The sequence below is a fragment of the Pempheris klunzingeri genome, chromosome 8, assembly GCF_042242105.1.
Source record: "Pempheris klunzingeri isolate RE-2024b chromosome 8, fPemKlu1.hap1, whole genome shotgun sequence".
Lineage (NCBI taxonomy): Eukaryota > Metazoa > Chordata > Actinopteri > Acropomatiformes > Pempheridae > Pempheris > Pempheris klunzingeri.
In genome coordinates this window covers 16,196,291-16,314,699 of record NC_092019.1, presented here as the reverse complement: position 1 = coordinate 16,314,699, position 118,409 = coordinate 16,196,291, and the positions used below count along the sequence as shown (strand labels likewise).

At 42.9% G+C, this 118,409-nt stretch overlaps 2 protein-coding genes across 2 annotated transcripts; one reads left to right on the top strand and one right to left on the bottom strand.

Annotated features, from left to right (window-relative positions):
- Positions 1 to 9,447: 9,447 nt before the first annotated feature.
- efna3b (ephrin-A3b) lies at positions 9,448 to 62,264 on the bottom strand. Its single transcript, XM_070835758.1, has 5 exons — positions 62,096 to 62,264; positions 18,659 to 18,951; positions 16,023 to 16,088; positions 14,807 to 14,884; positions 9,448 to 9,566 (listed from the first exon to the last, which is right to left on the bottom strand). Exons 1-5 carry the CDS (start codon positions 62,203 to 62,205, stop codon positions 9,448 to 9,450), a joined length of 666 nt encoding a protein of 221 aa, XP_070691859.1. The 5' UTR covers positions 62,206 to 62,264.
- Positions 62,265 to 85,440: 23,176 nt separating this feature from the next.
- LOC139205400 (ephrin-A4) lies at positions 85,441 to 117,511 on the top strand. The gene is made up of 5 exons (XM_070835607.1): positions 85,441 to 85,933; positions 106,182 to 106,480; positions 110,516 to 110,584; positions 116,332 to 116,358; positions 117,069 to 117,511. Exons 1-5 carry the CDS (start codon positions 85,809 to 85,811, stop codon positions 117,155 to 117,157), a joined length of 609 nt encoding a protein of 202 aa, XP_070691708.1. The 5' UTR covers positions 85,441 to 85,808; the 3' UTR covers positions 117,158 to 117,511.
- The last annotated feature ends 898 nt before the right edge of the window (positions 117,512 to 118,409 follow it).

Sequence of the window (118,409 nt, the reverse complement as noted above, 5' to 3'; positions counted from 1 at the left end):
GTGTATCGTGTGGGCTTGTGTGTCAGACAGAGAGACGGAGTAAATATAACCCTCCCAGCTGTCAGGGCTGTACAGATGCTGTCTGAGAAATAGAGGATTAGTGCTAAACTTAGAGAAGAGGGGGACATGTGATGAGAGGACAGGGGGAAAGCCAGGCAGTGACTAACACCAAAAGCATAAATCTGGGGGCGAATGACAGCGTCAGAGCAGCCGGTCGGAGGGAGGATGAGAAAATGGAGAGATGGCAAAGCAGGCAGTGTAAAGTTGTGATGGGCCCAAGCACATTGCATCAACGTGAGGGATGAGGAATCGGGGAGAAAGAAAATGTACAAATAAGGAAGACGGGGCGAGTTAGACAGATGATGTACAGAGAGAAATCTGTAACATTCAGCACTGTTATAATATAACATCTCATCAAGGCCTTTATGTACTTTTGTGTAATAAAGTCAATGTTATTGGGTTGTTGGTCTGGAGTGTGTCAGTTTTTTGTCTCCAGTCACATGATCAGTGATAACTTCCATACCACAACAGTGAGGTATTTCAGAACAAAAAACAATTTTGCCTAATGAGAAAACAATGGAAACATTGTTGTTGTCACTGCAGAACTTAAAGTGATTAATCACAAGGCATTAACTTTATTCATTTATTTAGCACGACGCTCTTTAGATATTGCTGAATGCCCTTATAAAAGATGTAGAAGGCTTTGAAAGGCTGCAATCGAAAAATCATCTGTTTTGCGCTCGGAGACACAACCTTACATTGGTAGAGATGCAAAGAGATACAAAAGTCTGATCGCCTTTTCATGGCTGATGGCTACGAAAAGGTCAGCTGTGTCCAAAAGCTCAGCAGAGAAGCTTGTGGGCTGTTCACATGTCGCCCGACTACCCCGCTGTTGTGCCGTTCAAAGTGTCAATGTGGAAGAGTGAAGATGTCTGCAGATGGAAATACCTTAAAAGTATTTAGAATATATTTTTTCAACCCAGCATGAAAAAAGCAAAGCAGTGTTTTCAGTAAGGTCTGAGAAAAAAGACAACGCAATAAAGAGAAAACAAACTGTATCGCTGCATTTCTTGCTTTGTGTTTGGATTTTTATGTGCTGCTGTTCTGGGCGGCCCTCTTTTCAGTCTCTGCCTAGCTACGGTGGCTCTTCACACCCATGATGATGTCTGAGTTTTCCTCTGTTTGCTACACAAAACTCACTGTTTTCCCATCTATAAATGAAGAAACGTCACTTTTTCACGAGAAGATTTTGTTAGGAAAACAGATGAGGTGAGCTGATTTAATCGGAAATCGGAAAAGCAGAAATGTCTTTAAATGAGAATGATACAGATTATCAGTGAAATCTTAAGGCTTCAACCATGAGGTTTGAGAAATGGAACGAGGCAGCAGGGATTAGTGATGAAATTGCATTGTTAAATCCTGGTGGGATTCATCCGAAGCACTAGTTAGAGCGCCTTTGGCTTCAACCAGACAGGGCTGTAACCAGAGGTATGGGCCCCAGGTACGTGTAAGGATTCCTCTAAGACCTTAAATGCGTTAGAAGTACACAAAAAAGAACATTTGTTAGATCTTTTCTTTTAATTTGAATCCAACGGAAAAAAAACATGGAAAAGCTATTTGAACTATTTGATGTGAATGTTTCCTTAGAGAGACTCTTACTAGTGGTGGACTAGTGTCCCTGTTGTCTCCCAGTTAAAAAACTTGATCAGCCACAGTTTATTCATGACTAAGCATTATTCATGACAAATTTTCTGAATTTGGCTCCAGGTGCCACAACGTGACACCAGTGACTCAGCTAGCTTTCACCTTTTGTGGCCCTGGAAAGAAGGCGCACCACACACACACACACACACACACACAATGTGCGTGTACATGTTGACGCAGTCAGCCCTTATGTTCAGTGTAATGTCTGAGACTGAATAACACAAATCATTCAGCATGTATAGACTAAATTAAGATGCAGATAGACAGGCGTCTTCACGTGGCGTGGAGAAGGCGTTCTGAGCAGGAGCCATACGGCAGAGTAGGAGGGCTTCCCCTGCCTCGCTGCTGCACCAGTCACAGGGCTCATCACCACACAGACGTGACTAAGGGAGCATGAGGTGCAATGCATGCGTCTCCACAGTGGGATCATCTGTTTCTGATGTGTTGTGGTCTGCATGTGTCTTTGGATGTTGCAGATGGAAAGGCGTGGAGAGGCTGATGTTTATCGAGACCATATGTTAAAGGAAATCTACAGTTTATTAGAACTGGTTTTATTTTGAAGCTCAGGTTCTGTTGGTTCTGATAAATTGAACCTAAGATTACCCAGCAGCATAACTGTTAGATCTCAGAAATGCAGCAACTCATGATGGCCACACAGGTTGTGCACAAACAATGTGGTCAGTCAAATTTGTCTGAAGGAGAAAACAAAGGTGAACTGAACGTACTTAAATTTGCACCAAACATACTTGCCATGGTTTTGCGCATCACCCATTGTTATGGTTTTGCTAATCTTGATAGCTAATCTGTTAAAATCAGTCTGTTTACAGCCTTTAACATAGTTTTACCACTTTTGACCACTGGACCAGTTTTTAGGAATGTTGCTGCGTTTTATGATCTCAGCAGATACTTGGTTGGGTACAATGTCATAAATGTTGCTGTTTAATGCCTTTCTAGTCTTTTCCACCACTCAAAGTGCTGTAACACTGCATTCACTTTCATACAGCAGGCTACCATGCAAGGTGCCATCCTGCTCCTCAGTAGGAGAGTAACCTTTTAACACACACTCACACACTGAGGCACAGCTTGGGGTTCAGTGACTTGTTCAAGGACCCTTCATCATGCTGACTGGACGTGGGAGCCGCCAACCATCCACTTAGTGAACGGCACGCTCAGCCACTGAGCCACAGCCGCCCAGTAGGATAGGTGTCCTGAACTGCAAATAAAACCCAAGCTTTGATAACTAGGTTTCCTTTTATCTCTTAGTTTACAGGCAATTGAGAAAGCTCACATCAGCTACAACCTAGCTACCACTTCACAACACCATAACCCTTTAATGATCCACAATTAGTGAAGGTCACAGTTAAAGGTAATCTAGAGTGAGAGTTTTGTATGTGTGCTAAAATTCATAATTCGTTCATAAGTTAGCCATGCATTGGAGACAGTTACCTGTAATGTCAGAGGTCCTGTTTTAGATATTTTGCCAGAACAAGCCTATTGTAAACAGCTTCGTATTTACAAGCCTGCCCATGCATGACATTGGTCTCTCTGTAAAACAAACACAATCAGAGAAGGCAGACATTTTTCTCTCAGCCTGACTCATTGAGATAAATGAATGCAGACATGCAGAAACGCTGCCTTGAAGTTCGTGAATGGAAGACCTTGGGCTTAAATAGTTTTTTTTTGCTGAAGCTTCAGTTGAATAGTTGTTGCATAATTTGTCTCTGGCTGGTATGTGAGAGTCCACACCTTTGCCTTCCACAAACACATTCCCACCTTTGGGGAGCCACAGCAAAGCCTCTCCATGAACTCACCTGCTTCCCCATGCTGGAATTAAACAGTTATATCATAACCCAGTTAAATAAATCTGCATGTTTAATCCCAATGACTCCAGTTATACAATGGCCATTGTGGCTTTAATGGATTTATGTATTCAGATAAGGGATTACAAGGCAGAGGCATTAGGGAGCAGAACCTACACTTACCGAAGCTGTGACTGAACAGCAGCACCAAGTGGTCAGCTTTAGCTACTGCAGCGTGGACTGATAAGATTTGTGCAACCAACAAGAAATAAGTGAATTCACAATTACTTATGCTGTATTCATTTTGTTTTTCAAGTTTGGGTCATCATTTTTGTGCGAAGCTGAAGATGTGGGTGCATCCGCTTCAAGATGAGAGATGATGCATGAACAAAAAGGCTTTTATGTAAGTTAAATTAAGTTGTATCAATAATTCAGTCCCGCTAATCCTTTTAATGTGTTCCTAATGGGACTTTAGCCCAATGGCAATAGCAAGCATAGTGAAGAATGATGTTGTTTAATAACGGAGGGAATGTTGTGACTGTTGCCATAAATGCCTGGAAGTTTGCTGTCAGCCTGAAGTGAGTCAGGGTGATTCTCAGAAAAGCACTCACTGTTGCCAGAATATGTTTTGTTAGGTGTCAGCCATAGCATTCATCCCTCCAGTTCACTTTTCAAATGTTTCTGATGTCTGATTCACTGCCCAGATTTTCCTCCACTGGGATGATGATGTGTCCGTCTCCAGATGGAAATGATAATGGTGTTTTTTTCCTGATACATTAGAGCAGCAGTGTAATAAGGACAACTGTTTGTTCTATATCAATTGGTTTTAGTGTTCATACAACAACCACTGAAAAGCCTTTGTTGTACCTTTTCTTAATGTAATTAAGTAAAAACATGTTTTAAAGGGGACAGTCTACAGTGGTGGAAACAGAAATGTGCATGTCTTTTGCAAACTGATTAAGTGTTAGTAAAGCAAATCACTGCATCACGTTTGAACTCATTCCTCTCTTCAAGTTGGAGTCAAAACTAGGACTTTGTAATCACGTCCCATTAAAGTGTAAAGTCTGCAGATTCATTTTTTACAGAACACAAAGAAACTATAACTGAAACAGGGCCGCAACTATTTAATTACTATTGTTTAGTTTCTGAAATATCAGAAAATATTAAAAAAACAAAAAGGCCACATTCACCATCTCCCAAAGCCGTCTGACCCACTTTAATATCACTTCTGTGGTTCAACCCAAATTTAAAAGACACTCACTTCACCATCACAAACGATAAAGAAAAACTTAACGCTTGAACCCGTGAATGCTTGTCAATCTGCTTAAAAAAAAATACAAAATAATTAATAAATTCACAAAATAACTACTGATTAACTTGTGTCGATACATGCGTGTATTAACTGACTAATTGTTTCAGATGTAGGCTGGAACAAACTAACCATACAGAAGTAGCTCACACGGCTGTGGCTCAGTGGCAGAGTGGGTCGTCCCTCAATCAGAAGGTCGACCCACTCTACCACTGATCCCCTGCTCCTATGGGTCAACATGTAGAAGTGTCCAAGACACTGAACCCCAACCTGCTCCTGAAGCATGGCTTCAGTGTGTGAATGAGTATGAAAGAATAGTCTCCTCCAAATTAAAATAACTAGAAAGGTGCTATACAAATACAGACCATTTACCATTACACTGAAGGACTGTTTCAGATGTTTCTATGATGACTCCAATGTGGAAACATCTGTATTAGAGTTCACTGAAAAATCACTTTGTTTCACACAGTAGTTTAGAAAACTACTTTGCCTCCAAAATTCAAACCTCGTATTAAATGACTTGTATATGTGAATGTGACCGCTTCTCTTCCATCAGTCAGCTTTTGCTTCAGTGCCTACCCAGGTGCTGACCTCTATCTGTCCATCTTCCTCCCTGTGCTGTCAGTCAAAAATAACTCCTGTCTGACAAAGACCTGTTGCATAAGTAGTCGGGGAGCCTGGCTGCGCTCTGACATCAGCAGCGTCTTTATCCCTCCATCAGCCAGCCCAGACACACAGGAACACACTGCTGACCTGTCCCATTGTCATTCAAATGTTACGCCGGTGATTGAAGCGCTTATCTCTCCTAATCGGAGCGTGTAAAGGTATTACTGCTGAGGGAGAGCGTTGCCACACCAACTTTGATATGGAAAATCACATCTGTGAGCTCCCAAACAACATTATCTACAGAGAACTGAATATACCAGGTAAAACCTTTCCTGCAACCCCTCCATCTGTTGTCTTGGATTAGCTCCATGCTTCTTCCCTCTTTTTTCAGATCCTCAAAGACAGAGAGAGCAGAGAGGGTGAGGAAGGGGGGGGGGGGGATTAGAAAAGGGAGGCAAATAAAGAGCCAAACACACATCTTTTTAAAAGTAAGATTTGTAAGCTTATTATTTTGTTATCATGATCATTGTTATAACCTCTGTTATGGTTTGTTCAGTTTACAGTTTATTTTCAAGTTCATTTAAAGTCATTCCAGTCGAAGGTAAACATGATTGTAATTGTTGTTTCCAACACTATTAAATGCTTTTTTTTGTTTTGCCAGACAACAATTGGTCACACTCTCTCGCTCATACACACACATGGAAAGAGCAGAAACAAAGAGACTGTTGCTCATGCCCTCACTCATTCATTCATTCACACACACACACACACACACACACACACTGATACCAGTACACACACACACCTACACACACACATAGACAGACAGAATCTCATGCTAAAGCTCCTGCACACAGACATGAAGTGATTAACAGAGATGATGCTTACTCTTCCTGACACACACACACACACACACACACATTCCATACAAACACACACACTTCCTTGCTCTCGTGTCTAAGTTCTTAAGTGCAACTTCTTGAAGAGTGATTAACCCTCTCGCACAGCTCTTCAACCCTCCCACTCCACACCAGGACCCAAAACCTTTCCTTCCTCGCCCTCCCACCAAGAGCCACATATACACCTGGGCTGGCTCACACACTGCATCTTCTATTATTATTATCACTGTATCTATTATATTTCTATATATTTAAAAATGTGTGCTTTTGTTGTTTCATCGAGTGCTGTCCAAAGTAGGTTGCGAAGTTTGGCTGAGAAAATCTAGCTAACTGACAAACACCTTTGGAAAAAAGCTACAGAACTTGCGAACTGCAAGCACACAATGATGTAAAATTAACTTCTTTACAATAAAATCCCTTTTATCAGTGGTTCCCAACCTGGTGGACTTGCAACACAAATGTGACAGATCATGAGATGGTTAAGCAGAAGAATGTGCATTATCATCTCAGCTTTCTTCTAATCTTTTGTGTTTTTCTTGAGAGTTGCTGGATGGTTGTACCGGATCAGAAAGTTTTGTCAAATGACCACTGACTGGACTGGGAATATCTTTGTTTTTTGGGTTAGCAATTTTGTGTAGCACGTCCATGTAATAAGTGAACTTGCAGTCCATGAATCCAGAAATGCTGGGTTCATTAGACCCACAATGCAACTGTCACATTACCAGTTAGTCCATCTCTAAAGGCCCATGTCTTTCAAACTTTATAAGCCCAGTCTGTAATCTGATTTTTCTGTTAAAAATGTCAAGGCTGAAGTCAAATTTCAAACTAACCCATGTGAGATTATGAGGATTGTTTTCCTCCAGAGCCACAGGAGGCAGTTAACAGCCATTTTTACAGCTGAGTAACACTCCTTGCAACATGTGAAATCATCCTGATGTGTTTAAGTGTACTCTAAAGTGGTCACAAGCCAAAAGGGTTGGGAACCGCAGCTAAAAATCATCTATATAATAATAATAATATGGATCTTTCTAGAAATCACACTCCACAAGAATCCTTGAATGATCAGTTGACTCACACAGTGCAGTCCAAGTCTACATATGGCTCATCCCACCCAGTTTTCCAACTTTTGAACCCCTGTCCTCCCCCTCAAATAACCAAGAATACACCACAGCAAAACTCAACAAAACAATAATAAAAACATAAAAAAAACAACCACAAGAGAACTGAGCTTCAAGTTTGTAAAAATGCTTACATCACATTCCACCGTGGCAAATTTCAAGACATTTGAATTCCATTCTTTGTCCATTTTGACATTTACATGAGTACTTGAACGTCTCACACGTCGGTGGGTGAGCCGCTGTGTGACGGTCAGATCGCAGTCCATCAACGTCGTCATCATAATCATCATCACCTTCATCATTGTTATCAGCTACTATGGTAAGCCATTCCCTACTAGAGTCCATTGTAGGCAGGGTGGGGTAACCATGGTGAATAAGGTGCTAGTTGCTATGGAAACGCTATTCTGAAGCAACCCACTGGTACAGTTGTTTGAGTTTTGAATTGCCGTACCTCCCCACCAAAGCACTTGGTTTGTATGTATTACTTGTTGCTTTAGTTCTGTTTCGATATATTTTTTTTTAATATTTTGCATTTTCATACTTATAAGATGTACAGTATGTGGATGTATTTTCTCAGGCTGTTAGTACCATTTAAAATAGTCTCTCTCTCTCTCACTCAAACATGTGGCACACTCAGACATGTGTTTTCTTACTCAAGCACACAGAAACACTCATACAGCAACAGAAAACTGTTTACATCTGACATATGGGTTTACAGAGATGAGATTGGTAGAGCAGTGGAGATCTTCTTATTGTCCCGGACTCAAACTGCTGTTAGATGCTTGTGTGAGTGTCCCTCCTCCTCTTTCCCTCCTCCCTGCTCCTCTTGCTCTCCTCCAAAGAGCCTGCAGTCAGTTGAGAGGAGGGCAGTATTGCTGAGTGTATCCATGACTGCTAGAAAAGCCACTGTGTGCTTCATTAACCTCAGAGATGACAGAGGACTAACCGAGTACTTCAAAGACAGGACAGAAAAGTAACACAGCAAATTATAACATCAGCAAATCCTTGCTGTTTCTGTGTCAATGGCACATCGACAGTAAATTCCTCCCCCGTCTCCCCCCCCCAATACATATTTAAATGATTCATCGTTTAAATGCTGTTTTTCCCCCTGGACCCATCCTGCTGCCTTCATTAGAGACGTGCTGGAGACTGATGGTGAACACAGGATGACACAGCAGAGTGGAGATGACAACTAAAACACTGGCATTTCGAGTCCCAGGGTGTGATTATGAACTATCAGCTACTTTGACTAGTCTCCTACACAGGACCGGCGCCGTTTGTCAGCTGGTTCCTTTTTTTCCTCCGTGGATTGGGACAAGTTCCCAGCGCCAAGATCAACAACAACAACAACAAAAAAAAAAGGCAATTTCAGTTCAGTTCTGCTGAAATCTATTTGATTCAGTTTATTTGAGTTCAGTTTAAGTCTTGTTGCAAGAAACTATGGCAACTAGCCCTAAGGAAGTGTTTCAGCCAATCAGATCCAAGGAAAGTCCTCAAATGGTTTTCAATTGGGTGGGTGGACTAGATGCTTTGTCTTCTTTTTATTAGGATTTCAGCCCCGCCTCTCTTGTAGTATAAATGCTTTGTGTGGTGTGCATGATTCAACAAGCTCAACCTGTGGCCTGCTCAGACACACACACACACACACACGCACACACACACCTGCATCTATATGCACAGGCTGACTTTAATGCAACATACAGTTCAGTCTGTGTCACGGAGTGCCTGAAGGTCTTTCAACTCCACCAAAGCCACACTCCCTCAAACACACAGCTGTACAAACACACTTAACTCTCTTGCACGCACGCACGCACGCACACACACAGTGATGCTTGAAAACTCCCATTTTGTGCTCCTCTCGCCTTTTGCTCTACTTGTGGTATCTTAACTCTCCTCCCCTCTCCTCCTGAAAACCCCCTCACCTCCCACCGCCACCTCCCCCCTCCCACCCGCTGATACTGTACACCCTCCCAAGGCTAGATGGCATGGTGACGCTGATGGGATGGCCGTTGCTAGGAGATGAAGAGAGCGGCCAGAAGGAGCATCGTCACGGTGAGGAGAAGGCGATCCCTGGATGGGCTGCTTCCGCTGACACTCTTCTCCAGCTTGGGAACAAAAGGGTTAAATTCATCTGGCAAAACAGGGACAGAAAGAAAGAAAAACAGAATGAGGGGCAGTGACGTCTTAATATCAGTTAATTCCAATGCTAGTAGAGGTTCTTTTCTGCAATAGAAAAACTTAAAAGGAAAAAAAAGTTTATCTGTGATCTAAATATGGTGTAATCTACTTATACAGCACGGCTCTCAGTAAAACATGACCAAAACTTTTAATGAGACAGACAGAACAAAAGGCAGCTTACAGCACACAGTCACACTCCCACTAAAACATGGCAAATCTGCTACAAAGACAGCACAACAGCAGTGCCCCGGCAAACTGCTGCAGCTGTTACCAGAGAGCTCTTATTATTCTAATAAAGCGACACATTCCCAGTCACACAGTAACATACTGTAACACACAGACTCACTGCGTATACTGCACCCCCCCCCCCCCCCCCCCCCAGCCCTCCTGCACATACACCTGGTGATGTCCTAAAAATAGTTTGCGGTCTTTTGTCGTGGGCTCCACGCCAAGCATTGATGTCTAGTCAATGTACAAAAACACAAGTCAACAGGCAGTTCGCTGCATGCCTGCACTCATACGTGTGGCCAGACACACCTTCTGTTGTCACTTGATTAATGAGACTGGAGACCAGACAGAAGCGCAATTTTCTGTCTATACACAGGACGGCTGATGCTCATTAGGAACTATTGTTTTTTTACGACCCAATGGTAGCGAAGTGAAGTGGGGATATTCTCAGTGTTTTCACTCGGCGCCATATCTAGCTCCAGAATATTTCCAGCTGCTCTGTGGGTCAGACAGCAGAGTAATGACTAGCTGACACCTGGTTTTAGAGATGGCCTCTTCTGGTATGCTCTGCTGGCCAATCTAATGAGGTCTATGCAGCAGTGGAGCTCAGGTTAAATGCTTTGACTGCTCTGTAACCGAGCATGCTGCTGAGGGGTCAGGACACTGTTACTCTGGCGCTGACTGACAGGGGAACGTGGTTTTGAAGACACAAACAGCAGACTGCGGAGCATCTTGCAAAACTGGTCCTAAAGTGTGGCTCTACTAATCGCCTAATTACCCACCTACACGGCTGCCAACTGTCTCTCACTGACTGTCACAAACACATAGTTATTGGCACGATGTTTGGGCACAGGGCACATCAACGTACACCATGACCGTTTAACATGTTCATAAGGCAGCTGTGTTAGCTGTGTGTGTTTGTGTGTGTGTGTGTGTGTCACATTTTGGAACAAAGGGGCAGGCAACATCCATCTGATAATTCAGGCTCAGACACCTAGAGGCGTCTATGAAATTGAATGTCATGTTGACAAGAACAAGGAGATATCTTAGTCTCTGATTATTTCTGTGAGTGTCTGTTGGAGTGTGACATGCATGTGTGTGTATTTGTCTGTAGCCATTAACTAACACTAACTTTCACACACGTGTTGCAAAAAATCATAGTGAATATGACAATTTAATACTCTGTACTTTATGCATCGTGATTTCAGTGACCTGACAAATAGAGACCCTGTCAATTGTTATGTAATTATATTCCACGCACACACACACACATACATATATATATATATATATATTTTTTTTTTTTTTTGTACATGTCGGTGAGGTGTTGAGTGTTAAACTTCTCAGACATTATAATTTGTGGTTTGCCGAGATCATTAAACTTTGGAGGCAAAGGTTAAAATAAGATCGATCATAATTGATATGACAGCATCTCCCATTAGAGTCTCCCCAAAATGTCACCTCAAAACTTCAAGCTCCCGCAGAGCCGCAGCTTCTAAATAGCTAAAGTTGATTACATGTTGTTGAGAGCACTGGCTGTTGAAGTGTGTTGATGTTCATTCCAAGAAGCAGGTGAGGGTTGTGAGATCATCAGCGTAATTGATGCACCTATGCAATCAGCTGGCACACTTGGTTGATTTAATTGATCCCTTTTAAAGTAAAAAAAAAGGAAGCTAGAAACTGCAACAATGTTTTTGAAGTAACTCTACTCTTACATGTTTAAAATATGTGTTTGTGGTTTCTAAATGAGCATGTGGTATTAAAATAGGCACAAAACACATATATATTATATGATATATTAACTGTATACACGTGGTCACAATGCTGCAAGATAAAATAGACAAATTACATTGCATATTTAGAATTGATAGAATTAACATGACATTCAGTTTGTCCTTAAATCCGCCCACTGATACTCAACCTGATGTTGATGGCAAAGTAACCCAAATGCACGGTTGCTTAAAAGAGTGGTAAATGCCACAACAAACCCCAATGAAGGAAAAGCTTTGGATTTTGCCCACTAATGGGCCGACCTGATCGTCAGATGCAGTAACCTGAGCCAACAGGGTGGGTAAATGAGTATCCCCCCTCTGAAATCCATCAGTAATCACATGGCTGCACGGGGAGCTGCTAGCACCATTCCATCTGTGTTGTAAATGAGATCTAAATGAAATCTAATACTAGAGGCCGTATTCAGGAGGGAACCACTGTTGAGCTGTAGACACTGATTGAAAGGGGCAGCGCCCAGGAAATAAACTGTGAGCAGTGAAGGGGAGAGAGACGGGTGGTTTACAATATGAGCCTGCAACATTTAGCTTAGTTAAACATTTTCAGACGCAGTAATCAGGCAGATTTGAACTGAGCAGTTTGTGTGCCGCCTTGTGTTTGTGTGAGTGTGCCGATGTGAACTTTGAATAACGGTAATTAAAACTATGATGTAATGAGTCTAATTGGCAGTCAGGAGGAGTCAGGACGAGGGAAGGGAATAGGAAGCTGAACTGCTTCTTTGTTTTCAGTTCATTTCACAGCTCCCTGCTGATTTCCTCACTTCCTCTTGCACTACTTGGGTTATCCTATTAATTTAATTGGCAGCACAGCACTACAGGTGAAAATTACCCATAGGAACTGGAGTAATTTGTGCTCTGCTATTGTGTCAGTTGTTCACTATATATTAACAGTGTTTTTGTGTACAGTAGTCAACATTCCTTATCTGTGCAAGTACACCCAATACAACTATTCTTGGAAACGACCTTTGCTTTTCTGTATATTCTTCTGTGTAACTTTTGAATAAAACGGTATTGTCTTTGTTCTCGGAATAAGCAGCCTCTGTGTTGTGTTTTGCTGTGTGTCGGGATACATGATGAGACGATACGTGATGAGACTGTATATGTATTTCTCAGTGATGTTGGTGCAAAAAAAGCATGGGTGAACTAACTCCAATCCTTGCTTACTGTAAGGTGGAAAAAGAAAAAAAGAAAGAAACAACATAGTTTTGGAATAAAACGATTTCTCTATTTTAATATGGCTTACACCACTGTAATGGCATTAATGCATATAACCCTAAGATTAATATCGTTTCAAAAATGCGTTTTCAAATGTGTTAAAAGAGGGAAAAACTCAATTTCACACATCAAAAGGTGAATAAACTGAGTTTTGCTGGCTTTCCCCTCCGCTGCGTTCCTACTTGTGCTCTGGGAGGAAAAATGGAGGATGGGAATTATAAGGCGGGAGGATGTGGAGGGCATGCAGAAATGAGATGGAGTGAGAGAGAAACAAGATGAAAGAATGATGGAGGGAGGAAAAAGGAGTGAGGGTGAGGTATCTCAGAAAACCCATATGACCTGCAGCCATTCGCCGCAACCAGTGATGAGTTTTCTTGTGACAGTTATGAGAACAGACTGATTTATTACGCAAGCACATGTGAGCGTGCCTGCACACACACAGATTAACAGCGCAGCACCATATTTTACAGACTACCTTGGAGAAGAGTGTGAAAGCCAGACAGGGCGATGACTGATACCCACGTGTCTGGTTGAGTAATAGGTGGCAGCTAGGCTAAGCTAGCCATACATACTGTTATTGTGCTGCTGCGCTCTTGTTGTCATAACACTGAGAAGATCATATGAGAGACTATCCCAAAGTCTGTCACTCATTGATTTACTGCTGCTGCTCCCTTAAATCGCTGCCAAATACGACACAGCCCCAGTGCTAACACATTTAGCATGATTTAGCCATGATTTAACCAGTTGTGTAATCCCGACGAGAGCAGCATAAGGGCAAACTGGGAGCGTGTGCCAAGATCTAGCAGTCGGATAATGAAATCTCAACAGGCCTTTCCTTTTCTGAATGAATTTTTCTCGTCTTTTTTTAAACCACGAAACTCTGTGTTCTTTGCTTATCCCAGTGAAAATGGCAAGTGTGAAATGAATATGCATGTAGTTGTTTAGCAGGATCAGCAGCTTGCCAAGCCAGCTGGTGCTGTGAAGTTAACTGTGCTGAAGGTCTCTTTTGAAAATGGCACATTTCACTTTAGCTGGCCTTGCATGGCCACTGTACAAACCACTCTCACAAAAATGTCAACAATCAAATCTGATCAATGATCTATAAATATATGTATATATACATATATATTGCATTTTTACTGACTAAAAAGCCAGTGAGAAGACAAATTCGTTATGTCCACTGGGGATGGGACAGCATGAGCCCCTTTCCATTTCCCTATTTTTGTCGACCCTCTTTTTAAAGCTTCTTAGTAAGAGTGACTCACTGCAGCCTCTCTCATCAGTGTCCTCTTACTCTCCAGCTGTCATAATGCAAACAAGAAAAGCTTTGAGTCAATACTAAATGTGGATTTGTTCATTTGGTTCACCATATTAATATGTGCTCACAGTGTAGCACCAAGTCCTGACAGTCTGATTGGTGGAGCTGGTCGTGACAGGAAGTTTTTTGAAAAAAAAAATTAAATAGTGATTACACGTGATCATGTGAAAACACAATTTTCACCTACAAAGATGTTACAATTAATCATCAATCAAAGATAAGGCTGTGAAGGACAGAAAGCTGGCTAAAGATGCAAATTTTTCAGGTCTGTATCCATGAATCGATAAATCACTTTAGAAGCCAAAAACTAGTCAAAGCCTCCACAGACCTGTGTGTTACAGACAGTGCTGAATGCACAGGTCGTGGAGTTTATCTGGAGTCCATCATAGAGTCACCAGAGCACCAAATGCGTATTACTTAGCTGCAACATAATCCATAACAAATGCACCATTTACTGCCATTTAAGTACCTCTTTCTTAAAATCTACGGTTCCAAATTAATCTTTCTTAAAAACGAAGAAATGTATGCCGAGGCATTATATATATATTGTCTGTTTTTATGAATCCAGATGGGCTGGATAGATGTGTTCCACACTTACTCAGCTGTATGTGTGTGTAGGTTTAAAGAAGTGTTTGTGTGACTCACCAATGTCGTCAATTTTTAGGTCTGGCCTAAGTGTGTAGTCTGGTTCCGTAGTCCCTGGTTCATCATCCACGTCAGAGGCTGAGAGAGAGAGAGAGAGAGAGAGAGAGAGAGTGAGAGTGAAGAAATTGAGTGAGACAGAAAAAGGGGGGAGGGATGAGGGGTTAAACCGTTGTTCCAACCCAAAGGATTTTAATTATATCCAACTTGACATCTTGAGAGAAACATGTGAGAGTGGCAAGGAAAGGGTGTAGGGGTTAAAAAAATCACCCCAAGCAGGCTGACAAGCCATAACATCACCAGCAGCCCTGAGAGGGGGAGAGAGAGAGAGAGAGAGAGAGAGAGAGAGAGAAAGACTGAGAGAGATAGAGAAGAAGGAAGGTGAGGGGAGGCAGATCAAACTGAAGAGAGGCAGTGTATGAAAAGGAAGGGAAGGAGTTGGGGGGTGAAAGGGAGGAGAGGTTAATACTACAGGGCGGTGGAAGTTAAAAGGACCGGACAGGCCGGGGATCAAAGTCAGTGTGTAGATGTGTGAGTGTGTGTGTGTGAGTGAGAAAGGGTCGAGAGATTGAAGGAAGGCAGGAGAGCGAGTGAGAGAGGTTAACAACACATATACATAGCCACCCACTGACCGCACACAGCAATAAATGGATTCTGACAGGGAGCGAGGGAGGAGGGGGGAAAGAGGAGGAAAGAGAGAGTGGAGGAGAAGAGGGAGGCGGGGGTGAGGGCCTTCAAAGCTGGAGCTGCTCCTTTCTGCTGCTGTAGAGGGAGAGCAGGATGGGAAAGAAGAGAGACCAAAAAGGAGAGGGAAAGAAAAAGAGGAGCAAGGGGGGGTTCTGTGCTGTGAGTGAAAATGCTGCAGGGGAAACTCAGCAGGAGTATTAATAGCTCTGCCTGTTTTAGACTGTATTTAGATTGTGTATGCATCTGTATGCAGCCGGTATGTGTCAGTGTGCGAGTGTGTGTGTGTGAATATAAATGTGTGTGTGTGTGTGTGTGTGTGTGTGTGAATATAAGTGTGTGTGTGTGTGTGTGTGTGTGTGTGTGTGTGTGTGTGTGTGAATATAAGCGTGTGTGGAGATTCGTGGGGAGCCCTGTGCCTGCCAGATGGGTAGAGTGGCCAGATGGGTGCAGGTACAGTCGGCAAACAGGTCCAAGCATTGCATTACAGATCACACACACACACACACACACACACACACAGTGAAAGACTCACCCGTGGAGCAGCAGACGTACACTCGTAGTCTCAGACAGCTGCGGCCGTGATGATGGGTGGGTGTAGCTATAAAAACATAAAATGCACAATAGATCAACATGATGCATCAACATGCGCTTACTGCTTTCAGTGATGTGTTCCCTCTCAACAAAAAACAACCAATGCTGGGTTTTGCTGCTTCAAATGTGATGTTTTGTCTGTCCATGTGCTCATAAGATGTCACTCATTACAGCACTAATAACAGAAATGGACATCACACGATAGCCGACAGGTTCTGAAATTGCAGCACTGATAATCCAAAATAATGCACCAATCCAAACATTTTTAAACCTTCTAGAGCAACATAACTAACATTTGCACATCATTCACTAAACCAATCCCATGAATCTAGGTATGGTTAGATGAAAAGGTGGTATTGGTGCGTCATTACACTTGTTTTTATTATCGGAGGATGTCTGGAGAAAATAAATTTTACAGCCATCATTGGGATGTACAACTGTATTTACTACCAATAATCAGTACACATCGAAGTGTATAGTATATTTTACGGCAGAGCAAATAACACACGAGTACAAGAGTAGATTTTTTAAGGAACAACCACTCTTCATGTTCCTCTTCTTAAACTGTACCTCTACTTTCTACTTTTTGAGCCACTCATCTACTTTTTACCTCAGCATGTTTGACATTTATACCTTCATTACAACTAGTCTGCTATAAATGTGCCAGCTGACACCAGGAGTCCACCGGGTGAGGCGGCGTCGCGTTCCAGCTGCGACCCGGTTCTGTTCTGTCCTCGGCATGGCTTCATACCCTACCGGGAACGCTTCAGAAGTGGAGCAGTTTGCCTGACTGGATTTATTTGCTTCGATTTTGTTGATCATGTTTCCTTGATGTTTGAGCTTCTCTTAATCATTTTAATTGGGTCTGTTGTTGTTGTTACTTCCTACGTTGTCGTGCTGAGTGTTTTTCCACTTGAACCACTTGTCTCAATGGTGTGAAAACCCTTTGACCGGTTGACTTCTGACCTGGTGCCATCGGTTATGAAGTAGTAGTGGTAATGTGATATCATAGACTGCATGTGGAATATACAAGCTGGAATGACGGGATGCTCTTTGCCGATCCCGTGTCCTGATTGGCTCATCTGCTCTGTGCAGTTTGACACAGCCATGGATCCTTCAAAACCAGACTGGGCACGTTTTTTTTTCTCTACTGGAATCACAAGCAGTGGCTAGTGTGGCCGCAATCAGATCCAGTCTACCTGCTATATTTTACTTAGTAGTAGTTTTATGAAAAAGTGCTGTTTTTTTCATAGTACTTGTAGTTTGAGTAATTTATCAAACAGGCACTGTTTTTACTTTTCCTGAAGTAATTATACCTTTACTTGAATATCAATTTTCAGTACTCTACCACCACTGCTGCACTGAAATGAGAACTCAAAAACAGCAACTGTGGCAGACTTAGTTTTTAGTGTAGATAACAAATGTGTTGGATTACCATGTTTGGTACTCACATGCGGGGAGAAAAACATGTCTACGTGACAGTATGAACATAACTGTAAACTACATATGATCTATGTCATATGTAAAAATCTGTCACTGACCATTAATTTGTAAAGTCTATATTTTACTTATTTTAGTTAAGTATACTTTATAATGGAATGTAATAAAACATTTTATTTGAATGATGATTTGAACTATTGACACTCTTATTCACACCTTTCTGCAATTTAGAGTCACCAGTTAACCTAACATGCATGTTTTTGGACTGTGGGAAGAGGCCAGAGTACCCAGAGAGAATCTGTGAGAGCTCGGGGAGAACATAAAACTACACACAGAAAGGCAGCCGGCTGGCAGATTTGAACCCGGCAACAGTACAAACCACCATCAGTGAAAAGTCAAAATGTCTGTTGGTGAATAGGCCTACTAGGATTTAAAAAAAACAAAACATAATTGTCAAACTTAGCCTTGAAATTCAAATGTTTTATATTTAAAAAATATAACCAATCAATTGCACCAAATTCATATATGTTTTAACAGAAATATCACTTTGATTTGATGATTAAAAGGTATTTTTTTGCAACAAACAGCCTGTAAAAAAAAACACATGCCTTTGTAGTGAAGCACAGAGCAGCTCTCTGATTTTAGCGATGCAGAACAAAACAACTTTCTCCCATCAAGAAATGTAGTACCGCATTCATTATATAGCTATTTAATGCATGACACATTTATTCTCGGCCTGTAATGTTTGTTTTTAAATTGTTTTATGACAAGATAAAAGTTCATTATTTAAACGGTGTCATATTGGCACAAGGTGTTGTGAGTTAATTTGATTAGCTATCAACAAAATGGATGAGCCAGCTTGAGTGCAGGGTGATATGATTAGATGTGAAACAGCAATTTGTTATCCTGAAATTACCTCAGGATGGATTTTGGCTAATCTAAAGCGAGTAATTATCAAATCCATTTAATAATAAAAAAAATAACATGTTTAGTCTTACAAAAAGTGTTTGACGCATTACTGCCTCTACTATAATGTATAGTGTTGTTTTTGTTTATATTTTCAAGACATACACAAGCACCTAATAATGACATGTATTGACCTAATATTGGTTATTGGTTATATTCTATTCTACTCACAGATGTAATAGTACTCCTGTCCAACGTGGAACTCATAGCCCAGCGAGAAAGCGCTGTAGCGCTGGAACTTCTCGGAGAACTTGATGGGCGCGTGGGGGGCATGGGGCCGGTTACACTCCCACCTCTTGAAGCCCAGCTGGGGGTTGCAGTTCCTGTAGCCAAGGTAACTGACCATGTAGAGGACGTACTGCTCACCGGTGCCCACCATGCGCTGGCTGTCATTGTAATGAGGGCAGTAGATGTCCAGATAGTCGTTGACGTTCACCTGCATTGTGTAACCCTCCCTGCGCAGACTGGACACACACACAGAAACAGTCAGAATGAGTATGATCACAAAGCTGCAGAATACACACATAATATCATATGCCATATCTTAAAAATCCTCCTCTGCGACATTAATCACTTACATATTTAAAATGTTCATGAACTGATCATCTTTTATGGCAAATTAGGTTAAAATACACCACTTTTATGAGCGAAACATGATGAACAGCATCCTTATCTTTTTCACAGTGTAGGCCCATTTAAAAACAGTGACATGAAAGCAGATTGTTGGTACTGCACACATTTTCCACCAACTTTGAAGTGCTAATATTAACGTCTTCCCCAATAGCACACACACTGGCACACCCACACACATAATCTGGCTGCACTATTTGTGTATTTTTAGATACACACACTTTTTGGGCCTTTACACACCACTCACTGTGCCATAAATCTCTGCAAAGACAACATAACATCTCACATCATTGTTTGCTGTGATTTGGTTGCACACTTTCCAGCCTGAATGTTTACACAGGGTTTTTGAGAGTTATTGAGTTATTAATAACACAATGCAGGTGTGTGTGTAAGAGTGTGTGCGCGTGTGTGTGAATTTGTGGCTGCAAGGCTGCTGCATGCAGAGAATGCGGAGCTGGCTCTTCAGTATGGACTGAAGGCTCCAGGGCCACAGCTCCTTCTCCTGGTGTCAGCGCAGCGTTGTCCCCTAACCCCAGTGCTCGTACATCAACCTGAGCGCAACGCTGCACTCACGTCAGCCGTCAACGTCCTGGCCGCGTTGCTCCCCCCCCAAAGCTCATATATCAGCGTCAACCCTAAAAAAGACTCGGCTTGACAGGAAGATAAGGTCTGATTCTGTGTATGGGAGTGTATGTGTGTGGAGTTTGTGTGACAAAGTGAAATAGATTCTTTCCTGACATCCAAAAGCCCTCTTTCTCTCCCCATCACAGACACAGGCCCATATCAGTGTGACAGAGACAGGTCGCAGTTGTAAATCATACACACGCTGATGCGCACGCACACACACACACACACACACACACACATTCAGTCAGATGTTATAGTGGTGACATCATAAAATCACAAGGGGGCAGCAGTGTGTCATCCTCAACATGATGCTGCCTCTCTCTGTCTTTGCCAGTTCTAGGTCACGTCTCCAGGGAGATTATTATTCAATTATTAAATGAAGATCGAAACACTGTTCCCAATGTCTCCCTCTCTCCATCATTTCTTGCCGCTCTCTTCAAATCCTTCTTGAATTTGTCTTTTTCCCCATGCTCTGCACTTCTCTCATCCCTTTCTTTCAGGGTAACATCAACGCAAGATTAATTGTTCGACATTCATCCTTTGCTCTCTTCCTCTTCCTCTCCTCACTTTCTCTCATTACATCATTTACTAGCCTGCAGAAGAGATTTACTTCTTGTGGTATTAGTGGTAGAAAAAAAGCATAAAATGCTTCAAGGGAACTATATTTATAGTGAATGCAAAAAAGAGCAAGAGAGTGAGAGAGACAGAGAGAGAGAGAGCGATGGAGAGCGAGAGAGAAAGAACACGAGAGAGGGATGAGTCTGGCTCCACCAAGGAGGCGTGAAAGCAAATTGAGTAAAAGAGCCAGAATGGAGCAGACAGAAAAAAAAGAGGCGGTTGGACAGTTTTACGCTACCAAAAAAAAGCAAGTTCTCCGAGATGAAGGGATAATGGCAGAAAAGAGAAAGAAAAATGAGGGGGAGGGCAACTTGGAGCATCTTGAGTAATGTGAAAGTAAATCACTTCTCCAGGATAAAAGCTGGCTTTTGGATTCCCACTGTGTATCTCTGTGTATTTGAGTGTGTTTGCGTGTGCACGTGCGCCTGCTTCGGTTCGTGTATGCGAACAAGCATCTCCGTGTGACATCAAAGCATCTAGCAAACTTTTGTGTTTGATGGAGCGACATCTTTAGGGGGTGAAATACACACATGCACACACATCAAATACGAAAAAAACGGTGACTTACCAAAAATGTGCCCTAAAAACAGATCCAATATTGTGTAAAAGTGGCATCAGAATCCTTGAATGTTGCAAGATCACATAATGCTTTAGTTTCAGGCCATAGGTAATCAGAAAATAGGCCAATTGAAGAGTGAGTTAGTGATGAAGAGAGCATGTTTTGGGATAAAACTAAAGGATTTTTATCCTACCTCAGCTATCTCATTTGTTTACAGTGAATACGTGTAGACGGTACATGTACACTGATTGACCAGAAAATTAGAAAACCCTGTAGAAAGTAATGTAATTCAATACAGCAGTCGTGGACTGACCTTGTGAAACTTACAGTATAATCAGGGATACACTCCACTGGAATAATAGTGGATCTGTACAGGCTCATACTGACCTTTTAGTAGATAGTAGATAGTATTGACCAGTTGTGACTGAATCAGTTTGTTAATTACTGTTGTAACAAAAACACAGTGTTGTAACCGTGAAGAACAATACAGTTAAAATGAGGCGTGCTGGTGTATGAGTGTTTTCATGTATAGTTCAGGATTATGTGTAGCTCAGCTTTCATATCAGATAGAGGATTGACCCAATCAGTGACACGGCGGTGCACAGATTTTACACTGAATAAAAAGCCCTAATTTTGGGATTGTGACTTGGTATTGGCCAGTGTTCTGAGTCTGGGTGTCAGGATAAGTGACTATAGAAGAAAAAGTGAGACCAATTTCTATTTATACTGTAAATTTAGAATTTTAAAGTCAATGAGGTGTTGATTCAACTTGTGTTGTTTTATCGGACTCAGAGTAAGGCAAAATGCTCCTATAACTGTAGCTCCTGCATGTACCATTAAGTCTAAAAAAGTGTTTCAATATAATGCACTCCATAGCAACAACACCCCAAAGTAAAGTCACAAAATGTACCAGACAATAAATGCACTCAACAAAAACGCAAAGTACTACTCTCAACAAAAACTATTTTCTAAGTCATGTAATATTTATTGCTCAGGCATTGTATTGCATATTGCATTGTCTTTCACTGTAGAGGTGATTTTCTGGTCACACAGTGGACATGCACATTGGTATCAACATGGATTTACTTTTATTGAACATGTGCTGGTGTGTACAGAGAGATGTAAATGAATCTTCTCTATTAATCAAACAGGCTTTTTGACAATAATTAAAAGAACATTTGCCTTTTTTTTTTTTTAGACAAAGGAATGAATGATCTACAAAATGAACCTACTGGAGGTTTAAGTTTTTATGGTCATCATTCAAGTGAAGCAGTGAGATTTGAACTGTTGGGGATGTGCCCTTTGCTTTGTGCAAAATTGATGCGACAGCCCCATACCAGCCACGATCATATTCTTCCTACAGTCTGTTTCGAGACAAAAGAGAATGCAATAAATATTTTAAATTTTAAAAATCATGGGTAAAAATCCACCACTCTGGCTGAGAAAATCACGATTATTATTTTATTTTTATCCCAATATGTGCAGCCCTACTTTGGAGGCTTTTTCCTATTTCTTTTTATAATGTTGGACTTTATTGGATGGTGATGCTCCCTGAAAATTCCTAATAAAGAGCGATGGAGAGACACAGAGATACAGAAACTAAGAGGCGGAGCAGCGTATGAAATGTCATGATGCGTTGCCTTCCTCTGCTGTCTCCTGATGCCTCCCTTTCTTTTTCTGTTGGATTGCCACTAATTTCCTCTCTCATAAGCGATACCTGGCAGGGAGAGCCGAGAGACGGAGCGGCGCGTTTCATCAGCAGCACAACTCCGAAGAGCAGAGCAGAGGCATCCATGAGCAAGAGAACATTGATACACAGATCCACCAGAGGGATGGAGCGATGGAGGCATGGAGCGATGGAAAGATGCAGAGAAAGATGGGAGGATTTATAGGATGAGACGCAGGGTAGTCGGGGTTAAAAGCTGCAGAGTCTGGCCACCAGGGAGTGGAGGGTGAGGGAGCGAGAAAGGAGCAACAGCTAAGAGCAAGATCAAAGTGGGCCTGGATCAATGTCACTACTGTAAAATCACATCAGAGAGTGTGAGAGAGAGGGAGAGAGAGGGAGTGAGGGAGTATGTTGCCTATATAAATCAGTCGTAAGGCAACATAATGCCACAGAGTTACCCCCTGCCTGCCTATTATCTGCCTGGTCTGTTGGAGCACTGTACATCAATAAAACACTTTGACAGTAAGAGCAGTCATTCCTTTTTGTAACAAGAGCTTGGAGGGCCGGCTTACTTGGCTGTTCTCTGTTGGTAAGATGGTAGACTTAGTAGAGAAGGAGGGGGGGCATGAGGCAGACTCGAAGCTCAAAGATTTAAGCCACAGAGTGTAGTTTTCCCCTTCAACAATGACGGCCTCATACTGGAGTACTATACTGAATACGAACCATGTTTTTGCAACAATAGCACATTCCTCAATACAGCATTCAAACAATCATCAAAATCTTCCATGTGTGCTCCGTAGATTCTTCACTTACATGATGGTTGTCTATGATTCTATGTAAACAATAATAAGAAGTTGTTTGAATTTTCTTACTTACTTACCATGGCACATTTTGCATGTGGCTTGGAATGACAGGCCCGGAAATGTGGGAGAATGTCCCTTTATAGCAAATCTTTTAAAAATCTCATCAGATGCCGTGACAATAGCCATGGAAACCACAGGATAAGGCATAAGGAGGCATGATGCAACGACCAGCCAGTGGGAGACTAAGATACCGTTTTGAAATTGCTTTATTACATAATCTATGGATTCACACATTTTCATTAATAGGCCCATTTTGTTGAAAATACATGCTACGGGTGTAAATAATGAAGTGAATGATGGCTGAATGCCTTTTAGCTGCTTCAGTTTCAGGGTCCTGCTATTGTGCAGGCTCACTGCTAACTTGAATAAAGGTGAGCCATCATCAGTGTTATTAGGAATACCTACGTTTTTCCCACAACAACAAGTCAAAATGTCTAATGTGAAAAAGACTCGGGTTTATTTTTAGAGCAATTCCAAATGCGCAACCTTGAGTTAATCACACAAACTGACTTTTAGCCACAACAGTCTGCAACCAGAAAAACAGTGAAAGTAGTGACTTTTAGCTAGAACTGTTTTCTCAATTAAAATGAGTCAATGAGATGAGGTGAGACAAGAGGTGGAGAGAATTGGCAAGAATTCCATTCATGATGAATACTGGCACTTTTCCTCACATTAAACGTAATAATGTACCTTCTGTCTATTACTACACTATATTATACTGACACTGTGCTGTAATAGATTATACAGTTTTAATGTAAAGATGTCTTCTTTACCTAGTTACTTCAATAGCAATGTGTTTTCTCCGAGTGTTTCTTCCACCAAAATTTTGTGAGAGTTAAAACTCAATAAGGCTTGAATATACAAAATTAATAATTTTCTGCAGAGATGCTTGAGCTTCTCAATTACTATCTCATGAGAGGTAACGCTTGCTGCCAACAGTCACTTAGCACAGTGAATGTTAACATCTGAGGATTTGATCAAGAGGACACACATGGACCCGGGAATAATCTAGGTATTTTATATGCCTTCTAACTCGATGGCCACAAGTAGGAAACAACGGGTGGTTGATTGAGTCGCAAGGGTATAAGAGTGTGTAACTTCCAAAGAAAAAGCATGTATGCCACGGTAAATTAAGGTTAAACATATCAAAGAAGACAGTAGTGTCATAAATGATTGCCAATCAGGACAGAAAAGCCACTCTGCCTCTTGAGGCCAGAATTCTTAATCCCATCTCAGTTCGGTACTGAGATGCTAACATTGTTGTGGGAGGACTCCAATCAGCCAGCGGAGCGGTAGGTATAATTGAATGGCTCCCCTGCTGAATGGAGACTCCCAGAGATCTGCAGCATCAATGAGGCCTTCATCAGACACAGACAGTGGTCCTTCCTACTGTATCCTCCTCTTCCCACTCCATGCGCTCAGCCTTTCTCTCTCTCCCTCCCTCTACCTCTCCCTTTCTCTCCTTAAAGCCGCGTCTCTGTTTCTGTCCAACTGTGGGTTTTGCCTGAGAGAAATCATGCAGACAACAATGTTAAAAAAAAAACGTGTGTACACATGCCCAGTAGTGATGCCATTTAATTCAATACCGGTTGACATTGAAGATATTGACACGAGTGACTGCCGGTGAATAAGAATACCATCTTCCTCCTTCCTCATCTACTGTCTCTTCTAATTCTTTTCCTCTCCATTGCCCCGTCTCTGTGAATCTTTGCCTGTAGGCATGTGCGGCTGTGCAGGAGGTGTGGGGGCGGGAGGGAGGCGGGGAGTGGGTCTGGTGTAGGGGTTGAGCAGGTTCTAAATTCTCTTCACTGAAATCCATACTTGTCTAGAGTGTGTCCAACAGCCTGGAATATGCTGCTTTCTCTCAAGGCCGCCACACACACACACACACACACACACACACACACACACTGTCCTGCCCTGCAGAGTGATGGTTCATCGTTGGTAATTGATCAAAGTATTACAGCTAACAGGATTTTTTGGAATGCGGCCTCACGCGCAGCACTGACACGATCCCATAACATTCTCCGACTCTTTCTCTATTTCCTCCCCTTTCTTACATCTTCTACCTCGTTTGCTTCATTTCTCCGCTCCTGTCTCACTTCTCTCACTCTCATAAGCAGTCCTTCCTCTCCTCTTCTCCTTCCTCCATCCATCATCCTCTCCCTCCCTCTTCCTCTCTCTGCCTGTGGATATTGACTTTGCGGTGTGAGAGAAAGAGTGTTCCAGGCGCACGAAACCTAATGGCAGGCGTTATTAGCCCTTTGAACTGAGCTGTCTCGCTCTCACACACAGACACGTCCGACAGACACGCTCCTAAGCCATTACGCACATGACGAGCATGTTCTCCTGCACATGCATGTTATTTGCAATCAATCATGCGTGCTTTATTGTGTGGGATTTGGCCGAACACAGATGACACAGATGGATGGAAGTGAGAAAATTAAAATGAACAACTGCATGAAACAACAGATGGCGGAAGCCGAGGACAAAGCACATGCAGAACAAGAAGACACAGAAAAAAAGAAGAGATCAGAGACGTGGGTGGATGAAAGGATGAATGACAAGAACGGAAAGGAGAAAAGACTGGACACTTTGATTAAGAAAAATGTTGTTTAACCTGTGACAAGGACTAGGACTTGTGGTCTTTACCTTAATTTGCGTGTTTATTGATTTTGTTCTCAACTTTAATTTATCGTCCATTTCACAACCATCCCACCCAACCTATTTTACGCTCCAAAGGGTTTCTTCACTTTAGGGCTTCTATCTCTCAAACCCCAAGTGTCATTCACCAAGTATGTGCCAATACCAAGCAATCTCTCCCTCTTATTCTATCACTTTGCTCCCATCAATCCTTCCTGGGCCGCTCTATCCCTCTGTTTCCCTACATCTCCCTCTGTCTCTGTTCCCAAAGCCCTTACATGAGCAATAGTGATCCCATCAGACACTGGGCCAGCAGAGGCAAAGAGACACACACAGAAGAGAAAGAGAGTGTATGTTCCCTAAGCTCTCCCATGATTGATAGTGATCCTGTCTGATAGCTGTGTATAGACTCAGCACTCAGTGAGACATTACCCTCTGACCCAGCTATTGATTCTTGCATTCGCTGCCCCAAACACACAACACTAGTCCTGACCCTGCCCGCGCAGAAACCACACAAAAAACACACATATACACACACTTGCCTGTGTGTACAGTCCTATAGATTGATGTGTCCTGTGAAACCTGATCAATCTGCTGCATAACAATCATTCTCCCCGCCCGCTTCAGCCCACTTCCTGGCCGAGTCACATGGCACCCATGTCCCGCTGACTGATGTGTTTGGGTCAGGGTCTGGAGGCTTGAATATCAGGGCTGCGGGGAAAAGGGCTCCAGCGCTGGGATAAGCCATTCTCAACAACAACAACAACAACAACATTACTCAGATGCCTCTCCTGAGCCAAATTTAATAAGGGATCCAGGGCAAGAAACGGTGCTTGCCAGGCATAAGGACAATGTGGAATGAGAAGTAGTGCCATCCATCAAGCAGACCTGGGTCAGTTAGTATTTGCAAATAATTCTTTATCTGTTTGCACTTGTTTTAACCTACTTGAACTGCAAGTTGGGTGGGGTCTACCTTCTAAAGCTATCAGCTACTAAAGGAAACTATTTAAAACTCCCTCTCTTCTGTTTCTTCTCTACGCTGTGTGTCAATGTGTGGGGCCAACTTGGCTAATGTAAGAGGATAAAAATCCCCTATCAAGCACCTCAAACGGTGTAAAACAAAGGCTCAGAATGATTTGCAACAATTATTTGACCCATGTCCGAAATCACAGACAAGTTAAACACAGAGAGGATATTTTCACCATTGTAAGTCCAAGGAGGCGAAGCCAGAAAGAAAAGCGAGACAGACAGGAGTGCCAACGGAGCTCCAGCCTAATGGGCTTCCAAGACAAAACCACAGCTGGCTTTCAACATTAGTCTCCATGACGACAGAAGAAGCCCGAGCTATTGTAGCCAAAAAAAGGGGGCTACAGGGGTTCACTGCTTTGTGCAAAAACCTATCCATCCCCTTTTTATCCACCATCTCTCCTCTGTCTCTTTAATGGCTAATTAAGTACCACTTATTACTATTCCACATTATCACAAATCATCAGCTATTACTGTGGAGAATTCTGGTTTGCAACGTTTTCAGGTGGCCATTTTTTTGTTACTTTGCAGTTTAACTGCAAAATGAACAAAGAATTAAGACTAAAAGCAAAGGAGGGAACAGGGGAGTGTTACTAAGGACTAGAGGAAAAATTTGGATTGGTCACATACTGCATGAGCAGCTGGATGTGCAGGGCTGTGTGTGACATCATGTGTATACTAGAGGGTACATCCACAGGTGAAATAAGGACTGATTTGAACATTTTTAGTTTAGACGCCGTTACTATTGCAAAAAAGAATAACCATTCATAATTCTACTACCAAGTAACCAAATGACAAGTTGTAGTCTCCCTACATAACATTCATCACTTTTAATATGCTCAGAAACAGACAGATAAACAATGCCAGAAACAGAATAAGCACATGGGTTTTAGAGGCAAATAGAAGCATTGTTGCTCTCAGGATACGACAGATGGATAAACACACACACACACACACACACAAGCAAAAGGGCAGTGAGATAAACAGAAGACTTGGTAGGACAAACAGGCACCAGCATTAAGGCTTTAAGTACTTAAATGCATCTGGGTATTCTTGTCAGATAGAAGATGACACTGAGCGTTAACATTTTAGCCATTATGAATGTTCTATTAATGCACTGTGGCATGGAGAATTAATTAAATGTATTCACATATACTCGGTCACAAAGGCCTAAAATTAAGGCATGCAGATTGAGACACAATGCTAATCTAAGCGATAAGTGCTCAATTACCCATTTAGGAAAATAATTTTGCTGCCTGGAATCAGTGGAGTAAAACAATGAAAGGAGAAAAAAAAAAGTCCACACTCCAAAAACACAATGTTCAGGCTCACTTCATCTCCGGAGTTTTCTATTTTTATTCTTTATCAAAGCAGAACATAAAAGACAAGCGCAGCACAGATGTTTCAGTGCAAAGACCCTCCACAGTGCACAGGCCAAAGTGATAACAGAAACAAAAAGATTTTGTTGGGTGATGAATGAGCCAAAAATCTATCAATGCTAGAAACATGAAGTTTGAGGTTGTGCAGTGTTTCACTCAATAGCTGTGTATGTGTGATTGTGGGCGTGTGTGTGTGTGTGTGTGCGTGGGAGGGGGGGCGCTTTTACAGATGCTCCGCTATCTACAATTATTCCTCCTAACCAGGCCTAAGAAGAGTCCGACCCGCTGTGTGATATCTCCCTCACACTTCAGCAAATTACCTGTCAGAAATATACAAGTCAGCAAAGCCTGCGAGAGTCAATACAAACAAAACAAGATGAAAATGGAGCCGGACAATGATGGAAATGGAATAATTTGCGAAGGAACGTATTTAGCTAAAGGACAGGTGACAACGGAGCACATACAGGCTCCTTGCATGGCAACTAAAATGTAAGTAAATTTAGGTGTAGTCTACAAAAACCTGTTAGTATGCGATTACGCACATTGAGCCTTAAATCCTGTTGATTTTACAAGCTTGCGTGTCTGTGTGTGTGTGTGTGTGTGTGTGTGTTTAGAGGTGTTGGTGTCAGTATTTCATGATGTGGCTGACTCTCTCCACTGAACATGAGCAGACTCTGTCAGACTCGACAGTCTATCAGTGGAACATCCCTCTCCCGTTTCCCTCCCCTGTCTCTCCCTCTCTTTCTCTCCCACTATCACTCGCTCTGCCCTACTCTCCTCCTCTGTCTCTCCATCCTTATCAGTGTCCTTCCATCCGTCTCCCGTTCAATTTTTCATTTCAGGTTCAATCTTTTTGACGTCCTCTCACTCCTCCTCCTCCGACACCTCTCCCTCCCTTTCTGTCTACCTCTACTGACCTGTCATTCTGACGTCCCCGCCCTCTCTCTCTCTCTCTCAGTCTCTTCACTGCTCTCTCATGAAATCAATATGGCTCTCCATGTGGTGGCAACCCGTCAATCACTGTGTGACAGTCAGCAAAATGTGCATTCATCTGGACCCTGTGTATGTGCCTTATGTGGGGGCTCCACCTGAGAAGGCGCAGTAAATAAAACATCAGAATCAATCCAGTTATTATTCAAAGGGAAAGGAAAGGTTCCAGTCCTTCAAGATGCTCAGATATCAAAAATAATGAAAGTTTACAAGCAATTTCACCACGCCAAAAAGGAAAAAAAAAAAATCCATCGGTGTTTGCATGTGGGTGTATTGCATGTGTCTGTGCTCACGCTGCAGCTTCACTGTGACTTACTACTTTAATATAAGTGGTAATCCACATAGACTTGTGTCATTTTGGCAATATCTTCCATGCTAGCTGATCACTACTTTTGCCCTGCAATTCTCAAAAACTATATAAGATATACAAATGCCTTCAATGAAACACTGCAATGCCTTTTCATTTCACTTTTTGATGAAGTTTAAGTTTCGGTAGGTTGTGCTCTCTTCTTTCATTCCAGCTATTGAGCTCTTCATCTGTTTATTCCAAAACAAACTGCTGCTGCTGCTGCCAGAAGCATAAAAGACATCACTTTCTGTGTGCCTAGGGGTATTTCTCAAAAAGAACAGGAAATGAAAAAGGTATCGGCTGAATCACTATTGTGTTTTATAAATGGGAATGGAAAGTAGCAAAGTTAGCATTTATTCTTATAAATATACTGCAGGTTATTGCTTTAACTCAGCCACTGTCCTGAGTGACAAACATTCACCTGTGACAGCAGCCGTGAATCTTACAGGTGGCCACATGGGTCCATTTAAGATCTGATATTCCATGTGCTACATTAAGGGTTATGGATATGTAGGTGTCTGTCTGGAAGCGTTATGAAATGTATTGTATTTATTCGTACTTGGGCATTTATTCAAAGGGGACAAAGCAGTGGGATGTGTATATGAGCTCTCATAAAGTCAGCCCACGTCCCAGTGCAACATCCTGGCCATATAAGCAATGCCTGCTCTGCTCTGCTTTGCTGCTGGAATATGAAATATGCATGGACCATAAAGAGCATATGGACCATCCATCTCAATATCCGGTACACCAGACCATCAAAAAAGATCATTAAACCTAACACACACAGGATGGCTCGCACACACGCGTACGCACAAAATGGCACATAAACATGCACTCCCACGTTGTGCATAATGGTTTATCAGTTTCAGTGCCAACTTTCTGCTGACAGTGCACACGCAATAACAGGCAAAGGCATGCGCACACTCAAACAGACACACGTGTAAACACGCATTTAGAAATGGGGAGAGATTTAACATTTGTGAACATTTGCTCACTTCAAATTTCTAGTCCTAATCTGAATACATTACAAACAGCTGTCACATAATAACAGTCGAAAATAGTCCACACGTAGAGAACATATGTCTGTGTTCTTCTCTATCATGCGCACGCACACACACACACACACACAAACGCCACCCCTCTAAGCTGTCACTCTGTCTATATTTTCTTTACCGTGCCTCTGTCATGCTCTATCACTATCAGGCTCTTTGGCCCTCCATTGCAGGGAATTAAAATTTAATATAAGACTCATAAGGACAGAGAGAAAGAGAGAGAGGCAGGAAGAGAGATGGAAAGATAGAGAGGGAGGGAGGGAGAGAGGGCGACAAAGTCACAGTGACAGTAAATCAGAAAAAGCCCGACTCATGGCCAGTTGGCTTTGCAGAGAACGACAGCAAATGAACGGAAAAAGAGCTGCTAACAGAGCTGTAGAAAAAAGGAGAAAGGGATGAAGAGATGGACAAAAGGTGAAGGTGAGAGGAGAAGAGGAGGGTGGTGGAGGTGAAGAGGGAAAAGAGAATTACTCAGGAAGAGTTAGTCAGATTTTACAGAAATGGCAACCTAAAACACACGGGGTGTGCGCACCACTGGATCTATATCTATCCATCTGTCCTCTTTCATCTCTTTCTCTCCTTCCCTCGCCTCCCCACTCCTTCTCTCACATCTCTCTAATCTCTTTCTAACTACATTATGTGTCAGCAAGGAGTCTGACACTAAGTCAGCGTCATATTCTATCATCCATGCAGACAGAGACAGGAGCACACGCAAACAGGACAGCTACAAGACGGGCTTCGTCTTTATCTAATCTCTTTACTCCTTCAGCCTTTCCTTCCTCATCCCTCCATCTGACTTCCTCTGAAACTTGTCAGCACAGGTGAGGCCAACATCAATCTGCTAATGGGCACTCTGCTCCTGTTGGTTCACACTGTGGCCCCAAAAGCCTGTTTGGTAAAAAGTGTCCGTAATGAGGCAAGAATCAGACCTGGACAAAAGGTATGCAGGCACTTAGCAGGATTTTTCCACACCCACCTTGTTTTCACCTTCACAGTAGATGGCGAAAATTGGGGAAATGTAATCTTTGTTGCCAAGCTCTACCTGCAGGTGTAATCATTCACTTCTTTATGTGTAGAGGTGCAAAGTTGGAGGTTACTTTCAGCATGGTCAATTCCTGGATAATTTAAAAATAGTGCAAGTTGATGTTATCATGGCGGACAGTTTTACATAGTTCAAGTTCATGTCTGAGAAATCATCTTTTTTTTTTCTCCTCCATTTTGGCTCTAAATGCAGTACCCGTGAGCCTCATCTGCTGTTGCTGTAGAGAAGAAATTTAGAGCACTTTGTTGTTTGTGTTTATTCACCCCAAACTGCCGAAGTGCCAACAGCGTGAACATTTTCAAGTCGCGCAGACGTATCTTTACACTCACCTCTAATCATGTCTTCACTCTGACTGCTATCATGCTGCTTCTAAAATTTACATCACATTTCTGTATGAACAGTGTTCGCAAAGCACACAGCTAAATATTAAGCTCAATGATTGGATTATGGGAGTCATAGTTGACCTCCTCTCCTGCATTTTTATGTATAAAAGCGTGTTTGACTTTTTAATTAAAGAATCATTTATTTTCTATTGTAGTTGCTCATCTCTTGTACTGATGATTCAACCAGGAGAGCTCCAAGCTCACCTAAGCAATGTGCTCCCACTGCTAGTCACCTGACATTTCCTACGCACAAACTGAAAAGGACATTTACCGGACGCCCGAAATATCTCCTCCCACTACACAACTCTATTTCTCAGACTTTATCACCCTCCTCCTCTGGGACACAAGACACCTCCAGTTTTCTCCAGTATACCTCCAGTGTACTGGATACTGCCAAAATGTGAATGCAGAAATACTCTGGGACTGTCATTGGTATATCGCTGCCTTCTGGTCTGAGGTTTAAAAATATCTCTTTTGAAACCAGATGTGCCACCTGCTCACCTAAGCTGCTGTGGAGCTCTTTTGACAGACCGACTCCCTGCCTTGTTAACAGCACTTTGATTCAGCCAATTTCAGGAATATGAAAAGACGACGTTATGTCTTGGGAGGCTGTTGTTGTACCTTTATTAATGGTGGTGTGTATCTGTGCAGCTGGCAAAGGTATTGATGTCGTATGAGTTGGTGAGCGCGTGCGTGTACACCTTCACAGGTGTGTGTAAGTGTGGAGAGGGCACAAACGGGCACAGTTGACATTACAAAAAAACACGAGAGAAATGAATCAACAGTGTTTACTTTTTGACATTTTCGTCCCCTCTGGCAAGGTCTTTCTCCCTCGCTTACCGTCTTTCTCCCCTTCAAAAATACTTTCTTTTCCAGTCTTTCCAGTCTTTTCTGTGTCTGTTTGACATCACCTGCTCCTCTCGTCTCCTGCGCCTCTATGTCCTCCCTCTCTCTCTGTCTGCCGCTGCCAATCTATCCACCGTGGTGTAAAGTTGTAATCCCTTTCCCTCTTTCTCTCCTGTCGTTTACTTCTCTCTCTATCTTAGTAATTATCTCTCCGCCCTGTCCCCTCGTCGCACCCCCTGTCATCCGTCTATCTGCCTCTATGTAAAATATCTCCATCTGCTTTCACTTTCAAACTATTTCTCATTCCCTGCCCTCCCTTATCTTTCTGGGCTGACCCCTTCATCTCTCCTTCCTTCTCCATCCCTCTATCTCTCCCCCTCTCATCAGCGCCCACCCTCTGCCTGCCTGCCTCCATCTTTCCATCCCTCCTCCCGGTCAGGGGCTGATTGAAATTCAAACCCGAGCTTTATTGTCGGTCCGTGCGGTCGGTGATTTGCTTAGCACACATTCCAGTCCGCGGCCGTGGAGGTTGTGAGCAATCCGGCGCTGGGTGTTCAGAGAGAAGATAAAGCACCATCAGAGGCCGCAGCCGCTGACTCGTCCATCCGCCATCCATTAGTTTGCTGTAATGTTTATCATTACCACTGAGCTAAAGCAGCGGCAGCTAGCCAGCACTCGCTCGCCTGTCTGAACTCTGAACTTAGTTTGTCTCGCAGAGGCAGAGTTAACTCGCTCTAAATCCTTCAACACACCTGCATTTAGCTCCCCTCTCCCTCCGCCACATCCATCTATTATCCTCCATTTCTTTCCATCAGTCTTTCACACTATTCCTGCTCCAATGCGCTCATCCCATCATTTTCTCTTTCTTTTTCCTAATCAGAGGAACAGTGAAGTGAATCAGACACAATGAGGTCTGAAATGATGACGGTCATCACGCTTGATTGGTGTGTTGTGTGTACAGGCAATAAATAAACATGATACAAGATTTGATATCACATGCAACTTACATACTAATATCAAGGTATTCATTGAAAAATAAGATAATGGCTACTGCCAATTCCAGTCTCTCTTGTCAAATCTATACATGGACTCTCAATTTCCAGTGAATGCAATACATTAAAACATGCATTGCTATTGTGATTGAAATTTAAAAAAAGAAAATTACATATTCCACTATTTTATCAAGGGATGCGATGATTGTTGACAACCCATCCTCTTATTTAAGCACGTTCATTACTGTGCACTGAATTTGTTGGGGTTGTGGACTGTTGTTGGTGGAATAAAACAAGACTATAGATCACAATAGACTCATGGATATTTTTCTGGTATTTTAAACCGAGCAATTGAATCAATTAATCAAGCAAATAATCAACAGCTTAATCAATATTGAAAATAATGGCTCTAATTTAATCCATATGACCCACTTCTGTATACAGTTAGTGCAAAATTGGGCATATTGGAGCAAATGAGTATTGCTCTGAACACTTTCTGAAACTGGAGCAAAGGAAGGTATTGCTTTAGAACCCACAGCATTAGCTGTTAACAAAGAGATGACAAGCAGATGGCGTTTGTGTGTGTGTGTGAGTGTGTGTTTGTATGCGTGTGAGTGTGTGTGCACTGGATAGGTAAGAGAAAGGGCCGTTTGTTTGCTAATGTGTGTGAGCAGCAGACAGGTTACACACACACATTTGCAGGTGTCACAGCTGCTCCTGCAGGCTGACTAGTCTTCATAGGTGTATGCCTATGTGTGTGTGTGTGTGTGTGTGTGTGTGTGTGTGTGTGTTAGAGTATCCACATGGATTTGTCTGGCATGCATGTGTGTGTGTGAGACTGTCATGCGCAAGACAGCTGCTTCAAAGATGGCAGTGTGAGCTTTTGTTCTGTCTCTTCAATCAAAGTGCTTCCCCACAGCTCGGCCTGCCAGACAAAACCAAAGTCAGCCAACACTGGGCTCTGAGCTCGGCTCAGTCAGACTGAGAGACAGAGAGAGAGACAGAGAGAGAGAGAGAGAGAGAGAGAGAGAGAGAGAGAGAGAGAGACCTGTGGGTGAGAGGCCATGAGGTCTGTTTCTGTCTCTGGTGCAATGTGATGAAACCGGCAGGCAGCCAATCAGACATGACGATGTGCCAACCAGGGAATAACCTGCAGGTCAGCTAACACACAGTCATGAACACACGCACAAAAACGAGCGCGCGCACACACACACACACACACACAGAGTCATCCGCATGTGCTTGTTTGAATTGCAGCATTGTTCACTGGGGTCTAAGCAGACCTTTTCTTGATATCAAGTGTTGCATGTAGAAGGTAATTGGATTGGTTGTAATTGGTTGTGGTCGGCTGGTTTGAATAGCAAATGCTGGCTTTGCATAAACACAAAAATTAAATCCTTGTTTGTGTTGTGTGTCTACGTGTGCACATGCCACTGCGTCGCTTTTGTTGTATCTGTTGAGATATTGTGCTGATTACAAAAACAGAGCGTAAGCTAATAATTCAGCGTGTTGCAGGGATGAGAAGATGCTGGTGGTCATTTGGCTAAAAGGAGGAAGAGTGAGTGACATGTGAAACAAAGGAGCGAGAGATGGATGAAGGAAGTGAGCGCAGTCAGGGAGGGAGAAAGAGACAGAGCGAGAGGCCAGAGAGGTCAGGGAGAAAAATGAAGGGGAGGGTGAGGACTGATGTTTCTGGCGGTATAAACCTTCAAGCTTGGCTAATGCGCTGTGTGTGTGTGTGTGTGTGTGTGTGTGTGTGACTGTCTGAGGCAATGCTCCGTTACAATGAGTCATGCTCACTGTAACAAGGAACAGATTGCTGCTCATTTATATGTAGCAGGCACGTGTATGTACTCTACCACCCTTGTGACTCTAAAGGTCTTCTACATGCCAGTGAATGCGGCAGCAGACGGTCCAGACACGTATCTCGTTCACAAACACAGCAACACACACATGCACACCCATCAGTGGTGTGTTATGAAAGACTAAAGGAGACAAAGAAACTTCAGAGGTGTAAGAAACACACACTTTGGACCTCCCACTGAGTCCAAATGTGCAGTGTCAGCCTTCATGCCTCTCCCCTCCCGTTATTATCCCCTTGTTTCTCGCCTCTCTCTTTCTCAACTTGTTTACTTTCCTCTCCACTTATTCACAACCTCCCTCTCTCCTCCCTCTCTCTCTCCCGTACCCGCTCAAGCGGTGATGTCACGTCATCATGTCTTCCCAATGCAACTGTGCCTATATGATGTCGTTTATACTTCTCACTCCTCCCCTCGGCGTCCGTTACAGAGGGCTACATGCACCATTTAACAACGACATGACAATGGTACTATATATGTACGGTGTTTTGCATGTGTCCTGTCTTTACGTAACCGCTGTGCAAGGAGCAAAGTGGGGCAGCTAGAAAGACAGCAAAACATTAGATTGTGTGTTAAGGCTTTCGCACACCCAGTTTGTGTGTGTGTGTGTGTGTGTGTGTGTGTGTGTGTGCGTGTGTGTGTGTGTGTGTGTTAAGGGTCAGATCGACAAGGAGATGTTTCAGGGAGAGGGATGCTGAAGAAATGGAGGGAGACAGGCTGGCGGTCCAGACTGCAGGAGAAGATAGAGGAAGGAGAGATTTGGTTTTTCATCTCCGCCACACTATAACGTCCAGCTTGTGCGCTGGAAATCGATCAAGACCCTCCATTTTCAAGGACGTCTACAACTGATTCTCTGAGGGTGAAGCTTATACACAACTGCATCTTATGCGGAGCTCTTTAATTGGAATGTGTGTCATATACAATGGCTCCTGGCTTAACAAATATGTGTTGCACTGACTCATCTGTCCTTGTTTGTAGCCTTGGATCTCTTTCTGACCTTGTAAGTGGGCATAACTAAGGAGAAAGAAAAGGATGCAAGTGAAGGACGTGAGGGGGAATAAACGCGCAACTAGAGAGAACAAGCAGCTGAGTGTGTGTAATGATGGGAGGTGGATGAATTAAGGGAAAATTGAGGGAAGAGAGGTGGTGTGAATAGTGTAATTGGTTACTATATATTAGCATAGTCCCTTTCACTGAACATGAATTTTTTTTTTTTTCTGGACCATGTACAATTTCACATTGTGCAATCAAATTTTCTTTGCAGTAATCCTGAGAATAAAAGCATCCATTTTCTGTACTGGTTAATCTACTATGGAGTATTTAATTACGTTTTCATTTACCTCCTTGGTTCTGATGAGGCTCAGCTACATTCATAAAGACACCTAAGTGCTGAACTGTCCAGCCACAACCTGCTGCTGGTAACAGCTCAATGGGGCCCGAACAGGTATCAAATAAAATCCCGACTTGTTTGCAAATCTCTGCTCACTTCCTGCAGTCTGTTACAATTTTGCAATACTTTTGATTGCTCTCCAAAGCATATGTTAGATAGTCTACTGGGTAGTTGTAGCTCTGGTGATAGTAATAACAGTTGAACAACACGTTGAACCCCTGATTGCTTCCTATTTGTGTGGAATATGTTGTGTTTGTGGGGAAAATGAAAGTCACTCGGGACAAAAGCATCTGCCAATTGAAATGACCTCTCTTTCCTCCATTGGAACAGATTCCATATTACGAAACAAACACTGTATAAATATTACAATACAGAAATGCCTGCGGTTGCCAGAGATGGAGCTGGAACAGTTAGAGGCGACGGCCACAACATCTGGGACACTGATGTGATCCTTTGTTCAGTAATGATGTGGTTGTCGTTAAAAGTAAAATTCCAAGTGAAGAAGAACAATGGGGGAAATATTCTGGAAGTCTCCCACTTCACAATTATATTGGAAAACAGTAAATAAAACAAGATCACTGTTTGTTGTGTGGGTGTACGTAAGCAAATTGGCTGGGATTTTGTAATTACATTTTGTTAAGGAAAAAATGCACAATGTGTTGCATTTTGAACAAAGGCAGATTAATTTCAAAACTAGAACTGCTAATCTCACAAATTTAATTATGATAAATTCATATCTGCTTTTTTTTTTTTTTTTTCAGTGTTGGTTCATGCTCTTGTTTTCCTTCTACCAGCCTGTGACCCTGAAATCAATTGAGGAAATAATGAATCATACAAATAATAAAACACAAACTTTACGTTCTTCTTCAAAATGTGTACGTTTCTACAAAGAGGCAACCTGAACTTGTTGTTTACAAAGCTCTGTAGCCTGATGCCAGTGTGCTGATGCAACACTTAAAAAAACAATTATTGGCGTCTCATTCACACTGACTGATTACCTTCACTGAGTGAATTAGACGTCTCTGGAGTTTTCTGCGCTGTTTGTAATTGAACGGGAATTAATGAGCCTGACAGGTACAGCAAGAAGTACTTAAAGTGTCTTTAACCATGCATGTTAAAATAGAATTAAAAGTGCGGGGATGATAAATGTAAAATATCAGTAAAAAAACTCACATCGCATTGGAATCCTTGCCTTTACTAAGCGATAGAGGAGCATTATACTGTGTTTAGGCCAACGTTAGCACTGTGTGAAATAAACTGAACTCCCTCGAATGAGTCATCTGGTAAAAAGTTAAACTTGGCTCGATTGGCAGAGGCCAATCAAGCAGCGCACATTCTTGGTAGATTACTTGTAAGTGTTTGCAGTAATTCTATTCTGTTCCTTATATGGTGATCATGGGGATTATAAGAAATTACATCTAAGGTGTTAATTAGTTAGAGTTTAGCAGACAGTCGAGCTGTTTCCTCTATTTAAACTAGGATAGACTAAACTGTCTGCTGGCTGACAGATCCGAGAGTGGAATCAGTCTTCCCATCTAACTCTCTACACGAAAATGCCTGATACTAAAATGTCAAACTGTTCCTTAGTTACTCAATCAGGAACCCCTCCTAAATATTTTCTGCCATTCTAGGGACTCAAACCAGCAACCTTAAAGCCATTCTTCTCACTGCGCCCAGATTACTGCAGCTCGTATGCCGTTTGAAAATGATTCGCACAGCAGGTCGCTCTGTTCTCCTCCATATTTAAAGACTTTATTAGGATCATTATTCAGGAAGTAAAAGTTAAAAACTGATGAATAAGGATTACGCTCTCTGCCATTCTGTGACAAGGAGTGGCAGTCATTAGCAGAAGATATTAATAGACAGGCTATTAGCTTAGGTCGGAGCTTTGTGTCAGGCTCTGTTACAGTTACACTGACTTTCTGTCTCCCTCTTCTGCTTTTCTCTCCCTCCACTGCCTTGCCCCTCGCTCCCCAACACCATCGCGTCCATCCTCCTTCCCCCAGCTCCAGTTCATCCACTCTGATTCCCCACCTTGACTCATTTATGCTTCTTCTCTTTTCCCTCTCTGTCTGTCTCTCTCTCTCTCTCTCTCTCTCTCTCTCTCTCTCTCTCTCTCTCTCACTTTGGTACACTGGACCTCTCTGTCACTTCTCTCACTCACTCAGTTCTCCTCGCTACAGGCCCAAACCACTTCCCTGCGGCGTTGTCTATCTAATCCTGTTTTCCATCATTCCGCGCTCTCCTCTCTTTTCTCACACTCACATCATGCTATTTCTCACCATAAATCCTCCCCCCTCCCCCCTTAAGTCGCCACGCATCATTTAATAACACACTCTCACCCCACTCCAACCCATCTTTTCCTATCTTTCTCTCTCTCTCGCATTCACTTTAGCTATGGCCACACTAATGCAGATATATGTGAAAGTACAGCTTCTGTGTCAAACGGGCTTCCATCCATACTTTCATTTATTGGGTCTTTTTTGAAAACTTTGCCAAGCTGAAACAAAAAAAAAAAAAAGCATTTAACATTCTTCATCCTTCTCCTTCAGTTCAAACACTAAATTGTGCTTCCCCTCCTTCATCTGGTAAGGAGTGTAGACCATTGCAAACCATTATATCATAAAGTACTATAAAGAATGGCTTTATACTACATGTGGTTTTCGAGGGATTATTAAGCAGCGATTTGATTAAGGGTCATAAATGCAGGATGATTCCGGTGCAGTTTCACCGAGACCATCAATAAAATCGCACTATTCTACGCCTGTGAATCATTGGACTACAAGGACATAAAGATGTGTAAATGGAAACACCTGTTTGGCATCCTCAGCTATGCTTACAAAAGAAACGATCAGAGAGAAACAAGAAATAGACAGTTGGCTGCTTGATGTTGCTGCCTAGTGATATAGGGATCAGTGATATGGATAAAATTAATATTGAAAGGAACACAACACCATTAACTCAAGTTAACTGTGTTGAGAGAGCAAACTTGGCGACTACATCTTGGGCTGTGTGCTCATTCAGTCATTCAGTACTCTGTATGATACTCTACGGTGAGCAGTAAAGGAGATTTTGGACAATCATGAATCATTATTTTGGGTTATCACTGGCAGGTATAGCGCTGCACAACTAATCCACAAAATGTGATGCACTGCATTGTGGGATTAATAAAGAGTAGGGTGCATGCCATGGACACTACATGCTATTCCCTTTTGGGAACTTTTTAGGGTTCTATATAATGCATATTTAACACTCAGACACTCAAAGAAAATGGGGGCAATAAATATAGTGCACCATATATTAGATAGTAATTGATTTTGGACATAGCTCTAAAATCTTCAATATATATCTCACACTGACGAGTTAAATAAAATACTATTATTTTGATATTAGAATTGGGCTGAACAATTCATCAAATTATTGACATTGCACAAACACAATATCCAAAACACAGGAGCAGCAACTTTTTGATAAAAAAATGTGTCAAAACATACCATTACAAATGATGTGGTGCAATGGAACATGCTTGTTTGGTCCCCCACAAAAGTCACATCATCATTTTTATATTTTTCAGTCAAAATGAAATGCAAAAAAAGCCATTCCCACATAAATCAAGATTTTAGTCATAAAAATTTTTTTGCATATTATATTCAGCCCTGGTTCAATGCAATATCTGAATATGAGAATTTTCCTCGATTATATGGAAAAACAGGTGGAACTCAAGTGTTAATGTATAAAATGTTGACAGTATTTCTGAAAAAGCTCAGTTTTTAGGCTCGAAATCATTTACTTGGTGTGGAACAACAACAAACTAACCTAAACATTCGTCTTTATGTGGACATGGCCTTGTTCTTCATCCCTCATCCTTTATCAAATGAAGCTTCACCCCAACACTGGCTCCTCTTTATTGCTAGCTAACGACCTCTTTGTCCGTCCCTTTATCTTTCACAAATTCCCTCATTTCTTCCCAATCATCTTATCTCTCCTGTTATCGCTCCTCCATTGTGGAGTTGTGACCCCCCAAGAGAGGGAGAGAGAGGTTAGCAGGTAGCAGGTAGTTAGGTAGTTTAGCAGAGGGGAAAAGGAGAGGAAGAAAGTGAAAGAGCGACAGAGGGTAAGGTTTCGATTTCACAGCAGACAAATAGGCTGACTTTATGTAGGTAACCTCTGTAAATGGGTTTTCGATCTCTAATTCTCAACAGATCCCTATAAACGATTACATAAAGACACACGTGTGAGAGGGCGGACAGAGAGAGAGAGAGAAAGACAGAGAGGGGGAAAACGAGAGAGAGAGAGACTTTTAGATGAGGACCTGCATAAAAACTGACAAATCACCTCAGAATTTCCTGGAGGTTTCTCAGTCTGCTCGGTGAGTCAGAGAATTTACAGTCACACTGACTCCTACTCTTACCAACACATAAACAAATCAATAGTTAAACACAGATACGCATATGGCTGTCGCCCACACAGAATATGTTTGGAAGTCTGACCCTAATTGGTCTCCTTCTGTTTCTTGGTTAGCCCGACACTGACCAGATGAACACTTTGGGAAAAGATCTCAATGCTTATTTATTGCTTAATGTAGTAATTTTTCAAATTAAGACAGCGCTGATGGGATTTAGATTAACCTTGGAAATGATGCAGTTCATCAGTGTGTTATAGTATTTTCAAAGTCACACCAACCTACGCAGACATACTGGCCGTGGGAGAGGCGTACTGCTAAATGTTGCATTGTTGGCAACTGGTACCTCTACTTAAAAAGTCTTTGTTAGTGTTGCAGTACACACACAAACTAATATACTTACTGTCAGACTAACTTGTTACTTTGTAACATAACTACTAATTTGGGAAAGTAACTAAGTGAAAAATAAGACATTGTCATTAAAATACTTTGTTGCCCACCAAGCAAACAGAAGACACTTACATGAATATGGAAGTAATATAACCACACAGAAAATTACAGTATGTTTCATTTTTCATGTTTCATTTTTTCTTTACAACAGTGCTAAGAGTTGTGTTTGACAGCAGGAAAATAAGAAAAAATAACTTTCATTTCATAAATCAATCTAAGATTTGTACACAGGCAACAGATTACATTACAGTCCAATGAGCTTAACAGACTGAAACTTTAAAAATTGAGCCATCCATCCATTTTCTAAGCACTTATTTAATGCTGGTTGGGTAGAGTCTGTTCCAGCAACATCCTGGACAGGGCTCAGTAATTAATTGTTAAGTGGTTTAATTTTTTATTTTTTAAATTATTTTTATTTTAATTATAATTTTATAGAAAACGGCATAATTTTAGACATTAATTAATTTAATTCATGTATCAGGTAAATATGCCATATGTTTGTTGTTTGCAACTTCTCAAATACAACGATTTGCTTTTTGCTAATTAATTTCACTGTAAATTGAAGATCTTTGGATTTTGAAGTCTTCATCTGTAAAAAAAAATCAATTTGAAGACATCCCCTTGGGCTTTGAGAAATTGTGATGGCTATTTTTCTATACTTTTGAAGACCTTATAGACTAAACAATTAATCCAAAAAAATAATCGACAGACTTGTCGATAATGGAAATAGCCCTGAACCTGAAAACTGTGATGTGTTCTAGAGCAACACATTACCTCATATTACAAACTCACGTAAACATGCACATAATTGCCCAGAAATCACGTCCCTCCGGTTTCAAGGAGAATTTCTCTTTGATCCGTCAGCCTATGAATCAGCAGATACACAGTCACACTTACATAGATTTGGAAGCCAATGAAGAAAGAGAGAGAGAGAGATAGACGGAGAGAGAGAGAGGTAGAACTCCTCGTCTTCTCTTAATAAGCCTGGTCTGTACTTTCTGTTTATTCCGTCTCAGTCTAAATTACTTCTAGGTGCGGCTTGTTCGAAAAGTAATTCTCCTCCACCATATTTAATTGTTTTATTGTGTCATTACTTCATGTTGCCGGAGCATTAACGCGCTGCGCATTCCACTATGCCTATTAAACTATAATGGCTCTACAAAGCAATATATATCGTGATCAGACGTACACACGCGCGCAAACACCATCAAACGTACACACACTATTAAGCGCCAATGGTGCCAGAGAGTGATATGAGGCAATATTGCAGGCGAGCAATCTGATGAAGTGTGCAGAAACAGTCATTAGCTGAGTCCTCGTCCCTGTTCAGTTTACCACACACTTAACATCTTAACGAAGGAGCGGCAGTGCTTTCACACTGCAAGGGCTTATAATCACTTGCAGATACACAACCAGAATTGTAACACGCACACGCGCTCGCTTTGTCACTCATTTCTACACTGTGAAACGCAAGCGCAGTTTTGCACGTTCCTCTTGGCTTCTGAAACAAACTATAGAGAGCGTCTGAGAATATGTGCATATATTATGGCACGTGTAAGTGCGAGCAAGAGAGAGAAAGTCTTAAATGTTTCTGAGAGTGTCAGAGGAAGTAATAAGATGAGTGGAGTGCGTTTGTCTGTTGAGAGAGGGATGATGGATTGTTGAGGAGAGGCAGGTGAAGCTGAATATCTCCCTACAGCACCGGTCATAAAGCAAGAGAGCAGCCTCCTCTCCAACAACACAATGAGATCAAATAACCTCCAGTGCCTCTAAGCACACGCACACACACCTACACGCACACACTCAGAGGTGAAAGCAACATCAGTGGCTGGCACTGATATTCTGGCTTCGCTCTGCTTTAAAACATCCATCATTTTCTTGAGCAGGGAGAGAGGCAATGAAAGTATAAAGGCGAGCACTCTTTGACACACTCCTCCCCCCCTATCTCTCGCAAAAAACACATATATACGCTCACACACGCCGGGGCGCGCGCACGCAGATAAACGCACAGCAGTCCGTGAAGTATGCGGGTGAGAGGAGGTGAAGTAAGATGAACAAGCAGGAGAGGAGGTTGGAGTAGAAGAACAAATCCAAATAGAAAGGGGAGGGAGAGAAACAAACCAAAGTGCTCGATTTGAAGGAGGGTCACTGATGGGAGAGACTCTAGGGCTCAGAGGGGGATTAGGACTCATAGACTGTGTGTGTGTGAATGTGTGTGTGTGAAAAAGAGAGAAAGAAAGAAGGAATGGCATCAATCTTGCTGAATCTGATCGTTACTTTTTTTCATAACAATAAACCTGTGAGCAGGGCATTTTACAACCAGCATCTGTCACAAAGCCTTGACACCACCACAGTCCTTCTCCCTTTCTGTCCCCAACAGTCATTAACAGGCCCCCCTGACTTCTCGCTTTGGTGTGTTATTGTGTGTGTGCCCTTGTTTGTGTGAGTCTGTCCACATGTGAGACTCCCCATTGCGATACAATGTGTGTGGAATTTCATGCTGTAATCGGTCGGGAACCGGAACACACGGCAAACAAAGCGACCCACACAACAACGCGCCATCTCTTCACACGCACACACACTGATTGTGAGGACACACATGCATCATGCTGCACACACACATGCACGCGCGCACACACACACACACACACACACACACACACACACATCATGAGCAGGCTGGTGAATTGTAGTCCCCTTTGAGATTCTGCACTTTGCCCTCTTCTGCAGATGGCCAATTACATGATCAGATGTGGTCCGTTACAACGTGGCCACACACGAAACGCTGCATGTTCAAATGCTCCATCCGTAGAACATTCACACACACACACACACACAGAGAATCATACGATGCTGGATCATAAAAACATCCACCAGCATGATCCCAGGGGGTAATTTAGGATTAGGGTGTGCGATGCTCAAAACAGCCTAAAACATGCTCACATTGATATGGAAATTAGACCAATCTACCACTGGTGCAAATGGCTAAAAACAGTTACTTAAATGGCAAAAAAAGTGTGGGTACTTTGTGCGTACATGCACACACACATATACGCACAGCGTCAGATATGCATATGAATGGCATGCGAAGGATCTGTCCCAGAGCTTGGTTGTGCCTATCAAAGGCTCGTCTCTCCCAGAGACCAGTCGAGGCCCAGCCTTACACACTTAGCATTAGAATACATCAATGGCACAGGAATGGAGGCACGCAGGCTTTCATACTCCGAAAACCCACCTTCAGCCTCTATCTTCCCCTTTTCACTCTCTCTTTGGTCCATCCCAGCCCTCCACCCCCACTGTTAGCCCTCTCCTATTATCTCCTGCTCTTCTTATCCCCCCCCCTCCCCATCTCCCTCTCCGTCTTAAGACTCCACTTCCCCCTCCTCTCCAGAAGGAAGCCTTTTTAACCGTGACAAGAACTCAGAGCTGTATGGACCGTGACCACATAGCCATACAACACCAGATAGGGTGTGTGTGTGTGTGTGTGTGTGTGTGTGTGTGTGTGTGTGTGTGTGTGTATGTGACTGACATACAATAATCATAGTTAGGCCTGCCACTGCTCAGTCACCCTCAGTGGTGTGAGTGCCTGAGCAGGCTGCTTCAGATCCTGTTTAGCTCTGTGGGATTCACTGTCGGGACATCAGCATTCATCCCAACACTTCACTGACTAACTGACAAACTCCACTTAATGAAATCAAACTTGGCCCATCAAACGTGTGCCAGTGCATGTATTTGTGTCTGTGTGTGTGTGTGTGTGTGTGTGTGTGTGTGTGTGTGTATGCCCCGTCACTTGTCTGTCGATACCCAGAGACAGCCTTCAGCCAGAGAACAGGAGAGAGAGGTGAGAAAAAAACAAGCCAGTTCTCCTTTACTATCTAATTACAAATGACAAACCTGCTACCAAGAGTCGGTCTGGCACCTGACGACGCATGATAACCTCTCAGCACTCTGCCGATACTCAGTGACAGACTGGAGGCTACCTGTGAGTGTGTGTGCGTGTCTGTGTGAGCGCGCTGACTGACAGATTAAAACAAGACCAACAAAATCAAACAGTGTCCTGCCCTACAGCTCTGATTCCCAATGACAAAGCAAGAAGTCTATGTCCAATATCCCACCTGTCTTCCCCATCTTCCTCTCTCCATTGCCCTTTTAGTTTCCCATCCTTTACTTTTAGCCATTGATTTTCTCCATCCGTCCTTCCTCCTTTCCTCCCTTCCTTCCTTCCTTCCTTCCTCTCTCTCTCATTCTCCGTCCCTTCCTCATTATTTAAAAACCAGCCACTCTTCAGCATTATCCATTTCCTCCCCACAGTGTAATAACAAGGTTAACGTTGCATTGTGGCTTGTACTCTTACCGGCTAATATCTCTAATTTCATTGTAATGATATAAAAGGCCATCTACTGCGAGTGTCAAGTGATATAATATCCTAACAACACAGGGAGCTTGTAACCTGTTCTCCCACCATACGTCCTATATTCTGCTGTTTTAGGAGTTTGAAGGAAATTACATAAGGTTGTTTAGGATAGATGCTAGATGAGTTATGACCCACTGTACTGATGACTGATACTAAAACAATGCTTTTGACTTGTTAAAAAAAAAATAGTGTAGATAACTGAACCAAGTGACAAATCTAGCATCAGCTTGCTGATAGTTTGACCTGCTGAGACTGAAGACAAAAAAGCCAGTGGAGTATGGTCAACATATCTGACATGGCGCTTGACCAAAACGCAATTTAATATTGATGTAATTTGGGAAGAGTGGATATACTAATAGCTGGCACAACCCAGTCCGGCAGGGGTTTGCCCATTCATCAAGCAATAAGCAATGATTGATTTTCCATTTTTCTGAGCACTTTATGGACTTATCGTCAATGTTGAGTTTCAAAGTTCATTCTGGACTTTGGAGACTGCGGCTGAGTATTACTTATTTTGGATTCTTGTTATTAATTTAAAAAACCTTTTTCATCTAACAAGAGAAGCAAAATGTCTCAAACAAACCCAAATGTTGCCAAGCAGCTGTAGAGGAACTTGACTTAAATAGAAATTAATTGTATAAGTAACATAAGTGAATATAAGTGAAGGGCAAGCGTTTGTGCAATGAGCACGTTTTGAGAGTACCAAAAACATACTGAGGCTTCAATATGCAGCCCTACGGACAGATAGAAATGAGAACAAAGTAAAAGTGTGAAAAATAAAGTTGGGCAGAGAGATAAAGCAGGAGAGAGACAAACAGAGGCTCATATACACACAAACACTGGTCTGAATGCCCCGCCAGACATGGGTTCACGCTACAGGAGTGAGCTTACACTTCTTCCCATTCACACTTAGCATTGAGTTAGCATTGACTCCCTGCTGAATAGCCTTGTGAGGGCACCAGGCGATGCTAACCGGGAGGCGCTATCGCTAGCCGCCCTGCTTCTTGGCGGAATAGCCGGGGCTGCATTGATATGGTAATGTCAGGGACGTTTCAGGGCCAAAGCTTGGGACCGTGGGCGCTCTGTGATCCTCCAAGCCCAAAAAGGACAGATCTCCAGGGCATTGTGATTTCCCCAGTCAAGGCCCTGAGTGATCAGGATAAGCCCGTCCATGCTGCTTTAGTGCTGTCACTCAGCCACTATTGTGGTCATGTGAACGGCCATTTTCATCACAATTGACCTCGGTTTTGGCAGTACTGTTGTGCCGGGCCCTCCTTTCTCTATTCTTCGGTGCCCTCCCCTTCTTCCCCTTTACCCTCCGTCAATGATTTTTTTTCTCTGTCTGGTCTTTCTTTTTGTGTGCTCTCTCTATCTTTTTTTTCTCTGCAGCTACAACAGAGGCCAACAGATATGGCTGATCCAGAGCTAAACTGGTCTCTCTGCCTATCCACTCCCATCTCTGCAGCCCTATCCGCTCTGAGAGGAGTGTCATGGAGCCTTTGATTATCTGAACTGATACTGTAGAAAATTGCAACACATGATGCAATACATATGCTGGGATTTATGATTCACCTCAAGGGGGAAAAACACTCAGCGCATGTGGTGTGAGCGACAATTTACGCCACACACAGTGAGTGGGCGGATGGGTGTCATCATTCTGTATTTTATTCAATCACAGTTTAGCAAACATAGGAGTGTGTGGTGTGCATTTTCCTACATGTTTGTATGTGGGGGAGTGTGTATGTGTGTGTTCTCTCTTTGCTCCACTTTATTTGATCAGGGCTGGAAGAAAATAACAATGTATTCCCTTGAGGAATCTGTGGGAGGTAATGACAGAGATTGTCCCTGTGAAACGAGTTTTCCCTGCACACGTGTGTGTGTGTGTGTCTTAGTGAAATATTGTGTGTGTGCTGTGTGTGTGTGTGTGCATGTACGGAACTGGGAAAACAAGGGAAAAATGGAAAGAGAGGTAGAGGAGGAGGAAAGTGAGAGTATGAGTGAGAGTATGCATATGTATGGGTCTAATACATGTGGGTAATGTGTGTGGGTGGTATGCTTGTAGGCTGTGGGGCATTCACATGCCTTCTTTCTCACTTTCTTTCTGCACCCCCCGCACACACACACCCCCATACACACACATATACGCTCATACTAGGATGGGAGGAGAGTTTGCTTGGCTGCGAAGAACTCTGCTCCATCAACACAACACATCCTATTTCGCAACATCTCCTCCCACATTTCCCTCTCCCCCTCCACCACCTTTATTTCTCTCTCTCCGGGGAAGTGACACAGAATTCTTTTTAACTGCAGTACATTCATTACAACAACCCTGCAACCCCCACATCCTCTAGACACCCCCTCCACCCTCTCTCCTCCACACCCCCGATCCTCTACGCTCTTTCTCCCTCCCTATAATACAAGTGAAATAAAGACAGTGTATGTATCCACCTCCAGCAGCCGCCCTGGACTTTACGTTTTCATTAAAAACACGATAGTCAACTGGGAGAGAGAAGTTGGCCGAGAGAGACAGTAAACACTCATTCATATGCCGTCTTACTACAGCAGTGCTAGCACATTCTTGTGCCTCAAAGCGTAGGAACGGAGCGCAGAGCCTACAGACAGCGTGGGTGTTAGCACTGAGGCCAGCCAGCATCGCTAGCTCTCAGCCATCTCTCAGTCTATCTTCCCTCCATTGACAACCACTGACTCTTCTCAGTGTATGCACACAAAAAATGTACACACAAAAAAAACATAACTTAGCTGCACACCAACGGGTAAAAACATGGGAATACTCATGAAACCATGCACGCACACACACACACACACACACACAGTATGTCATATACAGACACATACATTACACCGCACAGATCATGCTGGATGAATCGACAATGCTGCGAGTCAGTAGAAATTTGTCAATTGCCATTGCTGGAAATGTTGCAAATCAAGCTGCTAGCACTGCTTCATGGAAGTATTGGATTTTTGCATAGCTGTGATGAGGTACCTCCAAGATTTAATATAGTGAATAAATAAATAACAGATTTTCCCATTTGGTTATTTCATCTATAAATGATTTCTCAGCAGAATTGTAATGACAGATGCATCCTCATCAAACCAAATACTCCTGCACACTGCTGATCCCTTGAACTCACTTTATTAAAGATGTTTAGACTTGAACTTTACCTGATGAGGGTCTGATGACTGATCAACAGTGTGCAGGATTTTTCTGGTTCTTTTGACAGACTTTCCCAAAAAATGACTATGGTGATATCTGTATCAATATTTTCAGTTTAAAATTGCATTTTAAGTCTGCCAATTATGGTGATTTTTATTATTAATAAATCCTAAAAATTTATGTGAGCCAATCACAATTTCCCAGAGCCTGGGGTGCTGTCTTACATTCTCCACTTTCCAGCCACAAAATATTCAAAGATATTCCATTTCGAATTACACAAAACAAAGATGTTACCACATTCTTACATTTGAGAGGCCTCTGTTTGGCATTTCATCCTCCCCGTAAGATAAATGACTGAAATATACAACCCACTACATGCTGCATGCCATGATAGATTTTATCCATATCACCGACCTTTACTCACAGTAGGGCTATTTTCATAATCTATTAGTCTTTCTAATCAATTACTTATTGGTTTCCCACAGCCCAAGATGACGTCTTAAAATAGATGGTTTTATTCAAAAATCCCAACTTATTCGACATACAACAATATGAAAGTGAGAGAAGCAGCAAGTCCTTACATAAAAGAAGCTTAAGCCAATCAATAGTAGGCGCTTCATTTTGCTTAAAATGATTCATTCAAAATAATTGTCGATTAATTCCGCATACGCTCACATATACATTTATTAACTAATTGTATCAGAACATAGTCACACACACAGGCTACACAAAGACATACAAATCCCTTAAAATCCATAGAAGAGCTGCAGCATCATATTGGCATTCAGCACAACACACAATCTGGCCAAGATGTGAAGTCAAGACCAGGAATCCCTCACAAAGAATAATACACACACACACACGCACACACACACACACACACACACACTGAGAGTGTGTTGTCTGATCTGAAGAGAGACTTGAGAGTAGTACACTGATGCAGAGGAGGACAATGAGGAGGGGAAGAAGAAGTGATGCTGAGAAGCCAAGCCAACAGGAGAGACAGCAGGAGAGACGGAGAGACAGAGGGAGGGCCGAGCAGCAGATACACAGCAGAGAGAGAGAGAGAGAGAGAGAGAGGAGGAACAGGCTGAAACATCCAGGAGAGGAGTGCAGTGTCTGTAGGACACCATCGATCCAACACTGACAGAAATAGACAGCCAGACCAGAACCAATAGAGGCACTCTGAGACACACTGACACACAGCAGTGCTGCTGACCAGACACACATCTGAACAGTAAGAACTATTCATATGTGAACAAGAAAGCACACTCTTCATCCACACATCATGTGAGCGTGCGCGTGCGCACACACAATCTCTCACACACACACACACACACACACACACACACACACACACGAGTACAAGTACATGAACACTAAAGCATAAACTACTGGAACACAATTTAAATGACCATATTTTTACAGACAATATGGCCATTTTGAGACCAAAATTGCTTGTCTGTCCGTACGCCTCATAATTTTCACTTTTTTGTTCATCGCTCAGCTTTGTTCTGTAAAACACCACCTGCAACTTCATATCATGACTTTCATGTGTCCATTGAACTGGACATTTTCTTTTTTTTTTTTTTACCTCTGTTTGCACCTCATTCCATTCATGAACCCTCTTCTCTTTGCTCATTCCAGGATGAATCACCTTAGCTGTTTAAGGCTATACTCACTGAGGTTGCAATTTGACAATTTGTGCACTTACATTAACATCAATGTGTGCATGTACATAAGACATAAAACCCGGCAGTGCCCATAAAAACAAAAAGTGGTTTGTCCTACCTTATAACTAGCTCAATGATTTGCGAGCCCTGTCCCTATCAGGCAAGAAGCCTCGTGCAGCAAACAGTGCATCGGTCCACAGGGCCGCTTTGGTCTGTGAATTTTTGCTGAAGCATTATTTTGTTTCCATTGTACTGTTACGTGCATTTAGGAACAGGACAAAATCTGAGGACATCTGTCAGCAGACTCAGACACACTGAATAAGTCATTAGCACACATACAGGGCTGGGCGATAATAGGAATCAATATCATGGTATTAAAACAAATATTCGACTGACGTTTATTCGCTGTATATCATGATTTAGAAAATAATCTCAGCAATGCTCAGTGCAAACACTGTTTGTTTCCCACATGCAAAACAAAAACTGATGTTAATTTTTATTTGCTTGGAATAATTCATTTAGATCCAGATTGTAGTCAAAACGTCAGCACGGTATGATCTTCAGATCTGAAATGATTTGAATGGAATGAATGAACGGAAAATTAATTGGCAGAAATTTTGATGATCAATAAACTGTTTAAGTCATTTATTAAACAAACATTCTCTGGTTGTAGCCTCCCAAAGTCAGACATTTACTGCCTTTCTTTGTTTTATTTCATTGGTGATTGAATTTTTTCGAGCTGTTGATTGGAAAAACAATAAACCTGGTGACCATGGGCTCTGGGAAGTTGTGACAGGAATTTTTTTTTTGTATTTTCGGACATTTAATGGATCAAAAAAACTCATCGATTAATAGCAAAAATAATCTGTAGATTAATTGATGTAACAACTGTCTTTTGGTTGCATTACAATTACACTGATACATGTGTATCACCCAGCCTTGCATACACAACCCTGCACCCTACAAGCAGATAAATGACACAGTGAATGAATTAACACTTCATATCTCTAAAACTGTTTCAGCCTTGTGATGATCTTTCTGCCACTGGTTTTTGAATAAACCTGAATTACTGGCTGATTTTCCTCTTACACGTCTGACTGGTTGACAGTCCGTTTTACTGACTGGTTGCTGTTACCATCAGGAGCAGAGTGCTTGTGCAGCGAACATTTCTGCCTGCCTCTCTGGCCTGGCTGGGACTGATTAAAGCCTTCTGCTGAAACAAGGTCATAATTCACTTAGCCGTTTCCCAATTTCCGCATAATTACCCTCCTGCCTCACTAACACTAACACGCGCGAACACGCTCGCAACCGCACACATTCACACTGACGCTCAGACACAAACACATTTCCTCTCTGATTTGTGTCATTACTGAGAGGAGAGTGGTTAAAAGGTTTCAGAGTTGGCCTCTTAGTGACAGCTTAAATGGATAAAACCTCAATTAAAGACTCTCTCCCTCTCTGCCGTGCTCCCTCTGTGGATGGAATAAGCACAAATCTGTGTCCTCTGCCGTTTGCTGAAGTGAGGACCCTGCCTTGCCTCTTTTCCCTCTGTTTGCTAAATCAAACCCTCAAAATCAAGACTCAAAGGCTTCCTCATATCTCCCCATAATTGTTTCTTATGAAAACCTGTTCCAGAGAGGCAGCCTTCAGAATAAAACATTGTTATTCCCTATACGCTCACAGTTCAGTGTTACAATTATTTATGTCAATAACATTGTTCATTATCAAGGCTCAATAATAGCCATCGTTTCTGTCCAGCGAGCACTGATAATGGACACTTTTCCTGTCAGTGCAGTGGCTCTCCTCCCTGCTGCTGCTCTGTCCTGTCCCTGCTGGCGACCAGTTCTTGGTGTGTGTGAAGGTTGGATGAAAACAGCTGCATTTTCTCGTGCGGCTGTATTGACTTTACGTGGAGGATTCCTAATTGTCACGTCTGTAGAGTTTATTAACACTAGACCACTTTGCTCTGTTGTGATCAGGCTCAGCATATGGCCTCAGACTGCCACTACGCTGCTACCATTAGCTACATCACAAACACACCATATGAGCAGCTGGTGTGTGTGTGTGTGTGTGTGTGTCTGTGTGTGTGTGTGTGTGTGTGTGTGTGTGTGTGTGTGTGCAGGAGTTGACAGTCTACATTATTAGTACCCCCCCGAAGCCCCAAAAGCGCAGGCGAGGAGTAGAGTAGACATCACATGGAGAATACTCACACAAACACACACACACACGCACACACACACACACATAAAGCACTTTGAAACAGCTTGTAAACATCACAGCCTTGTTATTAGCACCTGATTACACTGCTGGAGCTTAGGCATCGGCTCAGAGAATAATGTTAATATCAACAACAACATCGAGTGCATGCGTCTGAATGTGTATACGTGTGAGTGCTTTTGTGTACTGCCTCCAGCCCATCGCTGTGGGATTTGTTCTCTGTGGACAATTTGTTCAAATTTAACACATGGGTGGGAAAGATAAATTCTTGCTTTGCCTCACATTTTGACTAAAATCAACAGTTAACGAGGAAAGACGGTCAATAATTTGGCTGTCAAGAAGGAAAAAAAAGCAATTCATCCGCCTAAGACGGCACCGTTTTAACTTAAATCAGCACAAACACTGCATGACTCTGGCACAGCTCCTGTTGTTACTGCAATATGATTTCTGAGAATTTATCGTTAAGATCTAAACTGTCCTGAAGAGATCTTTTTAGTGTCACTTTACTGTCACTATTTCATTGAATTTGGGAGCTCTACATTTCCTTTCTATGCCTGTACATTACTCATGGAGACACTGTCCCGGGATACCACCAGATAATGCAGAGCTGTGAACAGAAACCACCAAACGCCTAGAAATCACGAACAAAGAAGCCGATATTGATGCTCTTGACTTTGTGAGGACTTCGGTGTGTCTTAAAGCGATAAGAAGCAACTGCAATGTAAAACGGTCAATGGTATGATCCCATTTAAGTGCTAGTGTACATTCATTTATACCTGCTTATTCATAGTCTCTGAGTGGCAGGACAGACGAGTGGACTTGAGGCCTGTTTATCAAACAGTACTCTCTCAAAAAAGGTGATGCCTCATAAATCATGTCAAAAAAGTAAAGTTTGACATTTTTAGAGAAGCTAATGAAGAGATGAGGGATTGTAAAGTGGAAGAATAGATTGATAGAAAGGCTACAGAAACTGAAATACTGTATAAACAGGCAGCACACGAGCAGAATCAAAAAAATGTTAAAAAACATAACATAAAAAACATAAAAGCGACTGTTGCCGTTAAGCAGTGTGCGTGGGCATGGTGGAGGGAGTGGAAAGACTACTTTGCACCACATTTGGAGCTCACCCCATTTTCACACCTGTGCACACCTGGCCAGGGCACAGGTGTGGCTGTCAGCTTGTTGGTTTTGGAAAGTTATAATAATTGGGCGAAACAGGCCCGCCTCGTCCGAACACCTGAAATGAGCCTCACATCATTTTCAGACTGTCCAAACAGCCTTTTTGAGAGAGTGTACAGTGGCCTTAACACAAAGAACAGCAAGAAGAGCAATCAGTCACACTGCCAGACACACCTTTGGGCAATTCAGACTGTCCAATCTAACTGATGGCACATTGCTAGAAGCGGGTGTGAACTGAAGCGCACATAGGGAACTCCACACACCTGGAAACATATTTATAAAGCATATCTCATTAGGAAACCTGACTGGCACACACGTCTCAAAGTGATGCATGTTTGGTCATCCTTTTAGGCAGAGAGATAAAACCATTTTATCAGCTTTTTTTAAGCGAGAAACGTCACCCTGTCTGCTCCAGGATTTAGTTGAGCTGCAGCTGCTCTAAGCTGGTAGGTTTTTCCAGCAGGTGGAGAATGACATGATAAACATGCATGCACACTTTGGCAGATGTTGAAATACAAAATGCAGAACATCTGAACTCAAACAACAAATATCATTCTGAAAGATATTCAAAGACACTGACTGGATTCAATAATTCAACTGTAACGTGACTGATTTTATGTGGGATATCATGCTTCACCCAAACATGCCAATCATGCTTTATTGACAACAAAGAAACACAGCATTTACATGGGCCATAACAACTGAGGAGGCACCGTCTGAGCCTCAAAGCTCCAATATCACACATTCTCCTGACATCAGGCGTGATGAAAGAGAAAGCATTGTGTGTAAGTGTGTGGCTTTGTGAGATTTGTCAGTGCCGTGAATCGCATAAATCAGTGGTCTAAGCATTGATGAGGACACATTCCAAGTAAATCCATGTGACATTATAACACATATTGGTTCTGCATGATGTTTTAGCCAAATGACACATAAACGTGCTCGGACCATGAAAACAGACCCACAGTAGTGCCAAAAAATGACCTATACTATTTTAGCCAATGTACATTCACATTCAAAATGAATGGAAAGAAATAACGGCATTTTGCATAAGATGCGGTGTTAAATGGTGCAAACCGTAATAATTTGAGTGTTTTCTTTGTGTCATGTGTGTGTTATATGTAGGCCGCTTTCTTGTGTGTGTCATGTTTATCAATCCAAGAAAAACAGGTTTTAGCCTTGTGCATAAGGAGGTTGTCATACAAGTCAACAATTCCCATTTTTATTCCTGTTCCCATATTTATTATTTCTTCATGTTGAAGTTTGTGTGAAAATGCAACCTTGACTGAGCACTGACTGTCTGCTAGAAAATCCCGTGCAGCTCTTAGCTTGTGAATTCACTGCAGCCCACCATGCTCCGCCTCCACCTCCCTTGAGGTTCACTACCAAAAATAAATTCTCAACCTATGGGAAACACTAGCAGTGATGCTTTTTTCTGTATCTAATTTCATTTTTCTTTCATCAGCTTACTGTATCATCTGGCCATTGTTGTGAATGTTTAAATGCACATTGAAACTAATCACCATTGACTTCACGTTATGATTCTGTTTCTGATTGTTGTAAAATGATAATGTTCCTCTGTCTGCGTGTCATTTACTTGCCGAGTTTGTCTTGGAAATTTCAGTAACAAAACGCTTTAATCTGAGGTAGGAGTGTTTTTAGTTCTAGACAAGCAGTACGATTTCTAGCAGTGACTGAAAGGCTTAATAAATACAGCCTACAAAGCATCTGTGCCAACCAATGAGCCACCAGCATGGAATCAGCACTCACTTAAATCAGTACCAATCCTTGGCAGGCATTTATACCTACAAGACCCTCACTTTGTGTCAAGCTCAATCAGAATTGCTCAACTTGGTCTGCGTCTCATAAGAGCTTGGTCTTAGCAGAATTACATCCCTAAAATCCCAAGGAAACTGCTTCCTTTGACTTCAAACCATTACAGTGACCAGTTAGAGTCTGATTCAAGACTGAGCAAGCGCGAACGCTGAACATCAATACTCCATTTTCACAGCAATGCTTCCGATTAGTCGATCATGTAAGCGAGACAGCGTTTGAGGAAATGAAAGAGCCAATCAAGAGATGTAGAAAAACAGGGTGGGCTCGATATTTCAGGCTTGTCTTTTTCTCAAGATCAATGTGCGTTTTTTATGTGTGTATGTGTGTAAATTTATAGTATCTGCAAGGAGGTGCGTTTGAGGCCGCTTTGGTCAAAATCTCAAAGTGCACACGAGGAGAAGGGTAGAGCGGCAAGGCGGAAAGAAAAGGAGCGTGTGGGTAAAGTAAGGTGAAGGAAAACCAGATCTCAAAGAAAGGCAACATATTTTCTAGCACAAGTTAATATGACAGAGAAAGAGTCTCGCAAACATTCACATTAAAGCACATAGCTCCCAAAATATCACCCCCACCCAAGAGTGCTTTCCCATCAGGCTATTGGAGGATGAGAGAACAGAGAGGTGGGTGCACACTTCTGAAATCTAGCTCATCCCCAAAGAGAGAAAAAAAAAAGATAGAGGACGAGAAAATAATTCATTTCTGGTCCTCATTTCTTGTACATGTCCCTTATTGCTCGGCTCACCTACTAGACAATACCCGTCCAATCAGAAAAATTTATTTACTCCTATGTACACAGAGAGAAAGTGCAACAGCACGAGAGAGAGAGAGAGAAAACCACTGGATCTTATTATGCAAACAGTAGTCATCCATCACACAGGTGTTCCCTATTGCTTTTAATTAATGACGTCTCTGCGCAAGCGTCTGCACACCACACACACACTCTCACACTCTCACACCCACACGTCGCTATACTAACCAGAATCCATTCACCTGTACACTATGTGGCCTTATTATACGTTACTAATGAACAGCCTGATCACTGTGTCTAGGTTACTGTTATGATGATCACTGAGCCTGTGCGTAAGGGTTTGTGTGTGTGTGTGTGTGTGTGTCTGTGAGCTGACATACGGAATGAAGCGGCAGAGCAAATGTCTATGATGGATGGGTTGTACACACATGCACACACGCACTCACACAGGCGGGCCGTGCGCCTTGTGATAGTGAGTGAGTAATACTCTTCTTTGTGCACATATTCATAAATGTAAATGTTGTTGTCCTAAGTGGGGCTGGGAGACAGATAGGTTTGTGTTGCTGTCGAGGGGACGGTTGATTGGCCTGCTTAATCCTCTCATCTATGTCTGCGTTTCCCTCGCTCTCTCGCTGTCTCTAATGCACACACACATAAACTGGGCCTGTATTATTGGGTCTAATGTGAGAACTCAGTGTGTGGATCAGGGCACTGGCCAAGCATTATTATCATTATTATGATGACCCCTCCCCTGCTCCATTATAATTCAACACAAAATCCATCTGTATTCTTCCTGACTTCCTCTCTCCTCTAACCAGTCCCATAGTATTTCTCTTCCACTGTCCCCCTCTTCTCATATTCTTGCATTATTTCTCTCCCGCCCAGCGTGACGTGTCTCTGCACACTCTGACGAGCTGGATGAATATAAAACAAGTTCCACCTCAGCATCGATTACCACACATACGCATGTGCATTTATATGAGTAGCAAATTCTGCCTGCGATAGCTGGCTTCATTCCAGTAGCATGCGTTGAGGTGACAGTGTCATTGATACACACACACACACACACACACACACACACATACACACAAAGCTAATGTCCAGAAATGCTTATGTGTTTGTTTGTTTGCAACCTAATCGCTTCCGAAATACACAACTGATGAATTAAGAGATATCACCAGATATCTATTATGCATACCAGTTAACTGCTGTGTTATTAGATTACACACATACAAATGTATACGCATGCACACACTTGTGTGCACACACACTCGCACTCACAGCGGTGGTTAATTGCCAGGTGGTGGAAGATAATGTGTGATTTAACGGACTGATGGATTTGTTTTTGTTTCAGTCACCCATCAGTGAACATAGACATCTGTAAGAGGGCAAACACTCACATACACTTGTTCTCACACGCACACACAGAAACACACACCATTACACACACATTCATGCCCAGGGATATCAATGACAAGTGACTGATAGGCAATGGCAAGAGCCTTTGTGCAAGACGCAAACGCTGGAAATGATCCATCTTCTTGAAGTTAAAAAAAGTACACAGTGGGGACATGTGTGTGTTTGTGTGCACTCATATAATCGTAGATAAATGTGAGCATGCTAGCATGAACACATGTACGGCTGTAAGCACACACGTGCACATGTGTGTATGTGAAGTAGTTAATCCTGGGTAACGGTCTCAGCCTGTCTCTTGTGGTTGATGAGTGGCTCGGGGTCAGACGCTGGCTGAGAAACTGCAGGGTCCTGAGGCTTTACAATGTGTTTACCACTCAAACTGACAGCTATACTACAGCTTATTATTGGCCTTCTAAACCTCCACACTGCACTGTGAGTTAGAGAAACTCCAGAGAGGCCGATTGCCAACGGCAAGAGACACGTCAGCCAACCCTACAAATGTCGGATGTTGTGGTGTTGAGTGCAGAGATTAAAATAAATGCTGGATCTGTGCTGTGTAAAGTGTATGAAAGAGTAGATTAGACAGGTTATCCTGCAGTTTATCTGCCTTTTGTGTGCCACTGTCCATGGACCCCTTTGTCTCCTGATTCAATAAGTAGGCTGAATTGAAAAAGTTATCCCCACTCACTGCTCATACATTGTCAGAGTGTGCGCCTGCACTGAGAAAAAGAGAGAGATGGGAAGATCAGGGATGAAGCAGGTCCACTGAGATGCAGTGTTCTTTAATTAACCACAGTCTTTTATAAAAGACACACACACACACTAAGACTCACACTGCGGGGGCTAAGAGTATTCTGCCGCTGGGATGAAAACCGTATTGGCACTGAACGTGTGGAGAGAGAGAGAGAAGAGAGACTGCGGGGCTCTGCAGTACTCAGGTCCTGGACAGTCAGGTTAAAGGTTAGGCGCTCCAGACTGCTTTAGTTCTCCCACTGCTTTGTCTGAAAAATCAACAGCAGCCTTTTTTTTTTAGTTTAACAGCAAACAGCCTGAATATGCAGCAATAGGCGCCTGACAAATCTGCTTAATTAAGCATACATTTCACCACGGTTTAAACTGCTCATGTTACAACGAGCTGACTGCACAAAGGTCCTGGGTTCATTTCTTCCCTTTTCCTTCCTTTAAGCGGTTTTTCCACATTTTATCTAAATCAACTTCTGTCTCTGATATGAAAAGCGAAGGTGGAATTTCATTAGCATTTATTATCAAATTATTGCAGAACATAAAAAGTATAGAAATTGAAAATGAGCACCCTCCACACTGAGAGTTTCAGAAAAATATCTGCTAAAATGCGTTTGCAGCAAATTTGCACGCGATATTGGTTTCTCAAAAATGTGCGGAAATAATTTTCTCACATTCAGGAAAACTAATATTGTTTACAGTATCGTACCACAACCAATAACCTTTTGTTTCCTGCTCCTATTACTTAACACAGTACTTCGTGTCTAGTAATTCTGTTATGAGGCATAAACTCACTTGCAGCTCATAGTTTTATTTCTCGCTGTAAACTAAAATCACTGGCCAAGAGTTATTGTTGTCAGACAGAATCATTGATCCTCCCTGCTGTAAAAACAACGGTGTATTTCCTGAGTTTTCATATTGTTTACGCCTTTAATAAGCACAGTCATAAAATGCGAGTCGCTGTATATCAGTTGGGAGCACAGCAGATTCTGTGGAAGGCATAAATACCACAAACTGGGGTGTTCTGAAGGACGCCTGGTATCCGAAATATTGCTTACACATAGACAGGATTCACTGCGAGATTGAGAGCGAAGAGGAAGGTGTGTGTTAGAGTGTGACATGCGCTCTGGTGCATCTCTGAGACGTACATTTAGGTTGCATTATTTTATGACGTTGTTGAGAAAATCCAAATGGATTGGATCGTGCAACTTGCTGAACTGCTCGCTAGAATAAAAGGAAAAAAATCAGCCAATATTTCAAGTCAAATCTGGCATTCAGCTGCAAATTCTCAATATAACAGATTTGGGGCAGGAGAGAAGGCGCTCGCGAATTTAACAAATGAAATGTGGATGCACAGATGAGGACACGTTGAAACACAGCAAATACAACGTAAACTTACGAGATTTTACTGTGAATTGTGGGAGGAGAGATAAGCCTACAGTGTGCTGCTGCAGACTAACGCCACATTCTTAAGGATCCAGCAGCAGAGCCATGGACTCACAAGGACAGTGTTAAAAAGGCAGCTTTCAAAAAGAGAGAGAGAGAGAAAGAAATCTTTTACACTTGAATCGAGATAGGCGCGAGGGATTAGGAGGATAACAAAAAGGCCAACGGACTGAGTGTAAACAAGAAAGGGGGTTAGAGAGGGATAGAAGGAGAGAGCAAGTTGGAGAGGGAGCGAGAAGGAGAGATTGAATAGTGACACTGCTACAACACAATGGGGTCAGGATGAAGAAGTGCTCCTAATTGAACCAGATAGAGGAGAAGACAGAGAAAGAGCCGCGAAAGACTGAGAGGAGAGCCACATGACGGAGAGAGGAGAGAAGCGAGAGAATCACATGTGATTCTCTCGCTTCTCTCCTCTCTCCTCCACCACGCGTGGCTGCAGGTGGAGGAGAGGGGAGAGAAAAGGAGCGCAGTAATTGAATAAATTGTAAAATGCACCGATTGACGCTGGACTGAGGAGCTGAAACCAAACGTGTGTGGCTAGTTTTGCAAGTGAAGGTGTTGAAAAGATGGTTTGAGGCCACCTTGACTTCACAGCAGGGGTCTGACAGAGCAGTTTGAGACTCAGAAATAGCCCTACCACGCGGGGGAAACACGGGAGGCCTGTTTAAATAGCTTTTGTGTGTCTGCACCATCCCTTCCAATTAAAAGAGAGATAGACTGGGATGAGGATGGTGGCTGCTTACGCGCCTGATACGGCTGATATTAGAGGGACACAATCAAGCAAAAGCTCAACAACACAGCAATAAACCACTGATGAACTGGAGGTGAGCCGGCGTGAAGAACCTGACAGCCCAGGGAGTGCAAATCAGAACATTTTCCTTCCCTTTAACAGGTGGAGAATGGAGAGATCAATAGAAATGGCACACAAACACAGGCATGAGTGTGTGTGTGTGTGTGTGTGTGTGTGTGTGTGAGGAGGGAGGGAGAGGGGGGCTCTTACTGTATGTTGGAGCTGTTCCAGTAAACGGAATGCCTGTTGGCTGACACCTGGAGCACGTCCGCCCAGGTGAGACTCGTTAGCACCAAGAGAGACAGCGCTACCAGAGCCATGCTCCCGGCTCCTCTCTCGGCCTCCGTCCCCTGGGTCTCTCCGGCCACTCTCTCGGTCCCTTCACCCCACCAAACAACGCGACTCAAACATCCCAGCAAATGCCTAGCAGACGGGAGAGGGGGAAAACAAAAGCTTCATGCATGCACACAAACGTACAAAGACTACAAGACCTGCTCTGGTTAATAAGTGTTGTAAAACTCAAGAGTCTATTGTGGTGAGAAGTGACTGAGCTCCCTCTCTTCTTCCTCCTCCTCCTCCTCCTCCTCCTCCTCTCATAAACCACTGCGAACCCCCTTCCCTTCCCTCCCCAACAAATCCTGAGGCTTCAAACAAGGAGGTTTCTGGAAGTCCTTAAGAGCGGGTCCCCTTTATGAATGAGCCGCGCCTGGTCCTCTCTTCTCACCGGGAGCTGCTGCTGCTGAGCCCGCCAGAGGAGTGCGGGAGGCCGGTACGGGGTCCAAGCGGGAGGTCGGTCTTCCTCCGGGCATGAAACGGTCCCGTCCGCTTGAGAAAGAGTTGTCGTGAAAAGGCTTACTGAAGGGGGAAAAAATGTGGTAAAATAATATACAGGCTATCAAGTAAGTCCTCCTCTTTTATAAAGTGTTCTTGTTATCTGCGTGCCGCTGCAGTTTCTTTTTCTCCTTCCAAGGATCCGAGACACGCAAAGCACGCCGGGCTGCCGAGCTCTGTAATAGCTGCAAACAATTCAACCAGCCAGTTTCATTAGGTCTTCAAGACTCTATCCGACAACCATCGTTTACGGTGAGCAGCCTGCCCACCCGTCTCTCCCCTCTCTCTTTCTCTCCTCCTTCTCCTCTCTCTGTTTGGTAGGCAGCGCTCGTTCACTTTCTAACTCCACCCCCTGCGAGCGACTAAAGCGCATTCCTCCAATATTGTGGCGGAGTCGCAGCGCATCAGGCATCACTGCGACTTCAAGTTTTTTCGTCAACTATTCGACCTCCACCGCCGGTGTGAAAGTAGAAAGCTGTGAATCCCCCCTCTGCCAGACACGTCTGCAGCCACCATCTGCAGTCTATTTTTCAACGTAACACCCCCCCGCCCCCCCTCACACGCGCGCGCGCACACACACACACACACACACACACACACACACCACCTCCTCCTCCTGCCCTTCCTCCTCCTCCTCAGCCACACACACACACACACACACACTTTTGCATTTTTATTACAAAAGACTAAAAGACACGCACACGCATACATCCTCCATTGCATTGTTCTGGGTGCCCAGACACTGTAAGTCAGTCTAATACAGCACATTATCTTGTGCAATCCTCTTATAGCTGCAGCACATTGACACGCAAGCTCGTAACCATAAAGAAAATATGCAAACTTCATATGAAACTGTACATCAGGCATGTTGTCATAGTGACTTTATGTAAAAGTTTTGATAAGACTTTATTTGCATAAAATGCACCTTAGATCCACAGTTTATTAAAGCAATTAAGTCATAATAGATTTGGAGTTTGTGTGGAGTCCCTCAAATATTCATGTCCCACCGCAGAAACAAGGTCAAATGTTCAGTGATTTGCCAGCCTCTGTCACCTCCCCCGCCACAAACTGTGCATCTAAGGTGTGTTTGTGATAGAGATGGGGGAGACAGGCCAGACAGGGAAAGAGACGGGAGGAGTGGGTGAGGAAAAAGAGAGAGATAGCAAATAGGAGAAAGACTGTTACAGTTTTCTTGCCGCCTGCTGGGAATGAGTTGGTTAAGGAGAAGTCAGAATGATTTATTGGGAGAAAAAAGGAGGGAAAATGGGGAGAAGAAGAGCAAGAAAGAGAGAGAGATGAGATGCCATCGGGGAATCCCTCTGTCTTCTCCAGTCCTTCCACCCCTCTCACGAGCTGTCCATTTAATCCCCCCCCTCTCGCTCCTCTCCCTCCTCTCTATACCTTATTCTCCCATTTCCAATGCAAACTTTCTCTACTCTGTGATTCCTGAAACCTGCTATTTTGCCTCTGTCTTTTGTTAGCTTTCTCTCTGGTGGTCTACCTGTCTTCTCAGCCTAGCTCTCCATCTCTCTCAGCAGGCATGCAGCTTTTTAATGAGCACTCCTCCTTTACCTCCCGTCCTTGCTCCTCCGTCTATCATTTCTCCTCAGTTTCTGCAGGATGCATCTCTGTTTACCGCTACACTGCGCAGTGTAGTATCACAGTAGTACAGTCAAACACCAGGTACAATTAAATGTACATGCCCAGACATGTGCATATACATAAACATATATTCACACTGCCTCCTTCTGCCCTTAAAGGGTTAGTTCACTCAAACTGCAAATCTACACATTCTATGAGTAAGTCTCAGAAGTATCCATGCAGTAGTTGGAAATTCCCTTTTGGTGGTCATAACATTCAATGGATAAGTCCATATTGTGGGTATTATTCTTATTTGCTGTCTTGGGCAGAAGATTTGATAAAACTTGCATATTTGTCCATTAAATATAAAGCTACAGACAGTTAGCTTAGCTTAGCATAAAGGCTGGAAATTTTTTTGATGTCTCCATTGGTTGCCTTGCAACCTTAACAGTTACAAGGTCCAGAGTGTTGAGTACCATGTAAATATAGTCATAAGTAAACACATAACCCCTTGTAAAACTGCAAAATGCTGTTTATACACATGTTTTTGCACAGATTAAACATTCTACTTTCTCTCCGTTTTTTAAAGCAAACACTGCAGGCAAAACATTGTTTTTTCATGCACTGGTCCTTTTTTGAGATTTTCGACTATTTTGCTTCCTTAGCATGTCTTCTTTCTGACTAGTAATAAGAAGATTTCCAAAATGCTTTTTTTAAAAAAAACAAACTATTTGCATCCGTAGATTTCTCCTAAATTAACATTTTTTAAAGCTGTATTCTCAAAATGAGATTTTCTTACACTCTGAGCCAGAAATCTCCACTTTAGAGAACATTTTGGCTTTGCCCAATATTCAGATTTATTTTCTTAAAATATGTGTAAACTAGCACATATTAGACAATGCATCATTTGTATATTTAAACATATGATATCTATTAGTTTGTGTCTTTACCCCTGTTCACCTGAAGTGTTTGTCTTGAACACCTTTATTATTGTCATTGACAGCTGTTTCAAATTATATGCAAATTACACCAAAACAATCTGCATGGTCAGATAAGACAGATTTCAGCAAAGAAATGTGCTTTTGCCATTTAGGTGAACTGACCCTTGAAATCCCAGCCAGTAAGGCATGGATAATTGACTATATGGGGGCTACAGGGGGCTGGTTGTAAATATAACGTATGGCTACATTTGAAAGGAAACTGTAAATCACGGCCAGAGAGAGAAAGTTGGAAATTGAACACCAACAGAAGCAGGGATTTGTTACTTTTTTGAATAACAAAAATTCCCTTTCTCACTTTTCCATTTGGTTTCTTTGAAACAGACGCTGACATGTTCTGTTTCAGCAAACGCCCCTGTCAATTCTAATCATCCAGGTTGGATTTTCCAGGCGTGGGCTGCAGTGCTATTGGATTACTTTTGTATTGGGGTTATTATGAGAAACGACCTCGGGGCTGACTGCATGCGGTGACACCAAGGCTCTTATGACATTTCCAACCCAGAGCCGGCCAACAACACATCTGTCAAGTGCTCCTTTCTGCAACCTCGAAATCTAATCGGAGATTTCTCATAGCACTGATAATTGGATATTAGGCCCCTATAGGACTGCCATCCCTCTCTGGGGCCCCAGGAAGTAAACATTGTACATATAAAATCAGCAGGAAGCTCGCATGTACATGAACATCATGTGAATATACAGTAAACACTCTATATTTTTCGTAGACTTTTATGTGTGCTGCATTTCAATGGAATTCTTGAACTGGGAGTCTCTTTCTCACTCCGCCTCCCGCTCGCTCTGTGTCTTGGCCTGCTTCGCTGTTCACTGTTGTGTTAGTAAATTGTACTGACACTCCCCCCGCCTCCTCTCGCTCCCTCACCACCTCTGCTGCTCTCCCTCCCTCCCTGTCCCTCTCTCACCCGATTGACTGACACGAATTTTCAATCTCTCTGTTTACCTTTCACTGCTGTGCCTAAAACAACACTGGTACAGGCTAAGAGCAAGGAAGAGACTGGGGAGGGTAGAGATGGAGATGGAGCCGACTACAACGGAGCGTTGGAGGAGGAAAAAAAGAGGGAGGAGGATGAGGAGGAGAGGTGCCACTAAGATTGGATGGAAGAAGGAGAATGGCGAGGGGGGGGGGATGCAAAAAAAACGAATGAGGTGCAAAAAGAGAGAACAGGGCTTTCTCTGTGTTTTGGTGGGAGAGGAATCCAAGAGGGAATGAGGAGAGAGAAGGAGTGAGGGGTTAAGGGAAGGAGAAGAGGAGCTGATACTTTTGAACAGTCACGCAAACTGAGCCAGCAGAGGGGACGGAGGAGAGGGAAGGGCGGGGGGGAGAGAGGAAGAGGGGAGGGGAAGGAGAAGGAAATGAAAGGGTGGAAGAGAATGTAAGTCAGAGTTGGGAGAAAGAGTTAGATGGGGCACAGAACATTAGGAGTGCAATGAGATATAGAGAGTGAGGGGAGAGAGAGAGATTTATAGAGGTGCAGAAAGAGGGAGAGGACAGCAAGAGTGATGTGTAGAGAGAGGTTTTTTTTTTTTAAGAAGAGGCTGGGATGGAGGAATAGAGGGAGGAGAAGGCGTGTATATAGAGAGAGAGAAAGAGAGAGAGAGCTCAGAATAGATTCGCTCTTAACAGCATGAAATATTGAACGAAGGAGACCGAACACAAGGAGGGGCGAGGAAAATGGAGGGACTGATAAAGACAAATACAATCGTTTTGTGTGTGTGTGTGTCTGTGCGTGTGTGTGTGTGTCTGTTGTTTTGGAGACAGAGGAAGATGAGAGAGAAGAAGAGTAGGTGACAGGAATATGAAGAATAGTTGCTAGTGGCTGGAGACTAACACACACGAACACACACGCACATGCACACACACACACACACCAACATGGCTTTGAGTTTAGATTACTCCCATGTGTGGAGGAGATGGAGCAGAATTTGGTGGTGTTGAAAATATCACACTGCAGAATACGTTTCATCACTACTTGCACCATCCCAACACACACTCGCACACATACACACACACACCCATCCCCCTCCTTTGATCTCACTTCTCACTGATCTTCTCTCCTTCCATGTCAAATATTTAGGCTGCATTTGGCAGGTTTGATGAAAATTACCATGGAGAAATGATTTTATTTATTTAACTTCCACATCAGAAGTCAGTGTCAGTAGCTGTGAGAGGATGATCCCAAATTTCAACCAGAGGAGACCAGCACTGATCCAAAAAAAACCTGAAATTTGCTGAGTTTCCTATTTCAGACATTATTTTTAATGCAGGGAATCTCTGTCGACAGACTTGGGAGGAAACGACATGAGCGATTTGTTTAGAAAGGGTAATGAAAAAAGTATGGGAAAGTTTACAGGGTTTTAGAAGACACTTTGTGACATTCACAGACACAAATCCACACTCAAGGTGATGAGTCAACACTCTCTCTGCCACCGTCATTTGCTATTAAAGTGTCGAGAGGATGTTTTATGTTTCCTTTTGGATAAACAAATGTATTTTTTAATTAATTCAGGCCTTGCAGCCCTGCAGGGAATCGTAATCTCCAGCTAAGCCTGAAAGGTGTTATCATTTCAACAACAGCATTGAAAGAAATATCTGACTAGCATCACACACGGAGAATGTTTTTTTTTTTTTTTTTAACCAAAGATCTTGACACACATCAGATAGACCGCATCAGTGAAGAGAGAGTTTACAGTCGCTGCAGAGGAGAAAAAATGAGGAAGAAGGAAGGCTGCGATAATAACTGGAAGTGTACTGGGCGATAAAGACACTGAACACACTTGACTTACATTCTAAACGGCAAAAATTAGTTCACACATTATTTTGAAAATTCAATACAAATCTTTATTAGTAACCCATAAACACAACACATTGGATAGATGAAAGCACTTCCTAAAATAAATTAATGATTAAATCAATGAGTAGTACATACAGTTCATTTGTTTATGGAGGTGACTATAATACAAATGACTGACTCATACTTTTAATTTAACACTACAATACCAGTCATAACTTTTGTTTCACGGGTGGAAAGAATAATCAATTTATACTCTTGTGAGAGAAAAAAAAACTGTGATCACATAATACACAACATAGTTATAGACTTATAGACACTTATGTACACATGTGACAAGGGTGACAAATTAGTAAAGGGGGGGGAAAGGTGTCTTCATTAGGTGCAAAGGCCAGTGAGGGGCCGAAATGGGAGAAAAGGTCAAATCAAACTGAATATATGAGAATGATCGGACATAAGATCCCCACTATTCTAGTTTGATGATGTGGCTGTGGGTGCCACAAAGTCGGACTATTCAAGTGACTGCAACAAGTCAATTAGATCTCTTACTCCTTCTATGTTAATCACTGTCAACTGTGCTTGCTCAGTATTTTATACACAGCACAGAGCACGATATGGTGGTAATTGCTCAGTTGTATTATGCAGCGCATCTTTGTTATGTTTCTATAATAATTTATTTGGGTTTTACTTTTATTTTGTCAGACCTGGCAAGAATGTAAAAATTTTAGACCACTTAAGAAGATAGAGCAATGTGCGCATGTGTGTGTCTGGATCTAACAAGCAAGGTTGTGTATTTGTGCTGCTGCAAGCTTGTGTAAAAGAGTGGTCGGGCTTTGGGGCTATTTAGACAAATGCTCCTGACGCCTCATATATCACAAGTCTCAGTACTGTATTAGCCCCTGTGAGTGTACTTCTGCAGACAGCACAGAAACACTGAAGACAGCAGGTATGCACACACGGACAGACAAACGCATACAGAAGAGCAGCCCCTCCCCTTCAGATGCACAGACAGACACACATGCACACACATGGAAAAGGAACAGGTGCAGGTTGAAAAAGCCAGCTGCCACCCGTTCTTTGTAACATCTACATTTCATCAGCCACAGCAGCAGCAGCGGCAGCAGCAGCGGCAGCAACAGCCCAGGTGATGACGAGCCCAGTGGGCACCGAGATTAGGAGAGTGGGAAGAGGTTTAACTTACACTGTCATCTAAGGTCAGATTTGCATTTTCCTTTTGTTGTTAAAGGTTAGGTATTCCAGTGGCTAAGCTGATCTGAGATCAATGCCTAAAGGCACCTTCCACCCTCAAGGACGGCTCCTTGGAGCTTCTGATGGTGACATCACATCTGTGCAGGAAGTTGAAAGAACAGTGGGGAGATTTTTGCCCATTTGGACCATCATGATTGGTAGGCAGTCGGTGTCCTCTACGGCTGTATCTCTCTTCTTTCTTTCCCTCCCTCTGCATTTCTTTCTCTCTTGCCTGTAGCTTCCTCTTTTTCATTCTATCTCAATCCCCTTATTTTGGTCTCCACTGCTATCTCTGTCGCCCTATTGCTCCTGGCTTCCTCCTTCCTCGCTCTATCTCTATTTGCCCATTGCTCTCGGCCTCCCTCTCTTCCCTCTGCCTGGCCACTGTGAGGAAGTGCTGTCAGGTGAAACCCTGGTAGATTAACCTCTGACCCTCAGCAGGAGGTGGGACCGATTGGCTTGTAATTGCTATCAATGTAGCATGTGTGTGGGTGTAGGTTGAGCATTTGTGTGTGTGTGTGTGTGTGTGTGTGTGTGTGTGTGTGTGTGTGTGTGTGTGTGTGTGTGTGTGTGTGTCTCTCTTTTCTGATGTCTATCTGGGCCAGCAGAGGCAGCCAGGAAATTTAAAGGGTGAAATGCATTCTGGGTTGTGATGATGTGTTATAGGTGCAAGTGTGTCTTTGGTGTCCATACCAAAGAGGATGAAAAACCATTTCTGCTATTCTCAGCAAACTAGAGCTTACTGCTGTGTCCAGAGCATCCATATACACACACACGCGCGCGCGCACGCATATATATATATAAAACACAAGACTTAAATAGAAATGAAATGTTTTTTTATCTCTTTTACCGACTTTGAATGGCACCTGATTTGTGCAACAGCGAGTGCTAAGGGCCCTCTTCTGCAGAGCGTCTGATTGGGTTTGTGTGCATGAGTGCCCATGTGTGCAGAATATTTACGACTGTGTGTGCGCGCATGTGTGCGTTCGTGCAGAGATGGGGTGCTGTGAAACAGAGGCTCTGACTCCCAGCAGTCTTTTGTCACACTGACTGACTGCTGAAAGGCTGAAAGCAGGTAAGCCATTTCAGACTGTGGGGCTAAATGATGGCAGGTACTCTGATCCATCCACAGCTCGCTACAATAACACAATACAGACCAGTCATCAACAGCCCTGTCATCTCCATCTGTAAATGCACTTCACACAGCCCCCTCCTCCTCCGAGTGCCATTCAAACACTTTTGTAACCGTCCCCTAAACCCAATTGGCCCTCATATAGCTTAAGTAGAGCCAGGTTCGTTGAAATAATTTGTGTGGGCCCTTTTCCCTCATTTTCTTCTTTTGTTTGCCTGATGTCGTCCTCAATTTGTTTCTGAGTAACTGCTGAATTTATTGGTTTGTTATGTTGGTGGTGGTGGTAAGGGGAGCGGGATGTCACTTGACTATAATGTATGACTAATTTGGAGAGGCCATGTATTTCTGGTGGTGTCGCGGCCACTTTTTGAGCCTATTGATGAAATTAATGACTGGAATGACTAAATGGGCCGTCACAATACATGGCTCTGGGGACTCACAGGGGTGGGCACGCTTTTACACCGGCCATGCACTAACACAGTCAGCGGCAAGAGAGAAACAGTGAAAAAAAAAGAAAAAAATAAAGAAAACAGGGAGGAGACATCAGGTGGCAGAAGAATGCATATGGTGAGGATGGAGAGAGAGGGGGAATAAAAGCAAGTGGCAGAGAGGAAGGGAGGGAAAGAGAGATAGTGAGTAAGTAAAAGCAGGTCTGGTCCAGGTGGGGTTCAGACAGTCAGTATGTTATTTTAGGAGGGCAGAGGGAGGGAGGGCGAGAGAAAGGGATGGATGGAGGGAGGGGAAGATGAATGTAGTTAATTAAGATGAGCAGGCGGAGGAGACAGTGTGGAATTACACAAACACTAATTAGAGTCTTCGTTAGGGGGCACGAAACGAGAGCAGCACATCCATCATCACAACCCTCCATCCCTCTTTTCTCCCTGCTTTACCTCTGTTCTCTACTGCTCTCGCTTTTGCATGGCAACCATATTTCCACTCACGATTCTCCCCACTGCCCCCGCCGTCTCCAGTCCTCCTCTGTCACTTTTCATCCCACCCATTCCTCTCTCCATCCTCCTGTGCCTTCTCAATTTTCCCTATTGATCCCATCAGCAGTTAACTAAATAGGTGCAATTTAACATCTGGAATTGCAATCGAAGCAACCTGTGCTCTCCCCTTCCTTCACTTTGATTTCTGTTCTTTGTTGTCACATCATTCCTTCTTTTTTTTATCACTGCTCCTGGAAGGATTTCATCTCCACTCTCCCTCTCCCACTTCCCTGTTACGTGCTGACAAACACACACACATTAACTGTACCATGTCAGCACTATTTTTATTGTCTCTCCAAGCCAGTCAATGCCTCCTCTAGTCTTGCTGTTCCTGCTGCACTCCTCCTACATACAGTGCACACAGCACTATAAACCACTTACCTCTTCTTATCTTGCTCTTCTCTCTCATTTTTACACACAGACTCTGAGCAGTAGTGTCGTCCTCTTTAGAGTCTCACTGTCCTCCTCAGCTCTGACTGAGGAGCAGATCAGCCTGCCACTGTTGGCGTCTGCATCCCTCTCCCCTCATGAGACCACAGGGATGTTGGGAATAACAAGGGATACATTTGGATGGAGCTGAGGTGGTGCACACCCGTTGTTGTTTTTGGCATTTGTCTGCATATAAAAAGCATGATGCAAAATAATACTGTACTCAATGCATATTCACAATGCTAATGATTGCAAATAATGTACTTAAATGAGTCAAGTGTTTCCTGACTTTACAAGTTTAGCTCATTATCCTCATATTTACTTATATTATGTAGATTTTTACATTGATTCCCTACCTTCTAGGCAGCTTTGGGTTACACTATTCCCTTAGTAATTTCACCATGATATAAATCAACTTGTTGAGATGAAACTTGCCTGACATAGGCAATCTATCAAAGTGTGCATTTACCACTAGTTACCGTGGAAAAACTCTTTCTTGTTGCTGTGTGTAAGTACTTTTAACCTTGGACTGGATTCAAGATCAGAAATGACAAAGACAAATGTTTTCATACAGTTTTTTTTCTCTCTTTTTCAATTAAATGTTTTTCAGCACCTAAATTATGAGGTATCAGTTATTATTTTTATTGTTGTTGTTTGCTGACACAGATTTTATTCTTTGGTAATTATTTTGATAAGTATTTTTGAAAAAAATGGGTGTATTTTCAAAAATTTGACAACAGCCTTCTAGTGTCAAACTTAGTACATATATCATCCTGCACTGCGAAGCTCAAAAACACATGTGAGGTAACAATTAACTATGCACATTTTTGAGAGGAGGGAGGTGGGGTTTAAAGTTGGCAACACTATAGGACATCATGTCTGGAGGTAGAATGACACAGTGGAAGACAGTGGTGGTGGGCTAGTAGCAGTCAAAATAGCACGACCAAACATAAATATTGAAAAATGTGTTTCACTAGTCTCATTTCTTTTTTTCAGGGCTCCCTAAATGAATATTTATTATTTACTTCATGCTCCATGACCTTTGACAGAGGCCAGAAATTCGGGTGAGCTTATTGCTGCAGGGTCACACACAGACAGAGCAGACACAGAGCAGAGGACTCCCAACTGTTTTGCAGTGTGTTCACAGTTGAAGCCTACTAACAAGCTGCTGTCTACCTGAGCGCCATGTCGAGATGACCCCAGAACACCTATAGCATGGTAATGCACCGACTACACTTCAATTTGTAACATATAAAAAACAAAACCTCCCAAAACACTGGAGGAATGTAAGTACATCAAAGGTTACAAAAACTAAAAGGGGACGAATATCACGTGATGTATTTTTTCTCAAAGTTAAAACTTTGCCCATAATCTTTAGCGGTGTTTGCAGAATGGCTCTAGGGAAGTCAGTCTGTCAGTCAGTCCACCACTTTGGTCCAGACTGAAATATTTCAGCAACATTTTCATGGATGGCCATTAAATTTGGTACAGATGTTCATTATCCCCAGAGGTTGAATCCTTGGTGACAACTGATGTGTGGAGTGACATGCTGTTTGCCACAAGTATTCAAGGTCCCTAAAGGATGAATTTCAATGAGTTTGGTGATCCTTTTTCCAAGAGCCACCTGCAGGTAAATGTTTTCACTTATTATGTAAAATATCATAAGGCTCACTGGATCGACTGGCATGAACACATGAATGGTTCTCAAACAATGAATTATAAACTAACAAATCAGTGACTGGATGGATTTCCAAAACTGAGTCCAGATGTTTATTGTCCATAGAGGAGGATTTGTTTCATTGTTTGTCAAATATTTTGGTTTATGACTATACATCTATAAATAATTATAATCCTGCTTACTTTATGTTTAGAGCTAATTAGCTAATGCTCACTAATGTTTAGCATACCTGCTGAATATCAGCACGTTAGTATTTCCAGAGCATCAGCGTGTCAGAATTCACAGATTTTCAGCACTGCAAGCAAAACTTGTAGTCATTTCCTAAGTGATAAAGATTTGCTGCTGACAAATGTGATCAGTGTAAAGTAGATGCATTTGACTGACATTTGCAAGCAGAATTTTCCTTTTTTTTTCCCTCTGCAGGCCCCACGTCACAAGACCCGGTTCTAAAACTGAAACCATACCGTCGAGACCTGACCCTAAATCTTTCTACTTGATCTGCTACTGACAAAGCTTTAATTATTGTTCAGTATTTCCTTGAAAGTTTGCAATGCCCTTCAAGAATCGATTTTTAATATTTGTAGGCCCTCTCCTTACAGTGAGGTTGAAATTCCTTCGGCTATCTGCAGTCATCTGGGATTCTACTGCAACAGCAGACCACCCAGTAAAACCAGTAGCATGAGCACTGTCTTCCATCATTAACCCTCGTGGCACATTCAGATTTCCCCTGGCCAGCACAACAGCCGCATGCTAATTTACTGTGAAACCAGCGTAGTGTGTCCCATCACTGTACCTCCTGTAATCCCTGCAGGTGAGAAAGAGGGATGAGATGGATTCCTGAGTATCTGATTGAGTAGCACACGAGATGAATAATTGATATGTACGTTCTCCATCCCAATGAACACACGAACGCACAAACACCAACTGTTTCACAGCCCATGCAGTCACCAGTCTCTCAGGCTAAACTAATCCTCCGGGAAATGTAATACGCGATTCAATTAGTAGAGGCATATAGTGCCAGCTACCCTCTGTGTATGACATAGTAGTGTGTGTGTGTGTGTGTGTGTGTGTGTGTGTCTGGAAGCACTCCAAGTACAGAGCTGAACTAAGTCCATTTATTAATGTAAAACCATTTATTAATATACGGTTCTTTCCCACATCTCTTTCAGATCCTTGAGCATGAAAAGGCAAACATTTATATGCTAAAGAGAAAAGCCAAGAGATATACACAGGAAAATGTAACATTAAAGGCTATCCAGTAAGTTAGATACTGATGGCAAAAATACAAAATCATAATATGTGATTTTGCTTTTCAAAATACAATAAATACAACCTCAAACACTGGCAGGAAAGCAAACAATAGCTACAGTCTCTGGGTAATGTTTTCTCTTTTTCTTTTTCATTATTTATCATCTTGTTTTCATGCTCACAGTTGTTTTTCCATGCTCATAGCAGTAGGATGATGCCACTGTCTTTTTAGTCCCTTTCTAAGGGGAAAGTCTTACCTCAGTCTAAACATACAAACAGAAGGCGAGAAAAGGGCACACGTAATCTAACCAAAGGGTACAACTACTGAAAGTTTTTCCTGGTTTTAATTGCTCGGTATTTCTATAAAAATGTTGAATAGGGCATTCAGTAAAGTCTCTTAGAAGTCTCTAATTTTATCCCTTGGATTAGTCCCTGAACAGAGAGCTTTCATCCTGACTGAAGTCTGATTTAAAACGGCATTTCAGACAATTAATTAATCATAATAATAATAAGAATATATCAGCCACATAAGTAAGTTATTAAATCAGACAAACTGACAGGTTTGTGGCTTTTTGTCTTCAGACAAAAGCCATAACTGAAGTTTCCAACTCTACTGTAGTCCTCATCAGCTGGTTTCTATTTTGTAACAGTACCTTAAATTAGCTCTCAGCAGGGAAATTCCTGAATTCTATTTTAATACATTATAAAGTCAGATCGTCATGAAAAAAGAACTTCAACACTTTCAAAATACAAAACACTCCCGTTAGAGGAAGCTTGTTCAAAATTACATAATTATTCTCAGACTTGGCAAATAATAATTGCTTTCTTTTTAAAATGCATGTAGTGAAATACGGCCCATCTCATGGTCCAGTGGGGGAAGAGATGGAGGAGAGAGAACAAGAGTGTTACTCTTTATTGCTCCATCTCTCTTTCACGCTCCCTGAATCTCTCTATTACCCTGGAAGTCTCCTGAATCTCTAAAACACACACTCACACACTCACACACACACACACACAGTATCCATCTATGAACACTAAGTAATATACAGCATGTGGAAAGGAATAATGAGTATGTGTGTGCATGCTTCTCATTGTGTATTTGTGGTTCTGAGTTATGATTGATGTCTCTCGTCTTAAATTAGGCGTTTAAAGACGAATGGGCTGGAGAGAGGGGGCACGGGATGAAGGAGAAAAAGAAACCCAGCCCACTTAAGAGGGCCTAAACCATTTAACCACTTAACCTCGAAGCTCTCTCAATGTCACGCTCAAACTGCCTCCTCTGTCCCGTGTCTCCTTTATACTGCCTCTGTCTCAAATTCAAAGTTGCTTTATTGTCATGAACATAAGTAAGCAAAATATTGCCAAAACATATTGTTACAAGGACCACAATATTCAATAAGTTTAGTGTTTTTAAATGTATTAAACAAAGACAAAAGACGACTGTGGGGTACAGACACTGTCTATGATTGGGCTGCAACTAATGATTATTTGTATTGTGCATACATTTATAAATGAATTAAACAGGAGAAGTCGATAAAATGCTCAAAAAAGGCAAATTTAAACATCTAAGATTCCATGACGTAACTCCATAAACTCCACTTGTGAAGGATAATCCTGTGATGGGACTGAATGCTCCAGAATTAACTGTCAGTCTAAACCTATTCATCGACATGTCATTTCAGCTCTATTAACTATCCACTACTACAACTGCATCACGCTACTAAAAATACATAAGAAAATCATTGTGAATAAATAAAGATCATTTTTAAAAGAGTATAAATGATTCTCTTGAATGTAATGATAGTGTATGGTGAGAAGAAAAGGGTCAAAAAGAGGAGGCAGATTTTTAAGGTTTTCATTCCAGCTGTGTCATGTTTTGCTGATGCTATGACAAGGTCAGTTCTTGCTCCAAAGTAAATATTAAATGTGTGTGTTGAGAGCGTGTCAGACTCTTGGTGTTTCAGTTTTAGGGTTAGGGTTAAGAAGTAGAAGTAGAAGTAAAGAAGTTGGCTTTGATTAAAGAAAAAAGTTGGCTCTCATGTCTTGGTTTGCTCCATTTCTACCTTTTATTGTTAGTGAAACTGCCACAGTCAAGTAAAGTCTTAAGCCAGGGGTGTCCAAACTTTTTTCACTGAGGGCCACATACAGAAAAACACACAAAGGGCTGGGCCACTCACTAGAAGTGAGCTATATTGCTAACTTTAATCCACTAGAGGTGATGTATATCGCCTCACCTCTAGTGGATTAAAGTTGGCAAAATCAATCAAATGTAGGTAAATTTTTTTTTTAATGATCTTTCTGGTCCGGACTGTGTGAGGGGTTTAATGCTGAGGCTGAGCTTCATGTCCGGCTCCTCAATGATCATCTGTTCATCATCATCCAATGAGTTTTTTTTAAACATCCATCCGTTCATCAACTCTTTCTTCTCCATTACTCTGCTTTTTTGAACTGAAGTCACATTAGCCACAAACTAACTGACTGACTGATCTGCAGTGATGGTGAATTAACCCTGATTGGCTGGCCTGTCTGTCTGTAATCAAAGTGGATGAGGCAAGGGCAGGCATCAGACCAGCCGGATGAGACTCTCATTATTTTCCTCGCTACTTTCTTCTCTTCTCATCCCTTACATCAATTTATAATACCGCTCTCTCATTGCGTCTCCTCTCCCTCTTTCCCAAGCCTTCTGCTCATCAAATCCCCCTCCTAGACTTATCCATTCCCTATTTTTCATTTCCATGTTCTCTCTCTTTTTCTGTCTCTCTCTCCCCCTCTCTCTCTCCCTTGGATATTTAGTTTGATTTATTGCCTCTTGTTGGAAAGGTTGGCGTTTTAATAACTCAGCTCCTCCTCACCCGAACGAAGAGAGAGAGAATGTGCGAGAAGAAGAACTTTAGTAAGCACAAAATAAACGTGCGGACAGACAGCAAGGTTTTTCTAGTGCTTTTCTTTTATCTCCCCAGCACTCTCCCACTCTTTCATGTCTTCCGGTTCCTCGCACCGTTCATTCTGGCTGAGGATATAAAAGCTAAACGTGCAGCCGAAATGGATGTCAATTTGAGCTCCTCTCTGATCTGTGGAGAGAAAAATACACATACACACGCACCCAACAGCTGTAATGGACTGAGGATGTGAAAACTGACAAGCACATAAAAAATGGACCATCTGGTTTGAGGTGGAGGAAAGCATGGGACCAAAGAAAACAAAAAAAAAAACTTCAACCTTAGAGACCAATGATGAAAGAGGGACAGCGGTAATGATGGTAAGAAAGAGTAGAGTTAGAGGTGCAAAATCAACAGAGAGAGACGAGCCTGTAAAAGTGTGTTCATCAGCTAATGGACCAGTGGAGAGTTAAAGAGAGGATGAGAAAGATAGAGAGAGACAGACTAGGAGATTTCTAGCACCAAACAGAGCCTTTATTTAGATGGCAATTATTCACACTGGTCATTAGAGAACCGTATCACTTTCCCTCATTTACTGAAAGACAGCGAGGGAGAGGGGGGCGAGGGGAGAATGAGAGGGCAATCATTAGGAGATATCACTTTCACCCATCTTCTGAGGGGAGAAAGAACGGCACAGCGGCCAAATACACAGTCTGAGAATCCACATCCTCAAGCAATAAGACAATAAGTAGCAATTAATAATTCAAATCACAAACCAGCAGCCACTGTATTGACATGTGGGAGTTTCGAAACCTGTTAACAGAACCTTTACGCTCTTATTCTTTTAATTTTGTGTATCCGCACCTATCTGATCAAGGTAATTATGTAGTCTTAGCTATAGGCTGAGAACATTGTTTGTTCTTTTCCAGCACGTCTCCTCTAAGAGCAATTAAGTGTATGTAGAGTTAATTACAGAGCATGAAGTGGGATTATTGGAAAACATGCGTGCATTTCCCATTTAATTAAATGTTTGTACGTGTTCATTGTAAACCTGTCAAATGTTGCGATGTAAGAACAGCAGAAAAGAGGCATTTTAATGACACGCAGATCCCCAAATACACACAAAAGTCTTCCTCTCTCACACACACATACACACACACCCGCACACATGCACACACGCACACACACACACGCTGTGCTAGTGTCTGATTCCGCAGTAATAACTCACAGGAAAAATCGTTGATGGGGAAAAAAGTCATTGACAAGGGGAAAAAAAAATCTGCATTTTTATCTTCAGCCCATAATTCTAAGTGGTCCGGCCTGTTTGAAGGTTTCCTGAGGGAACAATTAACTTGCTTTTAGTTTGTACCACATAAGCATGTCTGCCAAATCCCCATCAGATCGCTGCTCACAAAAACACACGGTGACAGTCAGAGATTACGGACACAAAGACACAAACTGGAAAACACGGTATGTGTACACTTAATGAAGGTACAAGCACTGCAACAGCAAGAAGCGACTGAATATAAAGAGGCTTGTGGAGTTTTGTTTGTGCGACATTTGTCAGCTTTGATTCTCGCACAAGCGTGGCTCCACTTAAATATAGATATGTACTATTATGACTTCACATCAAGGTATCAGTGTCACCATTTTGGCTTTTCTATAGTGATATCTAAAGCAAGCATTTAGAAAAACACAGAAAATGACAGTTCAGCACTTGTATGTGTTGGCCCCTCCTGTCAAAGCACACAGCTGCTAAAAAAAAAGATGTTTATTCATTTATTCTTCTGTCTCATTCAGAGCCACATGACTGAGCATGTGGGGGATTTGTGTCCTCCTCAAAGGCACTTTGACGGGGTTCAAACCTCGATGTGTTGTAATGGGACAGTCATGTCAACCACCAGACTACACTGCTGCCTCCTCTTAAGCTGTATTTAAATGGAAAAATCTCCTTTTGGGAAAGAATTGTGTCTTTCTAGACCCCAGAACATAAATCGAGAAGCTGCAAGTCACAAAAATGGAGTGTGTTGGCAGTAAATAGATCAAGATATAACCTTCACTGCATTTTTGGCAGAATATCATACTGCATGCGCAAACAGCCATAGCCTCGTTCATCTCAAAGTTAATTTTACTACAGAGGGTTCACACAGTCCATCTGGGATGGAGAGGAGGAGCGGAGGGAGATGCAGTACAGTAGGGGACAGGAAGGGAGAAGGGAGGATAAATTGTGGAGGTGTTCAGGGGAAGAGGATGAGTGCTGGCACACAGGGAGGACGCGGACAGAGAGCAGAGAGAGACTGCAGCGAGCAGCTCGATGAATAGAAGGAACAGAAGGACAGATGAATATGCAGAGCGGGCCGCGTGTCCTCTTCTTGCTTCCATCTGACTCTACTAATCATCCACAAATGCTGCGAGAGGGGAGGGGGGGAGGACAGGGGAGGGAGAGAAAGTAGGTGATTGGAAAGAGAGAAGAACAATATGGAAACAGAGTGAGGATGAGAGCGGGATACACAGGACAAGGACTGGGAATTGGTCATAATTTTAGCTAACTCTGACAAACGTTAGATAAATAATTCCTGACAGTGTCTGAGTCATTGTGCCAACTTTACACCTCCTCTCTGCTGGTGCTCCTGTTCCACTACTTTTCAGCATTTGCCATTAGCTTGTAATTGTCACTTGGGGCCACAAAAGTTATATAGTCTCCCACTATAAGTGGGTCGCTGTTTGATCGAAGATTAAGCTAACAAGGGAAATGTGCCAGTATGAGCCAGTTTTCTATATTCAAAGCAATGGATACTTTTCCATCAATACCAAAGGAGTGTTGAGGTTTGATTCCCAGCCCTATAAAAGACAGAGGGGGGGCAAGAGGGAACATAAGGAGAGCAGGCTCAGCAGCTTGGAGAGAGGGATGAACAAACAGAAACAGAAGAAAAGCAGATTGGACACTGTATCTGTGATGACGGAGGGAAGGAAGAGACACAATCAGATTGCCTGCAAGTGTTGTATTCAGTGGGGGCCATTTACACAGTCAATAGTAATGGATAGCACATGTGGTAAGAGAGACCTTACCCTCTTTATCTGTGTACATGTGCTACATGGCAACAACAATAAGCCCAACTACTGCATTGAAAATCTATCTGACATACTCAATTTTCATCTTTTCTTCACAAATGACATCTATTAGTCAGCAAAGATGTGGAAGTCGCTCCTTGGACAACAAAAGAGAGGAATCAAATGAGGGGGAAAAAAACAGTTGCCCGTCAATATCCAAGACTCCAAGAAAAGAACACAGAGAAAGACAGGTGGAGCTAAGGAAAAAGAGGGGAGGAAAGGCAAAGGGGCTTAGAGGGAAGTAAAGCGCGGCAAAAGCATTCAATAAACACGTCTCTATAGTAACCAAGATGTAATTTGCTTGGTGAGAAAAAGGGAAAGATGGAGATTCAGGGGGAGTGATGGAGAGAGGGGAATAGAAAAGCATTTACCATCACTGCTTGAGTCCAGAGCTGTAATTACGGAACTGAGACACAGCGAGCAAGGAGAAGGAAAAGAGCAGAGGTACAAGGCAAGAGGCGCACACAATGTACTTTCACAAAAGGAAAGGGTGAGAATGAAAAATACACACAAGTAAAGTGATGACCCCATAAAATTGGCACTGTTGCAAATACGTGTAGCAGGCGTGCAGAGGAAAGGAAGGGAAAAAAACTGCTTCAGAAAGTACAAATGACAAAGATAAAAGAACAGAGAAAATTGTGAAAAGGTTTCTTTTGTAAGTGTATGTGTATGTGTGTGTGTGTGTGTGTGTGTGTGCGTGTGACGGGTCGGGTGAGTTCATTTGTTCATGGAAGCATCGGGGGAAAAAAACATAATAATCCTGGCTGATCACTAAAGCAAATTAACAACTCTCTAAAGAAATGGAGAGTATTAAATGTTGCGGGGAGCAGACGGAAAGAGGTGCAGGGTGCAAAGAGAAGAAGAGGAGGATGTGGAGTAGAGTAAAAGTGAGGAGAGGGAAGAGTGACAGGCGAAGACGAGGTATCTTATGGGAGGCAGTGGTTCTTGAATGATGAGTGATAGGCAGGATGTGGATGAAGCATGCAGACATATGGCCGATCAAAATAGTAAGAGACCAAAAATAGCGGGATTACAGAGAAGACAGAGAATGGGGCCAGTGACGCTGTGTGTGTGTGTGTGTGTGTGTGTGTGTGTGTGTGTGTGTGTGTGTGTGTGTGTGTGTGAGACAGAAAGAGAGACAGAGTGTTACAGAGAGAGGAGTGTGTTCATGCCATGTGTGTGTGTGTGTGTGTATAGGGTAGTTGATTACAGCTCTGGCGAGTGGCTTGGTGTCAGCCTGTATATGTGGAGATAACAGGATTAAGAGGCTACTGACACTACTGTACAAAACCAATGGAAAGAGGAGAGGAGGTGATAGAGAGGGAGGAGAGTAGGAGAGGAGGACCATCGGGAAAAATGAGAAGAAAAAAATGAATGAAACTTAAAGGAATATCACCCTTGAAATATTGAAAATCCCCTTGTGACATTAAACAATTCAGTTAATGCTAACCATCTAAAGATAACATACAAATGAGGGCACGAGGGGCCACTGAAAGGTTGAATGAATATAAAAATGATATAAATCATGCTATAGCCTTCACCATAACCACATCTCCACACATGTGGGAGATTTTGGACTGACATGACAGACAGCACTCTCCACCACCATCATCAAAACACCAGATGAGGGAATATCTTTTGGAAAAATTGTGTTCATTTCTCAAATACAGCACCAGAGACTTGCAGAAACTATATTAAGGATCCTTGAAGCTGCTCTGGAGGCTCAGGGGAGGCCAGCACCTTACTAGGATACTTTTCCTTGACATTTCTTTAGTTTGTTGTCTTCTGTGTCTGTGCACACAGATGGAAAACACACAGACGACCAATTGTTGAACCTCTTACCCTATTCCATAACATGCACAGCCCCGAAAATATGCACATTGGGTATGAAAGATGACAAGTTTACACCTAAAGCAATGACAAACATAGTTTCTAGCTTTCAATGCGTTTCAGAAAGTTGAAGAAAATCATCTTGAGCTTGATTTAAGTTCTAAGTTTAAGTTTCTCAATCAGCTTCTAACAGTATGAAGTATGCTGTCTTACACAAAACACAATTTTTCTGCCAAAGTTAGGACACTTTTGATTGTTTCATGATTTTTTTAATGTTCTTCTTGTCAGTCTTAAGTGGGAGGAGCTCAGATGGAAAAATGTAGCACCACATATTAGTGTGCACCAATCAGCCTTTAGGAATATTTTAACCAAAATGTGATGACAATTGTGGGGCTGTTTGCTTATCTTGCAAGGCCACTGTCGATCAAATCTAATCAAACTACATCTACTACAATCTTGATTATAGTAATTATTCCTCTCATTCAAGTGATTCGCTGATGCTTGAAGTCCTGCATGCAAACACCAAATTTGAGAAAATTGCTTTTAAAATTGTACCTAAGTTAATTCAAAGCCATGATTACAAACTACTCCACTCTTGAATGAAACTGTTTCTAGCTGTGTTCTGTTGTTTGCTTGTTTTTTTTCTCCTTTATAATAATTTTTTGTATGTATTCATCCTGTTTTAAGTGCTCTCTTGACATAGTTGAAAATGAGGGTATGCTCTCAATGATTCCTGAAGATTTAAAAAAAAAGGTTGAATGAATAAATGAATGAAAAAGCATGATAGTGTCTTTCAGTGTTAAACTCGTAAATAGTACCTAAACATGTTTTTTTCCCCCCAAATTTAAGCTTTAAATGTTGCGTATTAGTCACAGATTTTCAATAAAATACAGGAACAGGTTTTCGGGGGGCTTTCAGTGTAAATTAGGTTAATTGGAATCCTCCATAAAGAAGGAAGTAATTCTGGATGCAGGTTTAGACTCTGTGGGATAACAGAAAATGTTTGCTGAGATAAACTGCACCAGGAGACAGGGAAAAAACATATTTGACCAGTAATGAGAAGATCAATGAGAGGGAAGATTAGGACGAATGATGGATAGAGATTGAAGAAACAAGAGGGGAAAGATTTTGGAAAGAGTGCTGATAATGATGAATAGCAGACACACAGGAGTTGAAACAAATATTCAAGAGGAGAGAAGGAGGATGGGGTTTGGGAATAAGCTGTAAAGTTTGTGCCAAGATTTCTATTTCTGCCTGTTCAGTTAAAACGAACATTAGTACGTGCAAAATCCATCAGCGTTGCAATCAACATGGCTCCTAATTTAGTGTATCATAACTGTAGATTTCAGCTCGGGCTCCCATGAGGTAAATGAGGCCATTTTTCTCTCCAATCTAATCTGAGTCAAAGAGGGAAAGTGGTCAATTTATAGTCTGAGACAGAAGAGTTAGCTGCAGGGCCACTGAATACTTAAACTGTTATGTTCTGAAGACAATTCCAAATTGAAAGTTAGAAAGCTTTTTCAGAGAACGAGAGGGGAGAATAAAATGAATTTTCACAAAGCATTGTTAACCTCTGGCACTCTTACAAAATTTGTTAGGAACTGTCTGGTACCCCAGATCAATCAACATGAGAGAGAGAGAGAGAGAGAGAGAGAGAGAGAGACCCCTGCAGAGTGAGTTACTCCTCTGTGGTCTGCTCCACGTTTGCTGAGGGAGTGCTAGCTCACTAGGGACAAATTAGCCACACAGGAGCACTGAGGCATCATGGGAAATTAATGATCAGGACCTCCAGGAAGTGAGCTAATGAGTCCTGGTACCACACGCACGTACACACTCGTACACTATGAATGAACCACACATACATACACAGAATAAAAGATAAAGAAAGCAAGGCAAGGAGGGGGGTCCTGCAGATCGGAAATAGCCAAAGCCATGTGTAGTTGCAACAGCTAATAACACAAAACTATCAATGTAGCTTTGTCTGGATGAGTGATAGTGCCGGAAGAGAAGCGGGGTTAGTAATCTCGCTCTCTCACACACTCGCACACTCACACACTTAAAGAATCAGATAATTAGAGAGGACCACCAGTGGCTTTCGCCCATGGAGGCATAGTGATTACTGTCACTACACCCTCCCCTGGGGCAGCTGACAACAACCAGAGAATTAATACTTATCAACACACACACACACACACACACCTCATGAAGCCAAGTGTAGCTGAAGTAAATGTGGATCTTGAGGACAGTAATCAAAGAGGCGGCGGCGGCCCCCCACAGTCTGATTATCTTGTGTGCTGCACCGTGTGATGCTGCCCTGTACTGTACAGCTATACAGTAGCTATAAGCTGTAAGGCTGGAGGGGATGGAGTTTGAGAGGGGATGAAGCACATCACTGCTGGAGTGCCTATACGAGCAACCGCCCTCGGGGTCTGCCTGGACTCTCTGCTGTGTGTGGGAGCCTGTGGCAAGACACATGTGCAAACAAGTTTAACTATTCAGCTCCAGATCAGGGAGGGAGGAGAAAATACCACAGAAGGTCTGAGGACAGGTTCTTAAAAACTGGAACAGTGACAGACTGTCTCTCCACACCAGTGGGCGCACCTCACAAGGATTTAACTTGGCACTACAGTAACACGCACCACCACACCCTTGCCGGCTGATTGGCCTAAAGTTCCCCCGGCACCGCCCTCAGCTCGGCGGATCCGCCCTTCCAGCGCTCCGCCGCCTGTTGCAGCCAAAGCAGCTGGCAGTCTGAATTGACAGTCTGACCCAGTGTACTCGAAGATCTGACCTTTAAACTCAGCTTTAGTGTCTGTTTCACTTTACTACTCTTCAGTTAGTTCAATCCAAAACTATCATGCGGACCATGGACAAACTCTCAAGAGCCTTTCACCGTGGAAGTTCACACCTTCCACTCTGCAGCCTGTGATTTGACCCCCCCCCCCCCCACTCCCTATTTTTTTTTAAAGCTCGATTTTAATCACTTCACCTTTATGCATCATGTCAAGACTGCAGCAGCAGATGACGTAGAAGTTTGAGTTTTCTCGTGAGTCGGTGAGGCTGCTGGGGGAAACTTGTTCACTCCTCTGTCCGGTCCCCTCACCTGATCTGCGCGCCACTCCCAGCCCGTGCAGAGCTTCTCCGCGGCCCCTTGCGACGGTCAGGATGGGCTCCCCAGTGACGACCCCGGGGGCTCTGACTGCATGGAAAGCCACGATTTTCCTCTTTAACATAATCTCAGCTGCTGTGGCCAAAAGACACGCCGTGTATTGGAATACTACAAACACAAGGTGAGAAAACACTGTGCGCTTAATAAAAGCTCCTCTCCAGAATTTGAGTTTTCTTCTCAGAGCTCCTTCTCAAACCAAGCCGGGTGAAGGTGTAATGTTAAGAGCGACATTTGCTTCATTTCAGCATAGTTTTACACAGGACAAAGGTAGCTGGTCTGAACTTGCACTGCCTTGCTGTTGCACAAGTAATTCCTGCTTAATGAGTCAGACTTAAGAATCTCTGCTATGCGGCAGATCACGTCCTTGTGGACTTAATTGAAGATGGGTGCAGAGCAGGTATGATTACCTAAACCCTGCACTAACCCAAAAGCTATCAGACAGGTATTTTAGTTAAATTAGGAAGCCTGAACTCTGGGGATACAGTGGAGCCCTGGACTCATTTGGGACAGAGTGGCCTGATCTCACCCTCTTCTGCAGCCACGTACCTTTATCATAATGACTACACTCTAACCCTGGCTTTCTCCTGTCCACTGACTTTTGGAGTTGGTGATTATGCTGCTTATAGAATCCCAGAAGTAAGGGTTTCTTCTTAAGTGTTTGTTCTGAATAGTGGCCTAGATAGCATTCTGAGGACGCAGGTGTATATTAAAGGCTAAAGTGCTGCTGTGCATAAGAGAGTATGTGTTTGGGTAATGGGAAGGTGTGTGTGTAATGGGTTGATTGGGGACATTAGCTAGGCAGAGTCAGGCTCACCTGCTGATCCAGGTGTTCCATTCTGGCTAATTGAAGGGTTGCGGTGGAGGACCTGCAGGTCCAGTAGGGCTACTTCTCTCACCCGCTTATTTAGAGACTCTCGCTCTCCGTAAGGCCCAATTCCCGAAACACTCTTTCAGATGAATGATCTTTTTACTTAATAGCCGTTGGCCACACAGACCACTTTGTCAGTCACAGTTTGGTCTTGTATTTTGCATTTGTGGATGCACAAAATGTGACAGAAATATGACTCCTGGGAATGATAATTTCCCCAAGGCAGACCTTTGACAGGTCTGCAGGACTCATTCTGCACTGGAGTCGGACAAGGTTATATCCAGTGTGTCCAGGCGGGTAAAACCCGGTCCCATAATTGGGATCCAACAGAAATGTGGTTGGGAGGAACACTGTGAGGATTAGGAAGCACCTTCTTGTTCCCCAGAGATTCAGGGATGAATGGTCACAGCCTGTGGCAGGGCCACACAGTCGGCTGCAACACCACACAATCACAATGCCATCAGCATCACGGCGGAGGGTAACCCACTGTGGCAGAGAATCACTCTCATCAGCAACACCACCCAATCACAAAGCTATCAGCAGAGCCGTGATGCTGCACCCGGTCCAGAATCCCCTGGGTTTACTGCTAGGACTCTCTTTCATTCCTCCTCTCCTCTCTTCTCCTCTCCTCTCCTCACTCTTCATTACCTTCCTTGTTACATCCCACTCTCTGTTTCATTTTTTGTCTGCACTCCCCCCACCTCTTTCGGCTCCTTTATCTCTCATGACTCCCTCCTGCCCAGTGATGGATATTGGCGGTGTGATTAGTTGAGCTTCAGTCATTTTCCCATACCATATTTTCTATTAGCTGCCAGCCAGACAGCCACGTTGTCCTGAGGCCTGTAAATGTAGCCTGGCAAGGGAGAAGGAGCACAGGGACAGGGGAGCGAAGCTTTTGTTGGCTTGGCGCTGCACAGTAGGGTCCAGGAATCCAGTCCATGCCTACAGTACGGAAAGCACAAAATAACCACATTAGACTTTTTGTTTATTTGTCCGAGGTGTTATAATAGTTTAAAATTAAGTTTCACTGTCCGTTATACTAAAAAGCTCTGGGCTCATTTCTTAAAGCTGCTCCAATCATTATTTTTATATTAATGGATCTGAGGGATCGCTTGTTGTGTTGAACCCATAGAGAATCCTAAAGCTCTACTGAACGTTTTAGCTTCTTTCAGCTCAATGTTTTGGTTTAACAGACAGAAACCTTTCCGTTTTGATTCAGTTCCACTGCTTTCATCAGCGTTGCTTATTGCAAAATACCTCTGATAAACCCACTGGTCAACACCAAACAGCAGGAGGACAAAGTTAGCAACGCGTGGAGCATTTAGCAGCTAAAGGGCCAGATATTTCCCTCAGGAGTTGGTGGAGAACAAAACAGCAAACACTGGACTTAGATGAGAGTGATTTTTAGGCTTACACAACATTCACCAGGTTACCAGAAACACCACTTGAAAGGCATGCTAATGTTGCTGCGTGTCTGCTGGGCCTACAAAAAGGCAACCGTCTTAGCTTTACCAGTTAATATATGTCCATGCTGTGTTTCCAAATATCCATTAATGTTGGTTTAAATATTGTATCTTAAATGTATTGCAACATATAGACAGAATATTGCTGATTTGGTCTTTTAATGTAGGAAACGACTGAACTGTTGAATTAACTAATCAGGAGCTGTTCTGACAGCTAAAAGCCAAAAAATTATGTGGTCCAATTTATTTGTGTCCTCTCTGACGCTGGACAAACGGTTAAAGAGGAGGTAGCTTCAGTTACATTTAAGGTTCAGATCATATATAACATAACTGTGGCTGGTGAGCAAACAGGCTCCTCTTAATACGGATGGCAGAGGACATTCTCTAGCCATCACCTTTCCTTCGGCATCTAGATTTATGGTTTTAATGAAACAGGGGCAGTGAAGTGGAGACTGAGGGGCCTTGTTGCACAGTTCTTGGCTGGATAATATGGCTGTAACAAAGGCTCAGTGAAACACTTTAACTGGCACACATTTAGCACCCTCCAGATTGAAAAATGGAGCTCTGAAATGGAAGTGATAGACTGACTGCAGGGTCAGCGTTGAACATCGTGGAATCAGACACCCTGGCCTCTTTCATTGTGGAGCTCAAGTGGTTCGATCGCCCTCTTTTATGATTTTATGAAGAGAGTTTACGATCATTCTCTATCTTATTGCAGCGTTTCTCTCAGAGCGATAGTTCCTTATTAGAAGTGAAATTATTTTTTACTTCCTGGAGCAGTTAAAGGTTAGTAAAATATTATAACCAGAGTGCTTTAAGCTTGAGTGTGTGTTTGTGTGCTGTCAGTATACCTCAGCACTCCCGTGAGCATTCTCAGACTAGTTTATCCGTATATTAAGCCCCCTCTTCTGTGCTATGGTGTGCTTTAAAACCTGTTGGACCAAATAAGTGACCAGCCTATTTGCTGATACAACAGTGTCTGCCTCTTGTGCTACATTCATCCTCATATATTCACTCAGGATCTGTCAGAAAGTTTACTCAGAGCACCAAAACTTTAAAGATTTTTTTTTTTTACAAGAGATGGCTTCAAAGAGGCTTTTACCATCTGTATATGGGTTGCTCGAACATCTGTAACAAGAATAAATGTCACCCAAACCTGAGCCTTAATGAGCTATTCCATTTCCTTGTCCTCTGACTTACCCTTGTTCTTGGCTCACACTTCTATTATTGCTTTCCCTCTCTTCCCATATGGCAGCAGGCAGGCTTGTTGCAACAGTTCTTTTGGATCACAGATCAAACTTTAGACTCTGCTCTCCCTACTCCTCTTGTTTTTTCTTTCCTGTGGAATGGTGGATTAGCTGGGCGTTAATTGGAGATTTTACCAGAGACTCTGCACAATAGTAATATCGTAACCAATCTCCCTTTCCCGTGTCCTCGCTTGCACACACTTGAGCTCAACTCTGCAAGTTTGGACACAGACCTTAAAGCATTTAAAACAACCCCAAACCAGTTCAGACGCCTCTGAACTAACTCTCTCTCTCTCTCTCTCTCTCTCTCCTCCCGTCTGTATCTCTCTCCCCTCTTCTGACAAAGGCTTAGGGTGAGCTCCAAGCCAGTGAAGCATGTTTAAACGGTGCGTGAGGAGATGAATATTTGTATTGGTTTTCTGTATCTTTATTGAAAGCCCCCCTCATAAGTCTGTAATCTCTGCTCTGTTTATGCATCATTTCCCTCTGTGTGCACTCATGAATGATCTAGTTTAAATACCAAAGTAAATCATATCCTGCATACCATACCTACTCTCTCACACTCAAGCATCTGAATGGTGGGCTTGCGCAAGCAGACACACATGCGGCATACAGTAAAGTGAAAGCAGACAGCATTTGTAACTGTGTCTTTTCAGGGGAGATGATTGCACTTCTAAACTGATTTCTAGTTTCTTTTTTTATTATTATTTCTTCACTGGCCCGTCTGTCTGCGTCTATTCCTCCTCTGTTTTGTGTGTGTGTGTATATGTGTGTGTGTGTGTGTGTGTGTGTGTGTGTGTGTGCATGCAAATTAATACATTTCTCGCACTGTCTGCTATCTCTCCTCTCTGTGTCTGTCTCCTTACTAATCTCTGTCTTCCCCTGGTAAATGATTAACATGGAGAACCTGGCTGAACTATAATCAACAAACCCACAGTGAGGTAATTACCACTTTATTCCCTGTCCTGCTAACAAAGCAATCTCTCTCTCTCCCCCCTCTCTCTCTCTCTCTCCCCCCTTCACGTCTCTCAGTTTCTCTCTCTCTTCATCTGTCATCTAGCTGTGTCAATGTCTCCCTCCCCTCTCTGTGTCTTTCTGTGTCAGTGTCTATTGTCTCAGTCACTGCTGTGCTGTGGTCTGTGTAGATCCAGCGATGTGTTTGTGAGTGCAATTGTGTACCTTATCTGTTTGTGAATGTGCTTTGTCTGTTTGTTTGTGGTATTGAGTGTATTATCTGGAGGTAAACTGTGGATGAGTAAACTGTGTGTACACTTGAGCTTCTTCATCTCTGTCGGAAAACAATGTCGGGCAGTGATTTTAGTGATTTGTACGCCTGTGAATTGACATTTGGTGCCATTGTTGTCGGCTGAAGTTCATTTCAGTGGAACAATAGCTCTGCTAGAGGTGTGTGTGTGTGTGTGTGTGTGTGTGTGTGTACATGTGCGTGCTTTTGGAACTGACCTGCTGTTTTGCATATAAGGGAACTCTTTGTTTCATTAAGAAGAGATGGAGTGTGATAAACTTCAGTTCTGGGTAAACAAAACCCAGAAAGGCACCAGGATGCCCAGCCCTATTAAAACACTTAAAGTTTGGATTCATTTGTGATCTTGCACATGATTCATGCTTTATACTAGTTCTAGTTCTTCTCTTCCGCTCACAGCAAGTAATGAAAGTGGCTTTGACCGGAAAAATCCTCCATTCCGGCCAGCGGTGTGCGGCTATGGGAACATTTACCAACCGCTGTGCTGGCCTCTCGTCTAAATAGGTCATTGTTTTGTTTCCACTCGTTAGTTGATTTTAGGTGTGACTAAAGTGTTGGAGGGAAAAGGCGTGTTATTGCCTTTGGATGCATGTTTTTTTTTTTTTTTAAAGGTGTGACATGCAGATAGAGTTGTGCAACCGTGTCTTTTGCTCTGAAGTTTGGCGTGGCCTCGTTTTGTGAAGTGAATAGTCACAGAAATAGGTACAGGTTACAACCTACTGACACTGCCTCTTCTTTTTATCTGTGTATCTGTGTGAAATCAGTAATCCTCCATTTTACTGTTTAGTGTCACATTATAACCCAAGAATGAAACCAACATAAAAGTTGCACAACAAAAATAATCTTTGCCATTTTATTGAAAGCAGAGATGCACACACACACACACACACACACAGAGGAAGATTCAAGCACACTGTGTTGAAAATGAGGTTTGGGCAGAGGCCTAGCAGTGAGGATGTCTGTATTAAAATGGATCAGATAGTCACAGTACAGCTTGGAGCTGTCGGAGCAGACATGGTGTACAAGCATGAAAGGACGGCCGCTCTCTCCTCCTGGTCAGGATATTTAGTCAATCGATACCAATTTAACACCCAGATATTATCGTCGGCTTCTCGCATTATCGCTAGACTGCATATGGACCCATCTCTTTCCCAATTTCTCTCCCCACGCTGCTCTGTGTCTCTGTGTACACACATACATCAATATTAGGTTGCATTAAGCTGTAATAAGTTGTATTGTATGAATGTCTCCAAGTGGGGTGGAACAGCTGTGGAATGAAATGAGGTTCAATGTGTCTGCCGCTTGGTTGGCACAGCACAGCCTGGCTGGCTTTGGCACAAAATGGCTGCTGTGCCGCATGTGTGTGAAGAGGGTGGTTATGGTGGTTAAGGGCTGTTGGTGAGCACTGAGCGGGAGCGGCATTCATCCATTCATGGTGCACAATGAACTGGCATTGTTGTAGGTGTCAGGCTAACTGTGTATGTCTTTGACATACAAAACAGCAATTAAATTGTGGCGTGAGAATATACAAACTCCAAATGTGGGAAACACTATCAACTTAAGCTTGACCAAAATAACACAATCTGCTCATTGTTTAGCCAATATGCACGTTTTTACAATTTCACACACAAACACAGCACGCAGGAACAGGCAGACACACACTCTCAAGTACATATAACCTCGCACAATGCTCTTCCACTCAGCTCAGAAATCCTGCCAAGAGGCAACCTGGGAATTCCCTGAGACAGAAATTGAATTAGTATTGACCCAGGCAGAGCAAAAGGCTGTAGCAGAAACCTGGATTATTGTACCATACAAGGTCCTCGCTGCCAGGAGGACATTGAGACATGTTTGCCATCATACCTCAAATCTTCAAAGGTGCTTTAGGAAAGTCGCTTCAAAACTTTTCTTTGTATTGCCTACATGCTGTCATAGATGATGTTTACCAGTACAACAGTTGCTGCAATGTTCCTTTATCTCTGAGAACTTTTGCAAATTGCATGATTTTTTAAATTGTTTTGGTCAATACACGAGTCCTATTGTTAGCTTGTGGACGCTCTGCACAATTCAATCTTACATTATTGACTTTCTCTTGTGTGTGCACTAGTGATGTAGTCGGTTTGATCAGTCGTTTGCAATGCACAAATTTGGAGTGATGGTGCTATGGAAGGTGTCCATGACAGTGACATCTTCAATTTGAATAAATAAATAAATAAATATTGAATGTATTATTCATAATATATTCATCTGTTAGCCTTTTCATTATTGTTCCATCCACAGTCAAAAACAGTTGACAAGTAATTCTAAAAGATTTTGTATTGAAGAAATATTGCTGGTGAGCGTGACGCATCCTCATAATAACAACTGGCATTCTGCCGTGGAAAAGCATACTGAAGGATAAAAAGTACTTTGCTCTTTATACAAATTTGATTACAGGCTTACATTCACTGGAGAAAATTGAAAAATCCTAAATGGTGAAATCAGAAAAAAAACTGCATGAATTCACACGTTTACGTACGTTGCTGCCAGCTCGTCAGTCTTGATTAGTATTTGCTGAATATGTCTCCTGCTTGTCATTTAGAATCCACCTGTCTTGTGAACAGCACAAGGTTGCAATGTCATGTACTCGCTGCAGCACAGTGTGTCCTGAGTGAGATGGTGCGTGTGAAGAAGCCGTAGAGGGGAGACAGGAGTGGTCGTCTTCACACCAGTACAGTCTTGGACTAATAAACCTGCTAGAAAGCACAGCTCCTCTATCTAGACACACACATGAGACTCATAGATAAAAATACTTAAAGGCTGTGAATGTGTGTGTGTTTACGATGTGCATAGTTTTGTGTATGACATGTTTTTATAAATGATTGTTCTTATGAGAATTGCCTACTCGTGTTTGTCAAAAAGAGAGCTTCAAGTGACAGTTTTTGTTTCTGCAATATTCCCACTTCCTAAAAAAAACACCTTTTATCCTGTGCTTTGTGATTTCCAGACGAGATGGATCACATGACAAATGTTGCATAGATATTTTGAATCTGCTGCATGATTTTGGGAGACTTCCATGGTGGAACAAAAACTAATATTATTTTGGCATTACCTCCCAGAAGTATGGCAGCACAGCCTACTTTCTAGCCCCCAGTGATGTGAAACACACACATTCCTCTTCTCTGTTTCCTTTTGGGCTGGCATACACATACCACACACACCACATATGAAAATACACACTCCCCCTCTGCTTCTCTTCTCTCTTCAGCCCCCAGAGATTGTAAAAAACATTAGACCTGCAGTGGAGGGAGCGAGGGATGCAGAATGCGTTAAGGAGAGGATGGTAGGGAAAGAGTCAACAGATTTCAACTCCCAAAACAGCACGGGGAGGCCCCCAGGGATGGAGGGATGAGGTGAGAGGGAGAGAGAGAGAGAGAGAGAGAGAGAGAGAGAGGGAAGAAAGGATGTCAGCAGGTATTACTATCACTGTCACAAGCAGGCGTGAGGAGCAACCCCCCCCCACCTCCGTACCAACGCACACACAGGATCTCACACCCACCCACTCCGTGAGGCTCGTATACAGGTGTGGCACAGAGACACACACACACACACACACACACACACCAATAGGACCATCGCCATGCCTGCATACACACTCGCACACGGCCGCTCTGACTCTGGGGAGAGCCCCAGTAGGAATCACACCCCATTTAGAACTGACACTGCTTTTTGTGTGTGTGTGTGTGTGTGTGTGTGTGTGTGTGTGTTGACTAAGCAAACTGTGTAGACTGTAGGTGTAGGTATGCATGTATAATTACAGTGGCGTGTATTTTTTTAAGTAAAAAAAGGACAAAATATGAATGGAATGTGGTATCATATGCTTATTCAAACAAGCCTGCGCTCAGATTTTTGAGGCTTACAGTAAGATGATGAGATATGTGCTGTGTGTGTGTGTGTGTGCGTGTTTGTGCTGGCATATTTGGATGTGTTATTTTTGTAGCAATAACCAGTACCACATGATTTCGGGTGTGCAGTAATGCGCAGCTTGATCCCTGTCTCCTGGTACTCTGACTGCTATTTTTTCTCTCTGCTTTCTTGTTCTTTTTTCTGCCCTTCCTCCTCTTTTCTCAACATTTTGTTCCAATCAAATCTTTTATTTATGAGATCGAGGCAATGTGGACTTTTTTTCAGAATCAGTTCTTTGATCAACCTGCAGCCATGCAGCTAGATGAGTGGTATCTGTTCACCCTCTACTATATGTATAAACTTTTATTCGCAGTGTGGTGCATATGCTGGTGCTTTTGTAGGATGCTAAGGTAGCTTGTACCATCTGCTACAGTGACAAGGTGCTGACATGTTAGTATACAGAGTAAGGAGTTAGATACTGTACATGCTGTACAAACAGGAAAAACACATTGATTAAATCTTATTTTTGTCACTCAATGTAAAAAGTTTCCTTTTTTACACATTTTTAATGTAAACTTTAATTTTTCAATGAACTGCTGTCTGTCACTGTCAAGTATGTTTTGTTATAATCATCAGGAATGATCAGATGGCTGTAATTCACAGTCTGAGGCCGTCTAGAGTAGCGCTGGTATTTTTGTGCTGAATGGAAGAGGGGAAATAGCCTTGTCCCAAATATCCATAGCTATGGCCTTGTAGCAGGAGAACTCATGAATCTCATTGCTCTCCTATTCAGCTGGAAATGGAGTTCTTGTATGCAGCACGCTTCTCAAAACACTGGAGCAGACACTCTGTGTTTATGATTGTGGAATTAATCTGTGTGTCGTCCTAAAATACACCCAGTGACAAATGACTAGTCATGAAAGTCAGAAAATCCCTTACTCACAACATTTTTTTTTCACATTTACGGAGGTTCCCTGATGGATTTCCTTTCAGAACAGAAATTTGTTCTGAGCAGTGTTGTTCTTTATCAAAGGTTGATGTTGAATACTTAAACAAGTGGGGTGTTTTTCATGATATTTGCTGACTTTGCAGCTGATTTACAGTGGGCTCACAGTCACCCACACTGTACCTCGTGCGTGTTAATCTTGTAATTTTGGGTCATTGTGGTTCATTACTTAAAGTAGCGACCAGTCAACTTTAATCCCAAATTAATCAGTTAATCCCAGTCCAGTGTCAGGCTGTTCGTAGCACTGTGTGAGACTGCCGTCTGCACCTCTCCTCTTGACCCTCGCCACTTCCTTCCTCTGTGCTCCTAAATCCACCCCCCCTCCTTCCCGCTTATTGTGTCTAAACCCTTCATCAGTGTTGTGGAACTTAAATGGCCTTTCTATGAAATTCAGGGGCATCCGGCCTTGAGGCAGAGAATGGCACCAAGTCATATCAGCCTAAAAGTTGAGAGCATGACTTTTATTTCACATGCTGTAAAGCAATAGATAAGCTAATGTACTGAACACATTGTATGAGTTTATGAATAACACACAAATAACACACATTCAGTAGCTTTGCAGCCAAATTGACAGCTTTAGTTAAAATTGTGCAATAATTTTCATTTCTAGGCTCCTTTGAGAGGACTAGTTTTAGACATAAGCGCGAGTGTCCTACCTCTGGTATGAATATGTGTTCATGTGTGTGAGGGCGGGGCGGGTGGGTGGCTGTGCGTGACTAGAACAGGACAAAGCTGGCTGCCTGGAGGGGGAATAAGGGGGACCTTCCATACCCCCGATGCACAGAGCGATATGAATCTTAACCGTTGTGACGGAGAAAGATGGAGAGGGAGAGAGAAGCATGGATCGCCTGCGAGAGAGGGAGAGGGAAGGGGCCAGTTTAGACTCCTGGGATTCCAAAGCAGTGACCGTGAAAGTGCTTAGATAAACAGAGAGAAAGACGGAGGGAGGGCGGGAGGGGGAAGTGGGTGAAATGGTGGTGGAAGAAGCAATGGAGGGAAGAGAGGATGAGAAGGTGTAAGCATGCTGACAGGGGAAGGAAATGAGACCTGCTGGAGATGGGGTGAAAGGAGGCAGATGGGAGTGAAACCAAGTATAGAAGTTTTAAAATAAGTTCACCAGGAGTCAGAGGGAATGAAAGGGGGCATCTTACTCTATTTACTCCTTAAATCTTGTGCCTCTCCAATCTTTTTCTTTCCATGTTCTCCTTTCCTCGCCTTCCCTCTGTTTAAATAATTCAGGACTGCTGGCTGTATTAAGGCAGGTTTCCCTGACATGTCTGACTCTCTCTATGTGTGTGTGTGTGTGTGTGTGTGTGTGTGTGTGTGTGTGTGCGTACCTGTCTGTCTGACTGTCTGTCTAACTGACTGATTGACTGACTGACCGAAGGACGGCTCTAGCCTTCCAACCGGCCATTCCTCTGCTAACAACCACCAAATAATCAGACACAGTGGAAAGCGAGAGGGAATGCACACCTGGGATGAATAGTTGATGCTGCCTATCCAGCATTGACCTTCTCATCATAGAGAGAGATAAAAACAGACTACAAGAATGGGAAAGTATAATGGGAAAGAGTGTCTACGGCATCAGAAGTGTGACCCACTTAGTAAATGATGGATTCTCAAAGCCAAGTCTGATTTATTGGCTGAGTGTATTTGCTCTGCGAGCGCCCTTTTCACTATAGTGAGGAGTGTATCTGAGTAAATGTGTGTGTGTGTGTATGTGTGTTTTAAGGGGTGTTGCTCGCATGTCCTCCTTAACCCACTTACACAGGTGGGCCTTGCTGAAAGACCTGAGACATAGATAAGTGTACTTAAGTATAGTTATTATAATAGATGAGGGTTTATAGCATATACTGCTTCAATGTGAGGTGAAGAGAACATAAAATAATGTTTTAAAGAAATCAAGAGCAAAACTAAAGTGCAACGTGACAGATGACAGCATCCCACGGAAAAAGCACACTATTGATTTACACTGCCACAAAAATGGGTCATATTTGGTTGATGCCTATTAGCATTATTTGTAGGCTATAAAAGAAGTCTGACACACACGCTCATACATACAGCACAAACAACAGAGGTTTTAAAGCAACTGATGGCTCCAAAGTGGACAAATCATCTTTGACCAACATCTTAAAAAAAAATCACTTTTTTGTGATTTGAAGAGGAAACAAAAACAATAAAGAGACAAATGAACTGCGCTAAAAAGAGGACCAGAGATGACAAGCTGAAACTAACCAACTATGCAATATAGATGGTTTTGCTCATCTGATTACTTGCTTGTTGTGTCAAATGTCAGAAATAGTAAAATAAGATGATATCTTTAAACTACTTGTTATTTTTAACAGCCTAAATCCTAAAGCTTTTCACATTTGGGAAGCATTAACCAGAGACATTTGGGCTTATTTTACTGCTGAGAACGAATGTGATGGGGATCATACAGCAGGTTGACAAATACTTTTGTTAACATTAATTTGTCTACATTCACTCTTTAACTAGACTTATGTGCTTTGGCACTGTATACAAAGCTGAGTGGCCCAAACAGCAAAACATGAGACAAATGATGTTGACACAGTGGATCAGCCCAGCTGCCTCTTAGTAGCAATACACTTTGATAGATTTCATAAATAGTTTGAATCATGGCTTTTTGTGTCCACCTATCATGGCTGTCACTGTCTGTCTCCCACCCCCCCACCCCCCTCTGTCCTGTCAGTGTCTGAGCTGTGAGGTACTGTAGCTATATTCAGGTTTATGTATCCAAGCCTGGCACCTGTACAAATCAGCCCTGTATTTACACTGCAGCTCCATTTAGACTGCAGAAACATGGAGAGCACTCATTACTCTGAGGTTTAGGCTGTCCAACAGAGGGATGCAGGAAAAAAAGATGGATGGAGCAAAGGATGGATGGGTGGGGCATTGGCTTGGCTCCAATCCCAGTTCGGAATTGGTTGTTGTCCTGGCAACGGCACGTCTGACCTTATTTACCCCCTCGCACGCCCCTCGCCATGCCGGCACTCCACTCTCGCCCAATGCACATGTCTTTTACCGCACATGTTCCCCATCACTCCTGTCTGCGTGAGAGCTGCAACTCTTCTTCTTCTTGTGCTCTTTTTTTTTCCACCCCTCATACTCCTCTTACAAGTGTGGGCACCTCCTCACAGAGCAGGTGAGACAGTCAAGTCAGGCAACGCTCTTAGCTGCTGCTGTGCTGTTGGGCACAATGAGGCAACATTTCAGCATGCAGTGTTTTTGGTCAAAATATAAACGAGACCCGGACTGCAAGACTGCACTCTTGTCCAGTTATATTGTTGCCGGTAATTTCATACCTCCCAGAAAAGTCACTGGAAAGCTTATTTTAGGATCAGACTAGACCACACATGGAGAGCGGTGCCTATGCATGACAGAGCTCTGCCACAAAGGAGGATGATGGTTTCTGCAGACCTGCAGCCGTATCAAAATGGTTCCGATGGATTGGTTTCCATACTGATGGGTCCTGTGGGCCCAAATCGTGCAATTTTCCTCAGCTCAGATGGCCGTAGCTATACATCCTGTTGTGCTGCTGAGTCCCACAGAATGGACACACATACACATACGCAGAGGAGGAGGACCTATGCCATAACAGGCAGAAAATAGGGTCTGTCTTTACCTGAGGCTGAGAATCCCTTGGGCCTGAAGCAGCAGGTGTGTGTGTGTGTTTTGTCTGTGTGTGTATATTGATAGGTGATGTGGGTCCATGAGGCAGTCTGCTGATCCACACATTTTGAATGGCCTGTGCCTTCTGGTCATTCAGTGGAGCCTGCAGTGCAAAAAAGGTGCAACCAATCACTTCATCTAGGTTATACATATACACCCACAGCCATTGTCGCCAATGCTTATGCACCAAATTCATATCAATATATGATGCTTCGCAATATATGTGCTTCTATCCCTCTACCTTTATGAGGACTGAAGCAATAGGTTTGTCTGATGGCAGAGGGCTTCCCTCAGGTAATCGTTTAGCAAAGGTGGTTAGCCACCCAGATCCTAATGCATATTAATACACAAATGTGTTCAGAACATGCATGTAAAGGAAAACCACACACTCATGTGAATGAAGAGGAAAGAGGGGGGAGGAGGAACGTTCACATACCATCCACATTAGGAGATTAGGAGTCATAGCAAAGAAAGCAAAAGGTCTGGTGTAGGGGAGAGATACACTTCCTGTTGACCTTGAAGGAAGCTCACTCACACACACTCTCACACACACACACACACACACACACACTCAAACACACTCACACTCACTCACGTAGGCATACCAAACAGGAAAGAGTAGATAAGAGCAACAGCTTGTTCCCCTTAAGTCCCTCTTTCCTCTCTGTGAGGAGCGGGTGATCACCATCTTTGGCACCACTTTGATGACACTTAACGGAGCATCTAAAGAGGCGGGGTCTGCACACACTTGAGGCTGTGAGCTTGGACAGGGCTTGGGAAGGGATTTTTCAGCCAGCTGGGCAGGCGGGATGGTGGGGGGCCCCAGATGGTCAGAGGTGGGGGGTGAAGTCCTTGTTTGTGCGCGTTGAGGGGAGTAAGCACCAGGTTAGACACAACACTGGTGTTTGGGCTCTGGACACAGCATGGCTTTGTGTGGGCGTGGAGGGGGGGCACAGCTAATAGAGGGGAGGTGAGGGGGGGCGGTAGTAGTCCTGATTCTGCTCTGTTTTTACATCCACGGAGAACAAAAAGGTGTGAGCCACGCAAATTCTTTGAAATGGTGCAGCATGGCGTAGATGAGGTCTTCCTCTTTCCCCCTTATTCTCTGACTCTGGGGTGCAGCACTACCGTTGTATGATTCCCTTTCTTTTTTTGTCTAAAGATAGGATAACCTGTGGAGCAGGAGGTCAATGAAGCTTTCAAGACCTCAAGGAAAAAATGTGCTCTCTCGTCAGTTCTTTCTTGTTTCGTCTTTCCTCCAGGACTGCGTTTGGGCTCATTTTTTCAACTTCTCCCATATTTCCCAAGGCACACTGCTGTTTTCCCATGAAAGGTTTCTAAAGTCTGCTTTGATTCACCTGCCCAACATCATAGTTTTGTTTCTTTCTAAAGATGAAAATGAAATGCTGTTAAGGTGTTCTCATGTGAGAAATTCTCATTTTCTTTGCCTTATGTTTTTCTTCAGTCAGACCTATGTTGAGAAACGTGTTGCATTAAATCTCTGGTCTAGTTTTCTTTTGGTTTAGTTACCGGATGGGGCTAGTTGACAAGCTACTCTGGCTGGTGAGGTAACTAGTAACACGCTAGCCACACTAGCCAGCCCCTATAACCCACCAAGCTAACTGGCTTGAAGGCCACCTCGTTTCTAATGGATAATAAGTTAAAACAGGTTCTCCTAGAGACATAATTTTGCCATCCACACCGGTAAGCTAATATTAATATTCTCTCTCCCCTCAAAGGTTTGCAGTGCCGAGACAGTTTGCAGTTGGTCAGTAGCACAAATTTTGGTGTCAAAGTTCACCAGTTAATCTCATCATGAAAACTCTGCACAGATTTACTTCGCCTCAGCAGGCAAATCCGCTGATTGCAACTATTCCATTTCAGTGAAGGGATTTTGGTGTGAAATTTTTCTGTTTAAAAATGCCGGTGTGAGTGGGCCGTTATGATGACTAGTTGGATTAACCAAACTCAGCTGTGACACTCAGAATACCAAGACAGTGAGTATGTCTGCATGTCAAAGTTGACATTCATTGAGATTAATGACTCGCTTGACATCTACTCATCCGTCATCATGTGCTAAACTCTACCCATCCCGAACACAAAAAGAAAACCTGAAATAAACAATGCCATTTCACAGTCATCCTCCTCGAGAGCACCAAAGATCCTCCCATATCACCAGAAGTGTTATTACAGCACGTGCCATGGAGGCAGAGGCTGTGTCATGCTATGCCCAGCCAAAGCACAGTGACCACAGCGTGCTGTGCCCAGTCAGCATAGTGGCCAGTGTTAGCGATCACCCTGCTGTGACTGACCACGGAAGAACTGAGGCTCCACCAAGCCTTTCGGCCTCCCATCGTCACTAGGAGGAACCAGCAGACTTTTACCCCGGGCTGGTTAGCGCACCATTTCAGGCACGAAAGTGTTTATTAAACTACAGTATCTTGCGTATACATTTTCTAAATTCATTTGGGATGCATAGTACGGTGTAAGCATGTATTTGCATTTTCATTGTTGTAGAATATTTTCATCCCCCATGTTTACATGCAGTACTTGTGGTAAGTGCCCAAGTGTATTCAGTATGCATAGTATGCAGCTGCTGCGCGTGATCCAATATCTGTTCTGTATTCCTGAAGCCGTGTTGTGGGTTTGTTGCTCCTTTAATTATTCTCTCATATTAAAGGATCAAAGGTCTCTGCCACAGTCAACCTCCTGCATTTCATTATAAATTTACACACACACACACACACACACATATATATATGCTTCTGTGTGAACACACATTAACATAGACACACATTGGAAGGACATTGGTTATGTGCAAATGTTGAATTTTGAATGTGGTTTCCTGTAATTATAAAGGATACATGTTAGCCTGTCTCAAGTTTTCCACTGAAGAACCCAGCATGCTATTTTTGATTCGGCTCCACGTTGAGATTTTTCTTTATCAACCAAGAGCTTGCACCAGTCCTCGGAAGGGTGTCACTGATCACCCTCTGGCATGAGGGATGGAGCATGTTTTATTCTCCTGAAGTACTTTCATGTCGACGTGCGCGTGTGTGTACACCCAGCATGGGCGAACATGTGTGTGTATCCATCCCCACATGAGCTTAAACGCACATGAGTGTGTGTGCTGTTCTGTGTCTTTGCCCTCTCCCCTCTGCTCCAGCACAGGACCAAACTGATCCTCCGCTTCCTTCCAGAGGATTCTACCATGCCGATAGGCTGCTCCAGCGCTCTGTTCTTTGACACCCACAGCTCTTCAGCGCTCCCATGATGCCCCTGTGCTGTCACCACTCTGCTGCATGGGGGCTGGCAGGAGGGGAGGATGCTGAGTGTAATTAGGGCGTACCCAAGCCTACCAGGGCCAGAGAGAGGGAAATGGAGGAAGGAAGGGAAGAGTGTAGAAAAGAGGGCTGACAGTTTGACATCAGTAGAGCACACCGTCTCTGTAATTGCTGGCATGCATATGGCGCAGGCCGAGGTTGGATGCTTTTGGGAGGAAAGGGGGGGGGGGGGGGGGGGGGGGGGTAGGAGGGAGAGCAGAAGGAGCTGCACCCTAGATTGGGGATGAGTGCATGTCATCCAGAGAGGGGAAAGACAAGGGGGGAGATCGATGAGAGGAAGGGGGTGAGGAGGAATGCAGATGAAGGGATGAGTGAAGGGGAGCAGGACCTGAGTAGTGCAGCAGAAGCTTGAGGTGAATGACATGTATAGCAGGGGGTGCAGCATGTTGACACAGCGCACGTCTATTATTACATACACTTGTAGATACACGCACACACCTGCACACAAACTTCCACAGCTGGTGCACCTAAGTAAACATTTCTCTGCCTCAGAGGAGCCTAAGAAAGCACCACAGGTAGTGCAAAGAGTAAATGCGTGTGTGTGTGTGTGTGTGTGTGCGTGCGTGCGTGCGCTTACAGTGGCTTATGTGTTCTCTTAACTCGAGTGCTTTTGTTTGGCTGTAATTAGCACACACAGGTAATAGAGCAATCGGACGTGGCCTCACACACACACTCACAGAAGGGATATTGATCAGGGGAGTGTGTGTGTGTCCTGAGCCAGGGATCCTGATCGATGGTGTCCTGTCCCGTTGATAGATCGCCAATTCTGCACGCTAGGTATTGAGCAGGAAGCAGCTTTGGTGAGACCCGCCTCCAGGGCCTCACCTGCATCTCCACGGCACGCACACTCTTCTGCTTTTCTGCTCCATTATCTCGCTCAGAAATTTACACCATCGCGCCCACATTCTGGTTCAAAGTTAACAGAAAACGTGGTTTTCTATTTCAGTTTTTTCTCTCCAGCGATCACTTGTCATTTCTCCTATCATTGCTCCATCCATCTTGGATACCCTCTGCAGGTTTGCTGGACCATCTCAGTCTCTTGCTTCCTGTCATGTCTCTGTTTCATTTTAGTTTTCATCAGCTCTGTCTAGGGCTGAACGATATGCAGTGTTTCCCTTATGATGTTTTTTTTCTGTAGCGGTGTTATGAGTTTTATTTCGTGCCACCTGAAGATATTAAGCGCATTCGCGGACACAAAAAAAAAAAACATATTCGTATGCAGTTGTAGATGAATTTACATTTGCCAAAATGCTTCAAGACACACATTACCAATCTCAGGGGTTGAGGGTCATGACTCCTCAAGCACCAGGAGTTTTGTTTAAAAAGTTCAGGAACCAACTTCACACTTGTAGAGCATTTAACTTTAACTTTAACTTCCAGTCCAAGACCCCAAGGTACTTGTTTGATTCTCCCTGGATGATAACCAGGACAAAAGGCCTCCTGTTCCTCCCGTAGTCCACCATAAGCCCATTGTGTGATGAAGTTCTCCACTAGTGCTCTGCACTCCTCTGTAAAAATAGCCTCTAAGAGAAGACAGCAAGTTTCTTACTGGAAATTATTCATTGGGATCATACATGTCAGTATTGTGCTAATTTTCATTCTGTCAAAAAAAATCTTTATTTAGCTATTCTACTCAAAAAACTCTAAATATTTAGATGACTCAAAGCCTCATTATAAATATGTAAACATATGGACTGCGTCGTCTGGGTATATCCACAGTGCAGTCTTGAATCTGGTAAATAAGAACGTTTGAACATTTCGGTTAGTGGTAGTCAGGATTTTAGCCACGCAGTCTTCATACACAGCCTTGTGTTGCTTGTTTAAATGCTGGAATGGATGAGTCATGTTGCATCGTGTTGCTACGGTAGCACAGCACAATACCTGACTCCATCAAGCATCTTCTTGTCTAAAGCCAAAACCGGTCCAGACAACCGATACCATCTTTGCAGAGGCCATTTTCACACTGTAGTACTACCAGCATGAAAGCTATTTATTTTATTCATCCACTCTGTCACATATGCCAAGTGTTTCCGACCCTCTTGGTTAGTTTGTGTAGCATTAAAAAAAAACAACAAATTTTTCGTTTTGCATCTGAGCTTTTTTGGGGATTTGAAAGTTGTGTTCTGTTACATGGCGATGTTTGTTTGAAATCGTTTAATCATTCAGTCCCAGTCCTGTCTCCGTCTCCATCTCCTCCTCCTCCTTCTCCTCCTCTGTCTGCACACATTCTTCCTCTCATTTATTCTTTTGGTCTCTCCTCTGTCTGCCTACTTAACTTGAGACTACTCCGCTATCCTCTACCATCCTCCCCTCCCCATTCCACGCTCTTTTTCCCTCCCATGTTCCCCCTCACTGACTCCCAGCACTCCTTTCCTCTCTCCTCCGCTCTGCCACCCCTCTATAAAGACTCCCACTGATGGACCTGAACCTTCTGCCCAAGCCACATTCTGCCCCTGTTTTTTTTTTCTCTCCTGTGCTCCATGTGAAGAGGAGACCAATTAAAGTCCGTCTCCTCTCTTTCTTCCACTCCGTTGTACTCCTCTCTGTGTGTCTTCACTCAGACTCTCTGGGGTCACTAATTAAAACACTTTACTTTCTTTTCTCTTTACTCCACTTTTTTTTTCACCTGTTCACCCAACTTTCCATGTCTTTTGACTTTCCTATTCAGTTTTTTTTTGTTCCACCTGTCTGCTCTAGCCTGTCTCCACAGCCCTCTCTTCATCAGTCTCCCTCTGTCTTCATCTGAGCCCCGTTTCATGTCGCTCCATCACTCACATTCCTTTCCTCCATTTGTCACACAGTTCTATCCTCATTTACTGTCTCCCGCTTTAGTCTTGTCATGCTGTTATAATTCATTCAAAGTTATGTTTTCTTGATGTTAAATTTACCTCTCTTACTTTGTCCTACATCCACCTCCCTAAATCTTTCTCTCATCCTCTCTTTCTCTATATTAGTTTGTACACGGGTAACTCTTTGTACTGTAGCTGTCAGGAAGTCAGAATCCGCAGTCTGAAGGAGCATGTATTATGCAGCTCTTCTGTTCTAATGATGCCGTCTTGTCCAGAGCTGTTGTTATGCCTAAAGCCAGTCAACCTTGACCGAAGACGTGGTTGTGCATGTGCGCGCACGTCCGCATAAGGTTGTACACGCCTGTGTATATCTCCGCTGTGTAGTGGGAGAGTGGAAAGCAGAGGGAGTCGAGTTTATTTTACACTGAAATCCCCTCAGTGGTTCTAATTAGCATAAGAGGAATTGCTCTCTCTATCTGTCGCTCAACACAGCTTCCTTGCTGGTGTGGAAGAAAAGATGGAGTTGCATCTTTGTGATATATCAAATTCTAAAACATTCTTTTAAACCTGCACAACTTTGCTTTATCGCCATGTGTAATCGTTGTGTGTAATATTGATGAACTATCCATCTGCTGTAACTATCCACATTCCTTCAGGCACAAAGGAATTATAGAATACCTGTTATCTGTCGTCTGTCTCTCTGTCTCTCTCTGTCTGTGCTTAATCACCACCTCTCTTTCCCCTTCACTCATACATTACTCTGTGTAATCATTATGCGAATTAATGTATTAATGTCGTTGTCATTCTGCCCTCCAGGTTAACAGCAGGAGATTTGTCCATCCAGGTGAATCTGAATGACTACCTGGACATTTACTGCCCACACTACCCCAAGAAAGGGACCCTGGGCCCCGAGGAGCCGGAGACGCTGGCCCTCTACCTGGTGGGGGAGGCCTCTTTCCAGGGCTGTGTGGAGACCAGAGGGGCCATCAAGAGGTGGGAGTGTAACACCCCCTACGCTCCGTTTGGACCAGTGCGCTTCTCTGAGAAGATCCAAAGGTTCACCCCTTTTTCGCTGGGGTTTGAGTTTCTGCCAGGGCGCCACTACTACTACAGCTGTGAGTAGCGGATGTGTGTGTTTCTTTGTGTGTGTGTGTGTGTGGGCATCGTTTAGCCACGCTGGTCAGAGATTCAGTGCCAGTTCATTCATCAAAACATGCCAATGTTTGAATCACTCTGTTTTTTATTTTCAAACGAGCAACCACACAAAAGTTTAATACAACTTCTTGATAAAGAATAAAGTTTCTTGATTATTATTTTTTTAAAATCAGGAAATATCTGACCACTGATCTAACTTTAAAACTTACCAGTTTAAGATCCTCAGACTTGCGTCACACACCTTTCTGTCAGTTATTTAGATGAATTTATAGGCTATTTTCTGAAAGAATCAATGGCTTGACTGTGGAATATCAAAAAATGTGAAAACTATCATAATATCCTGAAGCCAAAGATGGCACCTTCAAATTTGCCCATCTTGTCCAACCAATGGTTACCTGAAGATTTTCAGTTTACTGTTATATGAAGCAAAGAAAAGCAACATATCCTTACAATTAAGAAGCTGAAACAAGGTGATGTTTGGAATTTTTGCTGGAAAAAAGACTTGAACCTTGAACTGAAATCTTTATTTCAAGGTCAAGCTTTGAAAACTGCTAAAACTTTGTAACATCCCATCCTTTGGCAAACCTAACCCGAGGAGTTAAACAGTGAAGACTGTGATAATGCGCTTCATCAGAATTTATTGTTGATAATGATTATTCATTTAAAGTAGTTCCATGTTCATTTTCTGTTGTTTCAAATATAAAGCTGTTGAGCTCTGCAGGCGACACTCAAAAAGTACTGATTTTCAATACCCAGCCCTGGACATGTGCTGGGTATTAGCTATGTGTCTTAAATATCCAAAATGTATTATTCCTTATTTCATTTTTAGCAAAGCTGTGAATATACGCCTCAGGCTCCATACACTGGCTGCCTAGTAAAGACAAAAGAGCCCAAAAAGACAAAAAGAGAACAGATGTAAATATTTGATGTTTCAGTTCATCAGACTGTGTACAGACACCTGTGCTGAAGGAGGCGGGATGGCCGGGCAGCCCTACATTTCCAAGGGATAAAAAGGTTGAGAGCAGCTTTAGCCAATGTGTTTTTTATGAGGCTTTGAGTGTTGGCAAACTACAGCTTATAGCAGTCATATTTTCCATAAATTCACGCTGAATGACATTAATTTGGTGTTTTCGTCAGCCTCTAGGCTGTAACACCATTTTAGTGATGGTTTCTCCTTTCCCCATTACACTTTCCTGTGCTCCTCTCCCTTCACTCATTTATTTCAAACCACTGGAGGGAGTAAAGGGAGGGAGAGAGAGACAGAAATGGCTGTAAAATCATTTGGCTTCTTTTTTTTTCTTACTTTTACAACTTCTGGTGTCAGTCCAGCCAAGAAGAGGAAGGACATGAAACAAGGCAGAGAATGAAAGAGTCAAGTGAATGCATGGTATGGAGGGGTGACAACAAAGAGATAGAGGGACCACAAAGTGTTGGAGGAAGAAGTGGAGATCAATACGGGACGACAGCGAGGGAGAAAAAAAAAAAGGCAGGCAGAGAAGCAGACGGAGGTAAAGAAGCGTGGAGGAGTGACAGAGGAAGAGAAAGAGCAGAAGATGGACACAGGCTGACAGTACAGGAAGGGAGGGGGGAGATGGGGAGAAAGGGATGAGAGAGGCCGGATGAGAAGAATCCACTCTGGAAAAAGAAAAGGGAGAGCAACAAAAGCAACGGAGAAAAGAGATGGATGAGACGAAGGGAGAGAAAGAATCTTTACATAAATTACTGTTGCGGTCCAAGGGACAATAGAGCATTGTAAGGGCATGAGAGAGTGGTTCCACACACACGCTAACACACACATGATTATATGTACACGCACACACACTGGGCTATTGTGTATTTTCAGGCCAGTTCACAAAAAAGCAACAATGGGTCACCCCCCCCCTAGTCGGGCCACATCGGGCGCAGAGCGATTGTGTGTGTTTTGTCCACATCAAAGATAAGGCGTAAAGTTGGTCCAAATGTCTGGCTCTGGGGTTTGTGTGGTGAATGGGCCCGAAGCACTGGAGACAGTATAATGGCATTAGCATGGGAGAACAGTACAATAGTATTAGAAACACTAATGGTATTAGTTGGCTCAGACTGAGCTGGGCTCAGCTCTTCCCTACAGCTCCCACAGGCTATGACATTGACAACCCACTGTCTCTGGGTCTCTCCCTGGCCTGCTGACCAACACCCACTGGTTCCACACGTCTGGATCCCCACAAACAGGAAACACCTTGACATCCTCTGATAGTCAGCTGCTCCTAACATGGAGCCATTTGAGGGGATGGTAACGTTAGCCCAAAGAGCTCAATGCACAGCAGCTTAACAAAACACAGTGAAGTCAATTAAAACACTTCACCACTTTGACAACAAATGTGTTGCATTTTTAAAAAAATGCCATAAATGAATAAAATTCAAGCAAATTAAGAACATATTTATGAATTGGACAACACAAAGGCAACAAGACATAGACAACATAAAATAAATATTGAACTTGGAAATAGCAGTTTTAAAAAAAAACAAAAAACTCAAGACACATTTTAAGACATGAACCACTCTACTTTGAATAATAACTTGTCTAATATGGGTTTTCAACAAAAAAGTTTTATACTTACAAATTTTTTAAAAGCACACTACTTACTACTTCTCTCACATTAAAAATCCAGAATCTGTGAATATGCAAATATTGTTCGCTGTAAAAGTTGAACTACTGGACACAAGATGTCTTCTACTTCAAGTCCATTATCAGTGTGCGCGTGCTGAAGGTTTTAAGTGTCCACATCAGACCTGTGCAAGCGGCGCACTCGACCACGACGAGCTTACAAACCAGTTGTGACGTCACAAAATCACGCTGGTGCGCACAGGTGCTCAACTCAGGTTTAAGGTGAGCTCAGAGGAAATTTCCCCCTCAAGCAGATGGTTGTGAAAACAGACTTCTCGGTCAAAACTCTGCACGTCCGGCACAAATGAAGCTCAAACATCCAAGTCAAGTAACAATTAGAATCGCACATTTGATCTGAATGAAGGGTTTGGTTAAAGTTGATGTCCAAAGGTCGAAGCTCTGGAAATGAACATCAGTAGCTCACCATCCAACAAATGCCAATACCATTTTTAGGCACGTTAGTTTCCCTCAGAAACCTCTGCAGTGTCGGCTCTCACATTTGTTGTGTACGACTTACGGTATTTTGGCATTTTCTGTATTTTGATGAAAACGCTTATCAATTTGCTCGTTTTTTTTCAAGCTGACATATGTGTTGTGAAAATGGTGATGAAGACAATGAAGATGTTTTCCTTGTGTTTTTGTGTTTTCTCTGCTCGACTTGAGCTCTCTCAGCCAGCGCAGACGGCGCCTTATCACATGGCCTCACTGTTATTGTGTGCTGTACCTTATCAGTTGAAATTACGGATTCAAAGTGAGACAGACTGTTAGCGATCATACACTCAGCTTGTGCGGTGGGTCCCTGTTGAGTTAGCAGCTGTTTGTGAATAATTCAAATATAAAGCCATTTAACTGCAGTTTCTAGGCAGATTTGCTTCCTAAAACTGACAGGTGATACAGCGGATGTTTGCCAGTTTTCCCATTGGTGCCATGATCAGTTTTGATATCAGAGCAGTTGCATTCTTGTATGGCTGCACTCTCAATTGCTTATTTTATTGTTTTTTTATCCAGTTGTGCAAATGAGTGTGAAATATGATTCCATCTGTGTGTGTGTTGTCTGTCGCAGAGGGAGACGGAGTGATTCTTTATACTACTATACCAGGCATTGCATGAGGTATTGATATGGTAGAAAGAGGAAAACAACCTGGCTGTTCTTTTGGCTTTTCTTGTCGTAAGGATTCTTAAAAAGTACCAACAGAGCCCTCAGACAGTAGATTTGATGAAAAGATTTCGTTCAGAATATGCAGATTTCTCTTATAGTTGACACGTTAGCATTTGAGCGCTACCTGTTTGTTGGGTTTAATAGATAAGCAGCATATTTAAAGCTTTCTCTCCCTTGTCTTGTTCTTTCTAGCTCTACCCACAGATGAAGGCCCTCCTCTGCCATGTATGAAGTTGCGTGTCACAGTGTGCTGTGAGTCCAGTGAGTACACTCCTCTTTTCATCTGTTCCTCCTTTCATGCTTCCCCTTTGTACACCAAGAGGCTCCCCTCGCTGCCTCTCTCTCTCTACTATCAGGGTGCTACAGCATGATGTTTATGATCCCCGCAACTCTTCCCTCTGCTTCCTCCTCACGTTTTGAATAACTCAGATGCTCCAGTTCTCCACTTTTATCAATGAAGCAATATGTAGCTTCAGCCCTCACAATCCAAAGCCGTATCTTTAACCTTGTAAGATGAGACTCGCTCCGTTTCAAAAACTGCACGAACTTCACTCTCCACTCAGCGTTGGCTTTTAAGCCTAATTGGATTGAGGGTTTTTTAAGCATTACTTCTCTCTAAAGCACATCTCTCTGCCCCCACCCCCTGTCCATTCTGTGCTTTTTTTTTTTTTTTTTTTTTATAAACCTCCTTGTCTCCCTGATTCTCCCACTCTCCATGTCTCTGTCCCTGTGTGAAATTCCCAGAGTTGATCTAATCCAGAGCGCGCCTGGAGTAATGTTAGTCTTCCAGTCCAGTGAGCTGCCCATTCCGGTCGGGAATGTTGCCCAGTCACTGTGGGAATCCCTGTACAGTTGTGTGTGTGTGTGTGTGTGTGTGTGTGTGTGTGTGTGTGTGTGAGAGAGAGAGCGAGAGAGAACATTTCTGCGTGTATGACCATTTTTCTGTATCTGTGCACTTTGTGTTTTTGTGCGTTCCTACACGGGTCTATGGGCCTTTGCATGTGTTCTCTGGCAGTATAATTTGTAGAAGTGTGTGTTTGTGTGTGTGCCCTCATATTCGTGCCTGAGACGTCTGTCCCAGTTCCCATCCCAGTCCTATCTGCAGGGGGCTTGTCATGCTGTCCCAGGCTGAACTAACACACACTTTTTCCTGGAAAATTGGTCACAAGGTTGTGTGTCTCTGCTCTGTGTGTGTGTGTGTGATAGACCCATTCACTAAATTCCTACATGCCATCCAACAAATACCTCCCAACGATGCCTCTTTGATTAAATTTGCAGTGTAAAGGGGGAAAATATATTAAAAATCAGAATAAAAGGAACCACATCCGTCTCAAATGAGTTCTTAAATGCCATCACTGTTCCGGCGCGAGACGGGGACTAATTTGCTGCGTTATTACCAGAGTGAAGGCTGATGACTTTTTTTATATGTTAATTATCCTGCTGTCATTAATTAGAAATACCACAGATAGTTGTTCGGTGAGAAAATGCTAATGTAGTCTTGACCTTCTGACAGTATTTCCTGATCAGCATATCTGAGCGGAAATATTTATCTAAAATATTTGAAGTCACCTGGATAATGCATGCTGGGAGACACATGCACACACACTTGACTTTAGTGTTAAAGCCTTAAAGACTTCTACCTGTAAAGAAGTATGTACTGTACTTTCAAGTACTGTTTCCTTTTCGCTTTTTTTCCCTCTCTCTCTCTCTCTCTCTCTCTCATCCTGTTCCTTAACCAAAACTAATCCCGACTAAATTTCAGGATCTCCCTCTCCTTGTCTTTCACCCCCCCCCCCCTCCAACCTCCCGCTCTTTCTTTCTAGTCTTCTGTCATTCCTGAAGTGGCACTAATCCTCCCCTTCTCTCTGTCTCCTCAGCTCTCTCCTCCCTTCCTCATTTTTTATGATCTTTCGCTACTGGAGCAAAACTAATCTAGGCACCATCCATGGCAGTCTCTTACACTTCCTCCTCCCTCCCCCCTTGACTCCGCCCTTCCCCCCCCCCCCCTTCTCACCCCACCTCACCCCACCTTCCCTGTGTTTCGCTATCTCTTTGTTGTATCTCCATATACACGATACAGTTATTCGCCGGCTCCCCTCTCCCCGTTTCTGCGCTCCGCTCCATCTCTGTCGTGCGCATGCTGTGTGGTGAGTGCGTTGGGATGAGAATACATGAGGCCGGAGAGAGAAGAGCGAATTAGATGGATGAGAGAGGAGATGAAGGAGAGTTGGAGGGTCTCTCACTCTCTCCCTCTCTCTCTCTCTCTCTCTTCGGCTGTCCATTAGTGACGGTTTACCACAGCTGTTGTTGTGTTGTTCCCTGTGGTAACACCTCACATACTCTCCGGTTCCTTCCTGTTCAGGTTCCCTTTTATCTGACAGGTAGCATGGCAGCAGGGCGCCCCATGCCTGTGTACTCTGACTGTGTGTGTGTGTGTGTGTGTGTGTGTGTGTGTGTGTGTGTGTGGCCTGCGGTGATGGCAGCCTCTTGTCCTTCAGCTATATCTCATCTCTTATCTAAACTTCAAACCGTACTCCCTCCCTTCTTCTCTCTCCAAACTTTTTTTTTTCCTTCCAGAAAGCAGCCCGTGTCATGAAAACGTAGTTCCATGTGGGGATACCCTGTTGTGGGCGTTTGAATTAATTATCAGTGAGCACACACACACCTGCCTTACACTGGTCTGAAGGACAGAGTGGTGACAGTGAGAGGGTCCGTCAGGTACGCTGTCATTGCTCCAAGGTCAGCTGCCGCTCGCCAGTCCCTCGGTCTCCTCTCCAGTGTGTGAATGTGTGTGTTTATCGCCTTAATTTAACCCAAGAACATAACAAACCAGGCAGGACAGATTCAGTCCTAATGACACCCCGTGAGTTTGTGTGCATGCACGCGCTCATGTGTTCACCTGATGTTACTTGTTTCCCCATCATGGTTGTTGCATTTTAAAGGATCCTATGTTTTTCTGCAGATCTGGTGTTGTTGTTTTTTTTTTTGGCGTAGTGATTTGATGCTTATTTGAACACAATGCTGTCACGAATCACGCCAGAGAAAGAGCTTCGTTGAAAGGTGCTTGAGCCTGTGTTGCATCAGAAAACAAGGCTCTGAATCAGCATCAGCAGACTGTGTCATGTGAAATCTCGGGCACCCTGCAGCCCTCTATTGCATCTTTCAACGGCTCGCTTCGCCTCTCACTCCATACTTACCTTTTTTTTTTTTTTTTTTGCTGCAACTTCTCTCTAAAACTCTTCCTGTTGTGTTTATCTCTCTTGTTCTCCTTGTCGCTCTGCCTCTCCGCCTTTCTCTTCTTCAGCCGTCCTACTGTGAGAAACCATTATAGACCAACTTCTCTCTCTCTCTAATTGATTCCCTTTCTCTCTCCGTCTCTCTTCCCTTTTTCTGTCATTCTCCCGCTGTGAGCAGTCCATTGCATTCATTTCAGTTTGCAGAGCTTCACCATTTTCCCCAGTTTCTCTCTCTTTTTTTTTTCCCATTTTTTTTTTTCGAGATTTCTTACATCGCTGCTCTCCTTACCCCCTCCACTCTCTCCCAAATACCTTTGTACCCTCTGAACTCGATACACACAAGGACAAAACTCAGACATACACACACACCGCTTGCCCAACCGAGCTCTCTAGGATTCCAAACTCGAAACTCAGAATTTGACTTTAACCGTTTTCGTCGATTCGCGCTTCTCGTTCGCTGTTGTTTTCACAGTTTTTGCCTAATTTTTCACTTTTAGTAATGTGTCTACAGTCAGGGGTGGTTAGCATTAGCTCCTGCGTATGTAAAATGGCGGCACGAGGGGAGAGGTGGGATGGTGGAACAGTGTCTGTCTCTGCAGTGGCGCGTTCTGCCGACTGGAGACACACACGTGCACGCGCACGCACGCATGCACACACACATACGCTGGCATGCACACCCACACACACAGTCACACATTTAGCCATGGTTATGCATGTACAGTTACACATGCTGCATATTTCTGACTGCAGTGCAGAGACGGTCTGTTTGTGCAGTCACACCACCATGGACGCCATTTTGTGGCGGAGCTCACCATGACCAAAATTATGATGTTGACTCAAACTAGTGTTCTCAGCGTCCAGTTTCCGCACAGATGATGTGATTAAAGCCGGATCAAAACACACACATCACACACAGCCGGGTAAACACAAGGCATTTAACATTTTAGTTTCAGAGAGCGGCGTGGCGTTACACACACGGTAATTGTTCTTAATAAATTGTTCTTAATAAAGTGTTTTTTCTCCAACCAAGTAAATCAGAAGTGTGATTTACTTATTTATAATTGTCATTTCAAGGAAATTATTTTTTAAAATACATTTGCCGCATCCAAAGTATCCGCAATACAAGCAGTCACTAATCAAGAAGTTAAAGTGATATAACCAGGGTTTTTTTTCTCTTTGTTTTTTTGTCATTAATTTCATTAATTGATTTAAAATGCTTTGATTAAGTTATACACGGTTCTTGCCTGTCTTTTATCAACGCAATTTAAACATTAAAGGACGGTTAAATAATTAACATTCTTTGGTCATTAAATTGCATTTAAACACGGGTTGATTTTTTTCCAAATTAAAAATGAATTTTTAGGTTTTTTTGTCGTGTTTTGCGACCGTGCTGCGGCACCATTTCAAGCAGGAAATGTTTGTACGGAAAAGCAAAGCAAACAGAAAAGAATAAAACTCATCTACTTAGAGTTCCAGCCACACACACCAGCTGAGTGAGAGGCCCAGACCCAGCATGCTATTTAATGCTTCGTTAACCCCTAGATGGTCGTTAGTTGTACAGAACCTGCGAGTAATTTAGTGGCTCATGTCTGTCGGAGTGACATGTTGCTGCAGAGACCTGTAGGTACAAGATGGATATTAGAGACACACTGTTTCTCTGCTAAGCCCTCATTTAATAAATCCTTTCTCCCCTCGTGTGACTCTACAGATGAGCTCAGAGTGTCCCATTTCCTCTCTCATAATCTCAGTCAAGCACTGTGGGATGTGGATAGGTGGTAGTTTTCCTGGAGACATCAATACACGCTTTGTCTTCCTGTGTGCGTGTTTGTGCATGCTTGTGTGTGTGTGTGTGTGTGTGTGTGTGTGTGAGAGATAGAGTCTTTGGGGTTGCAGTGTCAGAGATGGGTTCAAGGCCATAGATCAATTTAATAACAGCTGCAATTTTGCAGCCTCATCCCTGTTTCCTGACCCTTCTGTCCGCTCTCACCGATGTTACACGTCGGTTCCCGTCTTTGGAGAGGTTTTAACCGTTTTCCGCTTTTCAGTCTCACTACCTGTATTTATTTTTTTTTGGGGGGTCTTTTTTTCTTCTTTTTCTTCACCAGCTCTCCCACCCCTCTCTATCCCTTCATCCGACCATCCCTCCATCCTTCCCTCCATTATTTCCTTTTAGTCCACCCCCTGCTGAGAAAGTGACGCCCAGACACAAACATCCCCCCCCCCCCATTCCTGTCTCTCTCTCTCCCTCCCTTTTCTCTCTGTCTGACCTTGTTTCAATCTTTCCAACCTTCTTTTTTTCACCGTACTTTCTCACTCGGGTCTCCACCGCTCTTCCTTTCATCTTCTGTCCACTTCTTGGTTTCGCTCTGTCATTTTGAATTTTCTTGTGTTTTCCCCCCCTTCTTTTTCATTTCCTGTACCCCCCCCACCCCCCCGTATAATCTCGATCATTCTTACTCCTCCTAATTTACATAACACTATCTTTTCCTGTTACCATGCTTCTCAAGCTCTTTTTTTATCCGACCTTTACAAGAATTTGCATAGGGGACATATTTAGGGTTGGACAGCCAGTCAGTACTCATTTTTCATGGCGTTAGGCTTTGAGTAATGGTAAATACCTTCCCCTGGTCATTTGTCTGTTTCTTGCTCCTTTTGTTCCACAAAGCAGTAGCTTTATTGAGAAAGTTAAGTATGCAAAAATGACTAATCAGCAACTTGTTTCTTCGCCTCAACTTTATCTAAATCTTCTCTCTCCTCTGCCTCTTATTACAGCATCAGAGGGTTCAAAACAAATACAAGGTGAGACGCAACATTTTTAACCCAATTTATTCCTATTCTTAGGCGTCTCTGTTACATATGTACATTATCATATGTCATGTTTTTTTGTCTGACAAGTTGAAGCTCGGTTTATTTGGCTGTTGTTTGCAAAACAATATGGCACATTATCTGTGAAAATGAGAACATGCACAGAAATAGAGCCTTAATAGAAATTAGTCAAATGGAAACTGCTGAACATGGCCAAAACTATCTGGACACCCAAACATCACACACATCAAATTCTAAAACAATGATCGTTAATGCTTTTCCACAACATCCTTCTCTCTTCTGAGAAGTTCTTCAATAAGATTTTGGAACCTGGTTTCAGAGATTTGCTCCCATTCCATCAGGATCAAGAGCTTTAGTGATGTAGGGCGATAAGGTCTGACTCGCAGTCTGCATTCAGTTCATCCCAAAGGTGCTTGACAGGCTTTTATGCCAGGGCTCTGCGTAGGCCAGTCAAGTTCTGCGCCAACACAGAAACCAGTGACCTTCTACAAACTGTTGTCACAAAGTTAGGAGGCACACCACTGCATATGATATCATTATATTATTACTATTATTACTTTAACATTAAGATTTTCCTAAATTGGAATAAAACCGCTTTGCCCAAAATATTATACCACATATTTGTCCATAGACTTTTGGCCATACAGTTTATTTCACACACAATGTTTTTTTCTCTCTTTCAGAAACTGTACCTCGAGGTAGTGTTTGCTCATTGAGGACAGCCTCACCTCCACTCCTCCTCACCCTCGTCCTCCTCCTGCTGACCACCTGACATCCTCAGCCGTCCTCGCCACTGACCTCGCACCTGACCTCCATGGGATCGGGAGATATTACTCAGACGTTCAAGTACACAATGCAATCTATGCTCGGACAGTGAATGACACAATGCAATCTATGCTAAGCTACTGCAAATGACACATATTACCTTGTGGCTGTTTACCTGTGAAATTCCAGACAAAATCAGGTGTCTTCTCCAAATCAGGGCCACAGTGACTCAGGGATTGACACACTGAATAACAATGATTCATTTCTCGTTATTTTCTTCTTCCACCTGTTGTGTAAGTTGTAGCACAGTATATTACATAGAGAGCTAGGCTTAGTCATGAGGCTCAAATCCAGAAGAACAATGAGATGTTTCTCAATGTTTCTCCTTCTGTTTCTTATTTGTGTTGTATTTACTTCTTGTTGAGAACCTGCCTCCAGTTAAAAAAGTGGCCAAATAAGCATCCAACTGTACATTGTGTCTCAGGTTGGAGGTCAACACTTAGCTGGTGATTTTTTTTTTTTCTTTTATACTGACAAATGTTCAACTGCCTTATTTGCATATGAGTAAAATACACGTGTTAAACTTTTGTAATTAATTAGAATTAATTTGGAAATAAAGGCCTTTTAAGAGGAAATGGGGAATATTCTGGAATAGTCAAACAGGACTGCTGCGCCCCCTACTGGGATTCAACTGGTTTAACTGGAATTGGACTGGGTTGGCCATAAAGTCGGAAACTGGACACTAGATTCTGGTGCTGTATAGTAATATTGGGACCTTGGACAGAGTTTGTCCTCTCCGATTGGATCCCTTGTTGTTCTTCCTCCCAATTCCTCTGTCTGCTTTAGAATAAAGCGCAGAACAGAGGAGTTTATGGGTAAGCGGAGAGCATCCACTCATCTCGCTCCACTGTACACACTGCGGACCACTGAGGGGGCTGATTGGTTGATGCTGTTGTTGACCAACCAGGTGTACAGATATGCACATATGCTTTTTTTCTGTTGTTGTTGTTGTTATTGTTTGGTTTGGGTTTTTTTATGCAGAATCTTTGATTTTAGGTTTTACTGTATAGTTAATATATTCTGCAAAATTAGATATATCAACTACATCATTCAGTGTTTTAGCAAGCATTGACTTCTGATAATTAAGTGCAAAAGTCTGACAAAAAGAAATACCCTTCGCATACACAAACAATCATTTATATTTTGGATATATAATGTATTTACTGGTATATTTTAAATTTGCTCTGCTACAATGTAGT

Bases quoted from the DNA above. Each gene is read 5' to 3' on its own strand.
- efna3b (XM_070835758.1), bottom strand. From the start codon at position 62,205: ATGGCTCTGGTAGCGCTGTCTCTCTTGGTGCTAACGAGTCTCACCTGG. The intron at 18,952-62,095 runs GTAAGAGCCCCC...GTGTGTGTCCAG, and splicing joins TGGAACAGCTCCAACATACA to TCTGCGCAGGGAGGGTTACA. The intron at 16,089-18,658 runs GTGAGTAGAATA...ATGTTTTTATAG, and splicing joins ACAGGAGTACTATTACATCT to CTACACCCACCCATCATCAC.
- LOC139205400 (XM_070835607.1), top strand. From the start codon at position 85,809: ATGGGCTCCCCAGTGACGACCCCGGGGGCTCTGACTGCATGGAAAGCC. The intron at 85,934-106,181 runs GTGAGAAAACAC...TCTGCCCTCCAG, and splicing joins TGGAATACTACAAACACAAG to GTTAACAGCAGGAGATTTGT. The intron at 116,359-117,068 runs GTGAGACGCAAC...TCTCTCTTTCAG, and splicing joins GGGTTCAAAACAAATACAAG to AAACTGTACCTCGAGGTAGT.